Source organism: Necator americanus, chromosome X (assembly GCF_031761385.1).
Source record: "Necator americanus strain Aroian chromosome X, whole genome shotgun sequence".
Taxonomy (NCBI): Eukaryota; Metazoa; Nematoda; class Chromadorea; order Rhabditida; family Ancylostomatidae; genus Necator; species Necator americanus.
In genome coordinates this window covers 5,509,675-5,628,178 of record NC_087376.1, presented here as the reverse complement: position 1 = coordinate 5,628,178, position 118,504 = coordinate 5,509,675, and the positions used below count along the sequence as shown (strand labels likewise).

The following is a 118,504-nucleotide window of genomic DNA, read 5'->3' as shown; positions in this document are numbered from 1 at the left end:
TTGCTATACTATGTGTAGAATTGACTGTCTAGAAGAGGTTTTCCTCAAACGCTACTTGCTAGGAACCGTCGAAACAGGCCCTTTAAGGATATAGAATTGCTAACAACGAAGCTCAGATTTAAAAAAAATCAAAAGTAATAAGACAATAATTATGATAAAAAATAATAAAATAATACTGCAATTATATAATAAAATGTCTGTTATAAAATAATAACACAAGTAAAAATTAAAAACCCCGTAAAAAAATTTGGTCTAGAACTTTGCTACTGCTTTGCTTGCTACTGAAGAGGTACTGTTTACCAGAAACTATCATATTGTAATAAGTAACTATTACAGTACAGTAGTCTAGATCATAAAATCATAAATTTGTATCCATAAAATCCAATTATCCCTCACCACATATTCTAAGGTTTATCAACGCTATGTGGGAATTATTTCTGCAGTTAAGTGAAGATTGATCAGTGTAGATCAAATTGTCATCGGAGATCAGTTTCTTTACATTCCAGCGAGCCCCTAATTTTCCCCTCCAACTCCAAATGATTAGAAAAATTGTTACTGAGATAAGAGAACATTGACTGAACAATAAAAAAAGTTCAAAGTCAATCGTCTGTTATGCTATTTTGATGTTTACGTTGTTTTATTCATTTCATTTGATCGCCGTGATTTGATTATGGTGGTAGATCTAAATTAATCGATGAATGCTGCTAAGTGAATTCGGTCATTTCTCGTCGTCATAGCTTTACGGTGCATCATCTCCTTTTCATGTGATGACATTTTACTGCTATTATTATAATAACTATGTTACACTAATATTTTTGTTATTTTATTTCACTGGTCCATTCCTGATGAGCTTTAGACATTCAGAATTTTGCCATTGATGTTTTTTATGCTGGTGTTATTAATAAGTCATAATAGAGGCCAGTAGGTAGTTGGGTAGTATTTCTTGCCGATATTACACCATTCATGGACTATCACAAAATTTAAATCCTTAAATGTTTGCTAAGAGTCGTAGCAGTTTAAACCAGATCATCTAAGTGATAAAAAACACGAGAATTTTCTCGTACTTGGGAACTGCTGATTTTAGCATATTGAAGCCTTGTTTACTGTGTGTGTGTGGTTTTCTTTTTTATTTTTATGATCTCTAAAATACAATGATCTCGTTTGTTTCCAAACCAGCGATGTTTTAATGTGGAAAACATATGATCCATGCGAAGAAAGGAGTTTGCTTTGCAGTTCACGTGACGGTAAAACTGAGTTTATTGTTGCAGATCGGTTTCTTAACAATTGTAGTTCGGAAATGGTATGATTCTGGTAGTGGGATCAAAGCTCCAACTATTCACGAATATTTCCATGATGAAGTATATCTCTTGCGCGTATGCCTTAAACGAATTATAAGATTAATATTGAATTTTAACTGGGTTGAAGATCCTCCTCACCACCTTTTAGAGCCTGTCAAGTAGTGAAGAAATGAGGCTCATTCACAAATATCCAGATACCTACGCTAAGATGTCGGGAGAGATCGACAAATTTAAGAACTACAATAGTTATAAAGGTAACTACACAATTTCAAATACCCGCAATGAGTACCTTAGGAAATGGAAACAAACTTTATTTGTGTGATTTTTTTTTCTAATTTCATAGACAGCATATTCCTACGATTTTCTTTCACTTTTACGGACGAGATATATATCCCATGTTTTCACTTTTGCCATTTCACTCTTACATTTCACTATTCTATTACTACCCGTATGCTTGTATTATGAAAGAATCCAGCTCACAGAGTGCACTTTCTGGATTTCATTCAGCAATGTGCAACGTTTAGTCTGAGCAACGAGTTCGAGTACTGCACATAGAGAAATCGGATCTGTTCACACACGTGCGCAAACGTATTGTCAAGAATGTATTGAATTTCAACTTTTTTCCAGATTCGTGTATCAAAAGAGAGTTTTGAATGGAGGAAAGGAAGCTTTGCGAGACTTTGAAGGGAATATTGAGGTTAGTGGGCATTTCCCTTCAAGGGCCTCAAGGTTTCGAAAAAAAAAAACGGTGCGACCTTCTGTGCATCATTGAATATTGAAGGAAGGAACAGAGAGGATTTTTCCCAGGAGTTTTTCTATCCACAGCAAAGTATGTAACGGTTTTATTTGGTTTTAAAAAGTAGCAAAACTACTGACGTTAGTCGCTGATTCTTCATTTCAGAGTTTTTAGGTTTCATGACAGTATTTCTACATCCGAACATTGTGGATTCGCAGTGTTAGTAGTGCCACACAATGCTAAACGAAATGCTCCTGCTTAGCCGAGAGAGGATTCGTGAAAAGTGCGTCATTTTTTTCCAGGTTGTTCGACTTTCTTTAAAGGGCTAAAACACTAGTTTAACCAGTAGCTTGTGTAGATGGAAAGGGTTCGCTGTTAAATTCTTTCGGCTGTTTAGTTGTATTGTTCTGTACGGTAGATGGACATCTTGAACAGGTATGCTCCACTTTGTTCGATATATAGGGCAACTGCCCTGCTTACTCGCTCCGTGCCTTACATTCTGCCGTTGAGTCCTTATTATAATAGTCTAGATCAACTGCTTGTAAAGAAACAGCGGCCTTCCGACAAATTTATTACGAATTGTATCTGCAGAAATCCGCTATTTTAAATATCAATAGAAGATTATGCTCGGCCATTTCCCATTGTAAAAAAGCGGTGGAAAATGATCTCATTAATATAATAACCAGCCCGCACTTACAGCCAGGAGTAAGTTGATCACCCTGGAGCCACTGATTTAAAAGAGTTCCACCAAGCTAAAAGTGCAAAGGGAGTGACTTTCACTGGACAGTTGACCTCTTCGCTGCCGTGTCGGAATAAGTCAACGGCTAAACATAGGCCACGAAAGCAATTAAGCAGGCCAGTGATCAAGAATTGTCCTAAATCTAGATGTTTGTTAGTAATGTTTCTCAGTGGACTTCTTTAACGGCATCACCCCAGGAATCTAAGGTGGCACGGATTTCAGGTGGAGTATTCGTATACGGGATCGTAGATTATGGAGAGAAGGGTGATTTCTTCCATTTCTTTCTAATTGCCGTAAAAAACGGCCCTGACGATACGGCTTCGAGAGATCCGGCGTGCTATTTTCTACAACGACTTCGATTGGAGCGCGGCAGCCTTGTGCACGCGCCGCATCTTCCGGGGCGTTTTTTGCGGCACCCATATAAGAATACTCCAATGAAATCCGTACCACTTCAGATTCGTGGGGTGATGCCTTTAAACCTTGGGGTATCGAAATTAAAGGGAAAATCCTGTGTTGGTTACTACAGTACTACATTTTGATCTGGATACCGTTGAATGCTATGTCACAGAGAAAAAAAATCAAATTTTAAGGCAATAAGACAATAATTTAATTTAGACAATAATTTAAGACAATATTATGCGTGTTTTAAGTTAAAAGATTGAACTATTAAACGGTTCGATCGAGCTGTAGATAAAAAATCTCAGTTGCGACCAGAAGAGGGCTCATAGGGGAAAGAAAAGGAGTCGCCTAACAAAAATCAGCGTATAAAGTTGGGGCAGCTTTCAGAAAGTATGAATGAATATTCAAATTGTACTTATAAAAATATGGGTATGTTTTTAATTGATCTACAAAGATCTTTCGAACTATTTATTTGGAGTGGTGGATTCTGTTTCGAAAAATCAGCCATTGTTATTGATATTTACGTGTTAGTTACTTACTGATAGCGATTAGCAGCATTCACTGTGTACAAAAATGCATGAGTTCCTATGGGTAGAGTATTTTGAGATGTCTAACTAACTGATAACTGTATCCTTCCGTCTCTGTTTATTTCATTTGTGCAATCCAGAAAATTGCCTTGACTTCTTTTAACTAATTTCACTGACTCAGTGTTTACTTATAAAGTTGCTTTCATGCTCTAGCCGGATCGATTTCCTCAGACGTACCAAAATTTCTGTGGCGTACATCAAGTAGCTTCCGCCATTCGCATGATGTGAAATTAATTGTCGGAATATTTTGCATATTGTTCAGCATGCGATGGAACAATGACGACGACAACATCTTGCTATTATTGATTGACCCAACTATACTGTATTTGCTTAGCGATGCTATGTCGGAGTATTTCTCCTTTAACTTCTTCCAAGCGAATGACTACATCACATTCGAATACATTATCTTTTCTTGGCGTGATTTACGATCGATTGTAGCTGGAATGTTGAGGAGAAATATGCTAAGCACGTGGAAACCGTGTTGATATTCCATGTAGGGCTTCAGTAGTCAGCTGAACAGTCATACATCGTTTTTATTATTCTGTGCACCAGAAATCGTTTCATTACATCTGCAAATCTTTCATCTACCTATGGAATTGGCGAGTTAATTTTTTCTAAACTCAACCTTTGCAAGATAAGCAAGCAGTGTCTGTGTGCTATTGTTTACACGCAATGTTTTCCTCCATCGTTGGTTATTTTGCTCTGTCGATAAGTGCTTTTACGTGGAGCAGATATCATGCCTAACTCAATGGTCACATAAGCTACTTGTTCAGTGATGTGAAGCATATTGCAGGTCTTAGAAAAAACTTGAATGAGTTATCAGCCTGGAATTCTAAGCGGAAGAAAAATATATTGGTGTCCAGATGGAGGAGGTGATTTTTGTTCTTAGCGTTTACAGTCTTTAGCTGTTATTTTAACAATGGTAGTTTGAAGAAAGTTTTTATTATTCATCTCCAGAAAAAGAGATAAAGTCGTTGATGGATTGCGAGGATTAGAAATTCTTGAACTGATTTGTATTTGTTGTTCAAATGCTGTGGAAAAATTGCTTAATAATCTAAGAAAGAGTAATCAAAGATCAAAAGATTATGATTGTCAGGAAGCGTATTTTATTAACATTGAGAATTATATGCGCATATCAGAATGAAAAAAAATTTTGCAAGGAAGTAATCCGAGTTTAAGAATGTTCGATTTTGAGAACAAATAATTCCTGTTTTCTACGTCAAAATATAAATCAGAAAGGTCCAGAACTATTGCACATTTCGCATGACTCTGACAGGATGCGTTTGTTTGCAACAATACGTATGTAGTAATTTTTGAAGCAAGAGTACTTACTAATGAAGAATTTTTGTCAACATTTGCAACAATTCCTTGGAAATTTTCATTAAAGAAAATTTCAATGAAATTAGAGTACCTTGCTATCGAGAAAGTACATATTTGATCTTTTCTTTCCGAAACGACTCGTTCCGACCTGAGGAAAGTTCTTGAGTGTTACCTGAACATTTCATCGAAGATTTAAAAGAAGCTCCCCTGTCTTGAAGGATGTGGTTACGAAAGGAATAAATTGTTTTCTGTTGACACTTCTTTACAACTGGAATGAATAATTACTTTTGGGACAAAAACTTACTTTTGTGCTTCTCATCAAATGTTGACATCAGATTGAGGAACGGATGGAACTGTGAAGTCTGTGAATGTGTGCCTACGAAATGACATTGGTGCTCATGTGATTTTCCTTAGAAAATGAAAATAACGACCTAAACTCATACGGGACTCAAAAAAAAAAAAACACTTTCACATTCTTGTTCGTATGGTGTCGCCTTGAACTATGATCTGTACTACCAGCTGTGAAAAAACTGCTGTTGTGATGAACGTGTTCAAGAGAATTCTCTTCTTATCGATCTTAGCCACTCAACACTCCCACATAGATAAAAGTATGTAGTAATGTCAGCACGTTACAGTGTAACGTGAAATATTCACGGATTGGCTCGTAACGATTATTTTTTCGTGCTTAGAAATTGACCGCTTTACGATTTTACTGAGCTTGAGTCTAATTTCCAAACGTAAACATATTTAATGTGAAGTTACAGGCGTGAAAAACACAGAAAAAAAAATCTTTTAAAGGCAGCGTATCACGAAACTGACAATGCTAAGATCTCTGTGGGCAAACATGGAGCTCGGGATGTAGACTGCGAGTATGAACGTGGTCTCGCTCAATTCCTGTAATCGTCCTGAAAAACGACGTGAGAAGCGGACTTAGATCCCACGAGGTACGTGAAAACGTGCAATCCTTGCGGACACGCCACATCCAGGAACGAGCGGTCGAAAATCAATGAAGTTCTCTCACCTTCCTAAAATCAATGAATAGACTTTTGAGGGAACCGGAGCTTGTACAAAGGTGGCGTGTTGTGAAGTATTTACAAAAAATCCAGAAAAAAAGACGCAGGAGTACATATTTCCCACGTCTTTTTTCCGGGTGATTAAGAAGAACTCAGTGGAGCCACACTTGTACTCGCAATCTACACCCCGAACCCTATATTTGCCCACATGGGACCCATCATCGTTTTGCGATACACTGCCTTTAAATGATATATTTATTTTGTAGTACATTGAGCCCAGTGGTAAGAGGTAACTTAGGCAGTAAGCGCACGAATTACACCTCTTAGTGATGTTATTTCTTTCAAAATGTTGGCTTTGTTCCTCTTCAATACAGGCTCCGAAAGGAAAATAAAAATAAAAATTCTGAATATTCAAAAAGTTAAAATTAAAAAATTTGACAACCGTACTATTTATTGAAAAGATGAAAAAATTTGCACTCTTTTTTCCGAAGACTTGTAGCTTAGTCCACGTTGATTATGAGTTCTTTCCCTATGCAGCCTTAAATCCTATCTTATAGACATTGTTGCTGTTGTTGTTCGCCTTAATGGGTTTACTAATGCTAGTCCATTGCGATTAGATTTTTTAGTGAAATTCAAGAAGATGCCTACAGTGCCGGGAAAATGCATCCATGCACCATCAAAAACCGATAAGATTTCGAGAATAATATCTTTAATATTTTGAGGTAATGACAATTGATCTGAAAGAGTATGAAATGCTGTAGTTTGGTAAATAATCATGGTCGACTTCCTTGTAAATCGTCAGTTATCCCCATTCAACTGGTGCTGAAATGTGTTCCTTAGCTAGTGATTTTCCCAAAAGTAAGCAAAAAAAACCTTAGAAGAAGCAGTGCAAAGAGGTTGTCTGTTCGAATACGTCTTCTGGATGATTAGAGCTTGAAAACTTGAAATAATAAGTTTTTATCCCAAAGACGTTTAGTAAGATGTGTTTTCTTAATTTTTATTACATAGTAGCTTTATTCAGTTATGGCTGGAAGGACTAAAATTTTTAAAAGAAGGGAAGAAATGTCTTCATGTGACCGTCTTTAATTGCTAGCAATCACAAACTATGGGAAAAATTTATTATTGTTGTTCCTTCAGTTAAATGATCTCGGCTTGAAATTATATATTATCACTAAGGAACCTTGTATGTCACTGATAATAAAAATCTAAAGAGTCAGCAACCCTGTTTTCTAAAGTTCATATGGGAAATGTGTAGGAATCATATTTTCCGTGCAAACTCTTTTCAACATCTTTTTTTTGTAAATTTCAGGTAATCTTCCGTATTGCCCATCTCCATCCGATCCAGATGAGTACGTCTACTGTTGCCAGTTTTTTACATTTGGTGAAACTTTTCCAAGTTGCTGTCGATTCCCCATATATACTGGTGTAGTCTATGCACTCACTATTTCTGCTGTCTTGTTATTCTTATGTGAGTTTTCGTTCCCAATTGTCTTTTCATTCACTTCTTTCAGCCTTATTTTTTTACTTTTTTAGTACTACTTTTCCTTTATTGCTGGTGCTGGCCAAGTAGCTTATTCAATACGAGAAGAAGAAGTCCACGTTATCGATCGAATGGTTCCTCCAAAGTGAATGATTCCTCATTATAACTTCAACAATAGCGAAGGAATAATAAACAATCTCGCCCATAATAAATTTTTGGTTGTGTTGGAAGATATTTGCCCTTAAGCACTGGTTCGATTAACCATCCCTACGAGGTTTCTATCATGTGAATTGTGATGAGTGATAAACGTCTGCTTATCTTGAGGTGCACACTACCCAAAATACTGAGGAAAAATTCGTTAATGATCCAAAGTTAACTCAGTTCCCTTTTAGACTTCGCGAATGATTCTTTTTTCTTTACACTGCAGATTTCCTCTACCAGTCCATTACCGATGTTTACTTAGAAATATTTATTCACATTTACAAGTCATGAACCGGTACTCAGTAACGACAAATCATATTTTTTCGGTATTTTTATTCAAAAACAGAAAGTTTGCCAAGGGACATTAGTGAATTGTTCGGACTGGGCATTTATTTTGCTCTTCGTTTTCAGGAACGTCTGGTTTTGATTCCTAAAGACAGCGGACTCTAAGAGGAAACGAGGAGTGGAATTTGTACTAGGTAGTGTTAGCAATAATATGGAAATAATCTCATTTATTAGAATACGTAAATTTAATTTTTTTAAAAAATAATGTTACGTTATTTGTCTTAAGCGAACCACGGCACAACCTCTCAGTCACCTTTTCTCCCTCTCTTTCTTTCTCTCTGTCTGGTTTATTTCAATAAGCAGAAAAGGAATTATTCTTTCTGAAACTTGTAGGAACGAATATAAAACCAGCTTAACAATTACAAGAATTCCCAATAATGTAGTTATAGGGTGTGGCGACAGTTCTTCATAGAGAAGAAATTTTCCTAGCAACTCCCTTTAACTATTTTTTACTTGTTATAAACATATTAGTGTTGGTCAAAGGAATGGCGTAGGAAAAATAGATACAAAATATTATAATAAGATTTTCAAATAAAAAAATTGAGATAGTATTGAGAATTTCAGACTGAAAATAAAGCTTCCCCAGCAGCTCAGGTGCTCTACGTCTATGTAATTTTTAGATCAAAACTTTTCCATTATTTCTTTTCGGTGAGGTATTGAAGCAAGGATTTATGTTCGCTGTTTATTTTTTTTTTAAATTTGTTATGTAATGTTTATAAAAAGTTATGGAATGAAAAGCAAAACACCAAGGATAAGAAAGTATTTAAAATTTTTCGAAAACAAAGAGAATTATGTGCGAAAATAATGAAAATTAAATTATTATTTCTTCTTTGTTAACCAAGAGTTAGTAGTGGTGCCCACATATTTATCAGTTCATTACCTTTGCTTGTGAAACGTTCTTTAACGTAAAAAAAAAAACTGAGTGTGCAAATGTTTGTACGTTTGTGTTATTCATCGTTAGTTCAAACTATGTATGTCAACTTTGTGCTTACTTTTTAAACTTATTTGCTCTCACGAACTTTTCTTTCGCCTTAATCTTCTCGAATGCCTCGTTTTTACTAAAGAACCGTGACATCTTTGAATCATTAGGATCTTTTCTTGTGCCTTTCACCTTTCGTAATGGAAATAATACCATTAACGTGTCATTTCTTCCGAAAAGCTTCTACATCACAAAATTGCATTCATAATTGTAAACAAAACTACTAATTACACTTTAATAATGTCATAAACACATTTCCTTTTGATATTTTCTAATTTTATTCTCGCCCGAAGTAAAACATTTCAAAATGAAAGCAAAAAAAAAGCATGTTAAAAATTTACGCCTTCTCCTATTCTCTTGTATAAGTTCTGAATAAAAGCTTGAAAAAAGAGGAATGAAGCTTATTCAAAGGATTTCTCAGCCGCTACTCCTTCCACTCAGGAATATCTGCAGCAGGAGCTAGGAATATGCACATGATATTTGAGACATTTTCAACAACAACCCCATTCAAGTGTTTTTTCAGCAACAATCCTTTCGTTCGCTCGTCACTTCATTCTACATGTGAGCATTTAAAATACAATGGTTTGACCTAGATTGGACATGATCTCGCTATTTTTCTCTTTTTTTTTTCACTGCTGAAGCAAAGCGATTTCAAGAAAACCTTTCCGATTCAATATTTCTGGAAGATCCCACGTATGCGTTTGCCAAGGGCAAAGAGACTGAGCTTGTGACAATAACATTCTATCCTGTGGAAATTTTTGAGTAGTAAGTAGAAGCAATCATAGATCGGTCCACTTTCATTTTTTTAAACATAAAATACATCTTTAGAACGGTTATCAAATAAATCATAGCACATCGATAGTTGCTTCTATTTATTTTTCTTTATTCTTTTTTTTTTGGAAAATTTTTTGCAAGTGCTATAAAAATATCAAGGAAGAATAGGACAGTTACAAATCAATATCACAATCCGTAGCGCCAGAGTTAGCGGCAGTGCTAAATACACAATTATAAGTTCTTATAGGTTCTAGAAACTTTTGATCTACACGTATTTCATAAGTGTAGGGTGATTACAAAACTCGTTTAAATCGAGTAGATTTCATCAAGAATTCAAAGTTTTATGTTTTATTTACTTATTTACCCAACTACTAAGTTTACATAACCATCATAGTATGTAGTCACATATTAATGCAAATTTTTTCAAATGCCAAAATAATGACAAAAATGATATTATGAAGGAAACCTCTCTGCCCATTTTGATGTTTATTTCTTAGATTTTGGAATGTTCGCCGTTGCTGTTTCTCTTATTTGTTTATTTTCCACATTTAACAAACCTTAGAGGAAAGTAAATATTGGTGAATCAATATTTATGTCGATGTGATAATTTGCAAAACTCCACTTCCTTTAATTTATATTTTTACTAATTTATCTCTATGTCTTATGTTTTAATCATTAATAAATAATCATCAATATAATAAATAATCTTTGCTAATAACGTTGGAAGAAGCTCATGATCTATTTAGATATATATCGTTGCATTTTTTGCTTTTTGTTTGACCTACCACAACCATTCCGTCCATGGTCTCAGTTGTGATTTCATTGTTTCTCGGTCTTACTTTACTCAATTTTCGCTTTTTTTTTCTTCTTACTATTTTTTTAGGTTTTTTCCGTTCATAGAAAAATACACCCTTCTGTGGTTGTTATTAGATTTGAGAATTTAATAATAAGATTCAAAGAAGTCTCCATATTTTTCCCATCAACTCCTTCGAATGTTCGTTGACATAGCCTCTTTTACTGACCTCCCCTGATTTGTTTGCTTTCTTTTGCCAATAAACTCATTACGAACAGTTCACTGTTTGCTTAGGATTCGCTTGCAACTTCGTTTCAGTGTACTTTTGTTCTTAACATTGCGAATCCACATTTGAACTCATTTTCCCAGAAAGAAAAGGAATTACTTTTTTCTTCTCTAAATTTTTCCGTCCTTTTTGTCTTTTTTGTGTTTTTGAAATTTTTTTCCGTTTGTTTACGTTTCCGATTTCGTCTACTTCTGTTTTATATGGCGTTTTTCTACAAACAACGATAAGACATTCAGTGTAGTCTGGATAATTATTTGCCCTGTAAGTACCCGTCAATTAGAGATTATCATAAACACGCTATCATTTGTAATGGTTAGATTCTATTGCTATTTTGTCATTCGTTAGTGACGCATCTGTTCAGTTTCTGAGCAGAAACTATCCTGAAATTTCTATTTGCTCTATTTTCAAAGGCTTGTTCCAGAGCTAGAGAATTAGCTTGGAATTAATTTCACTTATCTATCGAAGAAATTTCTTGGGCTTATTACGTTATCAGATGCTATGCATTTACTGCCTGCTTTGTCCAATATGACATGTTTCGCTCACTTTTGTGTAAGTAATATGCCATGAAATGATGGATAATATTTTAGTAATAAGGAATAATAATAGTTATACAGGCAGAAAAACTCGAAAAAACAACAAAAAAAAAACTAAAAATGGGTCCGCTAGGAGTCAGTCATCGACTAAGATAAAGTCGTCGCTTTGTCTTCTACTGAATATCGAGAGAATGTTTACATGCGCATTTTCACTAGAAATTACCAAATTATCCAAACATTTCTCTGTATTGATCATATTGATGAGCCATTGATTATGTATCATACTCTCTGATCTATTCTACCAAAGCGTCCATTTTTACAATTAATTTCAGGAAATTCAGAATATTATATCGTGAAACAAATCCACACGGAGACAACAGCTGTTCTCCATGTGTTGGTGGCAATAAGCCTACTTTTTTACTTTTAAGGAGAACTTTTGCGTCATTATTTCAAGCACTTGGCATAAAATTTTCCTCATTTAAGTAATGACTCTTTGCATCAATTCATCAGCTATTTGTCCTTTTTTTCTTTACCTTTTTGCCCTCACAGATGCACAAACAAGTTATCTGTCAATTATTTCCGTCATAGTTTCAACAAGATTGAAGTTTATATAACAAGATTTCGACTTTGTAAATGATTCGACTTCGTTTTTTTTTTTTTTGGAAGAGTTGGTATTTTGAGTGATTCTATGCTCAATATATTAGAAACTGAGGCTAATTCGATCAGATTAACTGTCTGCGTATTAACTTTATTAGTATGTGATGTTAAATCCTTTGTGGTACAATTGATGATGTATGCACCATTTCTTACACACCCATTTGTAAAGTGCTGGTTTGTCTAGTGGTAAGTTTCTTTTTTTTTATTCTTTAGAAACACTTCACCAGAATCTTTAATTTATTTCGTGTGTATCTACGGCACTAAGCATCTTCACCTAAAAAATCTCTGTTATTCCATCAACAGCTAACGTTTTAAGGATAATGAAAGGAAAAGAGAATTGAAAATGCAAAAAAATTCCAATTATTTGATAACAATACCCAAGGGATTTTTTCTTTCATTTTTGAAGTGCTACCCTGTGCGTCTACTAAATTGCTAGTAGCTTCTTGTTCTAAAGCTCCTTTCAAAAAATTGAGTATCAGTTGTTTTGGATTGTTGGCGTGTCTACTGGAAATTCATAATCCACCTACGAGAACAATAGCTTCTTATTGTTTTCGTAGGTGAGGGAATTATTTTGCGGATAATACTCTCTCTTTGATATGATATCATTCCTATTGTCGACAAAAATTACTTTTTTAGTGAAATTCTAGGGAGCAACATTGTTCTGGATGTGTTTCTCGCTGGGAATGTGATCCAACACAACAGTAGTTACTGGAAAATCACACGTAAGTTCACGTTTACAATAATGCTATTAAATGTCTGCAGGACAAAGTTTATTCGAGCCATTCTCGTCTCCTTATTGTTTTGACTGAGAAAAACTACTACTCTTGGAATGAAAAGAAAGGAAAGTATTCCTGAAGAGAAAATTCTGATAATTTGGAGGTTTTCTTCGAAACGGTTCCTACATTATATTTCTTCCAAGAGTTTCGTTTTCATAACTTGAAGATATGGATTGTGGAAGGCGTGAACTTTTCTTATAAGCAAAGCATAACATTTTTTTCTTTTTTTTTCGTTTTTTCTTTTGCGTTACTTCCTTTCATTCTGTATAAAAAATCCTAATCCAATAAATTTTATTCCTGGGAATGGAACAATTTATGTGATTGAAACTCTGTCTGGCACTATACGAAGACAAAATAAATAGACGTAGAAATAAATAAATCGAAATAGACCGCCAAAGAGACGTCTGCTGTGAAAAAGTTCCATTGTTTGTTGATTTTCTGTGTTGAAGGTCATTCTGAGCCACGTAACTTTAAACATCTGCTTCTGCGCTGTGATTTAAGGAAAGGGCAGGATTTGCGCTGAAGGTCAAGAAGCTTAGAGGATTTCCTTTTACCCCTTAGATACCACTTTATTCCGATGACATCACTAATGTGGACTCATAAGTCCATAGTTTGTTCAAATCTGTTCGTTCTATCCTTTATATTTGATCCATCGTTTCGTGCCACAATCCTTTGCTGTACTCTTTGCTAACTTTACTGATATTTTACTTGATAACTTTGGTCGTGAACTACTTTAAAATCTGAAGACCAACTGTTCCTTTATAATTAATTCGAAGCAACTGTTTTCTCATTCCTATCAGATTTCTCTGCCCTTCACTATTTTAACTATTTTAACGTGCGTTTCATATGAACAACTGTTTGCGGGAATTAATGAGGATATTGGTACCACTCTACAGAGTTTTTTTCAAAGCCTCATGGTAATCAATCAATAAATAAATTCATTTTTAACGGATACGGTGATTTTAAGTTATATATCTAGAATAAGCAGGTTATCTAAATAGGATAAAAATCACCTAAAAGGACGTCCGCTCACAATTTGCTTCTTTTATCCCGATGCTAATACCGGAACTAAATATTGTCATTGTGGAAAACAATATTTTCTTGTTTGTCAGCTGTGGAAATAATGTAGTGAGGACGTCTGGAAGATGCATTCACACCATCCATCTCATCAGGACCGCCTGTAGGTATCAGTAGTTCACGTAACGTGATGATTTCAGTGTTCCTATTAATTTATATTGTATCTGGAGATACTCTCAGATTTGCTTCGTTCTTTAGTAATTCTTCAAGTTTTTGCACAGAAATTAAGGACCCCTAAAACGAAGTAAGGGAAGGACACTATATTGAATTTTTACAATTATATTTTTATTGTGTTGCTAGTTGTTGATGAAAACAAAAAAAAAAACATTGTCTTTTATGCTCGGTCGTTCACGTAATAATTAAATAGTTCAGAAAACTTCGATGCACAGAAGAAATAGGTCTTGTTTCCAAATAAACAGAAACTCACTCGTCAAACCCCCGCTCACATTATTTATTGCATTTGGCATCATCAGCTGGTTGGCTTTACACAGTGCTGCCTTTGTTTTAAAAAAAGTGCTTCTATTTTCTTTCGAAAAGTCGAAAGGAAGTGGATTCTTTGGAATGAACTAATATTAATGCATATACGAATAAGGAAAGTGGCAAGTGTTGTTATTATTAGCAAAAAAGCGAACTAAATCCAGATTTAGAATCATTGTGTGCTCTGGATTTTGAAGATTATCGTATCATTAACTGGAAATTCTCTCGTTTCTCATTGTTACTCTACCTAATTGAGCTCAGTTATCCTTGAATTTGTAGTAATATTCTTCGTAACTCTTCTATTTCCCTCTATTCCTTCTCATTTGTGATCGAGTAGAAGAATTCCCATAAAACTTCTATCTATTTTAAAAGATAACGGATTTGTCCGTAGTAATCTTAGTGTAACGGACGTAAAATTTACTAAAACTTTGGGAAAATGTCCTACTACGATTATCAACACATGGTCGAATTTTGCTGGAATAGAAAAATGAATCGTCGTCTGGATTCATTTATGTGGTGGTCTCCATTCTCGTATAAAGATCGTAAGTTATTTTTAAGATAGGAAAAAAATCTTAAATGTAATGGAATAACCTCTTTCAATTCTAAATTTTGTGATTGTTTTTGCTTGTTGATTAAAAAACCCTAATCGCATGTAGCTGTCTCAGCAAAACTTTTATCAGTAAGTGTGACATGCCCCCAAAAATAGCATTCATCTTACATCCATTTTTTTCAATATAGTTGTCACAATTATCTAAAAGTATTTCTCATTTTATGAGGAATAATATTCATTTATCAAGACAGATATTCATATTTTGTCATGAATGTCCACAAATAAGAGCACAATATGTTATATTTCATATCATTACTATTATTTTGTGTTTATTTTATTTTATTCATCTTATATCTTTATATTTATTATTATATACTATTTTTTATTTTGGTTTTAATTCTTATTGATATATATTTATTATTTATTTATACATATTTATTTATTGATATTTTACTTTCTTGGGAACAACTGTTCAACAATACATATGCATGGTCACCATAACTCTAAACTCAAATTCTGCTTTTTTTTAAAAATACAATTTCGAATTTTCAACAAAATGGCACCTTTATTGGTTTTCCACATTTGTCGTGAGTACTACTTCGAATCCTTCCAACCACCAAAAACTTAATTTGAGTTTGAGAAAAAAAAACGAAAACATTTTTTGCATGGAAATAAAAGATGCTGACGATTTATTATGCATGATAACTGCATTAGACTGCAACTTTATTTATAGTGCGTATTTTGTGAATTTTTGAAATTTTTTGATTTTTGATTTGATTTTTCCTGCACTTTTTTTGAAATTTCTAAATCTTTTCTTGCAAAACAAAATCATCGAGTAATGGTGAATAAATTCCCAGCTATATGTTATTAATATAGGTATATAAAATAATAATGGAGTCTAATAACAGTAGTCAGAAATATCAACGATGCACAAAAAAAAAGCTGTTTTAAAATTTTTCATTTAAAATTTTCGAAATTTTTAATTTTTTGAATTTAAATTTTAAATTTTAATTTTTTTTAAATTCATTCTTAATTTTTTTTGTTTTTGTTTTGCAATATTTAAGTTTTTCTCGCACGTTGCTAGCTATATTTTTAACTAAGGCGGCAATAAATACCAACTGATTTTTACAATATTTTACTGTTTGTATACGGTAAACTCAAGTTCGAGTGAATCGAGCATATGGTCCTCTGGATCTAGTTTCTCAGACAATTTGAGATGAAAAAAATTTCTACGAATGAAGTTAAACAGCAGTCATGTCCTCTCATAGATTCCTTGAAAATAAAATTCCCAGATGTGGAAGTTCCAGATATCTATATAGGATATGATATGTAGCAACCTATTAGTTATTCTTGGGACATATCTAATAAATCGGATTGTGTATTGTGATTCATGCGCGCTCAGCTTGTCAGAAATTCCAATCCTCACAAGGTTCTCATGTTTCGCATGTGAATTTCTCACTTTTTGCTGTGATTCGACACACGGTTGCTTCTTGAAATTTCGGATTTCCGTCTACGTATTCGCTTTTTTTCTCATCATTCTTTTTATTGCGTCATATTCGGTTACATTAAAGTGCAACAGTATTGTTTCTGGGATAAAAACGTCTTTTGAAACGACGAGAATTTCACAGTAATGGCCATAGTTTTGTCGAGAAGTTTTTCTCTACGAGATTACAAAATTGTTTTTGCAGTTAATTTTCCTATTTACCCGGCTCAGCTGTTCATGGACCTAATTATCCACCCAATACCCTCTCTTTATTCGTTCCCTACTGCTTCGCATATTCGCTTCAGTGTTTGCCAACACTTTGATATAGCTCATTTTAAATTGTTTATGGAGACCACATCCACAAAAAAAAATCCGAAAGTAGGAACTTGATATAATTAGTCTCATGACTACTGCTTGACTATGGTTTTCCTGCTAGCAATGATTTTACAAAAATTCTTTTATGAGGCCTAAATAAACAGCTTAAATATATCACAGGTGGACTGTTCTCGTCTGAATACGCAAAAGTATTTACGGAGTTATGGTAGAGGTTCAAATAAAGACTCACTGGTTATGATGGAATTTTTCACTTTTTTTCCAAATTTCGCTACACATCCGCCTAGCCTAGGAAATAAAGGATTGAATGTCCAACATCAGGAAAAGTTTGAAGTGCTCAGCGTGGGTTCAGAGGTCCACGAATCTATGGGATCTATAACTAAATCACTCGACGTTTTCTCACAAAATTAAGCATTATTGAAAGAAATGCTTAGAACTCTATTTCTTCTCTTTCGAAAGACTATTACAATAATTTTCTAGTTTTTTTTTTGGGCTTAAATGAGCTTTATTTTAGAGAAACTTATTTTAACAAATACCTTCACATATTTTTATTGGTCATCACTTGGTGCATTCCTTTCGTGCTTTTTTTAACACCTAGTAACGCTTCCAAACATTCTATGTACTAGTGTTTTTCGGAAAAATATCCAAATTTTCTCCGGACTTTATAGTGTCTTCTTAATTTTTTTTTCGCTTCGCAGAAAAACAAGGAGTTCCGAGGAGAGAAGTTGAAAGGAACCTCAATTTCTCGTCTTCAACATGCACGTCGTCATAATTTATTTTAATCTGCTAATTAGGACAACTGAGGCTTCAATCTACTCAATTTAAGGTTGAGTTTGAAAACCTCGAAACCGGCTGAATCGATATGGATTTGATGGGTTGTGACGAACTGCAGCTATGAGTGGAAAATTTCGTTAATAATCGGTTTACGAGCAGTTTTCTGGTTATCGCTAACAGTACCTGTCACAACTTATCGAAACGTAAGCAGCAGTGGGCTTATCAGGTCAAGCCATGAGAAACTCGCAGCCCTCGTTAGACTGGAGACTTCTTCCAGGCTGTTTCCTTCAGTATTTTCGAATTCTCTTCTGTTTCTTTACGGTTTTTTCCTAAGACATATGTAAGCAAATCTAACGCTATGAATAACTCTTGTTGTATCAAATGAATAGATTTTAGATTTCTAGATATTCGGTCGCTAGTGGGTGATTCTCACATTTAGCAGGTTGAGATCACATCCATTGATTGAAATTTCCAAATGTTGCCTCAGAACTGGTTAAGCTTAAAGAGTATTTGTTCACAATGCTTTGAATGTGTTCATGTTGAACCTTGTTAATCAATTTAAAATATGTTAAAATCAAAAATTGGTACATTTGTAAAGAAGAAGATCCTTAATTATTCCCGCATTGCGACATCTCCATAATGCAACATCAAATGGTTTTTTGCCGATACTTTTTCTAGCCGTGTTTTTCTGAAAATTGCTTTCTTCTCAAAAAATTTGGTGATTTTTCAACAAATTATGGTCGATTTGTTAGATATTGTATGAATAGGATGAGCTGAGCAGAATGTTGTTGTGTAATTTGTTAGATTTTTTGAACGTAACTTGCAAAACATGTAGATGAGTACGTTTTTTATGGGAACTGATCCAGAATTTATGCAAATGACTTAGGCCAGAACCCTCTCGCTCACAACGCACATTAAACTGAGAGTTCACCGGCCAACTGCTACATTTCTGGATACTATATTTACATTTTTTACATTTTTATTCTTTATATGCTACATTTTCTTGTTGCATGAGCAGAAATTATCTCTATGGTAAAAGTGCAGTTAAAGGATTGCATCTGAGGATTTGATATGTTTCAATAATCCTGAATTTTACTCCACTGAACTACTCAGAACTGGGTCTTACGACAAATCCTTTTAACTAAGGCGATTTTTATTTTTTACGTTTGGGTTTAATATTTGTTAGTGTTCAGTTTCTTGCGCAGTTAATTTTAAAACAAGCTAACACATGGAAGGCAGAAATGTTTGAAAAATCGTCCTTGACCGCTCCGGGGCAAGTCATCCAAGCAAGCGTGGAAGACAAACACCAGTCCCTTAGCGCACATCATGCAATCACGATCAGTGCACATAGTGCCCAGATTCCATATTCCATACATCTCATATCTTAAAATCCATAAATCCATTCGTAACCTCATCCGATTTCTGTCTAACCAATAACTATGTTTCAGTGTGTCTCGTTTTTCATTTCAAAGATATGTCCCAAGCTTTAGATATGTAGTTCTCATTAACACAAATTGTTATTATCGGTGGTTCTGAATAAAATAGAAATATATGAAAATACAGAGGTTAGAATTAAACAGATTTTCGTTCCTTCTCCACCCATAGAGTTAGGGGAAAATTAGAAACCGGAATATTAAGAGGAAAAGTATGAAGAGTTCACTCTAGAGGCTTTTCAGTAAGGGGAAGTGAATATGAATGAAAGGTGTGTGGTGCTAAGTAAGAATTATTTTAAAAAAAATGAGTAAACTAGAGTTTCTTTAAAATTCCTAAATCTTCAATAGTGTTTTCAGTTGGCGACGGTTTTATGGATACGTTAACGATATACATCTTTTTAAACTGATTTCGTTTATCTCAATTTCGCTTTTCTCTATCCTCTAAAACTCCTGGAAGCTTCCTGTCACATATTCGTTCGTGTCTCCTTGTTATTCATCTTATAAAACAATAATAACAATAATAAAGAGTAATAACTTTTGTGAAGTTCATATAAGAAAGCTCCCAGCACTGTTCGACATGGCTTTTCTCCAACTGTAGGGGTAGAGTCCCGGATTTGTTATGTCCGCACTGTTGATCAGATACCTCCTTCACTTCCTGAATCTAGCGCTCATCTTCGTTCAAGCTCAAAGCATATAAATTTTCCATTATGAATTCCACAGCGATTAACACAGAGACTGCGTTCGATCGAATAACAATCATTAATAATCAACACACTTCACCATGATGTTTGAGCTATGGATTTGGAAACAGCGAACACGTACTAGGGAACTGATATTGAGACATGAACGCTCCCTCGTTACACGGATGAGACTCAACATGTTTATGACTAGTGGAGGAAGTAATGGTTTTTAACACTTATAGGATAAACGTTTTATTGCCGTATCTCGTCATCTCCGAACTTTTAAGGAGCTTTCTCGTGCCTACTCAATAAAAGAGGTTAAGGATTCATCCGTTGGGTGGGTGGGTACAGAAACAAGTTTACGTTATTTTGAACGTTGAATTTTTGATCCAAGAAAGAATTCTACTCGTTTGTTTACAGTCCTGCGTGTTCTTCTCCAGTTTTGATCCTATTTTTTCGTCTGTTAGTATCAATCCATGAATCCTTCACCTTGCGTTAATTACAACATATTTTTGATCCAAGAAAGAAATCTACTCGTCTTTTTAACTTGACTTGAATTTTAATCTCTTAACACTTCTTAACATATCTGTTGGATTATTTTCCGTTTTATGGAGATTTGTCGCCTCTTTTTTACTTTCGTTTCTTTCGCACGATACATGCTATGTACATAACCTTCACATGAAAGCAAAGAGTAATGAAATCGACTTGACTTACTTTTACTTTTCTAATCAAAAATCTGTATGTGACTAGAGTAATTAAGATCTTACTTTTTAATACATTGCTCATAGAACGAATTTCTTGGATTTTGAGATATTTTGAAAAAGCCTGCTTCCCCTTAAAAAAAGAGAGAAACTACAAGGTTTTAGTACCTCCTTTCTTTCTGTAAATTTCTAGTTGCAAAAGAGATTTCAGCACTGTGTAGTTCTACCAATCTTCATCCTTAATTTCTCTTTAAAAAAAAACGTTAAAAGTAATCATATAAATAAGAAAATTACTATATAGATCAATTTGTGAATAGATGGATTAGTGCACAAAAATACATATGCTTGTTTATTGAATTTTTCTTGTTCCACGAAAAATCAAACACTGATCTGCTGGCCAGTTTTATCCGATAAAATATTCTATGAAGATTTCTCTTGCATTCTATCCTTCCTCATTAGCATCCTGAATCCTGAAATTGCTTGTGTCGCAGTGAATTATTCATTTACGATCTACGCCTATTTAACCTACTCTTGTATAGTTGAATTGGTATAGTTGAGTATAGTTGGATGTTTTTTCTTTGCTAACTGAAAGATTGAGAAGGAACACTGTATATCTTATTCGGCTTCATGCGGAGATGGAATACGATCTGTAAAGAATATTATTTCCACGTAGTAGCACGACACAAGCTACAGTAAATCTTAAGACTTACTATACTTACGATTGCGACCCATGTCCGATCTTCTATGTACCAGAAAACCATTAAAGCTTAGATATGTGCATTTCTTTCTTCTATAAAGGTTCTGATTCTGTGTTCCGGACAACAAAACCTAAAATAATAATCTTTTCAATTCTGTCTGGATCCTCATAACACTAATTTTTCCATGTAGCTATTAATGCTCCTTGAAAATACTACCTTGAACAGAAATTCAGCGCATTGCTGAGCGATTTAGATTTTAGAGAAATTTTTTCAAGAGTTTAAAAATTGAGTTTTAGATAAATATAATGGTGAAGAAGAGGAAAAAAACGGTTACCTCCAGGGCATGCTGCATTCGGAAAAGAGCATTTTTTTGCTTATTGAAAGTGTGAACAAAAGTGCATTATGCAAAATGAGTGAGTGCACTGTGAAAGCTTTGCCCTCTTTGATAGACTCGGAGTTAGCGCTGTTTCTCATTTAAAAAGATCTATTTTTATTTGAAAGTGTCATTTTCCTAGCAAAACCTATCCAACTCTGACTCTATCATGGCACAATTCCATAGACGTCGGCCATTTTTCATTTTCTGTCAAGTATGAGCATCAATATTATAAACGACGTAGCAGACGGGCTGTCAAACATGAGCAAACATGTCTGTTTAGGATGAAGGAGGTCTCTTCAGGATGAGAGACGGAGAGGCGACGGTGACAAGCTATCTGATGTGACACGAATCGTATTCGGAGTGACATGCAGCTCTTCATCCGCGAAGAATACTCGTCTATGTTATCATCCTCTCTCGGCTTCTGAACAGATACCGTAGGTTTTTACTGCTTTTCCAGAACTGCTGCTGCTGCTCATATGAAGCAAATGCTTAGGCGCAAACGATGCTTGAAAATTCATTACGATGCGGAGGAGGAGGAGGCACGTGGTTCTTATCCATCCGAAAATAGGAGGAAGACAAGGTGAGGTTCACAGAAAAGATTGTGAGCGAATAGCAAAATGTTAGCGAATATCCATTTATTGAGATGGCCACCTATTTCTGTCGTGGATCTCGTAATGAAAATGTTTCTATGGTGAATGACAAGAGTGCGCCACTATGAAATTTCATTAGGAGGCCGAAAATTGAGGATGCATCTCGAGTTCCCAATTGCCACCCCACTACATGCATTCATAAGAAGAAACGTTTAAGTAAATATACTATTGTATGCACATAGGATTTTCAGTGAGGGCGAGAGATCCTCGCGCAGTTTCAAAATGAGAAACGTTTTTTTTTTTAGAAAAAAATTCGCTATTTAGATTTGCCACGAGTTATTCGAATGTTCAATCTTTTGTTCTTCAAATAAAAAAAAAATGTTAAAATGACACGTGTGTCGACAGAACAACTTCTGGATGTGGAAAAACGTCGACTTATGCGTATTTTTCCTTTATTCTATTTCAGTGTAGTGCGTGGTTGCGAACCACAGATTTGCACTTGCAGATAATTGACCCCTGATAAATTTTCGTACTATAATTTACATCTGTATGCGATTCCTATCTGTTCACATGTTGCTTTTTGGCATCTGGCATATTCCTTAGTGTAGGAACATTTGTCTAAAACGAGAACCATATTTTCAATGGTCCTGCTTGGATTAGCTTTGAAAACCGAGTTTTTTCTTTTCTCTTGTGAATGACTTGTAGCATTCCCAACTAACCCCATCTTATATTTTCCAACGTAAGTCGGCACCTTTGTCTTCTATGAATTCTAGTCCATATAATCCTCTTCCTAAACTGTTTTGTGTGTTTTTTATAGGAACATTTGTGATGCAGGATTTTGGCAGTTGGTGCATCCAGGGGAAATCTCCCGGCTTACGAAATCCTTTAGAAAAAGGGTTGCCCTTAGGCATTAGCGGCTGTGTTTGCCCAGAGGCAGCTCTTTGGATGATAGCATTGCTTTTATCCAGCACATATCTGTTATAAAGAACATTGTCAAACATGAGACGAATATTGCGCCTCTTCCCTATCGGCCATGATGGATGGTTCGATGATCTTTGAGGGTTTAATGAAAAGGCGAGCGACAAACACTCTCTGTCGCACATCAAACATATTCCTAATCGTACGTAGTAAGACTCTTTCCCGGAATATCGCGCCACTATCACCCTCCAGATTTCTTTGCTCTCACGACTCCTTTGGCTCATCGACGAGTTTCACGATTGCCTTCATTTGTGCTACGTCGTACGAACATTGCCGAAATCACATGTAATGAACGTCGGCGAGGTTCTTCCTCTCACAACACGCATTCACACTCACCGTCCACGATTCACTCGTACTACGTACGCCTCTACTGAAGCCGTTAAGCACGTTCAGAGGCTAGTGAATCGTTGTCCGGATGTCACCATTTCTGCGCTATTAAAAGCCCATCGAATTTCTCCCTCGAGAAATTATTCGTCTGAGGTACAAAGCGAGAGCGTTGTGCGCTCAACAAAAATACACAGCTATACGATATCGTCCTCATTCTCACGCTATCCTCTTGCTGTACCCTTCACATGTATATTTTTGTTCTAAGATTCGATTAAATTCCATCCCCTGAAAGCACATTAAGGCAGCTTTTTGTGTGAGGGCTGCGAATTTTTCCGAGACGAGTACTTCCAGTGGGAGACAAATGTCATTAGTCAGGACAGTCATTGGCAGTAAAAGTCGCCGTTACGTTGACTCGCTTGTCTCGTCACGATCAGCCATTCGAGGTGTAATATATGGTGGTCTCGTTGGATTTAGATGGCTACTGCTCCGCAACTTCCATGGATTCCTCTCCAGAGTTCTTTGGCATGCTTTATACAAGTCAGTTAAGAAATGCAAGTCGTCGAACTCGAACCGCCTCAAGCGCAATTTGCTTTGATGTCCAGTAGGCCAAGTTCCATTATGTAATTACATGTCATTAACTGTGACGCTTCTTCCTCGTCAGCGTTTCACTCGCCTCCGATCTTTTTTTTCATTCATTCCTAATTAGTCGGATGTGTTCCCCGTTCCAGGAAGCATGTACTCAACCAGTAATGCTTTGTTGCTTGTCGAACAAAATGTTTTTCATGCTTGAAAGGCATGCATCGTCGAGGTATGATCAACCACATCCATCATATGCACGGAAGATCTTGAGCAGTGACACGAGGAGCGCTGTTTTACATGACGATTTCAGCTCGCGATAACGCTGTCCTCAGTCGGCGCTACTTCAAACGACGGTAAGTTGATGGGGAATTCGCCTACGACACACATTTTGCCCACTTGTAGGCAAGGAACACCAACATCCATATTTATGGATGTTGAACGTGAAATAGCGTTAGACATTCAATTATATTCTTTTTTGTTTAGCTCATTTCTTTTAGAGGACTGTAGCAGGGATGTTAACAATGGTTGTTGTTGCTCCATGCAAACCCTACAAATAATCTTTAAAAAAAAAGTCCCATCTTGCCTTTGGTGGCCCTAGACCTTATAAATAAATATAAAAAAATATAAATGTAATGCTTCGTGCTCTAAAATAGACACGCCGATTTTTTTTCGCATTAATTGCTAACCGTTTACTCTTTCTTTCTTCTTAGTACCATTATAAATTCTTCATCTATACCTAAGGAATGATAATTGTATGTGAGGTGTGATAAAGAGGTTCACGGTGAAGTGAGGCCGGTACATTTAATATCTTTTTCTATAGCATATAGCATGTTATTCTGTCATTTTATACTTATTTTACTCTCAAACGAAGTGATCTCTCCTAGAAATTATATGCTCGTTAAACAAACTAAACGTTTTTTCTTTCTGAATGGTACCGCATTTGGTGGAACTGATCCAAATCCCTGAAATAATGCTTTTATTTCGCAATTGGTGATGTCGTGAACTGGAATGCTAGAATCCGACCCTGGAAAGTTTGTCATTTGTCGAAACATTTCGTCTGAGATTACCGTCACTTAGATAGGTTTTTGACATCTTCTTCTAGTGGTGCTTCAGAACTTTCGCGTTTTCTTTGTGAGCATTCGTATCGGTCTTCGTGATAAACTGCTTCTCTCGGCTAGCGGTTATCCGAAAGATGAGAGTTGTGACCTTTAAAAGGACGCCTATTCTTCCATTGAGGATTAGATATACCTGCATAGATTCTCTCAGGGATAGTGATAAATGGAGTCAACAGTTTCCCCCCACGCCAGCTTTGCAGCTGTTGACACCAGGTAAATAATGTATTTGCCTAACCGCTAGAGCAAACCCATCATCTTCATAACACCATTGAGCAAAGCAATTCGCAACAAGCTCAAATCATTATCCTCATTTCACCTACGTGAAGACAATTTTTTTCTGGAGAAAACCAACTCACCTCAATGTCCATTCCTTTATACTTGCATCCAAAGATATTGATTCTTGGGCAGATGAAGGTCGAACGAACTTTCACATAACTACATTATGTTCGGCATTCTAGCCAGCGGATATCCTTCAGCCGCCTGAACCTTACACTCGACTAGCCATCCAGCTTGTGTCGCCGTTCTCATCCATCAAATTTTAACATTCCATTCCACACTGTCGCACGACGACTTCTGTTATTCTTTCCACTTTCGCCGACGCTCTTTTTTCCATTTCCTCCCGTTAACCTTGTCCGAATGTTTGCGTCGTCGCTGATTTCGAGACGGCCAAGACAAAACGTTGCTATGACTTCCATAGTTAGCGCTTGGCATAGCCCGGATATTTTTCGTTGGATTTGAGATCTTCCCATATAGTTTCGTATTTATCACATACAGAACCTTGGAAAAAAAATCTAGTTTTGAGGTGTTTTCGGTTTGCAGACCCGTCTCTTTGTTGTAAAACTAGCAGTGCCTGACGCACGCCGAAACCAATTAGATCATCTCGAAGTCCAAAAACCTCACGCTGAGAAAATCACATATCCTTCCGGTCTTTGTTTATTTCTGATAACCTCATCAGTTGTTTGCTTTCACAAAGAAGTCTTCTTGGTTTTGCTAATTTTTTTCCGCTACCCCACTTTTTGTTAAAAACTAGTCCTCGGCACATTCGTGTTCAGCATAGTGAAAACTTAACGTTATGGTTCTTTCCTGTGCGTTAACATCGTGGTAGAACTTTTTTTTCGCCTCCTGTTCTTTCTTGAGCTCTCCACCTTTTATGCGATCGTGAAGCGATATCGTCTATTTTTAAAGATAAATCCTCCAAAATTCCTTCTTTTTTGTGTTTCTTCTAAAGGAAGGCATACGTTGGGAAATTTGCATAAATCCGCAGTATCAGAATAGGATTTCTCATCCCTATTTTTAAACTTCTCGCCTTATTTTCGTTCCAGTAATATGTTCTTTTCGAGATCAAGTTTTACCGTACATACTCTGTTATTTGAAACCTTCCACTATCTCTCAAATCTCCTCTCGCAATCTTGTTCTTTTTTCTGTTGCACTTTTTCCAGTTTCCGTTAACTGTTCATTTCTTCCTCTACTACTTAGTATGCGGTAACAAACAATTAGGCATTTCTAGAATGAAATTCTGGGTTCGTTTCATTTATGCCATCGATGGCATAGCAAGCTGCTTCGTAATTTCTGTCTGTAATGTTGACGCTGTTTTTAAGTGTACTAGGTTTTGCTTTATACATTGGCTTTATCCTTCTTTATTCAGGTGCAAAGACAGGATGACAGAAGACATGAATACGCTGGGGAACAAGATTCCAAGCGAAGTTCTCCGGTTTGCAAGCTTCAGAATGTCTACTCCTAAAGAAATAAATTTCTTAGGCTAAAGAAATTCTCGTCAAGGTGAGATAATTAGGTCAAAAATAGTTTCTCAGTGTGGTTTTTGTTGTTGTTTTTGTTTGTGTTATTATTTTTAACAGTGGATTCGTCTCGATTGAAGAAAGCACAGATATGTGCAGATGAAGTAATAGGATCGTAACGAATGATCCAGACGAATGAACTATCGCTGGCACGTATGTGGTTTTGGAGCAAACACATGTTCTTTGTTTATAGTTATGCAACAATCGACAAAGAAGTTCGCATAGATTCATTCGTTTTGCGGTTTTCTCATCTCTTTGGATGAGATAAATCCAACAGTAGAAAGTTGTCGCAACCTCTACATCTCATTCGAACACTTCGTTACTGAGATGCTTCTAGGAAGCGAGTAACGACATCCTAAGAGTTTGCAAGGTGACACTGCATTTCTGAGAAGAGAATCTTCTTTGAAATTACATTCCAAGTTCCATCACTATTCATTGAGTTTTTTTTTATCGAGGTAATTAATTGTGTTTATCTCCATCCTCTCTATTCATTAGATGCAATCTCTGATGTTGTGCTCTCAGTATCTGAATCCTTCGTATCAACGCAGCGTTTCCTATTACATTCATCACATTGTTAGTTGATTGCGTTCGGTTTTTTTTTCTGTCCAGCTGGCGGCGGTGAGTCTCATCTTCAGGGAGGGCTTTGTCGTATTGCTGTGCTGGCGTTGTTTAGTCAGCCACAGCTACCATAGCATAGTGAAAAATTGTAGTCTTTTGCAGCTTTTGCGGGAATTACTTTCGGATTATTCGCGCCCTAATTCCTGAGTGAAGAGGGCGACGTTCATTAAGCTTATGAATTTTGAATACTTAGTAATGAAAAACGGTGCGGTTTTTCCTTTCAATACATTTCGTTTCTATTTTCCAAGCTCATACTAGCAGTGAAGTGTATATTAAAACACTGTATAGTCTTTCTGCCATAGTATTTTTTGAATATCAAAGAAAAAAATCATTATTTTCTTCTAAAAACTATTACAGGTTTGCTGAACTTACTAATGATTTTTCAATTTGCTTCCACCGAAAGCCATTCCTATGGATGTGGTTCTAAATTTCTTTGCAATGCGATCCCTAATTTCGTATGCATTATGTTTAGGCGCTCCAATGCTAATAAATCTGGATAAATAATATACAGTCACGCAGAACTTCATTTAAAGCGCGTAAACTGTTAAATTCTGTAGCTACGTGTCGGGATCCTTCCTATAACGTCGTCAAATATAAGTGTTCGTCAGGAGAACTTTGTTTTTCTCTTCGACGAATTTTGGATCCTATCCAGATCCTCAGGAGGAGAAGTGTACCTCTGTTTTTATAGGATACTACGAATGTCATCCATTGGTAGTTCTTTTCAACAATGAAGATTTCGGACTTACTGGAATTCTGAAATACTCTCTTGAGCGTTAATTTTCAGAGTATTTGTGTAATTTTTTAATAAGTATTATCCAAATCCACGATTCTTATGAGGCAATGACAGTTCTGAGAATTAGGTAAAATGCATCTTGACAAAATTTTAAGTCCGTAAAAACAGCAAAGGACCTTACCAAGTGTTTGTTGTGTTACTTCTTACACTTCAAAAGAGTCTCCACGCAAACTCATTCATCTTAGACATCACCGACAAAAATCAAAGAACGAAATGTTTTAACAGTCGAGAGAAGAATCTGTGTCGGTTGCTTTCGTAATATCACAAGAAAGATTTCAGTTGTGTTTATCTTCGGCAAAAAATCTGCACTGGTTGAGAGACGATCCCCGGATATCCTCACCGAATGCAGCAGCCCTGTCTATTCTAACAGCGAAAATTCAAACAACCTACTGCTTACATTCGATTTCAATTTGATACAGAAAAATTGTGTAATATGAAACTTCCATGAATCTAGTAAGCTTCTCTTTCTCGCAAAGGTAATAATTGGAAAATAATATTCCTAACAGCAGTTCCTAAAAATTTATAGCAGCACGTATTTTCTAAATATCTTCAAATTTGTCTCTTCGGTTTTTATTTAGCCGGCCGTTCTTCTTGGATTGCCTCCGAAAAACCAGAAATTTAAAAATATAGTAGGTAAGTTATAAGTTATAGTTAGTAAATGTAGGTTGTTGGAACAAACTAGACGAGCCTATTTTCAGATTTTTCAAAAGTTGTCTACCTAACAAAGAGTTGTTGAGAAATTTTCGAGCTATATGGAGTAAGATACTGCTAAATACCAGAGATACGTATAGAAAGCCAAGAGGAAAAAATTATTGCAATGTCTATCCTTGTTGCAGGTTGTAAGGAACACATGTACATCTATGTAAACTGACTTCATTCTTAAATCAACTCTTATTCCACTGCATTGTTATACTTTTTCAAGCAGTCATCTTGGTGATGGATGTACGTATTCTCAAAGACGTTGTTCTCATTTCAATGTATTGAAATAGCTTTGATTAAATCCTGTCTACCTTATCAGAGGAAACTCCTGGATGCGCACGTCTTCAGATTTTCGATAGATCGCGATACGTCGACAACAAGTCGATTAGCGTTAAAAAAAACGCTAACGTTTGCCAGCGAGACGTCCTCAGAGTTCCCCATCAGAGACGGAGCTGATTTTGCTTCCAGTTCACCAGTGTCAATCACCAGTCAGTCGCGTTGCATCGCATCTGTTCGGTTTTTCACAGAGAACACGACGTGTTTGGTCTTCGTCTATGCATGCGACGATTTGTCAAATGCCTCCAACAAGTTCATCCTCACTAAACTCAGCTGCCGCTGTTGTTCTTCTTCCTGCTATCACCGCCTCCTCGTTTTCGGCCGCTCACCGATGCCTGCGGCTGGTAGGTGTCGCCGAAGCGTCAGGCATGTTGCCTGACCTCCGCTCATTTCTTTGCGCCCCTCCTCCTCCCACGGGCTTTCAAAGTGTTATATTCGCAACATATGACACGTCGATGCGTAATTGTAATCCGTCTCCAATTCTCCAAGTATGCTTTCTCCTCTTAAGCCATTGAGCTCTACGACGCAAGCACACCACGCCTCAGTAGCATCACAATAGCAACGAAATTCACTCTTCGGCCCTGCTCCCGTTCTCAAAACTGACATCAATTACGCTTCGGGATGTACGACTGGCCGGAATACCGCATTCACATCTTCTTCTTCTTATGAACACACCTCTCGAAGATCTTTCTTCGCAGTTTTTTCTCCTCCTTAAATTTTAACTGTCCAATGTTCTTGATTGCCGATTCTGTGGCGTGCTGCACTCGACTTGGCAAGACGCTCGCCTAAATATAATTAGCATATTTTGACGCAGATTGGTCGGCTGACTCACGAAAATGTACGGAATATACGTTTTTTCTAAATCCTATGAAGATAGGGTCACCTATGCTGCAGGTTTGCGATGAAGTTCACTTTAAGAACTGAACGCAAAGTAAAATTGAACCTTAGGGAATGCTTGTTCGCTGTAACAAAAGAAATAGAGGAAACTGTTCTTCTGTTTGCTTTTAGCAATCTTTTGACCACACATTGAAAAACTGAAAGCTGAATCCTGCAGATGTTCGCAAATTTTGACAAATCTGCAGTTAAGGTGGTCTCAATTGTCAAAATTTTCAATGATATTTTCTTGAAAATATTCCATGATTAAATTTCCGCTGGAAATGTAAAAGTACGTCGGCTCACTTCGTTCGTGAGCTCCGGAATTGAGAAATCGGAAGTGGGTCGAGCAGCTTGGCTGAACAATGACAGTGGATCCCGTCTCGATGTATGAATGTCTCTTAATTTACTTTCTTCTCTTTGAGTTTCCCTTCTTTTAGTTCATTTTTCCTAATTTAGCACTATTCCTTTTTGTATTGTTTGATGAATTTCTGAACTTTATTTGTCAGTTTCCTTCAATTTTATTTCTTCATGCCCATTTACGCATAATTTTCTGCGTACTGCGTTTTCTCGTTTGAGAAACAGCGGCAATTGCAATGATGTTAAAAGGGAATCACATTTAGGACAATCCTTACACGACCGCGATTTATCGGTTTTCTCAAATCCAGAAACATGCATGCGTTTATTATTCGGCCTGCACCAATGTCGTCCAATCGACCTTACCTTACCTTATCGAAAATATGTAAACGAACTAATGTCATTGTGATTTCTGTTCAAGATATCGCTGAATGGATTTATCATAATCCATTGACCATCGGATCCTCGATACTATTGCTTTGGCTTTGTACTCTCACATGTGAACCTGGTTGTACGTCGCTTCTATGCTGGCTCCACCCAGTTGCTAAACTGATTGCTTATCGCACCTTGTTTGTCCACCGATGTGTTCGTCATCGACCCAAGTGCTCAGCTTGACACGAAGGTGTCTCCGGATGGCTCTTGTCCCCGGAATTGGATGCATTCCGCTGTGGCACATTTAGTGGTGTTCCAGAATTCGTTTTCTACTCATTAATGCATTGAAGAAGCGTCAGTTCGAGAGGCTGACGAATTGAGACCAGAATCTGCGACCTTGGTCTGTTGGATGTTGTTTACATCTTTCGACGTGAATTCCAGTGTATTCTCAGAGGGAAAAAAAGGAAAAGAGATCCGATGTGTACTGCTTGAGGATCGTATGATTTCAAGCAGTTGGCATTGCATGTGCATTCGAAAGAGTCGTTGCCCCGAAACTCAAACACCATCACTTGCAAGAGTCCTTGTTTTTCATGAACTGGCTCATCACATTCGGCGCATCCTGTTGTGTGTGACTCTCAGAAATGTTCATCGTCCACTTCTCCTTCGTACGACTTGCTGACTGAGTGACGGACGTACTGACTGACTCCACGATTGCCTTATCGTGTTTGCTTAAGCAAGGCGGAATAACCATATTCGCTGGAAGCTCAGCAAATTTCGTCTCGGTTTCTCAAATACTTGTAGAGTTCTGGGATTTTTCTCAATTTTCACGACTACAATCATCCTGTATTACCCTAAACCATATTTTCTAACTTCTGTTCAGTTTTACTTTGAAAGATCTAGAACTCATTCTCTGAATTTATTCCTCCAACCTGTGTCCCTTTATGGTCTTTCTTGAGAAGGCCACAGGATTGCGCCATATATTCCTACCTTAAAAATACTTCCCATAACTTGCTGAAACCGTATGTAGATTGTTCAGGACCACCACCTTTTCACTGTTGTGATGCTTGTCAAGTGATATTTGCTATTCCTAGAACCGTCATTAATCCATCATTTTGTTGTTACGCCTAAAATCAACTGCGTTAGTTTACAACGACTCACTTATGATGGATTTACTTTCGTTTGAAAAGCTATTCCACACTTTTTATTTACGGATTAAAGACATATTCTGAATTGTATTACAAGTAGTAGCCATGTAGTTTAAGGAAAGATCATGAACTCTTTTCCCTTTTTCAGGAATTCATCCATCTTTTCTAGTTATCCGTTCAGTAAGATCACGATCAGAGTGTCTATTCCTAAAATTCTCGCATAGCGCTGAATTTCAAAGGAGCACACGTATACCGGCACTAAAATCCGTGTAATAATCTTTTTTCAATAATTGTTCCTCACCATTTTAATGTTTAAGGAGCTGTTGTGTAATAAATTGCAGACATTCCAGTAACAATTGTCATTTTGTGCAGGTTTTAGGCAAACAGCTGATTGCGTCCTCCCTGACTTCAAAGCCAATAAGTGTACTGAAAATACACTTAGGTGTCCGATTTCAAGATAACATTGGGATTTGTAGCAATGAGAAGAGCAGCTGGAGTATCTAGGATTGGACACAAAGTTTTATGACTTAATAGGATCCAAAACTATCGCCGTATTCTCGAGAACCACTGGGATGTGAGGATGAGGCGAGCCGAGCTGAGCTGTCCTTTCTCGACGACGCAAAGCTCTCGCCGAAGGTAACCCAATTTGTGCACCATCACGCGTCCTCTTCTCTGTGAATGCTGCTGCTGTGAGGAAGATGAGTCGGGATAGGAGTAGGAGGAGGGGGAGGTACGAGGACACCATCTCAGACAGCAGCTCTTCTCATTCTCCGATTTCCTGAAGTCACACATACCGCGCCAATCACGTAAACCTCATTTAGTTCCTCTATGCTGCGCTACTCATGGTTTTTTTTCTTCCGAATAGCGGACAAAAACAGTGCTCTTGATCGAGGACTTTTTTTCAGGTCGTATGAGGTTATTGAGGTTATTGAACATCTCCGCTTATGCAGAATGCAGAAGTGCGCAATTTCTTTTAATTATCTCTCATTTCGTTCTTCTTTACTTCTTTGATACGCTCCTTGTGTTGATTATCGACCAAGAAAGCTTGCACTCTCGCTCAAAATCGCCAAAGGTAAATGATGGGATGTACACCAGCCTTCGAACCTCTTAGTTTCAAATTGTCGTCCTTCTGAAAATCGTTAATTATTTGTTACTTGAGGAAAATTATAGCATTTTATCATAATGCATTTGTACTTTCAACGCTTACTATTCCTCTACTTGTCAAGTACTTTGCTTTAGTTTACTTAAGAATCTGGATAACCTCATTTCCTTCGACAGTTTTCTATCTGCGGTTGATGTTCAAGCAGAGGCTTGCAACTTTTTTGCATAACGTCTTTTGGATGGTACATTCATAATGGAACTGTCTACAACATCACGTGCTTCCTATCTTATTATAAGTTTTTTTTTTGCTAGAGAAGAAGCTTCTAGAATTCCTAAATATACACTAAAAAGTAATATGATCGAAAAGAGACCAAATGCGGAATAATTGATGAAATATACAAAGGTTTTCTATGAGTTGTTGATCGCAAAATATCCTCAGTGTTGTCGTGCTCCGCCCGCTTGCTCCCGCGATTATATCTTTAGCCATAATTTAGCTCTCGCTTATATGTGTCAGCCTGTTTGCTTCTCCTCGAACAATTCACAGAGTCATCGTCGTTTTTGAAGTGATCCACCTTCCGAATTCCAAAAGCAGCATCGTGATCGCACCACAGGTGTCCTAATATTGCTAACGATCTTCTAGTGCCGGCTTGTTCAGCTGTTTTTGTGATGTCTTCTTCTCCTAACGTCATCCTTCCGCCGCCTTTTTACTGCCAGCTGCAACTCGACTTGCTTACCTCACACAAAAAAAAACGCCCTGAAAAGGCCAAAGCCAATCAGTCTAACGTGCTTTCGGTGCGTTACGAAACTCCACCATTATTGACTCTGCCGTCATGTTTGACAATTCGATACCTTATCATCGATTCTTGGCCGAGTTTTTGTGTCCTATCTCGGATCACAGCGAAATAGAGCTTCCCTCCTGAATTTAATATATGCGTTCCAATTCGGATATTTGGCCACTGCTCCGCGATGCTCTCTAAAAGTTGACGATGACGGTGGATTTTGCTCTTTCGCATACAATCCGGGTTGCATCTGTGCTATTGTGAGCACCGCATGATGATTCCCGTTTAAGCGTCGGTTGTCGTCGGTCTGCAGGATCCCGTCGACCTTCCTTATGATTCAGACCATCCTAAACAGCATTGCTGTGAGTCATTTGGCATTCGCAAACGTTGCGATAATATATGGCACAGATTCGACAAGACATTGTTTTTCGTCCACGCATCGTGCTTTCCTCGTAGAGTGCAATCCTCACTTTTTCTCACAACTCGTCACTCGTCATACTGTAGCAGCAGACAAAACCGGAATCGCTATGCATTCTTTTCAGTTTCATGTTGCGGAAGGCGAGTTATAGACCTTTCTTTCGATGCTCATCTCATAAACGATTCTTTCCGTTTGGTCTCGGGTTATTGAGATGGAAAAAACATATAGCAAATATTGAGGAAAGTACTTTTTATGTTTCTGCTCATTTCTCCTTCGAAGCTCATTTCCTTCACACAACGACGCTATTAAACAGAATAATGCACAGTTGACCAGCAGCCGACAATAATGATGAACGTTTAGTTTATGTTCTGTGGATAGCAGGTAGAACAAGGGCATTCGAGGAGGCTACGACCCCCTCTGCCTTCTTTCCATCAATCGAAAATGAGCAGCCATTTCCTATCCTAACATTGGCAACTTCCAAGAACTTTAGCTTCTCGGCCAGCACAAGCGCTCTCATTTCTCATTGAGGCTTATTTGCTTTCTTCTTTTCATATCCTCACTATTTTTCATCAGCAGTTAAGCGTTGGCAATAATTCTCTATAATGCCGCAGTTTTGGACCCAAAAGTGCACGGCAGTTTCTCATAGAACACATACGAGAAAATCTCAGAATATTTGAGCTATGAACCTAGGATTCCTGTAATTTTGCTCACTTACAAAGAGGAACTCTGTGAATAATTGGATAAGAATGTGCTGCGTACCGTCTATGTGTCATAATTCGAAAAGCGAATTAATCAGAGCAGATGATAACAATGATGTGATTTTGATTTGGGTACAAATTCAGAATTCTATTTCTCACGAACCATTCGTTAGTTTGAGCTTTTCCTCCGTTCCTCATTAGCCTTGGAACGCGGCAAGGACCTTCTCCGCCCCTCCTCGCCTTCCAGTTTTTCTCTCCCTATATCCTTGTAACATTCTTTCGACTACGCCCTACGGATTTTCTCGAGATGACGTCATATTCCTAAGTAATTCACTGCGTATTTGAGTGTGATCATTGCTTTTACTCGGTCTGGCTCAACGTGAGGATCATATTATGAGGAACGTGATACACATATTGTTTTCCATTCCCATTCCGTGAGTCGCATCAACAATTTCTATTGGATCTTGCCGAACCTTTGGGGAATCCCAAAAGAGTTCGCCAATCTCATTTCCCTATTCGAAAATTGGAACTTTCGTTCTTCAACAGTCAACTACCATACTACTTTTTTTATTTGTTAGCCGCTCAAAAATAGTACCGGGGATTTTCAGCAAAGTGATCTCAAATTTTTGTACTGCGTTTATTTTCTGCAATAAGGAACTAACTGATATTGTATATCATCGAAATCCTTTTAGCATCCACTTCATTATCGCTATTTTCATGGAGTCGAGCATCGTTTTCATGTGTCCTCGCATAGCGACTCAAGGGAAAAGATTATATGTCTCTAATAGTAGCAATGCATATTTCTCACTCTATTTTTTTCTTTTTTCTTTTCGTTTCCAAAATTAACACGTTACCTAATATTAACTGCATGACTTCGCAAACACTGGATTTCTCTTCCATATTCTTGTTGTTTTTTTTTCTCCTCGTTGTTTATTGAGCTTATTTAAAGATACCACCTCACGAATCTGACGTGATGTGGATTTTCGATGATCAAAAACCGTACGGGATCGTAGATTGCAAAAGCTGGTGGGATCCCGCTCATTTCTTCCCATTCGCCGTAAAAAAACGGCCCGGAAGATGCAGCTTCGAGCATTCCGGGGCGCCATTTTCTACAACGAGTTCGATTGGAGCGCGCCAGCCTTGTGCACGCGCCGAATCTTTCGGACCGTTTTTGACGGCAATTAGGAAGAAATGAACGGAATCACCCTCTTGCTTACAATCTACGACCCCGTACAGGCACGATCCACCAGAAACCCGTACCACCCAAAATTCGTAGGGTAATGCCTTTAAGTTTGCATTTGGTAGATTGATCTGTGTTTGATCTGCCCGGTTTGATCTCAAGAATCGATGATAGACACTCCAGTTCCCACATTTCCGCAGTGTTACCTGCGTGCACGCTCGGTGCACTTCGCCATCCTTTGTGCTGTTTCTTTTCGAGATCTTTTTTTCCTCTCACTTTCTCGATGCTTCCGAAATTATGTCTGAATCCATTCATTTCGTTATCCGTCCGTCGTATATTATTATTCTGTCGCTCTATCCATAATTTTTATTTTTAGATGTGCGACTAATCTGAGCGTATTACTGCTACATATCTACTATTTTCAATATTCTCTGGATTCGATTTATATTCTAATAATAATTTTCATCCTAAGTAATAATTGCTCATTCTATGCTGTAATATGACGGCGGAGGACAGTGAAAAAGTGAAAGTTGCTGTTCGAGTTCGCCCTTTCAATAAAAGAGGTTGGTATTCGCATTCTATTCTGCTCTCTATAGTTGTTTAGCCCAGAAATCGCAACTTTTGCGAAAACACTGGTAGTACAACGTGTCGTGTGATCGGATTTTTGCACGGTTTCGTGGATAAATTGGAACTTGAGCTGTTCTTTGAGTGTGTTCGCCTTCGAGTTGAGCATTAGCGTTCAAAGCTCTCGGAATCGCGGCCAACTATAACAGAGAGCACATGATGATACTTCACTGGCAGCTTGGATGTCATTAATCATATGCTATTACGAATTAACTATAGGACGAAGCCATTAATTCGCAATGATCTCGTGAAAAACTAGCGTCGATAGCACGACGACGAAGAGAATTCATCGGTTTGACGAGGAGGAATCCAGTGAATGGGTCCTCGTCCAGTAACGTTCGGCGAAAGCCTAATGAAAGTCTTTCGTTCTCGCAGCGCAAATAATTGGACGAATTGGTTTTTGAGGTGCTTAAAGATGGAAAGCGAGTCCACGATGCAAGGTCAACTCATACGAAGCTTATTTTCTTTTTTTTTAGAACTTGACTTGGGTACGAAAGCTGTTGTTCGAATGTGCAATGGACAAACAATACTAGATCATATTTCTGATGAGTAAGTTGTTCTTACTGAGCATTCTTTCGTAGCTTATTTTGTAGCCTGGAGTGAGATAAAAAAAATAACTTACTAGAGAAACTTTTTCTGTACTGTTTATTTAACAATTTTATTTAAGTAAGCAGCCAAAGACTTTCGCATTTGATCACTCGTTCTATTCAACGGATCCCAATGATCCCAGTTTTGCAAGTAAGTTTATGGGCTTTTTTATTGCATATTTGTGTACAAAGATTATTACTTTCTCTTATTCTTCTTCCCATTGCCTGTGATAGATGTTCAGTCTCTGTTATTTGACTTAAATGATTCTCTCAATTTCGGACAGTCTTTATCATTCTGTGAACCATGATTTGAACTAAAAGATTCTTTATTGCTGGAGTTTTTGAGCTAATTCTGGCACGAGAACCCCGCTTCTTTTCCTTTTTCTGTAAAGTCTACTTGAGTTCCAAAATGTTTTCTCATTTTGCCCGATAGTTACACTGAGCTCGCAAATTAACCTATCTGTTCATGCCAAAGTTCATTAATCATGCTGTTAATGTCATAGTTCAGGTCAAGAGGAAGTATTTAACAGCCTCGGATCTGGTGTCCTTGAAAATGCTTTTGCCGGCTACAATGCATGTATTTTTGCTTACGGTCAAACAGGTAAATACTCAGACAACCTCTTTGTGGTTCTCCTATAAAAGGCACCATCCAACTAAGGTCAACTTCAGGTTCTGGCAAATCGTACTCAATGATGGGCACTTCGGAACAGCCTGGAATTATACCACGCTTGTGCAATGAAGTAACCTTTGTCATATTTGCTGTTAATTCTGTGACTTATTCTGGTCCACAGTGATTTGGTCTCAGGTGTTTCGAAGGATCAAGGAGACTACTTGTGACACTCTCCATTATAAGGTTGAAGTTTCCTACATGGAAATTTACAATGAACGAGTACGAGACCTTCTTGATCCGAAGAAGTAAGTCGCTCTTTTTTCGACCTCTCTTAACGTTATTAATGGATCCTGACAATCTAGCAGGTATAATTCATTGCAATTGTCAGGTCCAATAAGCATCATCTCAAAGTAAGGGAACATAAAATCCTCGGGCCTCTCGTCGATGGCTTGTCAGTACTTGCAGTAGATTCATTCCAGGTAATTTTTGTTTCAATGCGTTATAGCTCTGGGGATTTCGTTGACAAATTCTCATTCGGGATTTCTTTGATGGGGAAATGTGAAGCAGCTGTCCATTGGAAGCAGACTTTTTCTAGGAATTTATTTATCTGCAAACTCCTCTTTAGCAAATCGCATCTCTTATCGAGGAGGGAAACAAATCAAGGACAGTGGCTGCGACAAACATGAATGCTGAAAGTTCGCGTTCTCACGCTGTATTTAACATAACGCTCACACAGATTCTAAAAGATGTCGAGAAAGACGTTAGTCATAGTAATCCTAGCAAATTTGAGAAAAAAAAAAGAAATTAGATTACTAGTAATTCCAGTTCACCGGAGAAAAAGTAGCTAAAATTTCGTTGGTCGACCTGGCTGGGAGTGAACGAGCTGGTAAAACTGGAGCGATAGGTAAACGACTCGAAGAGGGTGGTAATATTAATAAGTGAGTTCGTATTCTCTTTTCAATCTCTCGGACTATCTGGAACCCAGACGTTTTCGTATTCTGCGGAAATGATTTCAGATCACTCACCACTCTCGGAATGGTCATTTCCGCCCTAGCAGAGCGCTCAAATGGAAAGAAGGAGAAATTCATCCCCTATCGCGACTCTGTTCTCACTTGGTGGGTTTAGCTAGCGTTTTGCGTGTAGATGTGAAATCATGGTAGTACTACTTAATTATTCGCATCATTGATCAAAACTGTATTGTTTTCCACATTATTTCTTCAAATACTAATCAATTTCCATTCATTCCACAAACAATCTGTGAAGTTGAATCTCCGTGAGGTAGCTAAAAAACTATTTTGTTTTCTTGGCTCTACTAAATTTATTGAGTAGGATTATAACATATATCATTGGAAAATATAGAACACAATTCTCATTCGCTAACATCATGATTAAGAACAGTTACGAGATTCCTGTTCAGGCTACTAAAAGACAACCTGGGCGGAAACTCGCGTACGGTAATGATCGCTACCATATCCCCGGCTGCAGACAACTATGAGGAGACTCTGTCCACGCTTCGCTACGCTGATCGGGCCAAACGTATCGTCAATCATGCAGTCGTTAATGAGGTAAAAACGTGCACATTTCCCGACAAGATCAATCACTGGCTCCTTTCTGTCCCTACAACTTATCATGATTATTATCATAATAAATTGGTAAAACAATAGGTTAGATGACCTCAATTATTTCTAGGATCCAAACGCTCGCGTCATTCGTGAATTACGAGAGGAGGTGGAGACATTGCGAATGCAAATAAGTCAAACGCTTAAAGAACATTCGGTAATTATTGTAATTTTATTAAGATAGAGTTTACTTCTACTAACACATAACCAAATTGAAGGAGACCGAGGAGTTGCGTGAACGACTTGCTGAGAGTGAGAGGTTGGTGGCACAAATGAATAAGTCCTGGGAAGAACGACTAAAAGAGACAGATACTCTGAATAAGGTGATTTGTCTGCGTTTTTTTTTTCTCTAGTGTTTATATTGAGGATTTCCCGAGGACAATATTAAAAATGCACGATTATTAGGACGAACAAGTGGAATCGGAGATGTTCAGTTTTTTTTTTAATATTCTAAAAGAGGAATTAGGGATTGAGTTTGAAGGGAATACGAACAATTGTTGCAGAAAAGTTTGATGTTGCAGATATCCATCAGGGATATCAAATTTCGGGATGTTTTTTATATCTCTCAGGAGGTATAATGACTTTCTAGTTTGGAAATGTAAATATTCCAGCGTAATCTCAATATCTTCGATGTTTTAAGTCTAGTGAAGAAGAGTCCTTCCAACAAAACCACCAGTTGGTTTTCTTATATTGTAGGGAAATCATTTTTCAGTCATTTAATACAAGAAATTAATTTACTACTTGGCTCCTCCGAGCGGTACAATTCCTATTTCGCTTTTATCTTTTCCAAAGTTACTTTTTGTAGGGAAGAAAATCCCAACCTCTCACATTTTCTTCTCGGATTTTAGCTGGGGATGTTAGAGTATCTGTGTTAATGGTATTTTCTAAAGATCTTGTTGTCCGTTTCGTCTCTTGCTTCATATCTAGCTCATTTTTCTCAAATACTTGTCAAATGTGAGCGTTACTGCTTTCGTTTAAGGAACGGCAACGGGATCTAGCCGAAATTGGTATTTCCATCGAGTCGAGTGGCATTAAAGTTGAAAAAGATCGTTTTTACCTTGTCAATCTCAACGCTGACCCGTCACTCAACGAACTCCTTGTCTATTACATTAACGTAAGTGCAGCACACTTTCTTGGTAGCGGAAGTGTAGCTTTCTTGTATTCACTTCTATGGACCTCAGTTTTTAGCCATCTGAAAAATATTGCTACAATCATGATGCCGTTTTCAGTCTACAGCAATCATAGGAAATCTGGACGAGATTGAGACCAGCTTGGACTCTGGACTTGGAAATTCTGTTGAAGATTTAGATAAAAAGGACGGTGGGTCATTTTGATGTAAAGTGAAGTAAATAAAGTCAGTACGCTGACGGATGTTGCCGAACACTAGGTTTACTCGTACGTTGATTTCGTTCTTATACAGGTGGTGAGCGCACGAGCATCGTACTTCGAGGATTGGGTGTGATGCGTCGACATGCGCGTTTGAGTGTCGTTGAGGAACGGGGACGACAACGACTATACGTTGAGCCATTGTCCTGTGAAGGAAGGTGAGCTAAAAAAATGCTGCTAAAATGAGATGTTGTTTTGGAAGAGAAGGAGCAGTGTCGCATAGACATTGTATTGGAACATTCTATCACACTTTTATTATCATTCTACCATTCTATCAATTCTATCAGAGTTTGCGTGAATGGACGCGAAATTACGGACAGAACTCTGTTGCGCCATGGATATCGTCTTCTCATAGGAATGAACCACTTCTTCAGGGTGAACTGCCCTAAAGTAAGGACTTTTTGAATGTTATTTTCGTTTTTTTTTGAGTTCACCTGAAAACATTCCGAAGCTGCTCAGCAGTAAATGAATTCTACAGAAAAAAAAAAACTGATTTAGAGCTGAACGACCCTGCTTGACTTGTTATACCTTACATGACAATGACAAAGGTCTGTTATCAGAGAAACTGCCTTCGCAACTGCACCGTACTTCATGTCGTTTTGACCTTATATATACATATATTATATATTTTATATATATATATATATATATAATACAGGGCGAACATTTTGAAATAGAATTTAAAGTTTCGGTTCATCATCCTTAGCTGCAGAAATTATCCTACAAACCTGCAGTCCCATTTCGGGACATCTGCGGGAACATCCGTTCCAGAAAAAAGTTTGTAGCTATTTCTCGAAGGCTTCATACTTGTGAATGTAATGTTATTATCGGATATCAATTGTGTCGAGGGCTAAGTCGTGAGCGTTTCCTTTGAAGTAAAAAAAAAACTAAAATTGCGTAAGAATAATTGTGTTTCATATCGGTCGATAGAGGATTTCTTTCTGTGAAACATGACAGGATTCTTTGTTCATTGGGTTCTTTATTAATTAATCCTTCCTCTTTCTCTGATGGTTTAAGTGAAGCGTCAAGTGGATAAAAAGCAACATCTTCAGCAGATTTTTTAAAATTTCATGAAGAAGGAGCGATGCTCGAAAAAATGATTACTAAATAAGTAAAAACTATGGAAAAATAAAAATAAATCACCCCTCGTTTGCTTTCGTGCTTCAAAATTGAGATCTTTTACCTCGAAAACTGTTCACACACACACACACGGTAGACCAATGTCTTTTTCTTTTTTTTTAGAAACAAAAAAAAACTATTCCAGATCAAAGTAGAATCGAAAAATACTCCATTTCGTCCACTTGTATCTTCACTTTAGTGTTCTGAAAAAATGAGAATCAATAGGATAAAAAAAATTAGAGATAAAATAGCAATTAAAAAATTAGCGGTTGAGTGAGAAGTTCTCCAAGTCCAGAGATTGAATAAATACTTTGCTGAGAAATCTTCTCAGTAAGGAATGTATGGGTTTTTATTAAATTTGCATGTGGTACTTTTGTCAATTTTCGAAGACAATGAAAATACCGAACTTACAAATTATACGAAGTGCCGAAATGTTGAAGATGACCTCCATATTGTGAAAATTTTGTTCAATTTTGAGAAGACAAGCGCGATTCCTAGGAACACTTTTTCGTTTCATGGAGATGTATCCGCCGGATTTCCCAAAAGCAGGATGGTGGAGGTGAGAAGGTGTTTAACGAAGGTTGGTCAAGAGATCACATTTTACATCATCCTGCTTTGGTGGAATGGTATCTTCAAAAATTCATTTTGCCAACTCGCAAGAATTCCGATGGATTAATCCGTCGGGACGCATTCTGAGACACGAGTTAGTAGCTGTCTTGTTGTAACTCTTTGAACTTACCTAAATATTATTCCCCAGTCCAACAATAACTCTGGCTAATTGCACGTAGGACTCGCTGCTTATCTTCTTTTGCAAACACTTTTTCCGCGGAGACTATTCTTAACCCATCTCAGGTACTGTAGTTCATAAATTTCTACACTGGTGCTTCTTATCCGTCCACTTGCCAAGAAAGCTTTTGCTACTTAAAAAAGGACTTGGTTCTCCGATGGATGGAATAAATCGTTTTCTGTAATCCTGGAGACCTTTTTCGTAATCTCTCCCGCGTCGCAGAAGCATCTATCAGATGGTTTAGTTTGAGAGACTCTCCTGATTCTCTTTTATCGTGTATATCTTAAGGTCTTGAATGCGTTGCTGCAGCATCTAATTAATGCGATATGAACCTTTGGAGAACTCTATGGAACGCTACTGATTGTTCCTCACTTGACAGTTGTGCTGGCAATTTATGTGTTATGTGAAGTGCAGTTGCAAATAACACCTCTGGAAGTAGCTTTCGGGCTCCCACCCTCTTTCTCGATTTTCGCTTATGATCGCTTATGATTATGCAACTTTGTTCCTGCAAATGATTGCGAGTGATTGGCGGTTCGCCCAGGAGAAGAACTTTGATAAAGGGGTCAGTGGTATTAATATACGCTTCTATTCTCTCTAGTTAGTAGTCTGTGAATGCAATTCCTTCCACTGACTTTATTAGTGCCTTTCATCTCTCCGGGATCGATAAATTTGTACTAGAGCTGTCTGGAAGCATAAAAACACTCACTGATGATCGGCTGGCCCGCGCAAGTCATTGTATAGACCAACACGCGTTGCAAAACCTCAACGAATACGAATTCCAGTGGAACGCCTTGGTGCATCCCAAGTGGATTGAGACGCCAATTACTTTATCCTTTTTTATCCTTAATTAATTACACTCTGAATTACTTCAGATCGCGCAGTTACATTTCTGTCTGGAAATTTAAAAGCATCACCCCACGAATCTGAGGTGGTACGGATTTCAGGTGGAATATTCGTATACGCAATCTTAGATTATGGGGGAGTGAGTGATTCCGTCCATTTCTTGCTAATTGGCGTAAAAAACGGCCCAGAAGATGCGGCGTGTGCACGCGACTGGCGCGCTCCAATCGAACTCGTTGTAGAAAATAGGACGCCGGAACGCTCGAAGCCGTATCTTCCGGGCCGTTTTTTACGGCAATCAGCAAGAAATGAATGGATCTCCTCTCCTTAATCTACGATCCAGTATACGAATACTCCACCTGAAATCCGTACCACCTCAGATCCGTGGGGTGATGCCTTTAAAGCGTGTGTGGTGTCTACTGACATCAGGATGATCTAATTGCTTCTTCATTCTGTTTTTTTTTGTATACAAACCGCTAATATACGGAAGAACAGGAGAGACACATTAGAATTTTTAAACATCACTCCAGCATTGTCTTTTTAGGATGTGGACATGACTCAATCTGTTATGGATGAGAGCGTTTTGTTCGACTATGATGATGCTTGGCATGAGGTAAGAATCTATCAATTGAATTTGCACTTTTTCCACTTCTTCCTTTTGTCCAAGTTCCGGTCGTGCTCTTTTCATTTTCTCCGGTTAGCCGATCTTCAAGACGCAACGGAACGTTTGACAACCTTAACAATTCTCGATAGCGTTGAGTTATTTGTGTAGGTGAACGGCGACGGAGGCGGGAACCCTATATCTACAGCTGTTGATCAATATATGGAACAAGTTACTCTGAAGCATCAAGTAAGTTGAAAAGTTCCTCCACGTGCGGTCGAGAGTAAAGGTCAGCTTACTGGCGGTTTTTAGGAAGATAAGCAGGCAGCGTTGGAGAGGCAGTATGAAGCATTCGAGCGATATATCCAGAATTTGACAGCGGGAGGGTAAGTAGTGACTTATAGGGCGCTGAAAAAAAAGGCCTGAGCGACATGGCGCCCTATTCTATTATCGCGCTTTTAGCAGTCAATCAACAGTTGGCATGCCCTTTTCCTCTTTCCTTTCTGACAACTTCTTCAAAAATTGAGGCGTCAGCACTGCATCGTGCTTTTGCTAGAGAACATTCCAGATTTCACGTTGTTCCAGATTCACTCCATCCACTCCGATGACTCCTGGCTATGGCTTCAGTACGCCACTAGGGACCCCAGGAACCGCGTTACCTCCTTTCCCTTTTCCTGCAAATCCTAAGCAAATGGTCCGCAGCAAGTTTTTCTATTGGGCGCAGCGAAAGTGAGTTGGAGACATCACCTGTTACTACAGTGCTGTTTTTCGTGATAAGTTACCCAGTGTTTCAGAGAGGAAATGTTCGCTGAGTCTTTGAAAAGACTGAAAAGTGATGTCATCCGCGCAAACGCTCTCACTCGTGAGGCGAACATGATCAGTCGAGAGCTTGGAAATACGCGTCGACAAACCACTTACGACGTAACCCTTCAGATTCCAGCGGCTAACTTAAGACCAAGCAAAATAAAGGTGTGCTACTCAGCTTCTCATTGGACAGAATGTTTCAATGTAAGACTGTATTCCAGGCTGGAACGTTTGTTTGCGAGCCAGTTATCGTCGTTCGACGTTCCGGGATGAGCGGCAGTCAATTATGGACGGTTGCGCAGCTGGAGAATAAACTTATAGATATGAGGGAAATGTACAATGATAAATTGAACGGGGTCATAAGGTTAGTTCTTAGATTCCTATTGATCTTGATTTGATTATGTTCCGAAAAAAAAAAAACTTTGTTTTCAGGGAGCCGTCATGCACGTCAAGTCCTGAAGGATCCCCAGCTCATTCTGTTCCTCAGTCATCTTTGGATGAGGTTATGATCGATCCGTTCTTCGAGAGTCAGGTTTGTATATCACCGTAGCATTAGGATAAAGTAAGGGTATGGTGTTTTCTCTTTTCCTACGTAAAATGAGCTCTGTTCCAGGAACACCACAACCTCATAGGTGTGGCTAACGTCTTTTTAGAGGTGTTATTCCACGACATGAAACTCGACTATCAGGTAATTTCTGCGTTCTCGTAAAAAGAAGGTTTCCTTTTAGATCTGAGATTTGCACAATTGCTGTTGTGTAACGCTTAGCGGCCAGCTGTCTTTTAAGAGAATACCCACGTTTTACAGGTTCCGATTATTTCCCATCAAGGTGAAGTTGCTGGGCGTCTTCATGTACAAATTTACAGGTGATTGACTGTTACGGCACATTTAGTTATGTAAATCTCGTTTATGAATGTCTGTTCTAGAGTTCCGAACTGCGAATCCGATGGAATTCAGTCACCTGAGCGCGAGTACTGCGATGGTTTGGAAAGAGCCGAAAGCCTTCTCGGAAAAGTTATTACTTGCCGGGTAGGTGTTTTGCATTTTCACCTTATATAGTGTTGTGTTTTTACCTAATTCGCTACTGTCTACTGTTAGTTATCGTTTAAGTTTCCAAAATGATATTTCATTTCTTCCAGGTCCGAATAAAGAGGGCATCATCACTCCCCGAGTCCTTGTCACATTTTGTCTTCTGTCAATACTCTTTCTTCAATCTTTCGGAAATGCTCGTTGTCGCGCCAGTTTTTGATCCGTCGCAAGCATCCGAGTCACAGACTCAAGCCGCAACATTCGTTTTTGATCACGAGAAGGTGTCTTTATCATATCAGTTCCGTGGAAGCAAAAGGCAACACTATATGCCATTACAGGATTTCAAAGTAGTAGTGACAGAAGAATTTCTGGAATATGTGCAAGACGACGCGTTGTCCATTGAAGTTTGGGGACATCGAAGCGGCGGTGTGACCGACATGAGTGAACCTAAACTAGACGCTGAAGAGAAGAGCAAGTCATTGCAGGTGAAAACCTTGAACAAATTGCTCATAATTCTTGTGTATATCGTATTTTTACTGCAGGCGAGATGGTCGGAGGTATCGCGACGTTTGGAGTTGTGGACTGAATTCCGCGAACTCAGTGAGACAGGACAGTGGATACCTGTGGAAGTTCGACAACAGGATGATGTGGCAACTGGTGGTGTTCATCAACTAAAGCAGGTGAGCTCATATTATTATGAATGACGGGGAGTAATTATTGTTACTCTTCCAGGGTCAGCAAAGGCGGCTACTTGTCGGATTATCTCTTCCACAACATGGAGCTGGTCTACCACTCGGAATCGATACAATTACTAGCGTGAGCATCGGTTGCGTATGTGTTTGCGATGCGGGACAGCAACGAGTACTGGATAGCTATCAGGTGAGTTCCCTTTCCTCTTCTGGTTGTGCGTTCCCCTTATTAGCTTCATTCAGGAGGAAGATCTGGAACGAATACGGGCCCAGTGGACCTTAGCTCTTCAAAGCCGTCAGAAGTATCTCGAACAGCAACTAGACTCGGTGGGCGCCACTATCTAATATAGATGATTTATGAAAGAGGAGAAAGAATTTCAGCTTTCTTCAATATCAAATAAGTCTGAAGCTGAACTTGAGAGGGAGCACTCACTTATGGGGCAATGGGTATCGTTAACGGAGGAACGCACAGCAGTATCGATTCCAGCTCCTAATTCGGACATTCCTGGAGCTCCTTGTGATTGGTGAATTAATAAACTCTTTTTGTCTCGTTTTGTACTTGATGGTAGTGACTCATTGATTTCCAATGTTTAATTAACGTAGTCGTCAGCTTTCTGGTTCTGCCATGTGGTTAGCTGTACGGTACTGGGAACAACAGCTATGCTTATTTCAGGATCCCACCACCAGGTGTTGAGGAGCACGTCCCTGTTTTATTCCTTGATTTGAATTCGGACGACATGACAGGAGAAATGACGAGTGATGAGGTGAGATTAAGCGTTTTTCAGCATATTGAATTTTGAACCAGGATTTTTTTCTTTCAGAATACTCCTCGCGTTGCGGGTTTTCATTCATTTTTGCCTAAGGAAGAAAGCGGCGGTCCGTTGGTTATGCTTCCCATAGTACATTTTGATGAGAAAGAGGTATTACTAGACACCGTTCAATAGTTCTACATCCGTCTACCAGTCCGCCTTCTTTCTCAGCTGATTGCGACATGTTCTTGGGACAGCTCAATTCACGACCAACCAGCGCTAAATATTCCGTCGTCGTCGAATGAAAGAGTTTACGCTATCGTAAAAGTGAACTTTTGTTTGATTATGGGAATCTTTACAGTAATTGGTTATTTAGTTGGTATTTGTGTTAAGGTCGGAGTGCGCCTATCACATCCTTGTTCCATGGAATTGGTCCTTCGTAAACGGGTTTGCCTTAATATTTACAAGAAGGCCAGTCTCACGGATCGAATCCGAAAGCGGATTGTTGGAACAGATCCTCTGCATCGCACAGCTGTTTATTACGACGTTGTAGCCCATTTGCCGAAGGTGGGTAAGATTACTTGTGGGAACTACTGATTCATTTACAGTATGCAGAAAAACAAACAAACAAGTGCTTGTGAAATAACATCAAAAAACAAAAGTAGGGATTGGGAGACACTACTGTTGTGCGGCGCGGCTAAGAAGATTGTCTTGGATCAATCTTAGCCACGACGTTCCATCTGTGCCGTAAGAAAGTAGAGCAGTGAGCAGAGAAGAAGTACACTGAACCGTGTTCATTTTTGCTGTCGTTTTGGTTCTGCACATTTAGAAACATTCGATGTTTCTCTTGAAGATATTGATCCGTAGATGTATAGGAAAACGATAATCCTTTCTAAATGTTTCTATTTCATGTTAGCAAGTAACTGAGATTTGCCCGTGAAAATGCTTCTCATGACGTTTATATAATCTGCTTATGTTATATTTTGCACATCAACAACAACAAAGAATTCTAATCGGTGGGGAAATTCATCCTAGCCAACAAACCTTATAGTTTTCATTTTCCTGATGCCACAGATTAATGAAGCGATGAGGCGACAAGAATTTAGCGCCTGTAGTTGGTTGGATCTTGAGGTTTGAGGCATTTTGATTGTTCACATTTTAGTCCTCTCATGACATGGAGGAGCGATCATCTCTCGCTTTAATGGCTGCGCGGCACACTGCATCTACAGAGGAAGAACATATGGGTGGAAACGATGATGGACACCGGCCGAATAAACAGTTGAGGTTTGGAATTTGTTACATTAATATTACAAAACAATAATTATGGAGTTCATTAAGCGGTAAGGAAGCAACACTACAGCTTCAACATGTCTCAAAGTGTACTTATTTATAGTAGTCTCATTGCAGCTATATAGAAGCATATACGAAGTCTATCCAGGCAGTTGAGTCTATGCTGAAACTAGATCGGCTTCGGCAGGAAGTTGCGATAACTAATATGTTGAGCAGGTGCAGATAGTTCTCTATATCGTCTGTTACATATCTTTCACTTACAACTCAGGCGTATTATTAAGGAAGTGATTGATGTTTAAAGATTTGTTAGAAATTGTTTTCAGAAGAGAAAGACAACAACGGCTATCACATCTTGGCCTCCCAAGCCAATCGTTCCGGATGAAACGAGCTGTTAGTCTCCCGAACGCCATTTCATTAGTAAGAAAATATTTTTGAGGGGTATTAGTAGTCTCAGTCAGACTCATTTTGTACTATTATTGAGAAGGTCTGAAACGCACAGAGAGATTTTTGGGATGACTGGGGCACAGGACTATGTAGATTATGTAAGGATTGAGTAAAAAAAAAAACCATTTTTTTCAGTGAGATTTCCTTAGTAGGAAATGATACTAGTAAGACATCTGAAATATACAGCTCCAGGCTTGATGTCGGTCGTTTTGACACGACTATGCTCCGATTAGGAACAAATTCTCATCTCCTTGTCGAGAGTACATTTGAAATGCCCAGTTGCACATTTACTCAGGGCTTGAGATAACATATACCATAATTGGGGCAGTATAGTATAATTTTATTCTATGCAGACTAGTTTGGGCATGTGCGTGGTGCAGGATCAGATGAAAAGCGATGTGGATGTAACATTCTTAAATGAAGGCATAAAGGGAGTAAATAGAAGCTTTAAGGTTAAAAATTTGAGTGTATATAGTTGTAATGATAGTTCAGTCGCAGCCCTCAAACTCCTTGGGATTTCTGCGGCTGTAGTTCAACAGTAGAAGGTTGTGACTTAATACAGCCGATTCGATCCATATTAGTTCAGAAACGTCGTTTAGTTAAAATTTCGAAGCAGATTAACTCTGCGATTGGTCTCTGTATTCGAATAGTAAGTTGTATAGGTGTATTTCAGCCGTTGAATCAATTACCGGCGACATCACGACATAGTGAACTAACTGCGGAGTCTCAACACAAACCTCCACAGCCGCCAGATACGCCGATGTCGATGTCGACGACATCCATGGGTAGGTCCTGTTCGCCTTCTGCTTTCGCTATCAGTCATTTGGCTCTTTTCCCGGAATAAATTTACTGCAACACTATTTCACTTTACGTGAAAATAGCCAAATTCTCTGTGCGCGCGATTGGCATGTAACTATCATGGCACCTAATTTTTATTGTATTCGACATAGTTGATGACTTGTTTTTATTTCGCTATATTGGCTTGTTCTTCTAGACTTCTAACGTTCAGTTTTTACACGAACACAGCTTTGCTAGTCTAACATCAACAGCATTGTGGTGGTGAACTCACAGCTCTACCTCGTTTATTTCATTGTAGAAGGGTCATCATCGCGAGGTGTTCATTAAGTTGGCACTCTTTTTCTGTGGTATGCCATTGATGCCTGGTGTTCTGTAACTACGGAACATCGCTCACAGCACCACCAGCTGAATTATATACGCTGCCTAAAAAGACCTACCTCATTATCAATCTCATTTTCAGCACGTCCCACCTTTCTTAATCTGAAACCATTATATAATGGAAAGTGTAGGTTTTTTCACTTGGTCGTGTATTTTTCCACAGTGTGAATCCGTAGTCCCATGGATTGATTTACTGTTCAAATTTATCCCTCAATATATGCATGTGTAGTCGATGTTTTAAACAGATTGTTATGGTGCCGTTGTACAACAAGTTAATGTTGTTATATGCGCATAAAACGTGATCTATTGTAATTTGCGGAGTTCTAGAGCAATTCTTTCGTCTCGTCTTTTCATATAGCTGATGCTCCGTATCTTTGTTGTTTGATCGCACCAAAGCGCTACGTTTCGACTTCGACTATACTACGCATGTTTTGCATGTTGGCACGTGTGGCTTCTACGTGTGTTGGAGAATGCGTTTTGTTTTGTTTTTTTTTCAAGTTAGAGTTCATCAATTCACTTTTCTTCAACGAGCTTTTTATTAAAATCGTTGTGTACATTTGTTCGAAAAAGGCAACAACATCGATGTTTTGCTGTCAGTCGACCTGCTAAGCAAAGTTTGGGTTTTGCTAGCACGACCTCAGCGAGTTCACAGTGAGTTGAAAATTATGTTTACTTGGTCTAAAAATGTATTTTCTAGTGACGAGCCTTATTAGTCCACTGAATGAAAAGCTGTGCGGTATCGACGAGGAGATATCTGCAAAAAATGAGGTTCGTTTTTCTTTACTTTACAATCCAAGCTGGTTTAGAAAAATGTTATTTGAGCATTCAACATGTGTGGAGTGGAAATGTAAATGTGAAAAATGGTAAAATCTTCAATAATTTCCATAGTTTGTGGACCTAAATTTGAATGGTTTTCTTTTGGTAATCACCAAAAGGAATTATGCACAGAGAAATCATAACGTGAACTCGTTAAGCAGTCCTTTCCTGTTCGCTCTTCCACGGTGCCCGAAACGTTGAATTCTTCGGCTGCCCGAGAGCTAGTGCGTCCTTGTTTACTCCTGCACTTTTTAGTTCAAAGTTTTTAGTTCAATTTTTCTTAGATGTATTCGGCAGATGTTCGAAACGGAAACATGTCGGCAGCATCCGTTCTCACCACTTCGTCAATCCTCACATCATCGACAGATGATGAAAATCGTCCAGACATGGATATTCTGCAATTGAACAATAATCAACAGTTGGGCAAAGAAAAGCTGTACTTGAAGGGCATATGTGCAAAGAATGGCTGTTGATCGGTTAATTATTATTGGTGTATTGGATATAGAAACGGCTTACAACATCGATCTCTTTTTTGTTTGTGGTACGCAAACCTTTTTTGCTGTGAACTTTTCTTCCCTCTATTCATTTCACCAATTGTGCATTTTGGCAGTTGTCATCTGAATGATCTACGTCGTCTGGATATTTCTATCACCATTTGTTGTATGTATATTGCTTGGACTATCCACAAAAATGAGACTCGGATTCGGTACTAGTAAGCATTGGATATTGGTCATTTGAGCTATATTGAGTTGTAACAAAAGTTAATTGTAAATTTATCAATAAATCACTAGTCATGTACGAAGTAGTAATTGCTACGAAGTTTGCTTGAAACGAATGGGAACATACCCGAGTTCGAGGAGTTTGTTCATTCATTCGAGGCGATGAAGAAAATATTGAAAATCAAATTACTCTAATGAGCGGATCAAATTCAGTCCGTTATGCTCACCTTGCTATGATGGTCAGTAGTCGTGATGTTCCGAAATGAAAAAAAAAATGAAATTCTCAGCTTGATTATGCATTTAAACTTAAGTAATCCCAAAGTATATATATATATATATATATATATATATATATATATATATATATATATATACAAGCTAGCAAGTGGTTCGATTACTGGTACTTAGCACATGCAATTTGCCAAATTAATAATTACAAATTAATAGTTGCGTCAATACAGAGTGATATTGTATGAACATCTAAAAATATATGGAAAAAATTGGAGAAATCCCTTATACTCGAGGTATTTAAGCAAGCACAATTTTCAAAAATCGGGGAAACCCTAAACTCAATCCCTACTCTCAATCTTGTGTGGAGTCAACAACTTGTAGTTTCTATTAACTATCAAGAAATCCTTTTTCCGGCGCTTCACAGTGAACTGATTACAGGTAATGAACCTTAGTTTTTATAGACACCACATCCCGTTTTCCTTGACATCATTTTTAGACCAGAGGCAGTGTTTATATTCGCTTAATCCTCTCTGTCAGCCAGCTGTCCCTCGGCAAGCTTACGCCATCCGGTGCTGCCCGCAACCAACAAAATCGCCCTCAGGCTAACTTTTGCACACTTTCCTTCCAGCTTTGAGTGTCGATGAATCCATTTCCATTGAAATAATCGTCATCGATTCGTGCACACAGTTATGGGTATGGAATGTTAATGGTTCCTACCTGTAACTTGACCTTGCATTCGCGTTTGGATTTCCTCCCTATGGAGCGAATCTCATCTTTTACTCCGCAAACTTGCTTACTGGGGAACATTTCCGTATAAAACAGGGCTATCAACAGCTGACGCGTGTTAATGTGCGAGTTTGAGCGAACTCGTCGCAAGCCGCACACTGCTTTCTCTGCTTTCCGGTCTACGCTGAAAACTCGCGTTCGCCAGCCATTTAAAGGACGCCTGTTCTTTCATGTTCCGCACCTACGAACATGGATGTAAACAGTATAAACCCACTCTCAGGGTGAGTCTCATATTATTTTTCCAATACAACGACTTTTCTTGTGGAAATACTTCTGTTTTTGCTCCGAACTTTTCCACTTCTGTTATTTGTTCTAGTTTAATCTATTACTTGCATTTAGAACTACTATCAATATGTTTCGTGAGATTATCAAAGTCTAACTGATTGTCTAAGAAAACGTAATTCACTGGTTATTTTTCGGTAAAGGTTGCACCCACACGCTGCATTCATGCTTCACATGATTTCACAAAAAATCGAAAGTTTTTCTCAAAAATTACTCATTGACTATATAATAATCAAATCTAATATCTCCCCCGGTTTGTGCAAACTGTGAAAATTCGATAATTCTCATTAAGAATTGAAAAAATTCTGAATTATTTCTCTATGGAAATTCCTCTAATCAAAGCCTTTAATACCAAAGAAATTCTAAATGACGTTAATTTCCTGAAGTCCGTGCTTGAAATGCTGTGACCAATCAAAAGATGGTTCCGATATTTATGAAAGAGCAACTGATTTGAGCTTAATCGGCAAGCTAACAGTTGAAGAAAATTATAGGTAAAAAACATTTGCGTGAACTTTGAACCATCGGCTTTTCAACAAAGTAACTTTCCTGCTACTAAAAATCACTTGTAATGATTTTCCAACTCCATATGAGTTCAAACAATCTCAACAATTTTCTTCTAACTCACCAAGTTCCGCATAATTTTTCGTAGCGTGTCTCAACTTTTTTTTTGTTTCTGGATCCACGTCAAGCGATGAATCCTCACATTACCAGGGTAAACAAACGTATCTTTAGCGACGTTTGGAATTTAGTAATTATTTGTATGCGGGAACGCCTCATAATTTACCCTTCATAAATGTTTAAATAAATCAATTAATTTAAAAAACTAGAGATTTGCTCAGCATTCATATGTGCATTGCAACTGTTGATTTGTTGATGTCATCGACAAACAATTTTCTGTATTTTTGAGCTCATCAAAAAACTTTCGAATAGGATAAGAACAAGGCAATTTTCAATTTAATTTAGTGCACAACATTCCTCGTTCTTGAAAACAGTGCTGGAGCAGGAGAAAAACAATGCTTCAGAAATGCTCCCTTTATATTTAAGTGTTTGATTTTTCAGTTTATTTGCTCCAGTTTGTCACTAACGATTTCATTGTGCGAATTTGCCTTAGCAGTTTACGAGTATTCATATTCAAGAGGAGGAAATGCAATAGCTGCTATTTTTACTTGTATGTTGATTCTATTCTTTTCTTTATTCTTTTCTCCTATTATTTATATTATAAACAATATCTCTTCTACAATTTTTAAAACTAGTTTGGCTCATATTAAATCAAAACGTTGCTCCCGTTCAGGCGTATTCTCCTTCCACGGGTGCATCACACTTTTATACTTTATTGGAATAATAAGGCGAAATCCACCTCTTCTTGTCCCATTTTTAACACTACAGGTGAGTCTTTACACCAGTACTACTAGTAGTACTCGACTAGTATTACTAGGATATCTGAGTACATGAAATATCGGGATGAGGGACCGAATGGGTGCGATAGAGAGACGTACGAAGAAATGAAAAGATTCAATGGCGACACATATTCTTATGTATTACATGAAAATATTTCACAAATTTTGTTATTGTTACAAGGTGGATGAAAAAACAAAAAAGCCCCTGTATACAAATCTGAGCGGATGAAAAAAAAATTTCTATTCCTTCACGACCATGTACATTTCTTCGGTTGAGGACCTTCTCTTTTTTGAATAACAGGTGAAATAAAGCTAAGATAGATATTAAGTGGATTTTCTTGTTCTCGCTTGTGTGTTATATATTATTTGTTACCGTATTGAGGCCTATCTTAAATATTTACGATATGGGAAAACGACTTCAGAGCTGAGCGTTTTTGCAATATAATCCAATTTTGAGGACTAAGGGATTCATTCATATATTTATTAAATTAGCATGTTTCAATGATTGTTTCAGTCGAAAATTTTGTTATATGCTTATGCTCCTGGTGCGTTACACACACTCACACGTAACCTAAAGGAGTGTTCTCGCAACCCTTGTTAGAGGTGACCAGTCAATCACAAGACCACAGTGGAATCACAAGGCCCTTAGAGATTATCCAGGCAACTGTGCTTGGATATCATCTTGCTTGGATATCATCATCATCTACAATACTGCGCACGAACATTGAAAAACCGCCGGTGAGTGAACTGACTGTGCGACACTGTCGGCCACCGCCGCTTGCTCTAAACTTGTCATAAGATGTAAATTTCAGAATAACGTATACGTCATAAGGTTCCACTCCCTGAGATCTATTTAAAACAGGCATTTTGCTGAAAAGGGAGCAAAATGCCGCCGAATATCTGAGAAAAAGCACTAATTGACACTTTACACCTTTGACGTGTCCAGAGATTTTCCAGAGGAAATTCCAGAGAGAACTTTTATATTTCATCAGAATGAGAAAATACTGCTGAAGGCAACCAGGTAAAATTGTGGGCTTATTATTTACCTAAATCATGTATGCGATTCTGATTATTATGCAAAATTGTAGTTTGTCTTTAATTTCAACCTTTGTTGAAAATAAATAGGTATGAAAATATTGGAAAATGAAGCAGAGCGTGTAGTGCAGCCGAAAAGATGCTAGGCTGGACGACTGGACGATCGACCCTATGGTTCGCATCCGACTAGTTCCACTGAAGCCTTTCCTCCCTCCGAGTAGATAAATTGGTACCGAACTTAGGATGATGAAAGCACTGACTTGGCCACCGGCTAGTTCCTGGTAGTCATTGAAAGGCTGCATGAGTGTTCATAAACTTCAAACGGTTCTCAGGCAAAGACGAACGCGTAAGCGCGTCCCCACGGATTGATCAACACAGTTAGCTGTAACTAAATCACGTCAAAGCACTTCCGATAACACTTTATCAAAACAACCAATAAAATCGCGACTAAGCTCGGCTATATCTGACTGGCAATTGGATTTTGTGAGATTCGTATTGCATATGGAGAGGCGAGCTTCGTTCGTATACTAGAGCAGCGCAAATGAAAATCTCATTTTTCATAGTACCATTCGTTTCTGCACAACTGCTAATCTCCAGAATAGCTTTCAAACCGAAGGAACTCAAACAGAGCTCTTAAAACACATAATGTACTTCAGTTTATGAAGATGAATGGATTTTTTTGCTTTCTTATAGCACCGTCCTGTCAGAATTCCCGTAGCAAGGAAGAATTTGGAAATTTCGACTAGGTCTTATGGAACTTCTAATTATTTAACTATTATTATTTATAAACTGTTATTAACTATCACTATTTATATTATTATTGCTAACTACTATTTATTAACAACTATTAATTAACAAAGAAATTGAGTTTTCCACAGCATTGAGTTTAATGATGTCGTTTTCAAAACGATTCGAGATTCTTTATTTTGTGTGAGACTCTGCGGAGCAGTCATTTTCGAACCTCAGCCAGAGCTGGCCAGCACCATCTGCAGTCACAGCTATACCGTTAAAGAACAAAATTACGCGGAAATTGCATAATTTTGTTTAAGAAAACCTAAGAATTAATCCTTTCCAATTACAAAAAAAAAATTAAAGATATCCAATTTAAAGACTGAGAATAATGGGTCGGATTCTAATGGATATTTTTAGTGTTTTCTTGCAATAATAGTTTCAAAAGGTCAGATGTAATTGTGCTCTATCGCGATTTCATTGGCTATATTAATAAGTTGTATTCTTGTAACAAAGGTTCTTTGAAATGCAAACTATAATTTCATACAGTAACCAAAATCGCAGAAATGTGTAAAAAAAATAATAAATCAACATTTTCATATGGTTCCCTTCAGCTATTTTTCATGTTCTGATGAAATACCAGTTTTCGGATAGATCTCAAAGACAGGAATCTAATGATAAAAAGTGTTTTGAAATCTCTATGACTACAAAAGATCAAGCGACGGTGTCCGGACAGTGCTGCACAGTGTTCATGCGTAGCATTATACTTGTTAGAATCCACTTTCATAACGGAGTTCTTGCTCAAATGAAACATTCAAAAAATAGCAGGTAAGCCGGTTATCGTCGGGATTTTTTTTAATTATTCAAATCCGTTTTCTTCGAAGTAATGAAGCGAGAAAATTTCCACGCTTCTAAATATTCTTCGCTATGGACGACAAGTAAAAAGAAATCGAATGGCACAAAGTTGGCGACTCCTATGCTGCATACAAAACTCGTCCTAAGCATTGCTACCTGAAGATTCGTCATTCGCATTTATGGAATCAGTGTGCCTAGTAGTCCAAATTATGCATGTAAGAATCTCAACTAGAATAAGTAGTTGTAACTCGACCTTTAAGACCTTTACGTGCCAAAATCTAAGCTGGAATCACAGAAGAGCAACATTGGTATGAAAGAGTAATTTTGAACGATGTTGGTATTTTCTCTATAATACAGGATGCGTCAAATTTACTGAAGCACAGCGCGCGGCGCAAGTTTCATCGATATTGGCAGCCGTCAGCTATATAAATCATATTTTGTGTGTTTTACTTCTTAATTGTCATGCGTACAATCTAGTTTCACAAATTATCTGGTTATTTTTTAGCATGACTAAGCATATCAAGTCATCTTTGTTCCATCACTGAGCTTCACATGGGAGACATTCCGGCACTCTTGATTCAGCAACGTCGGGGATGAGATGACTCTTTATGCATCGAACCGTTTCATCGAATTCCACAAACACTTGTATGCAAAACGAACACAATCGTTGTGAACGAGGTAGCCACCGATCCATGCTCACCCCAAGTGCTACCAAGAAAGTCCGCGAGAAAATCCTCAGAAATCGAGAATGTTCTGCTTGACCAATTATCTGGTTTCATTGGAGAACGAACTGCTTCCTTGGGCACTCGCTCGCTTACTCACTCACTCACTCTAATACCCATCAATGGACCTTCCAACAAGACGGAGCTCTAGCCCACAACTGTCTCCCCGCCCAGACTTGGTTTGTGTAGAAGTACCCGAATTTCATCTTGTTTAGGCAGTTATCGCCATGTTCTCCTGATTTGAATACGTTAGATTACTCATTCTGGAGTGTGTTGGAATCAAAAATCTGTAAAAGAGCCCAACGCAGCATCAGTGCATTGAAAAATCGCTCTAGGAGACCTGGGAAGAGCTGAATGTGCTCTACTTCCGTGCTAAAGTTGCTGAGTTCCTCCTCCTTCTTAAGGCCTCTGTCGCAGCTGAAAAAGGAAAATAGTGATAAATAGTTTGTTTCCTATATAAGCAGCAAATTTTGTCCCACTTTAATCCTTCCATTATTCTGGCATTCTTGTTTGATACGGCCACTTTGCTGTGTATTGGTAATTTTGACGTACCCTGCACATAAGGGGTTATGGAGATTAGGGAACTTTGAAGTATATTGAACTTTCCAGGCAGATTTCCAGCGTTCCGAATACCTTGTATAATTCTAGAGAAAGTCACACTTTTAATGGATCATCGTCGATTGTTTGAATGTGATCACAAATGCCCGAGTTACCCGGCGGTCGAGCAAAGCGCCAACACGTTAAACAAAATGTAAGCGTAGAAAACAGTTAGTTTTCTCAAGCGTAATTTCTCAAATGAAACATAACCTGTTTAAGAGACTCCACCGTAACACTGACAAACATTTGACAACTCCTATCATCAGTGACAATCACATTGACAGAAGTCTCCAATATTGAATGATTTTAAGTTCTCGTCACGAAAAGGTCCATTGGTCTTTGTTTTAACGTATTTTTCATCGCTGTATAATTTACACTATCACTGCTGACGTTAACGATACTAAAAAGATTTGGTTTTCCTACTTTTATGTGATTTTTTTCTTGTCAAACCAAATAATTTGAAATAATTAATTTTTCCCTACATTCTTCAAAGGAAGAACTGCAACATTTCTTATTCGACTTCCGCTACGCTATGTTTATTGCAACTCAAAAGACTACACTATGTCACGCCGAATCAATCACAATACAATAAAACTTACGAACACATCAATTTCATGAAAATTGGAAGAGTAAAGGTGAAAGGATAAAAGTGTTTCAAGAAAACTACGGCAGAACCAAGCAGCAGCTATATATGATAGTTATCAGTATTTATAGAGTGGTGATTCTACCTCATTTCGAAACTGCACTATTTCAGCTAATTTTTATGACATCTCTTGGTTTGTTAGTTATTGTATGGTGGATAGCGACTCTGTTAGCGGCGTTTGATTTGGTGCACTACAGGAGCCCAATAGGTGAGAAGCACAGTGCAGTTTTTGCATTCACAACCTAACAGAGTTGTTTTTAAAAAATCAAATGTTATATATGTACATACCTCTTCGAAGTAACCTATAAAAAATTCATTTACAGAGGCGAAGTTTTCAAAACATTCAAGTATAATGCACTGAAGCGCAGACGGAGAACGCCTACACATGTACCAGCTAACACCTAGTCAAACCTGAAAAGCAATTATTTCCTCATAAGCTCTGGTTTGTAAGAGCACGTAAAATACAAGCCATGCAGTATTTTGGTACTTTGCGCAAAGTAACAGGAAGAAAACGTTGATTGAAAACGAACGTTGAAGCGTGATTCTTATTTCTCCACAGTGCACCTTCTTACTTAAAAAGTGAAAGTTGTACAAGAGTGTCTATTTCTCTCACATTGCGTGTGAATTATCTACACAATATATTTTGTGGTTTTTTTAAACTCAATGTTGACGTCAGACGCTAGATCATAGCTAATAAATCATTGATTAATTTTTTATTTGCAATAATGCAAGTGATAAGATAATATGCTGCAATTACTTGTGATTTTTTTTAAGCATAAAACACGGTGTAGAATTAGAAATAGAATCCATATATTCAGAAACCCTTACGAACAGCGAGTTTTTTATGGCGGCCGGTGGTGTATTACTTCTGCTTTTCTTATTATGGGCGAAGATCTCACTCATTCTCTACCGAGGCTACATTTGCACTGAACGAGAGGCACACTACAGGAGAAGGTTATCTTCTGGATTACATATGTCTAGAAGTAATACATTCCCTCCTACTATTGTTTAAATTTCGATACTGATAAAAAATAATATTATGTATGTGGTTCATGTTGTGTCTTGTTCTTGAAGTCATCAGTAGAAATAAATCAATAAAAATATATATTACACGAACAATAAAATGGTATCTACGGTGATTAACTCCAGTAGCGGGAGTATCAGAAAGGTTCGTGCATTCATCACGCTTTTCTAGAGTTAATCATAAATCGGGTAGTAAGCTGTAACGACACGTCTGACCTAAATTTTGCGATAACATCCACAACATCCACAAGTAAAGGCGATTACTCTCTCTCTTTCCCTATTTTAACATCACACGAGTATTGACTGTCCATTCACTCGAACATTTATGTCTATCCACTCCCCACTTTTCAGTAAAAGGATAGTGGATGACATCTTTAGTTCCCTGTTTTCTTATCTTTGCTATATTAAAGACAAAAGATTTCTACGTTCACACATGTATTGCTACTATTTCACCGGAAGACCAGGGTAAGGATTTAGTTCAAATCACTCTCCGAAGATTTTGAACATTTAAGGGAGACAAGTTAAACAATATCAAAACACCTCGTTGTTTAGAGGCAAATACACACATACGGAGCCTAAAAATATATACGGTTTAAAATAATCTAACTCAATAGTATTTCACTATATATACCTTCCATTCTAGCTGTAAAATTTTAGAGATTTTACATACTTTTTTGTTCCTTGACTTCCGTAGTTCTATGTCAGTATAGCTCTCAGTTATACAGCTTTTTTTGTATTTACGACACTTCAAAGATTTTGTTTACAATTTTCTACCCTAACTGACTCATTTTTCAAACTTAATGGTTTCATTGCACTATGGAGGCAAAAGCTCAAGCTCATCTCTAGAGACAGAACTGTGTGTAACAAAACCAATTTAACCATCTTTCAGCGTGAAACTTTCATGAACACTCTAGGTCTCAATGAAATTCCAAGGGATATAAGATCCCAAGAAAAACAAGTAAAACAAGCTGCCGACTTCACTGAAGTGGAGAATTGCAGGGACATTTTACAACAGAAACATGAGTAAAAGAAATTTGGCTTTCTCTACATCTCTTTCCTTTGTTTTTCAATTTTTACCGAATTTTTGATGAGCGAAGCACATTAATCCAGCTTGTATATTTCTGGCTATAAAAAAAACGGTTCAGAAAGTTTAGAGATATTTGACTACCCATGTATTAACATTATGCAAAAAACAGAAATATTTAATGCATAGAAAAAGCATTTCAACAATATATGGGAAAACTCTTCTTTTACTGTTATTCTTTGTTATCATCTACGCCAAAGTGAGCTCCAAATAAAAGGTACATAGCTTATCCGGCAAAATTATGCCAACCATCAACTTAGACGAGTCGTTGCACAATTTTTGGTTCCAAAAGTCAATATCTTAACTTCTGTTTTCACTCCTCTGTTATTTTTTGTTTCGACAACTTTTCCGCTTCTTAATTGATTGTTTGCCGCTGATTCAGTTTAAAGAAAAGAGTTCTTCTGCAGTTCTATAAAATAGACAGCTTCATTCAAATATAACGAATTGGTAAGTTACACCCTACTATGTAGGCCACTTCCCCGGGGGGGTGGTGAAAAATAGGCCACTCAAAAACTTCTATAATCAAAAATTGCAACCGACTTTGGAACATCGGAACATGACTTACTTTCCACTCCTTCCTGCAAATTATCTTTTTGAACTTTAATTTTGAACTGTTGAAATTTACTTCAAACGTTTGTAATTGATCTTTCAAAAGCAGTTCTCTTATATCAGAGCGCACCACATTTTTTGATGCTGACACCTTGGGTGATAAAATATCTATCACTGCCAGTGATAATTCATATCTGTATCTGTGTTTAAAGACTAGATAAATGAACAAGTTATATATGTTTTCATATAAAATATGTCTGCATACGTGTGTTCAATGCTGTCCAAGAAGACTCTAAAAGATCTCCAGTAGGTAGATAAATTGTTAGATAATGAGCCTTAACAGTTCCTTTACAAAATAAACCTTGCTACTCTCTAAATTTGTAAATCACAACCAACTCTGCTATGTAAGTGAGAAGAACAAACGAAAACTACAAATTTTTAGCATAATTTTCGAGGAATGTTCCTGCACACCATGAATTTGAGTTTTTGAGTCAAACTCATTATACGTCATCCTTTCACTGCAGAACCTCGTAGTTGTGCAGCACAGTGTTGTTCATTCACGCTTTTCGTTGCGCAAATGTGCATGAATGACTCTTTTATTTTGATTTTTTGGAAGTGAAAAAATGATTACAAAGTGAAAATTCAACTAATACAATAGAACAATCTCATAAAAACCTATTCTTCTTGAAAATATTCGACTTCTGCAGAGTTCTTTTTTAATATAAGAATGTGTAACAAGAAGCGACTACTGTTGCAAATTAGATCAATAAATAAATTCTTAGACAAAGAAGTAGTCGACCAATGTATCTTTTTATGTTTTGATGTGCAAAAAATCACCAAGATTAAATCTGGTATTTTGATGTTCTACTGGAACTGCTACGAGCAAGTTTAGGAACGACAACGACAACAACTACAACTACAACTACAACCACAACCACAACTATGCCAGCAGATTTGGGAATGACAACCACAACTACGTCAGCAGCTTTAGGAACGACAACCACAACGACATCAACGACATCCACAACCACAACTACTACAACTTCCACAACTACTACTGCAGCGACAACAACAACATGAACGTCTTTCCTTTCTTTCTTATGTTTTTCTTCTTTGCTTTTTCGAAGAAAGGGGTTTGTAGGCACCGAATCTCCAAGACTAGTAGATCCATTCGTAAGATTGTAACAGTAACATATTAACAATGGTGTACGGCCCAAGGTTCCCCAAAACATTGCAAAAAGGCGCTGTTGTCCAGCACAACCTCAGATTTCGTACCCTCATAAGTCAAATGCCAAGAGAGAACAAGGAATCTGCAGCAATATATACATACATATATATATATACATATAAATATACATATATATACATATACATATATATATATATATATATATATATATATATATATATATATATATATAACGTTTTGTAACGTTGAACTGTCGATTCCCTTCGACGAAACTTCAGCTAGCCACTCTGTCCAGACCGCAGGAAACACGCAATAAAGGACGTCGCGTCATCAAAATCGATAACTGCACCATCATTGGCGACGATTCTCGTGGAAAATGTGGGAGGCCGCGACGAAGCTTTACGGAACGAGTACAAATACCTAGTGGAGGAGTTTGGTTCAACGTCATCAAGAGGCGCCTTTGAGATCTCAGCGGACGTAAACTTTCGATCGGAAGTGCCCATGCACATATGGAAAGAACCATTACAGAAACCCCTTTTATGAATTGAATACGTTGATGTATATACTAACCAGCAGGTGCTCATTGTTGGAGTCGAAGGGAATGCGAAGATGGGATTTGAACAACAAACCGACGTGCTATTATTCAGTCAGCGAAACGCAGGTCGACCCGTCTGGTCGAATAAGGTGAACAGACGGGCCTCGTCATCGCTTCCACGCACAAGGGGAATCGTCGACACCATCCGTTTACGTGGCAAAGGTTAACTTCTGATTCCTGAAGAGCAGCGCAAGCGAAAGATGAGAACTATCAAGTTTCAGCTCCACCACACCACTTTAACGGGGAAAGCGTTGGAGACGACAACGCCTTTTATAAAGACTTAATTGACCCTGGAGTCCAAGATATCAAGTGAACGGTGATTGTAGGAATTGATGGGAACGCAAAGATGGGTTTTGAACAGGAAATCAATGCGTTTGGATTGTTTCCACACTTAAGAAGAATAACCGACGCCATCTGTTTATATGCAGGAGTCAAAAAGCTTGAGCTGTCTGGAACGCCATGTTCGAGTCAGAGCGCCACTCTTTCCCAGTTTTGATTGTGAGGAAGAGGTTTGCTTTTTCATCTGCAGAGACAAGATCCACGAACAAATCCTATTCATCCACACTACTGGCGACCTGAGCCAGGAGAAACGTCCGAGGATAAAGTTGCGTCGCCAGCTGAAACGGGATCGTGAGAATGAGTGGGCCTCAAGAGAGGAGTTTGAAAAGGCATGGGAGGCAAGGACCGGAGAAGTCCTTATGCTCTACTAAGAGAGCATAGTGGCATAATGTGGAGTGTTCATCTAGCCTCAACACGGCCAACAGAATCGCCGGTGGCGTGGCAACTGCACCACTTTGTAGAGAGCATTTCAGCGCTTTGCTAAGCCAACAAGAATCGTCAGCCCCTAAACTCGAACATGTCCACCAACCGATGTGAATTGTGCTCAGAAAGGAACCACCAACTGCGTTAGAGATTCTAGCCTGCTTAAGGGAGACGGTGATTGACAGTTCTGGAGAAGACGGTGGAATCGGTGCAGAAATGCTGAAATCTCTTCCTTCATCTGGAATTCTATAAATGACAAAGATCATCCGCTCAATATGGATAGACGAAAGGATAACTGACTCGTGAGGACACGATATCATAATCCCTATCCACAAGATCTCCATCGTGGGATCCAGCAACTACCGAGGAATATCTTTGCTACGTATAATGTACAAGGTTTTTTGATCATCTTGGATCTCTTTATCAAACATCGCGGCTAAACCAACCCGAATTGAACCAAGTCTTCAGCTTTTTCCTTGTCGATCTACGATTGACCAGGTGATCATAGTCAGGAGAGTAATCGATGTGTGGCAGAGAAACTCGAAGCCTATGCTGTTAGTTTTTGGACGTTGAAGCCGCTTTCGACACGTCTCACTGAGGCTGCTTTTTTAAAGCGCTTTGTACCCATACTGCTCCACAAAACTTTGTTAGTCTAATCGAGAAGATGAACCAAAGAACAGCTGCTGCTGCTCGAACACCAACCGGATGTATTCAACCGTTTGCAGTGAAAACTGGAGTAAGACAAGGGACTGTCGTAAGACCCTTCCTGTACAACTTTCCCATTGATAATACCATTAAGATCAGTTCATTAGTACCCGTTGATGTCGTTTTAGCATCATTGTGTGTTTGATCAGGTGTTTGTCGTGAAGAGAGTGACTGAAGTGTGCCAGCGTTATTCAGAGACTCTACATTGAACTCTTGTGGATTTCGAAGCCCCATTCGATGGTAAAGCACGTCGATTTCCGCGTAAAGCTCATGATTATGGCATAAAATGACCCAAAAATCGCCAAGCAGCCGTCTAAGCAGCTCTCTTTCCAATCAGTCAAGCCTGTCCATCACCGTAGTTGCTGCTGCCCAAGTCTCCGATCCGTACATAATGAGGGGGCGAATTCCAGATAAGTAGACTCTCAGCTTGTCTTCATTGGTGATAGGGGTCTAACACAGCCATTTTGTTAAGGAGTTAAATGCAAAAACGACCTTAGTCCACCTTTGCTGAATATCTTTCTCGTAGCCGCCGTTGTTCTTCAGCGTACAGCCCAGGTAATAGAAGTCATCGATGAGTTCGATCGGTTGTCCGTTCGCCCTAATTCGCGCTCGAAGTTTCGAAGAGGCCCACTTCTCCCTGCGTATACCAGGGCATAGAGGTACTCCATAGAATACAGCCAGCTCCGACACAACGTTGACAACATGTTGAAGTTTCGTACTGCTTTCCGCGAAATGCCACTGCCCCTTGTCTTACTCCAGTTACCACCTGAAACGGTGTTGTACATCCGGCTTGTGTTCGAACTGCAGCAGTTGTTCGTTGATTTATGTCACCAAGCAGCCGAACAAACTTTAATGGTACTCCATCGGAGCAGGGTGCCTTGAAAAGACGGTCCCGGTGAGGAGAGTCGAATGCGGCTTCAAAGAACGAAACACATGAGCATCTTAACCCTCCCTCAAAAGTAGTCGCACAAAACCGTCTTTGCTCTCATGATCACACTATGAAGAAGCTATCATACTGCCTTATCCAAGTGGCCTTGTGGATGCTTCCAGAAGAAACTTAGCATCGAGCGTCAGTTCAGGAGACTTAACGTTTCTTAGAATGTGGAACGACAACGAATCTGCAGAATCTATTCGTGCTTGTACAGGATATGCTCAAATATATTCAAGGACGCAAGATCATCCGCCGTTAAAGTTAAACGTCAATATTGACAGTAATGTGAATTCTATGACAGCGCGATTTTGTATAGTACCTACACACCTCAGTAGTGATCCCCTTTAAAAATGATCCATTCACTTTTTTGTCACGAAAGTGATCAAGTTGCACTTAAAAGCAGCATACCACGAATCTGAGGTAGTGTGGATTTCAGGTAGAGTATCCGTATACGGGGTCTAGATATGGAGGCGGGGGTAGTTCCGTTCATCTCTCCCTGCATCACTGCAAACAGCCACCTCCAGAATGCTGTTTTTTTACGCCACCTATTGCAACGCTCTATCTTGCGCCGCCCTGCCCTGCGATTCGTCGAAAATCAATTCGGACTGCCCCGATAGGCACTAAGGGACGCTACGCGTGCAAGGGTAGTGCGCTGCAGTAGAAGGCATCGTTCAAAACAGCATTCAGGGATCGGCTGCTTGCAGTGATTCAGGGAGAGATAAGCGGAGCCACCCCGGTCCCCATAATCTACGACCTCGTATACGAATACTCCACCTGAAATCCGTACCACCTGAGATTCGTGGGGTGATGCCTTTAAATTAGACATTTGTTTCAAGAGGCACAAGACTGGCGCGCTCCAGTCGAACTCCTTGTAGAAAATAGTGCACCACAACGCCCGGAGCCGTATCTTCCGGGCCCTTTTTCACAGCAATTAGGAAGAAATGGACGGAATCACTCTCCTCCCCATAATCTACTATCCCGTATACGAATACTCCACCTGAAATCTGTGCCACCTCAGATTCGTGGAGTGATGCTTTAGCAGACTTTTTGTACAGAGTCAGTGATGTAGACACACAATCCTATTAAAATTCACCTCTTCCGTAAAATATCTTATCTATGCCTATCTTGTATAAAGTTGAAATTTTCAGATATGCCCGGAGCACCTGTTACAGCCGACAGTGAGTGCTGTTTTCGTTTTACGCACAGAATTTTTGTACAAAATTAGTCACCGTTAAAGGATAACTTAATCACTGTTAAAGGATTGTAGAGGAAACCAGAATCTAAATCATCGCTTAAAGAGTTACGCCAGCTCATTGCTCATACAATATCTCTGATGCCATTTCAGTCACGAATGTATTTCCTATTATAGATTGCAACGCCTGGTGCCCGTCGGTGTACAGCGATAACTGTAATGGTAACCCGGTAACAATATGTGCCACCAGTGCTCAAGCGGCAGCCATGGTAGCACCATCGGGTACGGAATGTCGGTTCGTGTTCTTTTGCAATTAACTACTCCTTCCATTGGTTGCCTCTATGAAACTCGAGAAACATTAACCAAATTTAACTTATACTATTAAAAAAATTCATAGCCTTAACAATTTCTTCGGCAAACTCTACTGATCAGCTGTAGAATGTGAAGTTTGCTGTTCAAATCTGAGGGAACAATGTCTGGGAATGGCAAACATTTCGACTACTTTTTAAATTCACCTGTAAAGGTTCCGCGACAACTTTATACATAGATTTCGATCTAGCTCTGCTTCAGGAAAGACTAACTGGTAGTTTCATACAAATTTGGAACAAAAATGAAAGAAATTTGAACTTAGAAGATTCGTAAACAATTAGACGATAAGTCCTATTGCCTAATCCTAATCGCAATTGGCATCTGCCATTTACTTTCAAAAAGAGAAAAATTATCCGTTCGTTTCGTTCTCAGAGTGATCACGAAAATTGCCTAAAAATAATGCATTAGCATTCGAGCAATCTGGGAGTTCAATATTCGAGATTTTGCCAAAACACCTTGAATCTTATCATACCCTGAAGAGAATACGATGAAACGTGGCTCGGTCTCATTACTAATTTTTTCGCCAAACAATATGGTTCGCGTTAAGCTTCGGACTCTAATCACTTTCTCGGTACCCAACAGAAAATTTATTCAATTAGAGTACTTCACACCTGCAACTTTTTTCTTTTAGCTGTAACCAACGAGATAAGTTCATTTGCATTAAGTTCATCGAAAATTCTCCCATGTCATTCAGGGAAACATGGACGTGCCCGGCAGGAACTATGCCATATTATTACACAACCATTAATCCATCACCAACTGGATATCCTGGTCGGTTTTTCTACGGAAAATGAATTTTTTTAAGCATAAACGCATAAATACACAGTTTAGCTGGTGGATACGCCCGGTGTTTTCCTCCTCCAAACAATGGGTGGTATCTTCCCGATGGTATCACTATGATCACTGGTTTAGCATGTCAATCACCGTGATGTTTATCAAGAATTACAATATCCATTGTGTCCAAGAATTACAATATCTTTCCATCAATTGTCATGACAATAGTGTTCTTTACATTTCAGCTTCTATCGCTGTCTGACAGTTCCCAAAAAACTTTACTGTCTTAGCTTTCGTGTCTTGTTGTTTATGGGATATTCTATTTGCATGAAGCTTATTAAAAGTTGTAGTATATGTTGGCTAATTGGAAAGAGCATCAGGATAGCTAACACATAACATTAACAGTCTTCATCATCCATATGAGTTTAGGAAACTTGGCTGGAGAAAAGTCCCAATAATGTTGTTTCGTAAAATAGACTGAACAATTTCTATTTGGACTCCCTATTGTGGGTTGTGTGTTAGTGTATAGCCTATTTACGAAATTTTATCCACGAAATGTTACAGTTATGACGACTAGAGGATTAAACTGGCTGGCGTATCAGTCCTACTAGGATGCACCGATGTGACTGAATTCATTATAGAAACATTCCAATTTCTTACACACAACGACTTGCAGCCCATGTATCACGCCGGTGTTTTTGTCCTTCTCATACAAATTTGATACCACTTTATTGACTCTGGAAGATGAAAAGCTTGGTTGACCTAAGGCGTTTTCGGACCATCGACTGTGCAGCCACTTTTTCCTTCTTGGCAACTGCCCTGCACCCACCTTAGAGTGATGGCTAAAGCAATTTTTACTAGCCATTAATATAGGTTCTCCTCTATCTTCGAGTACAAATGCCGAGTCACAGTTTAAAAATTTGGGAGTTAATGTGTTATACCTCGAACTCATGTTAAAGTTCTTACGCTTTGATAATTATCAAAATCAATAATAGTATCTTTATCTCGCATTTCTAAGATACACTGATACTTATGTGGGCAGGAAAACATTACTTCATGAATATTTTTATCTCAAACAGAAGAAAAATAAGGCGAATGTGTTCGTATTTTGAAATATCAAATTATGTATCAAACTAAATAGTATGTTTCCAGAAAAAAAAACCCTACAATCACAAATGCTCGCTTTCGATCTTTAGTGAAGTGAAGGAACTGCCGTGTGTTACACTAACATAGTTAGATGGGCCTTCTCAAGTAATCGCAAAGCTTCCAGCGCCATTTATATTCATTTCTCTGCCTCGCATCTTTCATATCAGATGTTCAAAGGTTTCGCAACTGATGTTGATGAGTAGCTTAAGATTCCAGCCGTATCCAATTGAACTATCTGCTGGTTCTGCAGCGAATACATCAACTCATATCGTTTACGTACTGCAAGACTTCCAAGACTTTCTGCTTTGGAAAAATTTGGAATCCAACCTGAAGTTTTTGTAGATTCTTCTCAATGGCTGAGCTGAATTTGGCTTCGTATATGAAGTGTGTCTGGTTTTAATACCACACAGGTTTAACGGTCGCTGGCAGCGACTAGTGTTGGCATCTGAGTGGAACGTCTGAGGGATTTTAGTACCAGCCATTCGAAGAATTGCAGGACATCCTTCTGCTTTGATTCAACCAAATGAATGAAATTTTTGGTGAAAATGTCATCGTATTCAAATCCTCCGACCGTCATGGAAATAGCTTGGATTACCCGCTATATCCTCTTGATCTGAATCTGCGATTATTTATTGTGGTTTTATTTGAAGGAAAGGGACTATAGTGAGGCATAACATCCTCAGACGACTCGAAAAATGCTACTAAAACACTATCTTCTAAATAATAAACGCCTACTACTAAAATGCACACCCTAATACTGAAATACTACATCAAATGGCATTCATTGGTGAGAGAACACGGCTTCGAACCTTCAACCATTTAAGAGAAGACTCCAATGCTCCAGAGAACTGGCAGTTCAAAAATAATATGCAAACCTTAACCTCCAACTTACCTTGATTTGACTACGGTTACAATTTACTTTTTTTTCTTATTTTTCTTACTAATAAACACAACTCAGAATACTAGAACATAAAGGCCAGATCACTGCGCAGTGTTCTGTGTTCAGGAAACGGGACATTGATCTTAGTTGCGAACTGCGAAGGTGACTGGCGTTGTTTCGCCGATTGGATTTTAGGAAACGATTTAGAAAAAAAAATATTTTTCTTAGGAAATGAAAACATCTTCCGGGTACTCTGTTGAGGTAACCCGGGCCTGGCATTAGTGTTGGTCTATTTCTTCACCACATACTAGGAGTACCCAAAAATTACCGTAATTATTAAGACATCTTGCTGGTACAGTTTCAATCCCATATTCATAAAATTTCGTTTCCTTTGAAGAAAAATATGATTCAAGATGAGCTCGTACTTCATCGATATTTCGAAGTTTTTATCCCCTAGGGAATGTTCCATCGATCGATCGCAATAAGTGAAAATCAAATGGTGGATGATGGATGTGAAAATCAGATGGTGGATGAAAATCAGATGGTGGATGCCTGGAGAGTATGGGGGACGTGCTAAAACCTCCCAGTTTAGCTGTCTTCTTTTCTCCAGTGTCAGTTTTGCAGCGTGCGCCCCGGCATGGAATAGATGGGAAACCCATATACTCTGCTTGCAAACCTTTCAAATTTCTTGAAGATGTCTTTGGACGGTAGACCAAGTAGCCCGAAGAGTGTTTGTTATTTCCTGAATACTCTATTTGGGATCAGTTTCCACCACAGATGTTAAAGTGTCATTATCAAGCACAATAGGGCGTCGACTACGATCGCCATTAGAATAGTCAAAATCACCGCTGGAAAACTTTCTAAAACAACGTTGGCACTTATTGACTCTCAATACGTCTCCACAAACATCACAAATTTTCTTTGTTGTAACTGTTGCATTAACACCCGATCGATAATGAAACAGCATGTAATGACTTAGATGTTCTTCACTTGGTTGATTGTCCGCCATTTCAGAACGATCTAATGAAAACGTTTGAATTTTTCATAAAATTCAAACGTTTTCATTAGACCGTTCTGAAATTCACAAAAGCCACTAGTTGTAATATTCCCATATAAAACACATCTTTATGCTTTTACGCTCTGAACTAGACCGAAGCATATATTCCAAGCAAATAATAATTGATTACTCATGGGTACCCCTAATAACTGAGTGCGAGAAGAAGTGCCGACTCTAACAGCTGAGTAGGGTGGTCTTGCTTCAGTCTCAGTTCGTACGCAGCTTCTTTTAGCAGGCGTGAAGGTTGCCTCTCTTGTTCCCATTCTTTTACTCAGTTCCTGCGTCTCCTTTCGGTTCATCCGCACTTTTAATCTCTTTCTTGTTTCTTTTGATTTCAGCATCTTCTCCTCTTCATTGATACTTCTTAAAGAGAAAGTGTCGTCAGCGCAAAAACAGTTTGGAAAGAATCTTCTATCAGCACAATCGTCACTTTTTATCTAAAAAATCTTGATCTCATTATCAAACGTCGTGACACAGCGTCATTTTGTCGTATATAATTTCCGGTTGGTTTGTGGAGTTTTAGTTGAGAGTTATAGTCGTACACTGCTAGCAACTGTCCTCGTTGTACATTATCCACATCTCGCTCAACCAATGGTGACAGTATTGCATTTGTTGCTACTTTTGCATTTGTTGTTTTCTTATAGGCGACTAAGGTCAGATGACAACCATCAAGCAGTTTTACTTCAAAGGACGGTGATCAAAATGCTATGGAATGGTGGCACTACCGACATATCAAGCAGTATTAAGAGAGCCAGTTTCGAGTTGTTAGTGTGTGGGCGATCTCCGGAAGAAACGCACTGTGGTGTGATTCCCATGAGTACCGGCGGTGATATTTCTTCATGAAAAAAGCGTTATATTAGATTTTAGAGTATGTATCACAGACATCAGCACGACAAGATTATCGTTGTTTTCGATCTGGTCCTCTTGCCAAACCTTCTAATCATGTGATCCTCTTGTGTACCTTTTCCTAATTTGGGGTTTAAGCCTACAATAATGAGCTAATAGAAGGGATCTTCATTGCTAACCAACAGCTAAATCCTAATTAAATGCATCCATTTCAGGTTCATCAGGTGCTGAAGTTGATGAGTAGTATGCGTTTGCATGTTTGTTTTAATGGTTGGATGCGAAGAAAGGCACAAAGGAGTGACAAGATTCCGTGAGAATCAATGAAATGGACGATAGATGGGTGCAGAACTAAGCCAACGTCCCCTACCTACATTTCCTCTCCGCAAATTAGGTAGACTACTTACTTATTTATCTTACCACACTTCGATCCACCTACTTTATATTATAGCAGATCGATAGAAATTATGCTACGGAGTTTCAAAAAGGAGGTGTCGATTGTCTTCTGAAGATACCGTTGTAAGGGAATAACATAAGAAAACCTCTCTTATAAGTGTCGAATAGTCCAAATAAAAAACCAATCAACCCTGCACTGTCCGAAACTAGACTACCGTTTATCTGTCTAGCACCTCCGACTTTGAGACGATACGGATCAGTGTACGGGGTAGTGAGGGCGAGAGCCAATCACATTTATCCCGCACTGAGCAGCCATGCCATGACAAGCTTATCTTCCTTTGCAACACGTTGACGATAAGTGAATCAGGGAAACGCCCCGCAGCTTGTTCCGTCGAGACTGTAGAGAGTCCAGAGTGGCTCACTCGTAGTTAGATTTCTGAGTTCTTATGAGTTAGTATCGAGTTACTCAGCTTTGAGGTCCCTCCAAATATGTACCTTCGCTGTGGGTTAAAACGACACGAAGCACGGGCAGTTGCCTAAGCGGCTGCGCACTAAGCGGCGCAGTGGACCGTAGCGTATAAAGCTGCCAAGAGAATAGACTTGTACGTTTTGATTTTGAAGCGCATGATCACTGTTTACTACACCTGCGCAGCTCTACGGCAGTGGTCCGCAAACTTCATAACATCATGGACTTGAATGCCTGCGTCTTTGTCGGGTCTTAATCACCTCGAAGTAAATGCCAATCTTGGCTCCGTGATCAGAATTAGCCACTATAAAACGTGATTCCACGAAGTTAAGACAGAAAGAAATCGAACATAATATACATTGCAAAAAGGCGATTTCATCGGTGGTAGTTAAATTTTAAAAAGTTTGTTCATGTACATGCCAGGTCACTAATCAACCCAAACATATAAAATATATATTTGTTATTATACATTAGTATTATATATATATATATATATATATATATATATGGGGCGGGTGTGGCGCAGTGGTAGAGGTACGATTGATCGATATCGATGCTCCGAATCCGCCCTAATACATACCAACCAAAACTCTTCCCTCTGGGTTCAATAAATTGGTACCAGACTCGTCTATATATATATATATATATATATATATATATTGTATATATGGAAAGACAAATTATCAAACTACGACTTCGCAGAACTTTACATGAAAAGAATGATTGGAACTGAGTAGTTTAACTTGTTCGGAACCGTTGAAATGTCACATGAAAAAAATAGTTTGTATTCAGAACTTTCTTGAGAATTTCTGAAGAGAATTCAAATTGGAATTCAAGTTAATTGTTGTAAAAACATGGTAGCCAACTCTAACCTCAACAGCAGCTCGCGTCCGGATAGTGAGAAGTGCAACTGTAGAACATACGTGGATCAATGCAGTCGAGTCTTTTGTAACACTTCCGAAACTGAAAAAGAATTATTATGTGTTATTCATTTGGAAAGTGGATCGGTAGCAGTAGTAAATCAAGAAATGTGGCGGTGATGGTTTGGCATTTGTTCTTGACTTACATCGAAAGCTGTGAAAACCATGTACAGAAATGTAGTCATATGTGGAGTAGCCGTATAAATTGATAGGAAGCTTGCAAAAGATGAAATGCAGAAAATAAGGAAATAAGCAATGGAAAGATGAAATATACCTGGTAGGCGCAGGGTGACAAGGGCGAGCAGAGTGAGGAAACTGGATAGGGATTAATAAGAATTTGACCAACTCCGATCAATCCCACCAAGCATTCTTAGAAATCAAATGAGTGACTTTTCTTTTTGTAATATTCTTCCCAGCGAATAGGAACAGCTGAATACTTTTATTCCTATTGATAGAACTTGTTGATATAACCTATGAAGCTAAAGAAAGAAAGAAAACAAATGTTAAAAGGAAACTGGGTAGGTCAAAAAGAAATTCAATTCTTTTAAGATCGATAACTACGTGTTGAGCAAGAAACGTTTGAGATTTCTTTTGATAGATATCTGTTCAAGGATATCCAATAAAAAGAAAAATTAAATAAAAAAATTCAATCCAATAAAATTTAGAAAAATTTCAAAATATTAATTTTAGTTAAGGATTGGTTAAAGCAGAGCCAATAACGGTTTGCTTAGGCGAAGAATAATCTACGAAACTTTGCATGGGTAGTTTCGACGTGATGAAGGGAAAAAATAAAACTTACATACATATTTTTCCTCTCTAAAGCATAGAGTTTAATATGTGTTAGTACTTGAATTTAATTAAAGGAATTTGCGGACGTAACTGTAACTTAAACCCTCCATATGTGAGGCAATTTCGACAAATAAGGACTTGTATATGCGACCAGGAATCTTCTTGGCGGTTGTCAGATCTTAAAACCCTGAGTATTCGAAGAATCCACCCTCTGTTAATCCTTTTTAACTCATTTTTTTTTCTAGCAAAACAAACGCTTTAAATCTTCAGATCCATTGATTTCACTCAAAACACTCTTTTCAGCAATTCGAGTAAAAGGAAACTTTCTGGATTTTTCACTCATTAAGATGTGAATGTCAATCGTTGTGAAAGTAAGGAATTGTGACACAAGTGACCCATTTCCTACGATTTTATCTATGACGTAAAGTAGATGCAATTATTTCCAATAATATAGAGGCATGATGTAGTAAATAGGTCATACACGTCCTCCTTAGTTTTTCCAGAGTTTGTACTGTCGATGAGTTCACTTGATTATGCTGCTCTTACTATTGCTATGTTGATATCGAAGGATTTCTACGTTCATTCTTGTATTGCTACTGTTTCACCAGAGGATTCAGGTTGGATATTTAATATTGATCAGATATCTATTCAAAAATAACCCCTGCATAAATATACATGCAAAAATTAGAAACCGTGGTCGTGATCAAATAATTGATGTAGATCTTTGTGAGAAGATGAGAATGTGAAGGTTTGTTGTTTGAGATTTTCACAGTCCTTCTCTTATTTAGATGTTGATTTTTTTTCTTGAATTAGGATTTAACTCTAGATGGAAAAACGCAATAAAAGCATATATTCGAAAATGTCCTCTCCGTAAAACATGATCTAGAGTCTACAATGCTTCACTATTTCAAGACATTTTTGGATTTTTTTCAATTCAAAGCATCTCTTGCGGAAAGTGTCGAGTTGAAGAGTAATAATGTAGTTTTTCACTCTTTTCCTATATAATAGCAAGAGAATGTTGCAAAATGGTGATATTTCACAAATGTATTTGGAAAATCTCATCACATTTCATCTCACTACACATGCTTTTGGAATTTTATGAAAAGCTCAAGAAGTTTTCTTCAATAAATGTGTAAAAAATAATAAATGTGTAAAAAATCTGGTGCAGTGGATGTTTGCGACAAATGTTTATGGTGAAAAGAATTATTTCATGTCATCCGCTATGTTTACCCTGTATTTGATGTTAGTATATCGTTTTCGAGCAATAATGGGTCGCCGTTTGTTTTTTATGTAGGATATCCGTTATTTTGTGGATGGTGTACTCCATTTGCACATTCGGATATGAAAAGCGAACAACCAACAGATGCGTAATGTAGAAGAGTCTGAGAATCATCTGCGGGGGATTCTGAAAATCTCCTCTCACATTTAGTCAAATAAACTACCCGAACATGAAAACTGCTTCTAATTCTTGTAAACCCATGTTATTTAATAAAACATTCAGAAAAGTTAATTGAACGCAATCCATGAAGCTTTTTTTTCTCGAATATACTATCTCGTTTTTCATCAGTTTCAAATTTCAGCAGGTACCACATCAACAACGACAACTACAGCTGCATTTTATGACGGCAATATACTGTCTCCAGTCAGCTCTGGCTCATATATATTGCCTCCGGGCGGTTATCTAGCAGTCATCGACAGTGGGGGAACAACATCAACGATTTTTCTCAATGTTTACGAGACAACAACCAATGTAAATGTCGCAGGCGCAGCAACGTTGGAGACAGCAACATTAGTTGGAACAGGTACAGGAACAGGTACAGGAACAGGTACGGGAACAGGAACAGGTACAGGAACAGGGACAGCAACGGGAACAGCAACAGGGACAGCAACAGGAACGGCAACAGGAACAGGAACAGGAACAGGTAGAGCAACAAAGTGAAATCGAGGTGGAGTTACGATATCGAACATTGCACACCATATTACAATGTGCTACACTATACCGTATACTTGTCAACTATTAACCGAGGATTAAGAACTAAAGCTATTAGAGTTGCAATTTCTGGAATTCGTGATTTCCCAACTTATCCACTTTAAACTTCATAATGAACGTATTCAGGAACACCAATTGTGATATCAGGAAGTGAAACACCATCTGTAGTGACTCCAACCGGCACTGTGACAGTCGTGTCGCCGGCAGCTGATGCTACCGCCCCTACTGTCGTCGTACCTTTAACAACAACCACGACTACAACAACTACAAGCTAGTTCTTTTTTTTTGCTTTTTTTCTGCTCTTTCAGCGTCCAAAATCCTTTTGAAAAATAATATAGAAAAACAATTTTAGCGAAAATTTAGTAACGTATCCTTTCCATGAATGATCATTAAGAGAAATCAATAGTCGACTTAAGTTTCTTATGCAAGACATGGTGAGAAAAAATAACCGCGACTTGTTCTGTCGATTTCTATCGAGTTCACAAAGATTCGATTAATAGATCAAAATTTCAGTTCATTCTATTTGTAAACTGATACAGTAGAACAATATTACACATTCATTTATTTTCAGATGCGCCTGAGACAGGAGTTACCGATGCAGGTAAGTTTTCACATAGTGAAGAGATAAATTTAAACCTGTTCAGGAAAATGCGCACTCTCACACCTGTAACGAAAACCTAACCTCAAAAACCCTCGCACTTGTATTCACAATCTCTTTCATTTTCAATTCGTCTGCTTTTTCCAACATATTGAAACACATAAACATAACTAACATAGCGCAAACCTGCAAAAGGCCGTTCTATAAAATAAGACTAGTCCTTCAAAAACGAGAGATTACATATACGTTGTAGACTGTAACTCATGGTGCCCTTCTACCTATAAGGATGACTGCAACATGAAAATGCCCGCAGTTTGTGCTACGGCGGCAGAAGCGGCAGCAGTGGTGAGAAGCACAGGAACGGAGTGTAGGTGTGTGATTTGCTCTCATAAGATTTCGTCCTACAATCCTTGCCTCACTTGATTTCAAGTAACGTCTTATGAGGAAAAAGAGTCATGACATGTTCAGTACTCAGAGGTATGCATTTTTCAAAAAAAAAAACAAAAAAAAAACCAGTAGTTTTTCCCTAAGAAGGAATAATAATTCATAAGAGTTGTCTCAGTTCGAAACCAATTCCTATGAGACCTAGCTGATCTTTCGTCGACCTACAGGAACGAATTGGTGTAATAATTGTTGGACAACTGAATATATTTCATAAGATCCCTTTTAGGTTGACCTGGACATGTCCACCCGGAACAAGTCCATACTACTACGTATATGCTCCTCCAGCACCTCAACCTTATCCAGGTAAGCGATTCTTCGATTAATATAGCAGTCTTTTGTATTGTCATAAAAATTATGATTCAGCGGAAAATTACGCGCAATGTTTTGCTCCTCCAAATACTTTTTGGTATCTTCCTGATGGAACAACCACGATTGACGGAATGGCATGTCAGTCTCCTCCATAGTCGCACAAATAGCAAAGACATGTTATTTCACGGGACTCAGCTTTCGTTAAAAGCACTACGTATGCTTACGTAGTTCACTTTAATTCTAAGTCATCAACGTATTGTGATTGATGCACTGGAAGGAGACGAGGTATCTTGATAAGAGTAGTTGTCACACATTTATACTTTATTTGACAGCTTTTATTTGCCTATCATATTTTATTGGACCATAATAAAAGATGCTGCTCAATAGTATTAATCCAGAGAAGTGCAAAAAACGTGAAAGGGGAAATTCTGAAGTGTAGAGATACTGGTACAACCTTAACAACAGTTACTACGTACCTAGAAGACTAATTCATACATTGTTATTATCAGAAAATAGGAAAGTATTTATATTAAATTATTTGAATAAAAATAAATGAGTTGGGAGTGATGAGAAAACAACAAATAAAAAAAATTAAATAAAATGAGCAAAACACTTCCACAACCTTCAGCAATTGGTTCAGCGCCCAGATACATCAAAAAGAAGAATCAATAATGTGGATTCTCCGAACAATTTCTTGAAATTTCTGGAGGTTAAGTAAACGTGACAAGAGGCAAAATATACTAAGACACGTTTGTTTTGACTCTTTACCAAATCAAGAAGAACCAACGAATGCTGGATAGTCGAATATTCCCCGAGGCTACATGTTTTTAAAACTTTTACGGCAAATGTTTTCAAATACGTAGCTCGCCGCTTAAAATGTTCTATCCGATTACCTGGAGCTTATGCTAGGATTTCTAATGGGAAAAATGTTCTACCCTACTGTCAATGAAGCTAAAAAGTGATTAAACTAAAAAAAGTGGCACTAACACATTTCGTTATTCTAGATGTAACTGAGGGATTCTACGTATACTATCCAAATACTATATAGATACTATACGATTTAAGTTGCTTTTACCATGTACTTCGTCGACTGAAACAAAACCATAACTACACTTGTTGTTGAAGAAGAAAAATAATGTTCATTACTCTCTGAAAAGCGTACGCTCCATGTACTATAGTTTTTGTAAATACTTGTACAAGCGCACTTTTATATACAAACAACAACGAAACACCACGAAGAAGAAAAATCTATCCAACACATTGAAAAATAAGAGACGGAAAGTCAATAAAATCAATATGATAATCGTGAGTAGAGGTGATAATTCCATTGGACAAAAATGACTATGAAAAGCTCGTATCGCTAAAACTCACATTCTTGTTAGAAATCTATGTATGAATATGACATGTTTCCGAAAAAAAAGAAGAAATAAATGACAGACAATGCGAGAAATTTGGCCAATATGTCGTATTGAATTCGTTCATAAGATTAAACATTGATCACAAATGATTAAATCAATAGAGAACGGATAAGGACAATAAATAAAAATGCAATATATCAATATGGACCGTACTACTCAGAAGCATCGGCCTAACCTCACACACCAGTCAGGCGAACATCACACTCGATTTGTTGTGGATAACATCTAGAACTCTATGAACCTATGTTAGACATAGCAATTGATTTCAAACACGTACATTTTCACTATCAATTCGTACAATGTCGACGAATTTACTACTCGAAACAATAATCGATAAACATCTCATTGCTTGCATGTAATGCAGCAGTTTGTTCGACGGTGAGGACGAGTTGTCCAGAAATTGATCGATTTACCTCATTGCAATTGAGGCAAATGGTACATGCGCACATAATGTTGGGTAGAGGAGCACGACGAACAGTTACAGTAGGTACTATATTTCATAGTCAGTGATTCGGTCATTGATATCTACCGACGGTCGCCGAGCCTCGATGTGAGGAAAGTTGAAGATATTTGTCGAATTCATGTGGATTTATGTCCTGAAATGTGAGATTTCGTGTATTGACAACTTTCGATTTCCTCAAGATTAATGGGAATTTCGTAGAGGAGGGGGCTTCCTCACATCCGGCGTATATAGATACGTTCACTTTGGTTCTATTGCACAGAGCTTTCGAAGTATTTTTTTCTTTCAAATTTCTTTGTAAAGAACTGAAATACCTTCCTATTCATTTCTGCTGCTTCGCTAATTAACGTCTTCTTCACTATTTTATTAGATGGCATTCTACGTAGCGCGATGCAGATAGCATTTAGCATTCTACCCGCCACTCATTGTAATGTAATAAATAAATACTAAAGATTTTAAATCGTAAGGAAAAAACAAAACTCAAGTAAACGATAGTAGCACAAGTGCAAAAGTCTTCGTAATTTTTTTTTACTTGTTCGGCACGACAAAAACCTACTGAAAGAATGAGCTCCCAAAGAAAATATAGAATCACATAGATTGCGATGTGTAATCCTCATTTCATTCTGAAGTTGAGAAAAACACAGGCTGATATGGACTCTCTAGCTTTCTTCCTGATGAAGATGAAGAAAAATAACTGGAGAAGAAATTGAGTCTCGCCATTCGTGAGCGATCGATTCTTTGCGACGGTTTCATATCTGTATAAAACTGTATAGAAATGTCTAAACAGGCTTCGTTTTCAAGTTTTGGTGAGTTCTTAAAAATCTACGCACGCACATCGTTACCAGTGAGGGAAGATTTAGACAACCTGACTCATTTGTCAATCTAAACATTGAATCTTGTTTTGTATGCAAGCGTACCAACACCTACCATGCTCTTTGTAGAAAGTTTGACCTAAATTTCTACTGAGATTTCGGTGTGGTTCGTTTAAATAACTTCAACCCTTATGGTTTGAGCGGGCGATATCTTACAAAGAGTACTCTAATAACCAACCCTTTTGCTGCGAAATACCTCCTGCTGAACTGTTACTATTTCATAAAATAAACAAAAACATTAATTTACAACCTCACAGCTTCAAAATAAAATATATTTAGATGTTTTAAATGGAATTACTTATGTTCGTCCATACAATCTTAGCGTCCAAAAATGACCTTCAATACGTAACTGATTTGGCGCAAACGGACGAAGTCTGCTAACTGAACCCAACGATGTGTTAAAAATGGACCAAATTTCAGTGATGTGAAAATCTAGCGATGAAGGGTAGTAAATCTTTACAAATCCCTCAAAACAAACCGCAATAGCAACTGGGTCGAATCCAAGCGAAGAAGTGTAGTCGACGTCCATGTTAGAGTCTGGAACCGCTCCGCTATCTGTTGACATCGTTCGCTGAATTCATTTGTAGGTTAGGATGAAAAATTTCGTGAGGTTGTACAAGTAAACCTAAAAAGCGTTGCATAAACTCGACACTCACATCGTGAGCGAATTGTGGGGCGAGGTGGGCGTGGCCGGTCTGGTTAATTGGAGGATATGCGGGATACTGTGTTTGTTCAGGTTGCGACGCATGAAACATTTTGAGATGAGGAAAATATGCAATTTTTTAAAATTGATTTCATTTTTTATCAAAGAGAAGAACAAGAACAGAAGAGGGAACATTATTAAGGTTGGAATTACTTTCAATAATCCCCTGTTTAATAGAACAAGCTCCACTTATTTCCCACTTTACCTTCTAAGCCATGTGATGAAAAAATGAACAAAATTATTTGGAAAAAATCTAATTCAATGTCATCACAGATTCAGAAGTAAGTGCTAACGCTTACCATCAAAGTGGTCGTCTGCATAGGAGACATAGCGTTGTGATACTGCTGTGGGCTCTGGTCCAGTAGTCCCTGAAACTATAACATTTAGAAGAGCAGCAAATAAAAAGCTGGTGTGTGTATTCAGAAGAAAGAACTTAATCTAATATCAAACGTAACTTTCTTTCCATTCTCTGAAATAAACTGAAAAATAGGTTCAGTGACTCAGTGCATTCATAAGCATAATCTAGGCTAAATACCATCAAATTCAGCTTGTTAGGAAGGACAGTCTTGAAAACCAAATCAAGAGGATATTCCAGGATTTCACTATTTTTGCTTACGTAAAAACTGAACATCTTCAGTTTTCTTAAGTATGTAAAAAGAGTTCAGCCAAATTCACAATTCATTCATCGAAAATCACTTTCAATGATATTTATCGTGAAGTTTCCTCTTCATTTCAAGAAGCAAACAAAAGTGATATAACATTTGAAAAGTAAACAAGGTACAAACGACAGAAGTATTTTTCAAAAAGGTGTAGAGAACAGCACTGCAGGATAAAGATTTCGAATATTTTTGAAAAGGAAAAAGTCGCATGAAACAAGCAAAAATTTTGACAAGGGAGAGAAACACGTTTGAATTCTGCAACTAACTTTAATCGAGTTTTTCTAATAAATTTAATTACTGACAAATATTTCTCTACTGTGGCTGCTACAGAGAATCTCAACATTCACTTTCTCTTCCACTAGTCTTTCTTCCATAAGCCCAATGTTTACACTTTAAAAATGGGATTTGTAAAAGTTAATTGTGTCGTATGCAAAAGTTTCAGAATATTACTATTTTCTCTCACATAATCACAATGACCTACAGTTGAAAATTCACATTACATTCGAAATCAAAGCCATAACCACTCTATAGTCACGAGTTCTGAAAATACATTCAACTAGTAGAGGAGGACGTTCATTCTTACCACAAACAATCAAAGACTTGGTGAAACCTTGAAGTTGAACACACCCCTCAGCGATTCTACTTGCGTGTGTAAAGAAACCGTCAGTCAATCGGAATTTTGTACTTTTCCCTCTGTAAGGCACCGTAGGGTGCCGCACAGATCCTCAATGCCTTTCAGAACATTGCACTCTGACGAGGTCATCCACGTAACAGTTTGTTTCAATGAGAAAATCTGGAACATCCCTACATTTCTGCTAATATTTTACGCGACATTGGTCCATCACCACATACACACACAGGCTGGGAGTGTTCCGGCCACCAGTATATGTGTGGGAGGCGTTACGTTGGCAAATATTTGAACGACGCGCGAGTAAAAACAATTCGAAACGTGTACTCTGACCTGATGAAAACCCTCGACAAGTCAAATGAGTTCCATCTCATTTCGCGATCGATGTCTTTGATTTAATGTAAACTTCAACGTACGAAACAAAGAAAAAACATCTTGATCAGCAACAACATCGACGTAAACGCACCGATCGTAGTAGCTGTTCCTGCTTCTCCAACATCACTGAGCGCTCATTTTGCAGCTCTTGTACTCGCTGATAGGTTGAAGAGTTGAAATCCTGAAAAGGACAAATCTTACAAGGCCACAACAAATGACCACAAACACCTTAGGACCGTAGAAATATGTATGGCTACGGTACTCGAATAAGAGTAAGCATAAAAAAACACCTAGCCTATGTATAGTCATGGATCTACAAATAAAGCTTCCATAATTTAATTTCTTTGATTTTAAAGAGTTTCACACTCCATAAGACAATTGGACTCTCTAGAAAGCTGAAATCTGGAACTCTTAAGTTATAACAGACTCAATACGATGAAATGTAGTCAGCTCTGTCGATAAGCTAAAGGCAGCTCACAATTTAGGGAGAAAATAATGAAAAGGACGTACGTATATTGCAAAGAGGCTAAGCGAACGGAACATGTCAATATTAATATATTATTTATTATTTATATATTAATATATTATTTATTATTTATTTATATATTATTATTCGTTCAGACGAGAATAAATCTTCAAAACTTTTAAGGAATATTTCAACGAATGGAAGTAAAGTTGGTGAAGCATCTACATAGACCATATAGAACTCTATCAAACTTCTATTAGTTAAAAAGAATAAAATTAATACAATCAAAAGAAAATTTTGAGAAAATCAAAGTTGATGTTCTTTTTTTTTCAAATTCGAGACGGCAAAGGAAAACGTTAGGGATAGCGTAAAAACAGCAGAAGATAGACTGCAATCGAAATTGAAAACGATCATAGCGTGAACCCAGGCGACAAGAGAAAATCACGAGTCGTGGAACAGTTCGCATTTCTTACTTTTACCTAACTCAAACATGAAATCCTTTAACCTCAAAATACTACCTCAATCAAAACGTTTGAGAGCACTGAAAGGCAAAATAACCCAGCACGCGTTCAGTTTCACCTGAGTTGGTGGCATCTGTGCAAAAGCATGTTGTGGTTGATGCATAATTTGCTGTTGAGGAGGGAAATAGGGTTGTTGTGGTTGTTGCTGAAACAAAAACAAATAGAAATGGAAAATTAGAATTAGTTTCAATTAGAAAAATATGTGTTCATGTGGTTGATAATACAACAACTATAACAAATGAAAATATCTCTACGAACCTGCATCACATTGTGTTGATGATATTGCTGTTGTTGTTGTTGCTGTTGGCATGCATGTCTTTGGCGAATTTCCTCTTCTTGCAAATGTTCAGCTAAACAGATATCATTATCCAGAGTCTAAAAAACGCATATGTAATATTTAAATAATCAATTTCATTGAAGAGCGCTTGATTTTGAATTTTGTGTCATGCAAATGCTTAGGTGCGATAAGGAGGAGCCGGACCCTCTTCAGGTGAAGGGGGCCTAGTTAATGGGGTGCAGCTCAACTGATGAGGATCCCTTCGAAAACCGTCCAAAAGTGACGGGTGTCCTTTCACGGAACGGGTCCCGTATAAAATCGCCCAAAAGTGAAGGGGGTCGGAGCACCGGTTCCAACTATCGTATCTATGTGCGAATGTATTTTCTTCAAGCTCCAAGTTAACATGAATAATTCTATTGGAACATTAATTGAAAGTGATTAGAACACAATTAGAAAATTCTACAACGCATTACATGTACTTAAGCGAGATGACTAACAAAATCGCTAGATTATCAATTTAGAAATCATAGCGTTCACTATGAACCTCGTCGTTCACCATTTTTCAATGAACTGTATGCAACGTTTTCAATTTGTCCTTTTCAAATGAGACAAAATCATAGGGCATTTATTAGAAAATGAAATGTGATGTATATGTAGACGGTTCAAAACACCTTATATACTGCTAACAAATTCATTACCAAAAATGAGAAATTCAACTCCCGATAATTCCTATTTAAATTAATGTTATTATTATCGGTATGTAAAAAATAGACCAGCATCCACTTACGGATTCGTGGATCGTACCAGGTAGTGGTTTGTGTGTTATGATCAACGAAATAGCGATTTCCCAGCTCGTCCAGTTTCATTTCCCAATTTGGCGGTAATGGACCAAGTGAACTCATTTTGTCTGCCATCTACAACAAAACTACGCACTTTCAAAACTGAAACTCTACACGACCGATACCCGTGGTCTCAAAAATTCCAGAAATGAACCTGAGAACCCGGATCATGCATGCCAACAATCAGTGGATCAAGTGAATGACTCTTCCCGCGCGGATCGAAGAGTGATGAAGGGGCGGGTCTAAAAATGGCGAGTTACTAGAATGAAAATACGGTTAAATGCGTAGATTACTCTTGGAATGATGGCTGAGTTCCGAATGACGCGTTGTAATTTGCCTCATGCGAAACGGATCGATTGTGTTGAGGAACTCTGGAATATTGTTGATCAATTTCATGCCAAGTGATTGCTAAAAAATTTCAGAGAAATTTGAACGGACGTGAAGGCCGGATCTGGCATCGGAGGGATAGCGGAGACGGATTTGGAATGATGATGTGTGATCACTTGAGGAACGGGTACTGGTCTAAGAGTGGATGTGATCAAATTTAAGACAATACATAGAAAATGCGAAATTTTACGACTCTATCAGGTCCTTTCAAGACTTTTTGGAAAAAAAAAACGAAGAAGAAGTTCAACGATATTCCCATATCAGAGTTTGAAGAACTTGGTATAGGAATATCGTTAAACTTTGAGAACTAACGTTAAAGAGTTTGAAGAAAAATATTATTTTGTTCTCTTCTGGCCATCCTCACTACCTTTCCTGAAACTTTCCCATGCGCGCTTTATTGGTTTCAGCTAATCTATCTTAATAACGATACTATCAGAATCGAATAAAAATTCGACTTGCAACGAGAAAGGTACTCTACGAGTTCTTGCGACAATTTTAGCAAAAGCTGTCCGAAGAACTCATAACTTCTAGTTCCAGTATGTGTTATCCCAGGGATGGAATCTCCAAGCCCTATTGAAAATTACTTTTGATTAAAAGTTTTTGACATGTCGTCATTTCGAACTAGATTTCCAGTCGTCTCTGTTGAACAACACGATTTATTCGGGTTACTAGGTAAAACAAATCGCATTGTTGGTTAATATCACTTCAAAAGGTGAGTGTTAGTCGAACAACAAAAGTGATTTGCAGCAAGAAACTGTAACCTATGTGAAGAGTACCAGTATTCTGCCCTTTTATCGCTGCGCTGACTGAGCCGAGTTGAGGTCGGATGTTCTATTTGCAAAATAGTGACGCTGTATAAAAGATCACCGTTGCTTTCTAGCACTATCGACCGCGAAATATTCCCGATAAAAGCACTCCAGACCATAAAAACACTTTTTTTTCAAATATATTTCCAAGCGATAACAAATACACAGAGGGACTTATCCGCCCAAAACTAACACACCCACCTATTGTACATGTCGAGATGATGAGTGTCGAGTTCCGGTGCACTTGCCTGCTTTTTATGAAAGGGCGTGGAAACCTGCAATGCTCTCTGATAAACAGCTGCCCCAAAGCAATGAGGATAAGAAAAATCGAGCTCATCACTCAATGTATTTTCTCTGAAAGAGCAGCAAATGTGTATTTGGAATGTGATAACAGGAGAATTACGCATACACTGCCAAACTGACAGCATCTTTGTAAGGTAAAAGGCTTTCTCTAAGTGTGAGAATTACAACAGCTGAACAAGTAATAAATTAACGGAAACTAACAAATTACTCATGTAAACATGAGAACGTTTCGTGTTTACATGAGTAATTTGTAAATAATGAAGCTTGAATAATTTGTGAACACTGGAACAACTTTTAAAAATTCGAGTGTAACATCATAATCCATCTATGCAGTATACGCTATGGTCAGAGAACTGTCTACAATAAGCTTCTTATGCGTTGCTCACTGCTACGCACTCTCTTCCTACTATCACAAAAAAGCCAAATGATTTTTTTCTGGATGTTCCGCCACTTCTTGGATATTCATCCCACAGACGTGATCAGGGATATGAATATCCCTATTCTCATTGGGCACCAAATATATGGGCGTGGCCTACTTACATAGTTCTTCCTTGACGAAAGATTTTTTAGACGTCCAAATTCTATTTTTTTTTTTGCTCAATCATTGGAACTAGTACATTGATGAAGCATTATTCTTCCAATGAAAGATTGAACGAATTATTAAGGCAATTATATGTGAACTACATTAACAAATCGAAGAAAAAGGAAATTTTTGTGTACATTGTTTTCTATCTATTTTATATCCTGCTATTTGCCCAGGAATTACGCAATTACTCGCGTTCCTAAACGTCCTCCATATCTTATAATGCTATCGCTAGGACTACAGATGTACTCCTTCAAATGACGCGATGGTACTACCTCACACGATAGGCCGAGATCTATGCAAATATTCCAACCTGCTGACTTCCACTCGGACTGAGAACATTTCGTCCTGCGTTGCTCATACCGTCGTCACTGCTGCCTTGAGGTGAATGTCCGGCCGAACTGCCACGTGGACGTGGCTTTGGGGCATAGTAGGCCATGGGGAATTTCTGGAATAAGCATATTTCCACCAATTCGAGAGTAAAACAACATAAATCAGGCTCTGCTCACCCTATTTGGCTTCCTTTCGTACAATTTCCCATCACTAACGCGTCCTGCTTGAAACAGCTCGTCGATGCTCTTGTTCGTGTCGACGTAGGTGTACACTTCGAACACCGACGGTCCCGTAGCTGGCATCAGTCGTTGTTTCGTCTTTTTCGAAGCCATCCCTGCCTTCAATATGACATTTCAGGATGGATACAATTTCGGCTACACTATTTCACAAATATTCCACGAGAGACCTTCGTATTACAGCATAGGTTGACATTAAATTTGGACAAAAAAGCGGGAACTTCGTAATGCAACAAACATCGAAGACACAAAAAAGAGGCCACTAGTTCTAGATTGCAAGACAAGTTTGGGTTTCACATTCAGAGCAATTTGCTGCAGTAGATATCCGAAATTGCTAGCTATGAAAATGAAAAGAAAAAATTGGAGGAAGGATACAGTGGGTAAAATAATTATTTCTTCAAAATTATTCGTTGAAATAACAAATCAACGTTTCAACTGATGAGTTCAATGAAAACGGGACGTTCTACGGGATCGAAAACGAAATGACATCAAATGTGAAGATGTAAGGAGTTTGGTCCGATTCGTAATGTGAAAATAAAGTTACATAATGATTGAGCGACACAACAGAGAGGAGAGAGAAGTAGGAAAGTAAAAGATGTGAAAAGATGCAACGGATTACGAAACGAAAAGAAAGTGATGTTTTTTCCGCGGTTGTGCGGAGAAACGTTGAAGATAAAGTTGTGGGGAAAGATTTGCACGTCAGAATGTCAGAGTAGATGGTGAAGATGCACCATTACAAATGGCAACGTATATTACAAAAAAAGAGGACAAGTAGCATAACCAAAGGATCGGTATTAAAGACGTCAAATAGGTCCTCAATAGTTGGACTTCACAACACTACGCCTAGTCGGAATTTTCAAACAACAAATTTATGCATAGCGAAAAAAGTCACGATATAAGGTTTATCATAATTATCAGCGGTCTGACACTTCTTAAAAAAGACAAATTACCTACAAATACTAAAATAAATCAAAAATTTTTGATATGGTACTGATTAGATGCCAACGATAAGTAACTGTGTAAGCGCTTAATAAGAAAGAATAAAGAATAATCGACACGATACCTAGGATGTGAGAGGAATAAGGAGTTTCAGCGTGGACCAACAATTCTATCATATTATGATTGTAAATATTTACTTAGATTTTATTGCAGCAAACACAAACCAAGAAAGTATATGAGAAGTTAACGAGCTTCAAAGAAGTATTACTCCAAAGAAATGGGTAACTCAACGTTCCGATAATTGCGGTATGAAGAAGTAGAAGATAAACAATGCAAAATTAAAAAAAAAACTCCTAGGAAGTGTCATTTCGTCATTTCGTGTCATTTCCCTATTTTTTCATATTTTTTCAGCAATAGCAGGAAAAAAATCCAATGTTCTTCGGCATTTGATTTTTCAAACTTTCGACGACTCAGTTCCATGACACGGTTGGCTTTAAAAAAACGTGGTAAAAGGAGGAAAGAAAGAGAAGAAATAAATGAAACTCTGTATGAGCTCCTATTATATTTCCATCGAACATTATTCAACAAATATTTATAATAAACATAAATGGTTTCGTGGACAAGTATGTTCCAGAAAAGAAAAACTTGAGAAAATTACTAAAAATCCACGTATATGTGATGGTTGATCAATAGCAGGAAAACATGACAATAAAGTAAAAAAGTGGAGCAAAAGACTTTGTACTTGTACTTTTGCACTTACAGTGATTATCACAAAACAACGACGACTAACAACATGGAGCCATCAAAGAAATGATAGAAGACTACAACGATGGTTTGGAAACAAAAAAGAAATGAAAGAATTCAAAACAGATGGATTGAAACGTTTTTAGCCGAATTAGTGTTTGTATAGATGGGAAGAAGCCTCCGAAAATGAAAAAAAAAACACTACAGAAAGGAAATGCTCCGAGAGAAAAAAAAACAAGTTGTAGCATTTCCCTCTGAACTCAGAACGAAAGCTCCTAGAAGGTCGGGTTATCTTCGCTACTCGGCAACGCCTATCTGATGACTGTGCATGCTATGTAATCCATCGTATGATGTGTCGTATGGCGCTCGCTGACAGTTGATGTCACATCGGAGGAATGTGTCTTCAGCATCGGCTCTACCCTCAAATTCTCCCTGAGAAAATCATCTGATAGCATGAGTTGCCCATGTGACCTCAGCTGACTCACAGTGAACTCGCTCTGTTACAAATTCACTTAAACAACTAAGCAAAAGTGAGATCAATCACAAGAACTACTCGTATTTGAAAGCAGATTCGAATGCTCCGAAGAGGAAAAAAAAGCACAAGAGCAATCAAGCAATTACAGTAGTTTCGTTTGTCGGCGACCATCTGTAATTGGATGGATACATGTGAATGTCCACGCATACACGAGACTATCATCACGCATCATACTGTATCGCGTGTATATACGTGTGAGGGCCGGAAGCCATAGCGACAATATGGCGCCCAAAATAATGACAGAGGACGTAGAGAAGTGTACGGTAGTGAAAAAGATAAAACTGTGTGAACAAGTCGAGTGTTGGGTGAGAACGAAGAGAAATGTCGTCGACGTGGACGAGTTGCTACTGAACAGCTGAGCACAGCTATGGAGTTAGGTGAATTCTGCAAATGCGCCAAGTTTTAAAATCGCGCCGTCACAATGGCGGGGAACGGAGATAAAACGTCGAAACAACAAATGTGAAACAGATCAATAAAATGAGTTTGATAATGCATAAAAATGGCACGGCTTGTACGTGATAAAAGCATCGAGTGGGGGAGGAGTGCTTATTTCATGACACACTGTACTACAGATAGATAGGAAACGCCCGATCCTCCCCACAGATAGCTTAGAACACGAAGTACCTTTGCAAGTCCTTTGACCTTAACACTCAGATGAATGGTGGAGAAAGTGGTCAGCAGTGTGTACGTCAACGAACCGCTAAAATCTGAAGAGAAATGTTCGCTGAAATCACTAAGAACGCTCCTTATTTGGCAAAAAGAATAGGGGAGAGAAGCAATCTAAGGAACATACGAAATGTGTTTTCCGATAAAAACAAGCTTGAGGTGAATGATACGCATATAATCCGAAACGTAGTAGTTATATTCTCAACTGAATTAATCACTAATCAGAAACCACTTTTCTAGAAACGAAAACTTAACGGAATAAACAACACAATCGACATCAATACCACAAAAGTTCTAGTGTAATTTAAGTACCGCTAATTAGTCGTGAATATAAGACAAATTTCAATTAATGTAAAAGTATTAAAGATATGAACTAAATTATAATTTTCAAGTTTATCTTGTATAGAAAAACGGGCTTTGTTAATTTTACAGTGATTTTGAAAAAAAATCTGACACACACACTGTCCATGAAGATTTTTCTTTTATATTCCAAAAAAGTGGAGGAACAAAGTGCATTTGTACATATCACTATTAACGATCAGAAACCATTCGTTATGGAGAAATTCAGAAGGCTACCACTGATTTCTTTAGCAGAAGTCGATACTCAAAAACTCGAGTCAGTACTCATCTGGTCAACTATTAACCATAATGTATAAACAAGAGAAAATCGTTTCTTACTATCAAAATCAGTTCAAACAAGTTCCGATGAAACTCTTTTACGTAAATTAAGTAGGTATTAGGAATGTCTGTTTAGTTGCCATATGAAAGAAACACCTTATTCTGGTCACTTTTATAATTAATTTTGTCTACACTGTCTAGTTCAGAGTTAAAAGCATTATACAAATTTTACAAATTAAAATGATCGGTTCATTTCTGTGCATATAAAGAATATCTTAAAAAAACGTCAGAAATAAACAAAAAAATAAACAATGTAACACTCCCATAAATAGTGAGAAGAGCGTTTACCAGTTAAATGAAAGTAAATACTTTATTTGAAATAGGCACACATAAGTTTCGTAGGAATTGACATCACAACTTTGTATAAAATACCAAAAACTTTTATTATTATTAGAATATTAATCAATATTGCAAAACAGGCATATGAACCAGTTTGAGGAAATGATCACATCTAAATTTAACTAGCGCAAGTGATTCCCAGAATCTCTGGCAGATTACCGGTAATGGGTTATAAAGAGTAAAAATCATTTGCTTCTAAAATTTTGCAGAATGCAAGTATTGAGTGTATCCTGGTTTGATTCAAGCCAAACTTTCATAAAATACCCAGGAAACGATAAAACTACTTCAAAACTGTTGATTGACATGGCAAAAATGTGACATACCACATAAATTCAACCAGTGTTCGCGACATTTGCATGCAATGATAACATTTTCCTGCAAATCTATATAAAAAGGAAATTTAAAACAAGAAGTGCACGAAACTGACGATAGATGTCCAGAAACAAGGCACTAACACACATTTTTGTGCAAACACATTATCTTTAAGCACATACATATACATCCATTTCTTATTTGCTGCATTTTCTACTAATGTCCTCTGTGCCCAAAAGAATAATCGGAAAGAATCGAATTTTCATCTCCCTTCCTAGTTCGGTGTTGCTTTTCAGAAGAATAAGAACACCTTGGAAACAATGTTTATGAAGACGAGCCCATGTGAGAAGTGGTTTCAATTAACGAACAGAATGTGTAACAGGGAAAATAATCCGGAAGTTGAGCAATTTATAAGCAGAATATCGAGGAAAGTTAGCAATGTCGGCGCTGTTAAAGATGTAATAGTAAGATGGCGGTGCATCGTTTTGTCAGACGTTTAGCAGTCGAGGCAAGGTCGCCTCCACCAGCGAGCGAACTGCAGCAAACGGGCGAACGACTGTACTGGCTTGACTCCCGGGTGAACTGGGCACATCGGCCGATGCGGCACGGACCCGATGCCGCGAAAAGCTTGAACTCCACCACCGTCGCATCGCCGCTGGCCTGCTTGTCGTAATAAAGATGTAATAGTTAGATGGTAGAGCGCTTTGTGAGGCGTTTAACTCGTACAGGAGGCAAGGTCGCCACCCGACGACCACCGACCGCACACACACACCGCACCACACACACTATACTAATACGACACATTTATGAGCGGCCGCGCGTTCACCACTCACAATAAAAGGCAAGCGAACGATCGACTAAGGACGAAGGAGTCACACCTTGGACGACGACGTCGAGGAATCGATGCCGACGGTGGCGAACCGAAGACGAGTGACGCTCGTCGATTCAGAAGATACGTGCCAACTGACTCACGCACACTGCTTATGGATGCGACAATTTTGCGGGACGAGAAAAGGACTGCTTAGTGCCCGCTACGCCATTACAAACCCGCCCCGTATCGGCGACCCTGAGGTGAGAGGGCGAGGAAAAGTTAAGGACGCTTATATTGTGAGAACATGCGTCATTGAGGAGCGAGAGCGACGCGACACAGCAACAACCAGATGCAAAACGTCGGAAACATAAGAGGAAACCAGAATTGAACAAAAACCGCCTCTATGAGTGCATTCCTTCTGACGGGACGCGTAAACCCTAATTCTTACGCATTAGGAACATGGTTCTCATGAAAACCTTAGGAGCATCACCTTATCTGAAAACATTGCCCATCTTGGGACTGACGTCTCTCGGAAAACCTTATCTCACGAAGTATTATGTAGACTCACCATCAACATCTCCACGATCAATAGCAATAGTAGAGATATCCCTAATTCTAAGCACATTCTCTTCAAATTACCGATAAAAGTGGAACTTTAACTGAACGAAGATCTGAACCTTCCTTGGGACTATAAATGAACTTGGTACGGTACTACGTACCAAGGGAACGCTATGGATTAAGTATACGCATTTTACTGTAAGAGTAGGTGAATTTAGCTGGATTTATGTACATGATTTGATCAAATTCTACTTCTTGTCTTAAATTCTCCCGATCTAAACTCTCTCGAATCAATGTAAAATTGTGTGAACTCTGATTTTTACCTCGATAAAAAAATAATTCATCAATTTTGCCCAATAAATTACATACTGGTGCTCAGAGTTGAGGTTTCACAATATTGATTGTCTACTGATCATCAAAGAGAGTTTATAGCAAGCACCATTAGTAATTTCTACACATTCATTCACTTGTATGATTTGTATGAGGACAGTATACATATCAAACGATATTTATGGATATATTATTCCCATATATTTTATATACTCCTTGAACCAATGGAAAACTTTCTCTTATTTTCTATGTAATTTCGTCGAATTTGAATTTACGCACAGAATAACCCAGAACGGTCCGCCAGCAATAAAAAGTTACAACGAGAACAATTTTCAAAAAGTTCTGGTTAACAGAAATACAGTACATTCACAGAATGCGTCAGAAATGCAAGTAACGCAGTCAACTATCTTAGTACTACAGTGATATCCTTCTGCAATAGGAAAGCGTATCCTGGAATCCATAACCCATCTCCAACATAATCTCACACTGAATAAGTATCATTTCAAGATATCGAACTGACCTCCATCCCTCTTACGGATCCTGGAGGAAAGAAATTCCAACAATTTATGGAATAAAAAATAAATGACATTAAATCTATCAAGGTTGCTACCAACTTTTCATGGCAGTTTGAATATTCCCGTCACCTAATCAGTGTTATCCAAATAAACTAGGGATAAATTAACTAAATAAACATAAATATAAGAAAGCAGAGCAAAATGTATGCAAAAATAGAAATTTCACCCCTATCTCTACTCAAAAAGTAAGACAAATTAGTACAAAACTAATTAGTACCACTACAACCATCCTGCAACAAAATCCAACAAAAAACACAACTCGTAATTGATCGTCTACACTTTTCATAACTAATTAGAGAAGTACAAGAACTGAAGAGCAGTTATGAGGACGAACAAACCTCAAGAAACTTCCGCATTGTGAAAAAAAAATTCTCACCCTCGATCTAATCACGTCACAATAGAAACTGATACAGACTGAGGGTAGTTTGCACCAATTTCTCGTTAATGTCCCTAATATTTTGCATCTTTATAATTTTTTGTTAACATTGATAAAATTTAAAAATTATTGCTGATGTTCCCAGTTTAGAGGCCCTAATACGAAAGTGCTGAAATAGAAAACATTTAAATGCAACGAATGAGCAGAACAACTGCAAAATTGGCTAATGGAAGGAGAGACGCACTTTTGCACAAACTTGTCGCTGATAAATTGTCAAACAAAAACTGATTTTGATTACACTGCTACAGCAATATTACAGCGTTTCGGAAAGTAACCAACCATACTGTTCTGATTTACGATTGTCTTTTTTTTTGGATTTACTGTACATATCCATGCATCAGTTACATACTTTCCGTGAATTTTTATTCTCACTTAATTTCTGCTATCCCCAGAAAGTAGACACTGATGCAACCTCTCAAAAAAAGAAGGCCTAGGCAAGGTCTCTTTGGAAATTCAACAGCCTGGGCGAAATAACGATTCAGGTAGTAGAAAAAGTGGAATTCTTTTGCAAGTAGTGATGAATGATGCGAAACAAAATAAATTCTTGATGAGAAAATGGTTTTTTTTTTCAGGAAAAATTACCTCAGCTAAAAAAAATCGTATATTTTTGAATAGTGACAATACAAACACCGATAAGTGGAAGCTGTGATGACTAGTTATGGTGCAGAAACAGTAAAAGAGGCAATGAGAGAAAAGAGAAGAGTGATTGAGTCATACGAGTTTTTCTTGCGTCTTTCTCTTCAACAGATACTCACTCTAAGCATAACACTCAAACTCAGAGCTCATAAACGAGCAGCATGAAAACAGGAATATTTGTAGGCTAGATAAAAAAAATAGTTTTCTGCCTTCAACAAAAGCAGCAGATAATTTCTATCGAAAAACTAGAAGATCAAAATCACAGGAAAGAAAGTAGATCGATCAATCGCATCTACACAATCCTGAACTGTGCGCGAAAAACAATAAATGATGACAAGGGACCGCAGGCGACGATCACGGAGACGACGAACGCGCGGCGCCAGTAAGGTGTGAATCATGCTTTTATACCGGCACTTTTTCAAAGCGTTGAGGTTACGCGAATCTCAAACGAGGTGAGCCGCGAAGAGACACTAACCTCAGACGTCATAGACGGACGCATCCTGGACAACACGGCAGTGATTAGAGCGAGCGTTTCCCATCAAAAATCGTAAGATAAGAAGCAGCCGAGGAATGTAAGACAAATGTGGTAAATGAACGTTGAAAGACGAGACGAGGGGTGGAACGGTTCGCAAGTTTGTGAGGTGAGGTTGCTCTTGAACCTCCCCGTAAATGTTCGATGGTGAATAATAGTGACAGGCAGCACAACTCAACAGCTGACAAGACGACACATCGATCCGGAGGGTATGTAAGAGACGAAAAAGATGCATGGCGGAAAGTTAACACTCTGCTCTAACACCTCCTGGAATCTTTGGTAACGTTCAGCAAATTATGACAGTGACTCAGGAATCATTTCCTGTTATTCCTGCCATGAATAGACAGCTCCGATCATTCTTTAGCAAGTTTTTCTCCTAATACAATACACCAGGAAGCCCACAAAAAAACGCATAGTATCGAAAATGGTTTGTTTTGTGAGAAAATTATTAGAAATAGGGTACTAAATAGCAAGAATTGATTTTACGTCAACATGCCGAAAAATCATTGAGTTGTCAGTGAAGGAAGTGATTTTCGCGCAAACCTTTTCTAAAATATTATAATAATACAAAAATGATACGTCAGTTCAGCCAAAAAAATATTCGGCAGCATGATTAAAGAGCTACTAAGACGTCTGAATACTTAATTTCTAAGACGATGAAGCATCTGAAAACTACGATTATATCAAAGTGTTTATATTTATTTTGACGATGCTCAATTTCATTATGAAACTGAAGGACACAAAATTGAAATGTACAGAGTGAACACAAAAAATTCGTTAGATTTCTACTTTTCAAAATCCTGGAAGAAGATAATTAAAGGTCAACGCAAGAAAGAACGTAATGGGCTGTAGAAAGAATTTGTCATTTGTTTCAATTACGGCTGATAATGGAAAACGATACCATGAATTTTCCCTTGGCCACGTTGGAAGGATCATTTTCTGGATATCTTAGTAAACAACAGTGTCACCTTAACTTCACAACGTAATTGTGTACTAGATATTTACTGTGTAGAGAATTAGATATACTACTAGTGCACAACTCTCAATCGTTCTCTTCTTCTCCATATAAAACAGACTGAAAAATCCTGACTACTTGATCATTACGGGAATCCGTCATAAACTACACATGATACAAACGACAGACGACACTCCTCGAAATCTATCCAGAAAACCTCGGAATGGCTTCGCTCTATGAATGTGTGGAGTAGAAATCCGGAAAATGTGGAATAGAAGGTTTCCGAGATATCCTTGCTATCCATTCACATTAAGATGATACCGTAAAAACTCTTTCATTGGTTTCAAGTCGAAGAAGTACGCAAAAGAACAAGGAGTGACAAATGCCTAAGGGCTGGTCCTCGAATGATGACGCAACGCACAGTGCGCTACGTCAGACGGTCGTTGCGCCCCCTTCAACAACCGGCTCCCGTCGTTAAGCTCAATTAGGAGGCGACACCACTCTCGACCGAACTCCTACTCTCGTTATGGAACTAACTTCAGTTGAATTCTTTGTGTACAGAATGAAAACAGTATTAGATGTGGAAGAAGAAAAAAACCGAGAAATTCGTTTCGTTCAACGGCAATCGATTAGCGGGCAATGGCCTCTGATATCGAAAGGATGATAAATGACGAGGCGTTAAATGAAAAGAAACGGAGGATTGTTCCTGAGAAGCGGAACTGTGCCATACTACATACATATAAAGGTAGGGTGAAGGAACCGAGAATGAAACGAAAAATATATGAGAGCTTTATCCAGAGTTCTCTTAACAAAAATTAGATGGCAGAAATCCATCCAGGAACGTGAGACGAAACTCGAAACGTTCCGAAAACATCAGCGTCAAGGACCTGCTACGTTCAGTAAATGAGCGAACGTTGACCTCATTTCTTGCACACGAAGCATACTGTACCGGGTTTGTGAGGCATAAAAACGTTCATGTCAAGTAAGAGTAAGCACCACGAACGAACGTGTGGTATTGTGATGGGCAAAACATTCCCGAGAACAGTTCCTCCCTCCCCCCTTGCCGAGGTTATCCAGTGAGACGCCACAATGTCAGATATGTAGTACTTAAGCGATTAAGCATCGTATATTTCAACACTCATAAGCGATAAAATCAAAATCCAGGGTGAAACGACACAAAGGGCGAGGCCTCTTCGATGAGGAAAAAGCATCAAAATGTCAAAATTGTTGACACTGACAACACCGAATGCACTTTCGAAATCAATACAATGAACAGTGTCGATCTAGAGAAGAACACCTAGATATTGTACTCACTAAAAAGGAGGAGAAGAAGACGCAGATCAAAGGAACGAATCGATACAAGTCGCTTGATCGCTGAGGGCGATCAATCGATATCCGATAGTAGTCAGCCGGGTGGCTGGCGCGCTGATTACTCATTAGGCGGGGAGCGAACGACGGGGCCCGCCGTCTTACCTGGCCACGGTCACTGATCGCGTCGATCGATAAACACATTTCTCGAGTATCACTCAACCTCATCGATTTACGCGACGAGCCCACCCATGACGATCGATCATACTTATAGATATCTAGAAGATAAAATCATAGAGTACTATGAAAGAAGATAGTTGAGACTTCCGGAGAACACCTTAGCACGGAACGAGGTCATTTCCGTCAGGAATTTCGCGAGAACTCCTTACAATTTCAGGAAGAAATTTCTGAAATGGAGAGAAATCAGTGTGTACATTTACCAAAATGACCATTTAAAGTCACAAAGATTCCGGAGAAATTTTTGCAGTTATCATTTGGCTCAGTTTCGTAGCGGTTCTGGTGAAATTTGTGTTTCTCGTAAACGTGTGATCATATTCCATGAAGATATCATCAGAAAAGGAGAAAAGGAAAAAAATATTTTAATACATATATACTTTCCTCGGAACCACTTAATCACATTTTGTTTCACTAACACCGTAGCTGTATTTCTTTCTTCCAGATTCTTCTAAAGATTATTTTTTTGTATATATGTATTATACTAATCAGAAGATGTAGAAATAGTGCAGCTAAAAGATTTGATTGAATAAATTGCATATGAAAATTTTAGAACTTTGAAGAGCTACAACAGACAGAAATTTTCCAAGCTTCATTAAATAATATAGTAATCTTTTTTCATTAAATAATTTAGTATTAGTAGAACAAGATAAAATGTTGCTGCTATCAGTAAAGGAGAGCAAAGAGGTGAAAGCGAGGAACGAAGAAGAGAGAATGATGTAAATAATCCGTGACGATGATCTGATTTTTGTATAAAAATTCAAAATTCCATATACGTGTGTAGTGTTGTACCATAACCAAATAGTGCTCATCTCTTTTGTAATATAATCAAGGAAAGTACGTACCAACTATATTTTATCAACGTCCAAAGCATATAAGTAAATTTTACATATTCCACTAATTTCTGGCACATATGAACCGTCCTCCATATCCATAGTGATTGTACATCGAACCATGTATCAGTGATTACAAACAAATCAAAAGAAGAGTACATTTTTAATAGACAAGGAGAAGAAAATCCATAAATTTCAAACAGTGGCAAAATACTTCGACGTCACCACTACTACCTTCGCCTTATTAGTTATTTACGTGATATTATTTATTATTATTATTATTATTATTATTATTATTATTATTATTATTATTATTATTATTATTATTATTATTATTATTATTATTATTATTATTATTATTATTATTATTATTATTATTATTATTATTATTATTATTATTATTATTATTATTATTATTATTATTATTATTATTATTATTATTATTATTATTATTATTATTATTATTAGTTTATTTCTAACCTATTATTTGTGAATATTATCTCCACAATTACGGTACCATGTATAACTATGTACATATAACTGGGTAACTACCTACGTAGACTAACTGTTGCAAATGCTTTTGGAGCATTTTTTATTACTTTCAGTACGAAAATAATACTTCTCTGCAAGGAACATGGGCGATTTTTTGCAATTTTGAAAATATTTTTAGAATGAGAAAAAAGCGGAATGTTTTATTTATTAGGCGTTACCATTCTTGAAGTTATTTTAAGCCGAATATTTTGCAATATTCCGGTGAAGAGGCCCCTTTCTAGGAGATTGTGTCGAGTTTAATGTACGCATCCTCTTTAAAGCTAACGTAAACCTACTATCCCTTATCAAAAAAAAAATGCATAAGTCACTTCTGCTAATAAACGAAGAATTTTCCGAAAAAAAAAACCTTTTAAACATTTGACATCAATTAAAATTACGTGAGTGTATACACGAAACTATAAGCCAACAAGGATGTGTTCGTGGCTAAAACTGTTGTCGCAATTTTATGCAAAATCACATTTTTTCCCCGTCCTTAATGGCCAAACACAAAGACTAATCCAGCCTTTGATTAGAAAATCTAAGAAACTCATTTGATAATTTGCTTGCTCGCTCTCAAAGCATTTGCTATGCTAGGAAAGCAGCTATTTTTAGAAAAAAAGGGAAAAAATTAAGATTCTGTTGCTTGGCCTGATTTTGTGACGAACTACCTACTCCGTTTGACTTCTTGGGGGACTGAAAATATACTGAGGGATTAACGAAGAAGCTCTCAACAGTAAGGGGATTTAAGTGTACTAGACGTGTGTGATTCCTTAGTAATATGTATCATTTCAATATTAATTGACGTTAATTTGTCGATCAGTCAAGGTCAGCGTAAGACAATGTGCTGGTTCCGATGACGTCGACGATGAAAGTGCATGAACATTACGATGTTAGCGGGGTCAGGGGTATTCCAGATTTTTGTATTCACTCCCTCAAAATCACAAAAATATAGAAGAGATAAGTGTATAAGTAGCAGTAGTAGTAGTGTAGTATAAGTGGTTAGTCTTATGTTAGGTCATTTTCTTTTTTTTAAATAACTAAATCAACCATAATAAACCAAATCAGCATGTTAGACATTCATTTTATTGGATTTACAGTACTGTGCCACGAAGACTGTAGATTGGTGCCTTACTACGCTCAATGATATCGCACTACCTCAATGTCCAGAACCCTTAGAAGAGGCATGAGAGGGTAGAAATCAGTTTCATAACAGACGTCTTTCTTGTTCTATCGAGTTTAATTGCTGGAAATATCCATGCGCCACTTCCAAACACGTGTGAGAGGTTCTCTTCTGTAGAATTACAAACAAGTACAAAGTACAACGACATGCGTTGAGTAACTTGCGTTGAATAAACTGATATGACAATCAATGTGAGGATTTTCAAACATGCTGCTCCTGAACGGCATGGAATTCTGATAACACTAAGAAACCATACGTGTTATGATGTAAAATATACGGTATAAACTTACGAAAATAGAATATTAGCAAGAAAAACACTAAAGATCCTTTTTTTGACATTCGATGGAGAGTTTCGTGATCTTAACGTCAAACTCACATGATTCCTACATAATTCCTCTTCCTGGGATCGGTAAAACATAGAAAAATAAAAAGATAACAAAAAAAATAAATATAAAATAAAATAAAACAAGTGTTTATGTATAGTTGTGTACAATTTGACGGCATGAATGTTAATCTATTAGGAATTTCCTCATCCTTTCACTGCCTCAAGCATTAGAACCAAATCTCTATTCAGGAGTACGAATACAGGAAAAACGCAGAAACATCAAACATTGGTTTAAAATAAACTTTAACAATTTTTGATAAAAATTATATTTACAACTTTAAACTTATTTATTTTTGTGAGCGCATCAATATAAACAAAAGAATTGTCACTCCACTTTGGGGGTCTGCAAAAAAAAGATGAATACTGGGTTCGCTAAATTTTATTTTTCCTCAACAGAGCATTTTGGATTTATTAACTACATTGATAGATATTTCCGATACGGAGCTCCTCTTCCACTTTAGGAGATTCTCCATTTCTGGAAGAAAAGGTGGAGAAAGGTGCGTTTAAATGAACACTAATGTTCACCTATAAATTCTGTCACTACATTTACTACTATTACTGTTGCCACTGCTATTTGTAAACGCATATAAGACACGGAGAATATCCTACAACCATGTTCAAACTCTACTGATACTATGTCATACTGTATACTATAGATCACAGAAGTACTTCATTCTATGTTTTACATAAAATAATTTTAAAAAATCTGTTTTTTTTTGCAAAAATATACTGAACCTCCTTCCTTCACCTTTTTTTTTAAAGAAAAATGTCGCACACCTAACTTAACGAAATTACAATGTAGAAGTCTTTGCACACATGTTGTAGTCATCGTTACTGGTATTTATAACATCAGTTTGCTTATGATCCTGAAGAAAGAGGAAAAAATAATCGTGATAATCCTCATACACTACCTCTCTCTCTCTCTGACAGTTGCACTATACGAAACGAAATTATTCAGTTAGATCGGGAATATTGAGAAGCGCAACTCATAAATTTCGAACCATTTACATTTCTCAAACTGTTAACATAGTTGTTAATCTTTTGAATATTGTATTCCTCCAAATAAGTAAATTTAAAGAGAACAGTTATATGTAACCAAACTTTAGATCCAACAAGAACTGGAGAGGAAATTTTATGAGAAAACCCCCATCCTGTACTCGTACTTTCCGATACGAAGTGAGGCAGCAGCCACACAGAAAACTCCCTGTTGTCCTTGTCTTTATTGATTTCCCTAATTTCTTAACAACTGCTCCACGCAGATTAAAGTTGCTACACTCACCAATGGTTTGCAATTAATAAAACTAATTGGAAGAAATTGATAATCTGATTAAGAAGACTTCAAAAAATCTGAAATTTTACCGCTTACAAAAATTGCAAGACAAGGCAAGTCTTCATCAGATACATCCCGATTTTTGTTACTGTATTGGCTGATATTTACTTTTGTTAAATAATAAAAAGGATAAAGGATAAAGTCACTGGCGTATCAATCCACTTGGGATGCGCCAACGCGTTTTACTGGAATTCGTAGTCGTTGAGGTTTTGGAACGCGTGTTGGCCTATACAATGACTTGCGGGGGCCGGCCGATAATCAAGCCAGTGTTTTTTTTTAAATCATCCCAGACAAGTCTGGTACCAATTTATCGACCCCGTAGGGATGAAGGGCTTGGTTTGCACTAGGGCGGTTTCGAACCCTCGACCGTGTGGCTACAACGGACCTCTAACCGACTGCACCACACCCGCCCCTTGTTAAATAATAACGACAATAAATATGCACGTTTATTACTGAGTTACAGCTAAATAAATTCATAAATTTTCTTCACAAATTTTTTTCCTCACCTCTTAAAGGCATCACCCTACGAATCTGAGGTGGTACGGATTTCAGGTGGAGTATTCGTATACGGGACGGGAGACTATGGAGAGGAAAGTGATTCCGTCCATTTCTTCCTAATTGCCCTAAAAAACAACGCGGAAGATACGGCTTCAGGCGCACTGGCGCACAATTTTCTACAGGGAGTTCGACTGGAGCGCGCCAGCCTTGTGCGGCGCCGCATCTTCCGGACCGTTTTTTTTACGGCAATTAGGAAGAAATGGACGGAATCACCCTTCTCTCCATAATCTACTATCCCTTATAAGAATACTCCACCTGAAATCTGCACCACCTCAGTTTCGTGGGGTGATGCCTTTAATTAAAAGGCTCCTAATTTCCAGGTGAGCTCGATCCTTTAATATTAGTATCCGTTATCAATGGCTCTTTCTTAATTATTCCATCACGAAAACCTCATCTTTGCAGCAATTTAATCCAGAGAAATTCCGGTAGATTTGGTGGCTAATTTATTTCTTGAATTTGAGAAATACAAGGGAACTATAAAAGATAGTTACAAGTTCGGAGACTTCAGTTTAGCAGAACCTCATGGACGTGTGATGAGTGCATTACGGCTCCAAAACGTCTTTCTTGTCTTGCTGTTATTATTCCCGTCAAGAAAAGAAAAGTGCAGTGTGAGGTATAATACACAACGGAGTTAGTGAAATCCATTATGTTCCATTCATTCCTGGATAAATCGTCCTAGAACATAGGAAGATGAATTGAAGAATTTGTCACTTTTAAGCCTCCAAAATTACACTGAAACGGCCTACATAGAACGTAAGAATCCCGGAACTGTGCCCCATGTCCAAAAAATTCTACTTGACCTCAATAATCCAGCAACTAGAAATTAACTAAATAGTTTTTTTTACAATTTTCTTTGTTTTCAGAAAATTTGTCGTTTCTTAGGGATGCCAACGCAGATGCTTGACATCGTACAATAAAGTATGCACGATAGATTATGGATACCGGCAGGGAATGTTTTTTTTTCCTTTTGAACTACCAATTGAAATGGATTCTATGCTACCATTACGACCAAAATGAGTAACACCAGAAAAGAAGAAGCTTAGACTCTTGGTAGATGTTTCCTAAAGAAAAATCCAAAATTTAAGGCAAAAATTCTAACTTCTAAAATACAGGGATTCCTCAGGATTCTCAATTAGTCACATATATCACTTATTAGTTCCAGAGCTAATTTTGACCATGAAATTCTGTAGGAGTTTTCTTTTCTTCACGATACGGATAAGACAAAATTACTCAAGTTTTTCTTATCTTGCAATATTTTTTTTTTAAATCGTAAATGCAAACGTATGAATGTACGAGTAAATTTGGAAGCTCTAAACACATCTCTAAGCTATGTATCAGTTTCTTACTCTATATTGTTAGGAAAAATAACATCGAAAATTTCCGGAAAAGGTGAAGAGAAAATATAATTCGAATGATGGAATATGTTGAATAAACTATAAGTGATGAGTTCGAAGCGAGGTGCCACTCCACTTCACTGAGACAGTAAAGGACAAAAAAGAAGAGGAGTGTTGTTTTACACGATGAGCGCATGTTCGAGCCCGTACGAAACACGATCAACCTGAACAAACATGGCGTTCGTCAAATAAATGGAAATCTTTCTAAAGGTGGTCCCGTTTCGATGGGAGCGAGTAGGAAATTTCGAGGAGAAGGTGATGAGCCGTCATCAGCAGCAATAGGTGGTATTCGCCAGTCTTGAATAGAAAGATGAGCGCCGCCTGATTCACAGCTGACGATTACATAACAGTTGCCGAAAAAATACAAAAAGAAATGCGACGTGATATCGAAAAGGAAATCGGCGGTCAACGGACTAAAAGAGGGAATGCAAATGCTGGAAAGCAGGTGAGTGCGACTTGGGACAGAGTGACACGCTCTCGTCGGTTTTTACGAGGTTGTGCGCGAGCTGCTCGACACTTTCGTGCTGTAAAATCACATCTGACCTTTCCTCATGGAAAACAGACGTCCCCCAGTGCATGGCGCACACATACCATCACACATCTACTGATCGCTGCATTTCGCAGAATGTTTAGCATCATCTAGATTTATCTTTTCTACTGTATAAAATCCATCTCGTACAGCTATCAGGGGACCCGAAATCGATGAAGTTGAGGAAGATTGTAGAGGAACGGTTAGAGACGGGAAAAAAAACGATGTACAGACGACGGCTGATTCGATGAAGAAGGACAAAGTTCTCGAAAGCGAAAATAGGCCAGCATATGACCGTTGAAGTTTATGTCCCAACAAAAAGTGTAAAACATGCAAACGGCCTGTTCTTCATGTGTTGGTTGGATACTCAAGCCCGGATCAACTGCAAACGTAACACACTCTTTAGTTTTGAGTTTGACTCGAATACTACAACTTGTTCACGATTTTCTGCTATCCGTCTCTGTCTTTGCGAACAGCAAATGTGATAAACTTCTGGAATTCTGAATTAGTATCATTTGTGTTCTCTCGTCCAGGCTTCATTTTTCTATAAAAATTCCGGAAGAAAAATTTTTTGTGGTCACCTCAGTTATGTGCAAAGGTAGACAGAAAATGTTGAGTGCTTTTTCGTTTCCTTTCTCGGCACCTACCATCGACGGTATTTAGGAAAAGTGAAGATTAGCTTGTTTTGTATGACACTGGTACCAATCTGTCTCTTTCTGTGACCGTTGCACATCCAAAAAATTTACTACCAGAGCTCACAGCAACTGAAATAGACCCAGGAGAGCCTTCAACCATGATTTTAAAACCCAAGGTTATCTAGTTTGGAATTTGCAACAAAATACCTCCTCTAGTAGATTTTTGCGCGAAATCACGTTTAAGAGACGATCCAGGGATCAGATATTCTTAGATAAATATTCTGCTATTTATCAGTTCTCAGAAAATAATTTCTCGGATGATCGATCTTTTGGCGGTTTATCCGAGAAACTTTTGGCGGTCATCCTCAAATTTCTCAAATTGAAGTTTAGTCACAACTTTTAGGATGTATGATTTCCTATGATATGATGAGCTGATTCTACGTAGGTTCACTGAAACATACTGGTACACGAATCCACAAAAAGTGACGCTATAAACTTACCTTTATTTTATGATTCAGAAACGACATGTTATAATTAACGGTTTTCGAAATTTTCCTGATTCAATCTGCAAATATCATTGCAGGATGAATCACGAAGACGGACGCTCACTTCCTCTGGAGTCCAATCTTAGTCAGAATTAAATGAGAACTTCAGAGTGATTGTGTTCAACACAGCATGAACTATTCATCCCGGCAGGGGAAAAGGAGAATGACGTCGTGAGTCATTCAAGCTACTTTTTTTTTAATAAAACTTCTTCAATCAAAATTTGTTTTTTTCTCGTTAGGATAGAAATCCTTGCATGCATCCAAAATAGCCTCAGACCTTCACCCTACTGTTACTCATATCTTGGAGTCTCATGCAGACTTTTTTCAAATCGCCAACGATAATCATTCACTTCAGACATGTTCAAGAAGTGTCGGCATCCAGTGCACCATCCTAACTGAAATTTGTAAGGCATGGCCCACCCTGAAGTGCAGAGTAAAAATCTTGAATGATAAGTTAAGAAAGCGTGAGCGATCGGTTGAGTAGTAGTGCGCCTATCCAGGAATGTCTCTAGATGGATTAATTAGAGAATGAGCAACTAATTTGTTGAAGGACCCTAGCAGTTTTAACGTTAGCGGAAAGTAGGAAGTCGTCTTTCTACCTGTTCAGTGTACATGAATTTAAAAATAATTCAGATTCGACAAACTTCAGAAGAATCGTAGTTGCTAAGTCACAATGCATTTTTACATTTGAAGGCATCACCCCACGAATCTGAGGTGGTACGGATTTCAGGTGGAGTGTTCGTATACGGGATAGTAGATTATGGAGAGAATGGTGAATCCGTCCATTTCTTCCTAATTGCCGTAAAAAATGGCTTCGGGCGTTCTTGCGCACTATTTTCTACAGGTAGTTCGACTGGAGCGCGCCAGCCTTGTGCACGCGCCGCATCTTCCGGGCCGTTTTTTTACGGCAATTAGGAAGAAATGGACGGAATCATCCCCCTCTCCATAATCTACTATCCCGTATACGAATACTACACCTGAAATCCGTACCAGCTCAGATTCGTGGGGTGATGCCTTTGATCGAAGGAATCAGTGAAGACAGTACTATTACTATCAAAAGATTTACGGGTAGAATTAGAAGAACTAGAGAATATCAAGTTAAAACTACTCTTTTAGATCCATAATAACAGTACGAAACGATTTTTTTGTATAATCTAGACATGAGATCTAATCAATTATCTAAAACACATCTATTTATTAGAGTTAAGAACGTCTCCTATATTCCACAATTAAAAATTCTCCTCTAAGTAAAAATAGAAACATAAAAATTCAAGCCGATTCCGCTGAGCTCCATTGAACGCCAATTTTTCAGCACTAATAAATGGATCCACTAAATAGTGGATCGTCTACGTAACTTTTTTTTGCTAAAAACTTCTGAAGGCACATCTAATCTCACCTTTAATGGAGTATTATCTCTCCGATATTTAGAATTAAGAGTTTAGAAATTAGATTTAGAATGTCATATTTATGAGACCTTACTGGTATGGTGATTGATTCTTAGCATATTCTCATAGTTATTGTACCTGCTACACTAGCAACGGAGAAATTGTGTTGTGTTTTTTTTAATTGTGGAAAGCTTGGCTATGTACTTGTAAACGAGAAAATTGTTTATTATGTGTTTGGCAATCAAATTCTATGGAGTTATTTCTCTCTCAAGAATTTTAAATCCAAGAAAAAATATAATAACTATCACACATGAAGGGCGGGTGTAGTGTAGCGGTTAGAGGTTCCGCTTCCTGTACAATCGATCGGAGGTTCGAATTCGCCCTAGTGCTCACCAAGCCTTTCATCCCTCCGGGGTCGATAAATTGGTACCAGACTTGTCTGGGAGGATAAAAACACTGACATGACACATCGGCTAGCCACCGCAAGTCATTGTATGGGCCAGATACATGTTCGTGAACCTCAAACGATTCTGAATTGAAGTGAACGTGGGGGCGCATCCCAAGCGGATTGATTAACGCCAGAAACATCATCCTTTATCCTTTTATCGCAGATGAACAAATGACTCCCGGCTTCGTAGCTCTGCGAAACACAAATCGATTTCCATTAGAGTTTTTAGACAGTTACTTCAGGTAAAAGATGTACAAAATTGTAGAGATAAAAGAAATTCTTCTGCTCTGTAGAGGTGTACTAATACAGAAAAAAATAAATTTCAAAAAATGTACATAATCAGAAGTGCGCAAAGGGATTCCTCGGGTGAGCAACGGCTAGGAGATCCATTAATTTTTCCTCCACAGAAAAAAATCCGCTAGAAAGCACAAAGGATAGTAAGCAAGATAGTGAAACGATGACAAGAGGATTGTGTGTACGTGTGCATGAGTGTGTGAGTGTGGGGTGGTCCAAAGTCCGGAACTGATAGACTGACTTATCGACCACATTGCCACCTGATGTTGAGCCTGTTGTCGATTGAGTGACGTCCCTAAGACCAAGGATACCTCGATATCTCGGCAGTTATGTACTATCTAGTTCTCCAAATCCACAAAAATGCACCCCCACCCCCTTTGACTAGTAAAATTCCATGAAAATCACAGTATCTCTAAGGCGATAGCACAGCAGAGCTCCAGGAATGTTCATGGGATTTTAAATCTCGTCGAAATCATAGATTTGCATTTGTGGAAGACGAAGTTATGAGAAGTGGAGTTACATAAAATTTAACATAAAAATATCTCATAAACTTCATAACAAAAAGTGCATATGACCAAATTATTCTACACACTATACAGTAATGAGGCACGTCATTTGCACTTCTTCCTAGATTAGTTGTTTTCAAAGGGGAAAATTTTAAAATGGATATAACTAAACAAAAACTGACATTTCTATTTAGACTAAATGTCTTCATATAGGAAAATTTGCATGAACTTTTTAAAATCTAACTGAATGTCAATAGAAAATTAGCTGTCATAATTTCCAAATGCTGTAGTTTCCATCAACACCCAATGTTACTTGTTTGAATCTCAGAACTTCCTGAATCTGTGAAGATCTTGACACATTAAACCACCAGGCGCTTTTCTTGAGTATGGATCACTTCACTTTTCCAGTGCTTAAAGGACAAGGAAGCGCAACCCGTCACTCCCTTGTCTTTATAGAAAAATAGAGTTATAGTTTTACATAGTCTGTCAAATAAAGCTTTTCCACGCTTTTATTTTCGCATCGAGTTATTATTTTTTTTTCTATCGCTTAATATGCATATTTATAACGTACGAACGTATAGCAAGAAGCAACCATGTATGTGCATCGCTGAAGATCCATGAAAATAGTTGTCACAAGAATTTCGAAAGGTTAACACAATTACATTTTCTGTGCGTACATCTCTTAGTTTTTTAAAGGTGATAAAAATTGCAGCAAGAAAAGTTCAGAAGAGGAGCAGTAAAGAGGTGATCACCAAATTGAGAATTAAGGATGACCTCAGGCCAGGAGGAGAAGGAAAACAGGTAATAAATAATGAAGAAGAAAACTTCAAAATAAATAAGAGATCCAGAAAAAAAAAACGACATAAACTCTCCTAAAAGAACAGTCATCCAAAAGGCAACAACAACACCTGAATGGGTGTCTTTTTGTGCTTCGTTCGATCCGTACAGTGTAGCTTAACTGTGCTGAGGTATAGAGCTGATTATGAAACGGATAGAAAAGGATCAAATCTTTGGAACTGATCAATCTCTTCCGGATGCACCCGAAATCATTAAAAGTTGTTTAAATTAGTACCATTCGACTGATTAGACATCTTTAAGTATTTAAGTACACCGACTATGAGAAATCCTCTCCAAATTTTAACGATAAACGATAAACTTCCATGATTATTGGCGATTATAAAAAAAAACTTTTTTTTCGTTTTTGCTTTCTCTGTTTAATTTACCTTATCATATTTAAGGGCGGGTGTAGCGCAGTCGGTAAAAGATTCCGCTGTGACTTCACGATCAATCAATGGTTCGAGAGCGCTTTAGTGTCAACCGGACCTTTCATTTCTCTGTGGTCGATAATTGGTGTCAGTCTTGTCTGGAAGGATAAAAACTTTGATTTGACGGATCGGCTCGCACCCGCGTGTCACTAAAGGTTCGCACGCGTTTACAAACCTCAAACAATTTTAAATTGAATTTGATCGTATAGGCGGATCCTTATGCGCAGATTAATCAACGTGCACTTTGTCCTTTGTCACGTTATGTTTAAATATTACAGTTTCTATGGGGCGGGTGTAGTGTAGCGGTTAGAGGTGCTGCTTCCCGTACGATCGATCGGAGGTTCGAGACCGCCTCAGTGCCAACCAGACCTTTGATTTCTCTGTGGTCGATAAATTGGTACCAGACTTGTCTGGGAGGATAAAAGCACTGACTTCACACATAGGCTAGCCACCGCAGGTGGGCCAGATACACGTTCGTAAACCTCAAATTCTGAATCGATTCTGAATTGAAGTGAACGTGGGGGCGCATTCCAAGCGGATTGATTAACGCCAGAAATTTACCTTTTATCCTTTATTACATTTTCTATTGGATTCTAGTCCGTTTTCTTATTTTACAAAGTATCCAGATAAGGATGCTGGCGCAATCAGTCAAACACTTTTTTAATCCAATATTCGGAGAAGGAAATGAGCAGAAACTTATGACTGCAATCATTTTCAAGCACTGCGTTCTTAATCAAATCGTTAGCAGATGTTTAGAGAACTGAAGCAAATACAGGAATAGTGATATGAGGAATTTATTAATTTGTTCATTCGAATTTGTTTATGTAAATATAGAGGAGAAAAAAGTTCCAAAAGAATCTATATTTCAAAGAATCCCTAAATTTCTAGTAAGAGCTTTTACCGCAGAGAATATTACCATTATTAAAAACGTTATTAAAAGCGTAGATTAAAAAAGCCACCTTAAAAAGGTGTTCTGAACGTTCTTTGAGAATTAAGAGCATTTAACAAGGATGATCCTGGAAGAGTATGTTTATCTCCACATCTTCAATGTCTACTACTTCACTTTTACCAGTAATCTCCTTCAAATGATCATTCTCAAAATGTAATATTTCACCAGTCTAAGTACGTATGTAGAGAATCACCGAACTGTTAGGTGTAGTCTAAAATTGTTTGATTTCTAGCGGGGACTTTTTGCCGTAGGATATATTACCATTATTAGCAACGTTGATTTGAAAAAAAAATCCACCTTGAAAAAGCATTTTGATCGTATAAAAGATACAGTTACGACAGTAAGAAGACGAAAAAACAACGACCACGTCGAAAATCCAATAGAACGCATGAATCACATACTATGATTAATCCACAACCGTTGTCATACCAAAAGAAGAAGAAGATGAACAATTTTCGTATATAATTTCTTTGCGAAAGACATAAACATCAGAAATGTTTCCTGAAATAGCCTGTCCTTGATGTGAACAGAAACGAACCACGAAGAGTTTCTATTCTAAAACAGTGGGACGTTAAATGTGTTTTATTTTGAAAAAAAAAAAAACACACACACAAGGACAGGTAGGCGATGTTGAATGTTTTAATCAGTGCCGTACGTTTTAAAAAAGAATAAAACTTGGACGGAATAGAAAGATGAATTCTTGCCATTTATTTGTTATCTATTCGCTGTGCACTCATTCCAACTCCATCTCAAATAAAAAATAAATTCCAGTCACACTTCACGTTAACTATCTTAAAAATTAACAAAAATAGTCTATCCCATAATTTTCATTTTATGTCACTTACTATTTACTTCTCAATTATTGCCTCGTACCTTCCTATTATTAATGAAATTTAGATATTTTTTTGTAATTCTGATTGATGATTGGTTTTTTTTCATGTGATTTTTCTCCGAATTTTACGAGTACCTTGTTGAAGTTGACTCCGTATAGTCTCAGATCGCTCATATGTATCGTCTACAGGTTTACAAAATATTGTATTCTATCCATTTTAGAAAGGAGATCAATGCTCCACACGAGATCGTGGTGTTAAGGTAGTCTTTTGCCAATGGCATCTCCTCCTTCCTTGCTTTCTCCACCTCTTCTCAGAGATTCTTTCGCTTTTCTGGATACGTATCTAGATAATATTTGATACTAACTACGCTTGTATACGATGGCTTCAGCTTCCATTCAACTTTTTTTTTCAATTTTTTAAATGGACAACTCTCAACGAAGTAGGGCAAGGTCCTTCTTCAAAATAGTTGGCCGGAGTCCAAGGACCCAACATTGAGAGAATACCAGTAATTTCTGTGAATTCATGGGAAGGTCCATTTTTCACACTATGTAAATCCATCTTAGCTTCTTTCTGAATCTTAAGGCGTCAGACCATACACCTTCATCCGAGGCATCGTCTCAGCAACCATCACGAAAAGCATCAAATCCACAATAAATAATTCCTAAGAGGATTAAAGCAGTTATTTCAAATTTCAGTTAGTTTGTATAAATTCTAATCAGTCACTTGTTCTTAACAATAAGTAATTCATAAGAAAATTGGGAGGAAATGTAGGAATTGTGAGAAAAAGACATAAATATAACGAAAAAAATGTAATGTCAGCAACAAGTTCATGAACTATGCCAACGTTAAGGCATTTTTGCTCCACTGCATGTAGCGTTTATGGATTTAATCCTTCTTGGTGAACTTTATGGTGTCATCCAAGGTGACAATCTAAATGAACCCAAGTGGTTCATCAGCCCTATTATACGGTCAGATTGGGTCTTGATGAAGACAATGCTGACGATACGTCACATCATTAATAAAATTTTACCAAAAATTCGTTGGGAAGCCAAGAGAACATAAATCCACTTCTTAAATCATATTTAAAATATACCTCAGACGGTGAATATATACTCCGTCTTCTTCCCGCATAATTGCAAAAGAGTTCTTAGTTGATCATAAAGTTGGAAACAAATAGGTATATAAACATTAGAGGGAACATCCTAAATAGCAGCAATTCTCTTCCAAAGTAAACACTTAGCACTCTCTTCCTTGACCTTACGAACCAAGATCCAAGGAGAGAAGAATTTCCTTTTAATACCAGGTAGAACAAAATATAAAACAAAAACCTCAAAGTTAAGAATATCGAAGGAGTTCACAAAATATATGGGAAGAAGCGAACTCATACTGATGACCATTGTACAGGAAGACGAGTAAGTAAGTATTATGAGTAGTAATAGTAGCAGTAATTACGGCAACAGTGGCATCCTGATCAACGACCGCCCGACCGACCGACCGACCGACCAGTCGTCGTGCCACAACTGTGCAGCAGTCTTTTTGTTGCAAAACCTGTTCCACTTCATCAATCAACAGTACTTCTTCACTTTAGATGCAACATTTCTTCACATATAAAACTTTAAGTTCAATAAAAAGAAAAAAAAATTATTCGTAATTTTGAGCAACTAGAGTCACATATTCATGAGAACAATAATTTTAACAACGAATTCACCGAGGTATAAAAATTGTTAAGTAAGAATAAAAAAAGATCTCTAACTCTAATAAATGATTCATTTTTTATCACAAAGGTGCTTGTACTGGTCACGAAGGATATTCTTCTGGATTTTTGCCATTGAGTTTCTTGGTAGATTTGGCAAGAAAACAACACGTTTTGGTACCTTAACAGTTGCAAATAGAAATGATACAAAGATACGATGGTTCTCAAGATCAATTCTTTTTTTAAAAATTATCCGTCAAAGAGAATGAGCAAAGTGTTCACTTACAAAGCTCTCCCTTTAAAAGCATCACCCCACGACTCTGGAGTGGTATGGATTTCAGCCGGGTAAGTGTAAACGGACGATCCCGGAACGCTGTTTCTTACGATGGCTTCTGTTCAATGCGCAACCATTGTGCCCCGCTCCCCCTGCGATTCTTCCGAATGGGTTTCCAACGAATCGCAGGCGGGAGGGCGCAAGGGTGGCGCGTGTTATATACAGGACACCGAACAGAGGCCGAAGAACGTAAGAAAAAGTGTTCCAGGGTCGTCCGTTTACACTGATACAGGGAGAGATAAACGGAATCACCCTCTTCCCCACAATCTACGACCCCGTATAGGCTGAAATCCGTACCACCCCACATTCGTGGGGTGATGCCTTTAAGGGATTCCTACTCCCCAGCGTTCCTCGAATAAACACGTCATGTGTATATGTTTCAAGCGAAGAAATCCGCTTCTCGTGTTCCAGAAAAACTTTTGAAACGGAAAAAAAGCATATGGAAGCAACTATATTAAAAGTATCACCCCGCGAATCTGACGTGGTGAAAAAAATCCGCGGGAAAATCTAAAGTTAAGTTTGCCGGATCGAAGGTGGTTCGCTCCTCTCTTTTTGATCGTCGTAAGAAACGGCGTGGAAGACGACGTTTTCCAAGACGATTTCAGTTGTAACGCGCTACTCTTGTCCACGCGCCGCATCCAGGTGCAATCGGTCGAAGGTCAATGATGTTTTCTCACCAGCATATTGAAGTAAAACCAAAGAATGGACTAAGGGGCTAAGGGGACCGGCACGTGTGCATAGAGGAGCGTTCTAATGTATCTCGTAGGGACTAAAGCGCTTCCCATGCCGTTTCTTACGACGATCAAGGAGAGATGAGCGGAACCACCTCTGATCCTGCAATTTACAATCCCATTTCTAGCTTTTTTCGGTGATTCTCTCACCACGATTCATGGTATGCTGCTTTTAATTCGGGATTCCCCATTTTGAATCATTGCATCCGTGTTTCACCTACATATCTATTGTCAATTTACGAAATATCTTCAATAACTACGCAAAACGAGCAACGTATTCACGTCGTTACTATCTTCTAGTTAGTACGACTGTATCATGCAGCTGAAAAACACAACAAGAGAGATTATAGGTCAGTGTCCAGACACGAACAAAAGCATAGACTGACATGACAGCTGCGTACACCGTACAAGGCAAAAAGAACAAGAGATCACAACAGTTCGCATCAGTCCGGAAAACCTCCGAGAGGAAGCCCCTTAGTTCAGGAGAAAATCTAGACTAGGGATTTGCTCAAAATATGTAGGATTAGATCTAAGAAGATCCGACTTATTTCAAATATGAAAAATTGATTGCGGAATGTAACAATATCCTAGACTTCTAGAAAACATATCAACCCAGTGCCATCCCATTTCTTAAAAGTAATGAATAAAAAAAACTAAAAGATCGTTTTGGAAAGAGATACAAAAAACATCAGATTCTAACCTTATATTTAGCAACGACTTCCTTCAGTGCAGTTATAATTTTTTGCTCCACATCTTTTTCGTCAAACGACTTGTCAGCATTCATACAAACAACAGCTACAGGAACTTCACCGAGATCTTCATGAGGAACACCTGTAAAAAAAACGAATGGAAAATAAAAAAAAACACACGAAAACCAAGGTGAAGATGTCAAATGTTCTAATCTTAGATGTGAAACAGGAAAGTTGTAAACAAATTCAAAAGGAAATTGGAATTTTCTCGAAAGATATACTGGGCTAGTGGATACATGTACCCTTTTAGAAGATTCCACGGTTTCAACAATATTCCAAAAACACGGGGTAATTACGTAGGGGCGTTAGTGCCCTTTCCTGCGCCACACAGCTTAAAGGCATCATCCCACGAATCTCAGGTGGTACGGATTTTAGGTGGAGTATTCGTATACGGGATAGTAGATTATGGAGAGGGGGTGATTCCGTCCATTTCTTCCTAATTGCCGTAAAAAAAACGGTCCGGAAGATGCGGCACGTGCACAATGCTGGCGCGCTCCAATCGAACTCCTCGTAGAAAATAGCGCGTCGGATCGCCCGAAGCCGTATCGTCCGGGCCGTTTTTTTACGGCATTTAGGAAGAAATGGACGGAATCATCTTCCTCTCTATAACCTACGATACCGTATACGAATACTCTTATGGAATTATGGAGAGAAGGGAGAAGGGGAAATCCGTACTACCTCAGATTCGTGGGGTGATGCCTTTAAAGGCACCATATAAAAGTGAAAATGTTTGGATTTCTCCACGAGGTGATAGGATTTACGGGTGTAGATCACGAGTATAAAGGTTATTATGCCCATTTGTCCCTAATGGTCGTGAGAAACGACGTGGAGAACGGCCCTGTTGACCGTATTCTCCTACGAAGCATCTAACAAAATGTTACGTATGCGAGCGCAAGCATACGCGTCGCGTCTCCTAACGAGCGGACAACCAATGGGGTGCTGATGCTGTCTCTTATGCCCATTGGCAGACATAGTGCGTGTGTCTGTGCCAGCATATGAGAGCCGTTGTCAGGAGTCTCGTAGGAAAATTCGATCGACAAAGCTGGTTCCTACGTCATTTTTCAGGGCAGTTAGGGGAATTAAGCGGGAGCGCGCTCATAATCGTTAATCGTGATCTATAGTTAGGACAAAATGACTTGAAGCACGGAAAGTTGTGTAAGCGGCTGTGCTCGAAGCGGCGCGGTGAAGCGGTTGGGATCGTGTAAGGAACCTCGCTACCGCCATCCATCTCTGCAGTTTGCCATGGTCCCACTCCCGCTCTTCATGTCGTTTTGACATGATTATTTACCCCTAACCCTCAATCTCTGATAATGAAAAAAAAAACAGCGCACAACCAACGATAGTTGTGTACACTTGCGCTATTTTCGGGATTTCTTCGTTTTCCTACAATCAAAACTGATTACGTATAGGACTGAAACACTCTGCCTCCACGTTCCGAAGTAGTTAACGACCCTGACAGCATTTGTGCCACTTATGATAAGACCCACATAAAGGAATGCCCCAGGGTAAGATTCAGAAATATTCCCGTGATTTTCATCCATTAAATGGCGCTGGTGCTCCAAAGCTGCGGTGGACTACATCTAGTATTTTTCCTCAAAGTTTTCAAGAAAGCTAGGAGAGATTTTCTGAAAAAAAAAAATCCGTGAACTCGAAAACTAGAGGACTGCCTTTACCAGTAGTATTCTACTCGCTGACGATCTAATAATATCTCACCTATTATCGCCGATTCGCTGACATCTGGTAGTCTATCAATGCAATCCTCAATTTCTTTAGGATACACGTTGAACCCTCCAGTGATGATCAGATCTTTTGCTCGGCCATGAATCCGCAAAAAACCTGGAGGACGAAAGATTAAAGAATAGACTGATCCAGAAGAATAGTTAAAGGTTGTCATGTATCGGTGCCATTGAGTAGAACACCAACCATCCTTATCAAGAGCTCCAACGTCTCCCGTGACAAAATACTTATCGGATGTGAATTCTTGTGCAGTCTTGGTAGGATTCTTCCAGTAACCCGCAAATAATGAAGAAGACTGGATCTCAATTCCTCCTTCTTTATTTATCCGTAGCTATAAGAGTATAGGTGCAAAGCTAGGACATCGTTGACGAAGAAGAGAAAAATTTTCAGGATTACCTTCGTGTCACCAATCGGCTTCCCCACGGAACCCGGTCGTCGATCATCGTATGGATTCGAACAAATGACTTGAGCTTAAAAGAAAAATCCGTTGGAGCACATTTTCGTACGAGAACAACATAGAGCAAGAAATGGCTTGAGAGTAAAAAAATCCACTGTGGACTTAAATTTTGGGAAAATAACTTGCAAGTGCGCACTATATTTACCAATGGGAAAGTTTGCACAATATAAAAGGACCTTCTGTCATGCCATAGCGTTCCAAAATAGCATGTCCAGTCCTGGATTTGAACTCTTCCCACACTGGATTTGATAATGGAGCACTACCACTAACGAAAAGGCGTACATTTGGGAGACAATCTCGAGTAAATCTTGGTGTCGATAGC

The 118,504-nt window shown here is 38.0% G+C and overlaps 14 protein-coding genes across 21 annotated transcripts in view; 9 read left to right on the top strand and 5 right to left on the bottom strand.

The window, feature by feature from the left end:
- Positions 1-1,951: 1,951 nt before the first annotated feature.
- Positions 1,952-13,439, top strand: RB195_021562 (uncharacterized protein; the record flags this gene model as incomplete). Of its 2 annotated transcripts, XM_064208371.1 has the most annotated exons (8): positions 1,952-1,995; positions 2,209-2,240; positions 2,297-2,317; positions 7,402-7,560; positions 7,626-7,717; positions 8,210-8,252; positions 12,788-12,862; positions 13,366-13,439. In XM_064208371.1, 8 exons carry the CDS (start codon positions 1,952-1,954, stop codon positions 13,437-13,439), a joined length of 540 nt encoding a protein of 179 aa, XP_064064251.1. The 2 variants fall into 2 exon arrangements, with proteins under 2 accessions (XP_064064251.1, XP_064064252.1); XM_064208370.1 differs by lacking the exons at positions 1,952-1,995; positions 2,209-2,240; positions 2,297-2,317; ... (1 more) ...; positions 12,788-12,862; positions 13,366-13,439 and adding an exon at positions 4,571-4,631 and having other exon boundaries at positions 7,626-7,738.
- Positions 13,440-21,664: 8,225 nt separating this feature from the next.
- On the top strand, positions 21,665-32,754 carry RB195_021561 (uncharacterized protein; the record flags this gene model as incomplete). The annotated part of the gene is made up of 8 exons (XM_064208369.1): positions 21,665-21,709; positions 21,799-21,932; positions 21,992-22,078; positions 26,733-26,798; positions 28,749-28,770; positions 28,873-28,923; positions 29,521-29,673; positions 32,611-32,754. The coding sequence occupies 8 exons, from the start codon at positions 21,665-21,667 to the stop codon at positions 32,752-32,754; spliced, it is 702 nt and encodes a 233-aa protein (XP_064064250.1).
- A 3,997-nt stretch (positions 32,755-36,751) lies between these two features.
- RB195_021560 (uncharacterized protein) lies at positions 36,752-51,893 on the top strand (the record flags this gene model as incomplete). 3 transcript variants are annotated; one of them, XM_064208366.1, is made up of 45 exons in its annotated part: positions 36,752-36,815; positions 37,353-37,425; positions 37,544-37,614; positions 37,972-38,064; positions 38,133-38,203; positions 38,269-38,378; positions 38,462-38,552; positions 38,699-38,833; positions 38,899-39,011; positions 39,090-39,188; positions 39,491-39,638; positions 39,763-39,849; positions 39,911-40,015; positions 40,672-40,806; positions 40,922-41,012; positions 41,113-41,236; positions 41,366-41,468; positions 44,369-44,437; positions 44,597-44,674; positions 44,738-44,811; positions 45,011-45,154; positions 45,220-45,394; positions 45,451-45,593; positions 45,662-45,761; positions 45,843-45,917; positions 46,035-46,093; positions 46,154-46,256; positions 46,367-46,537; positions 46,595-46,741; positions 46,799-46,936; positions 46,989-47,135; positions 47,189-47,272; positions 47,327-47,469; positions 47,619-47,709; positions 47,767-47,865; positions 47,926-48,021; positions 48,088-48,261; positions 48,857-48,978; positions 49,102-49,200; positions 49,308-49,401; positions 50,102-50,213; positions 50,687-50,731; positions 51,302-51,372; positions 51,579-51,644; positions 51,705-51,893. In XM_064208366.1, 45 exons carry the CDS (start codon positions 36,752-36,754, stop codon positions 51,891-51,893), a joined length of 4,821 nt encoding a protein of 1,606 aa, XP_064064249.1. The 3 variants fall into 3 exon arrangements, with proteins under 3 accessions (XP_064064249.1, XP_064064247.1, XP_064064248.1); XM_064208368.1 differs by lacking the exon at positions 50,687-50,731 and having other exon boundaries at positions 49,308-49,374; XM_064208367.1 differs by lacking the exon at positions 50,687-50,731.
- Positions 51,894-53,326: 1,433 nt separating this feature from the next.
- Positions 53,327-60,428, top strand: RB195_021559 (uncharacterized protein; the record flags this gene model as incomplete). The annotated part of the gene is made up of 5 exons (XM_064208365.1): positions 53,327-53,377; positions 54,498-54,606; positions 54,730-54,824; positions 59,528-59,624; positions 60,235-60,428. 5 exons carry the CDS (start codon positions 53,327-53,329, stop codon positions 60,426-60,428), a joined length of 546 nt encoding a protein of 181 aa, XP_064064246.1.
- A 2,486-nt stretch (positions 60,429-62,914) lies between these two features.
- On the bottom strand, positions 62,915-63,304 carry RB195_021558 (uncharacterized protein; the record flags this gene model as incomplete). The annotated part of the gene is made up of 1 exon (XM_064208364.1): positions 62,915-63,304. One exon carries the CDS (start codon positions 63,302-63,304, stop codon positions 62,915-62,917), a length of 390 nt encoding a protein of 129 aa, XP_064064245.1.
- Positions 63,305-63,870: 566 nt separating this feature from the next.
- RB195_021557 (uncharacterized protein) lies at positions 63,871-64,566 on the top strand (the record flags this gene model as incomplete). The annotated part of the gene is made up of 3 exons (XM_064208363.1): positions 63,871-64,018; positions 64,078-64,165; positions 64,386-64,566. The coding sequence occupies 3 exons, from the start codon at positions 63,871-63,873 to the stop codon at positions 64,564-64,566; spliced, it is 417 nt and encodes a 138-aa protein (XP_064064244.1).
- RB195_021556 (uncharacterized protein) lies at positions 64,504-64,962 on the bottom strand (the record flags this gene model as incomplete). Its single annotated transcript, XM_064208362.1, has 1 exon — positions 64,504-64,962. One exon carries the CDS (start codon positions 64,960-64,962, stop codon positions 64,504-64,506), a length of 459 nt encoding a protein of 152 aa, XP_064064243.1.
- A 2,442-nt stretch (positions 64,963-67,404) lies between these two features.
- On the top strand, positions 67,405-68,744 carry RB195_021555 (uncharacterized protein; the record flags this gene model as incomplete). Of its 2 annotated transcripts, none has more annotated exons than XM_064208361.1 (4): positions 67,405-67,432; positions 67,624-67,741; positions 68,510-68,586; positions 68,647-68,744. In XM_064208361.1, the coding sequence occupies 4 exons, from the start codon at positions 67,405-67,407 to the stop codon at positions 68,742-68,744; spliced, it is 321 nt and encodes a 106-aa protein (XP_064064241.1). The 2 variants fall into 2 exon arrangements, with proteins under 2 accessions (XP_064064241.1, XP_064064242.1); XM_064208360.1 differs by having other exon boundaries at positions 67,624-67,728; positions 68,647-68,715.
- A 2,331-nt stretch (positions 68,745-71,075) lies between these two features.
- On the top strand, positions 71,076-72,515 carry RB195_021554 (uncharacterized protein; the record flags this gene model as incomplete). The annotated part of the gene is made up of 3 exons (XM_064208359.1): positions 71,076-71,174; positions 71,240-71,322; positions 72,317-72,515. 3 exons carry the CDS (start codon positions 71,076-71,078, stop codon positions 72,513-72,515), a joined length of 381 nt encoding a protein of 126 aa, XP_064064240.1.
- RB195_021553 (uncharacterized protein) lies at positions 72,415-77,054 on the bottom strand (the record flags this gene model as incomplete). 2 transcript variants are annotated; one of them, XM_064208358.1, is made up of 4 exons in its annotated part: positions 72,415-72,507; positions 74,250-74,340; positions 74,572-74,612; positions 76,833-77,054. In XM_064208358.1, the coding sequence occupies 4 exons, from the start codon at positions 77,052-77,054 to the stop codon at positions 72,415-72,417; spliced, it is 447 nt and encodes a 148-aa protein (XP_064064238.1). The 2 variants fall into 2 exon arrangements, with proteins under 2 accessions (XP_064064238.1, XP_064064239.1); XM_064208357.1 differs by lacking the exons at positions 72,415-72,507; positions 74,250-74,340; positions 74,572-74,612 and having other exon boundaries at positions 76,818-77,054.
- A 917-nt stretch (positions 77,055-77,971) lies between these two features.
- Positions 77,972-78,582, top strand: RB195_021552 (uncharacterized protein; the record flags this gene model as incomplete). 2 transcript variants are annotated; one of them, XM_064208355.1, is made up of 3 exons in its annotated part: positions 77,972-78,045; positions 78,345-78,421; positions 78,482-78,582. In XM_064208355.1, the coding sequence occupies 3 exons, from the start codon at positions 77,972-77,974 to the stop codon at positions 78,580-78,582; spliced, it is 252 nt and encodes an 83-aa protein (XP_064064236.1). The 2 variants fall into 2 exon arrangements, with proteins under 2 accessions (XP_064064236.1, XP_064064237.1); XM_064208356.1 differs by having other exon boundaries at positions 77,978-78,045.
- A 1,778-nt stretch (positions 78,583-80,360) lies between these two features.
- Positions 80,361-88,389, bottom strand: RB195_021551 (uncharacterized protein; the record flags this gene model as incomplete). Of its 2 annotated transcripts, XM_064208354.1 has the most annotated exons (14): positions 80,361-80,441; positions 81,656-81,748; positions 81,834-81,899; positions 82,180-82,248; positions 83,634-83,723; positions 84,588-84,674; positions 84,788-84,879; positions 85,594-85,720; positions 85,800-85,887; positions 85,939-86,016; positions 86,084-86,167; positions 87,040-87,113; positions 88,038-88,172; positions 88,234-88,389. In XM_064208354.1, the coding sequence occupies 14 exons, from the start codon at positions 88,387-88,389 to the stop codon at positions 80,361-80,363; spliced, it is 1,320 nt and encodes a 439-aa protein (XP_064064234.1). The 2 variants fall into 2 exon arrangements, with proteins under 2 accessions (XP_064064234.1, XP_064064235.1); XM_064208353.1 differs by lacking the exons at positions 81,834-81,899; positions 85,939-86,016; positions 86,084-86,167.
- Positions 88,390-93,312: 4,923 nt separating this feature from the next.
- RB195_021550 (uncharacterized protein) lies at positions 93,313-93,531 on the top strand (the record flags this gene model as incomplete). Its single annotated transcript, XM_064208352.1, has 1 exon — positions 93,313-93,531. The coding sequence occupies one exon, from the start codon at positions 93,313-93,315 to the stop codon at positions 93,529-93,531; it is 219 nt and encodes a 72-aa protein (XP_064064233.1).
- Positions 93,532-114,247: 20,716 nt separating this feature from the next.
- RB195_021549 (uncharacterized protein) overlaps positions 114,248-118,504 on the bottom strand; it is a gene marked incomplete at both ends in the record, with an annotated part of 7,793 nt that continues 3,536 nt past the window's right edge. Inside the window, 6 exons of the mRNA XM_064208351.1 lie at positions 114,248-114,355; positions 115,940-116,070; positions 117,702-117,824; positions 117,912-118,056; positions 118,122-118,195; positions 118,359-118,504. The exon at positions 118,359-118,504 is cut by the window's right edge and continues 6 nt beyond it. Coding sequence (XP_064064232.1) covers positions 114,248-114,355; positions 115,940-116,070; positions 117,702-117,824; positions 117,912-118,056; positions 118,122-118,195; positions 118,359-118,504 — 727 coding nt within the window. The remainder of the gene's footprint in view (positions 114,356-115,939; positions 116,071-117,701; positions 117,825-117,911; positions 118,057-118,121; positions 118,196-118,358) is intronic.